General features: G+C 38.0%; 5 protein-coding genes and 1 pseudogene across 8 annotated transcripts; 2 read left to right on the top strand and 4 right to left on the bottom strand.

Annotated features, from left to right (window-relative positions):
- Window positions 1-1551: 1551 nt before the first annotated feature.
- On the bottom strand, window positions 1552-18525 carry alp3 (alkaline phosphatase 3). Its single transcript, XM_088346144.1, has 11 exons — window positions 18428-18525; window positions 16267-16383; window positions 16045-16160; window positions 14331-14505; window positions 12839-13011; window positions 12517-12657; window positions 10340-10409; window positions 8633-8767; window positions 7801-7992; window positions 5403-5519; window positions 1552-1862 (listed from the first exon to the last, which is right to left on the bottom strand). Exons 1-11 carry the CDS (start codon window positions 18495-18497, stop codon window positions 1552-1554), a joined length of 1617 nt encoding a protein of 538 aa, XP_088202270.1. The 5' UTR covers window positions 18498-18525.
- A 4844-nt stretch (window positions 18526-23369) lies between these two features.
- eif4g1b (eukaryotic translation initiation factor 4 gamma, 1b) lies at window positions 23370-74349 on the bottom strand. Of its 3 annotated transcripts, none has more exons than XM_088345083.1 (31): window positions 74242-74349; window positions 69709-69750; window positions 69520-69641; window positions 66844-66930; window positions 65171-65365; window positions 61556-61658; window positions 54825-54958; window positions 49349-49441; window positions 49093-49180; window positions 46913-47875; window positions 46660-46748; window positions 45600-45795; window positions 43093-43226; window positions 40556-40681; window positions 40073-40483; window positions 39855-40001; window positions 39506-39742; window positions 39330-39434; window positions 38976-39260; window positions 38409-38517; window positions 38228-38336; window positions 37882-38135; window positions 36905-37032; window positions 34562-34734; window positions 32288-32413; window positions 32131-32212; window positions 30822-30920; window positions 30617-30751; window positions 29175-29256; window positions 27398-27538; window positions 23370-24636 (listed from the first exon to the last, which is right to left on the bottom strand). In XM_088345083.1, the coding sequence occupies exons 3-31, from the start codon at window positions 69592-69594 to the stop codon at window positions 24458-24460; spliced, it is 5085 nt and encodes a 1694-aa protein (XP_088201209.1). In that variant the 5' UTR covers window positions 69595-69641; window positions 69709-69750; window positions 74242-74349; the 3' UTR covers window positions 23370-24457. The 3 variants fall into 3 exon arrangements, with proteins under 3 accessions (XP_088201209.1, XP_088201210.1, XP_088201211.1); XM_088345084.1 differs by having other exon boundaries at window positions 61565-61658; XM_088345085.1 differs by lacking the exons at window positions 54825-54958; window positions 61556-61658; window positions 65171-65365; ... (2 more) ...; window positions 69709-69750; window positions 74242-74349 and adding an exon at window positions 50050-50384.
- On the bottom strand, window positions 65617-65740 carry LOC148358498 (U2 spliceosomal RNA; annotated as a pseudogene).
- Window positions 74350-78176: 3827 nt separating the features above from the next.
- psmd2 (proteasome 26S subunit ubiquitin receptor, non-ATPase 2) lies at window positions 78177-88608 on the bottom strand. 2 transcript variants are annotated; one of them, XM_088345298.1, is made up of 22 exons: window positions 88427-88608; window positions 87476-87532; window positions 87214-87378; window positions 86919-87040; window positions 86028-86252; window positions 85767-85925; window positions 85525-85669; window positions 85003-85063; window positions 84671-84817; window positions 84480-84586; window positions 84248-84375; window positions 82825-82912; window positions 82586-82748; window positions 81752-81853; window positions 81504-81652; window positions 81359-81442; window positions 80527-80695; window positions 79366-79460; window positions 79160-79286; window positions 78948-79066; window positions 78547-78765; window positions 78177-78446 (listed from the first exon to the last, which is right to left on the bottom strand). In XM_088345298.1, the coding sequence occupies exons 1-21, from the start codon at window positions 88547-88549 to the stop codon at window positions 78583-78585; spliced, it is 2718 nt and encodes a 905-aa protein (XP_088201424.1). In that variant the 5' UTR covers window positions 88550-88608; the 3' UTR covers window positions 78177-78446; window positions 78547-78582. The 2 variants fall into 2 exon arrangements, with proteins under 2 accessions (XP_088201424.1, XP_088201423.1); XM_088345297.1 differs by having other exon boundaries at window positions 78177-78765.
- An 844-nt stretch (window positions 88609-89452) lies between these two features.
- Window positions 89453-104060, top strand: prss59 (serine protease 59, putative). Its single transcript, XM_088345512.1, has 9 exons — window positions 89453-89701; window positions 90266-90447; window positions 92718-92950; window positions 93992-94127; window positions 94444-94558; window positions 97447-97648; window positions 99567-99657; window positions 101295-101500; window positions 103799-104060. Exons 1-9 carry the CDS (start codon window positions 89513-89515, stop codon window positions 103906-103908), a joined length of 1464 nt encoding a protein of 487 aa, XP_088201638.1. The 5' UTR covers window positions 89453-89512; the 3' UTR covers window positions 103909-104060.
- Window positions 104061-106332: 2272 nt separating this feature from the next.
- serpine2 (serpin peptidase inhibitor, clade E (nexin, plasminogen activator inhibitor type 1), member 2) lies at window positions 106333-119150 on the top strand. Its single transcript, XM_088346333.1, has 9 exons — window positions 106333-106573; window positions 110611-110886; window positions 110957-111184; window positions 112246-112443; window positions 116272-116470; window positions 116548-116645; window positions 118117-118203; window positions 118375-118458; window positions 118551-119150. Exons 2-9 carry the CDS (start codon window positions 110628-110630, stop codon window positions 118586-118588), a joined length of 1191 nt encoding a protein of 396 aa, XP_088202459.1. The 5' UTR covers window positions 106333-106573; window positions 110611-110627; the 3' UTR covers window positions 118589-119150.
- The last annotated feature ends 1509 nt before the right edge of the window (window positions 119151-120659 follow it).

The following is a 120659-nucleotide window of genomic DNA, read 5'->3' as shown; positions in this document are numbered from 1 at the left end:
ATGCTAATTAGAAAAGGTCATTCAATTAATTAAATTAAGATCCCTTTTCTTGTTGAAAACGAAACTACTTATTGTTAAGATTGTCAATGCAACACAGATCATAAGTACCGTATTCTCCAAACAATAAGGCTCACTTACAACCTTGTACACCAGAAAATACAGTTGATACAATTTGAAACTGTTCTCCCTTTGAGAAACATATAGGGTGATCTTTGTTGCCCTCTTGTTGTTAACATATTAATTGTTTGTTGCTAAAAAGAAACTCAAGAGAAGGGCAGAACTTCGGCAGCAGCTCAGATGCCCGCTTTCGAGCGCTCACAGCAAATCCTCTTCTGTTGCTTTGGACAAAATTCGTCCGCAAGTATGAAAAGTATTGTGATTACCTGAATAAGTATTTTTGTTTATGGTAATGTTTTGTAGACATTTACGTAGTCTTGTTTGAACTGTTGTTAACGATAATGTATATAGTAACTGTTCTGCCTTTAAGAAACACATAGCATGGTCTTCTATTTCCCTCTTGTGGTTAACATGATAATTGTTTGTTGCTAAATTTAATTTTTGTGAGGAAACCAGATGTCATAATGTTAATTGATGTTCTGTGAAAGAAAATATTCAGTTTAAATGAATATTTATTATGCAGCACTAGCTCTTACTGTAGTTTTAACTCAATGCACCTTATAGTCTGATGTAGGGGTCAGGAATCTGTGGCTCCTTTTTGTGCATACATAAGGCTTGGAGATAAAATTATAATCATGGAAATATTTAAATAGCCAATCTTGATACACACAGAGCTGTGTCTAGTGTCCGCATGGACAGCCCTATTAAAATAATTGTTTCAGTCCAGTATATAATGAGCATACTTCCCCTTACAGTTTACAGTCAAGGTGTCACACCAGTCTACTTTGCTTTAGCTGTAGGTAACTAAGGAATCGTTTATATGGAAGCTCATTAAACAATTTAGGGTCCCTGTACAGACCTTTCAAGATGAAAACCCACACAATAAACTGTAAACGCCAGCCAAGCACAAAGAGCAATCCGATTGGGTGAGCAGTGGGGGTAGGCGGAGCTTTCCTATCCGCACCGAAGTTAAAAAAGGCAGAATCCTCCTATGCAGTATTGTGTGGCACTTTTACAAAAGAACTCTGCTTTCATCTTGTTTTGAAAGCATTATTTATGAAAATAAAATGAAGATCAAAATGAGCCTTACGGATCTTAAGTAAATGCAGTGGGGAGAGGAGTTTAAAGTGGTTTATTTGTTGATATGGTACACAGGCTCTGGCATTATTATTATTTCATATATGGTATGGCTCTCGCAGATAAAAAATATGTAAATATTTTGCTATAATGGCTCTTTGGGTCAAAAATGTTCCCGACCCCTGGTCTTGTGTGTCTTATTGATGACATTCATATTACAAAAGGCTATATTTAGGATTTGCGCTTTAAAATCCGTTGCACAGTATAGTGCGGAAAATACAGTATTCCTCATTGTCGCTGCACATTCCGGCTCTGTCCCATCTGATGTCTGATGTTGTGCTGACAGCGATGTTATTGTCACATCAGGGCCAGTCGCGTTGCGCCGAGGAGGAAGCTTATCAACGCTGTTGAGCCTCTAGCTCCTGATGCAGCGTTACTTCCCTTGCTCAAGGTGGTGGATGCCAAAACTGGAGTCGTTCGCCCTCGACAGTGCCTCAGGTCTTCACCCACGCAGGCGGCATAAGCCATGGCGTGAGCGATGTAATTCTGCTCCTGAACGCCATGGAAGAGATGGGCCATGGGTCCGCGGGCCAGGACCGCCACGTCCTCTCCGCTGTGGGTGGCTGAGTCTGTGGGCACTGCAGACAGCTGCACGTATTCTTTGGATTCTGTTGGAAAAAAGGTGTGCATAAGAGCCTAGTCACAAATATTGTACAAAATAATTTTTTCAGACTTTCAAGGGTAAGTCCCACATTTTGTATTCATTTACTGTTCCTGTGATTTACACTCCGAAGAGGAGGTAAGATCCGATCAGCCTAAAAAATCCAGCCCAAACCGACCCACGCCTTAAGGTATTAAAGCCCGAACCTGCCTGAAACTGCCCGAACCTGACCAATTAACTTGATTTGCAGGACTGAGCCCGAAGCAAACCTAAAATGTATTATTTTATTTGTGAGGACATTGAAGAGGATCTACAGAGCAGAAGTTTGAAGAGGATCTACAGAGCAGAAGTAAATGGAAGGAGACCAAGAAGAAGGGCGCGATTGACGTGGATGGATAGTGTTATGAGTGGTCTGCAGGAAATAGGTCTAAATATAATGGAAGCTAGAGCTATTGTTGGTGATAGGAATGAGTGGAGAAGTGTTGTAAAAGGATAGTGGGATGTTTGGACGCTTTCTAAGGGATGGGCAGGGCACCCGTATGACGCGGCAGGGGTAAACCAGCGAAAGCTGTCGGGCCCTGCTGTTGAACACAAGAGTGTGTTGTGTCACCCTGACCCGAGTGACATGGCCGCTTTCTTGTGTCCCGTTTCATCTGGAGGGACGAAAGCATGACCAACTTGGATGCCGAGGTGCTTAACTTATTTGGGTGTTTTGGGCATTTGGGTTGGCCATGGTCCCAAAAAATTTGTGCGTGTTTTTTTTTTTCCTTTTTACTACTTCATCCCTTTTTATCTTTTTATTTTCTTTTATTTTCTTTATCTTTTTAATTGTTGTCTCGCTGTCGGTCACCCCTCTCGGGGATATGACCAGGGTAGTTAGATAGATTTGTGAGGACGTGGGAGAAGATGTGATTTATGATCACAAATTAAAACCTGTTATTATGAAATCTAAATTAAACATGACTGTGTAAACGTTTACACCTATTATATTTCTTTTACATATGATGGATAACAAACCACCAAAAACACTTATAGAATATGAAGAAAAAGCTTTTGAATAAGAGCACATATATTAAGTAGATTTAATAACCAAATGTAAATAGAAAAGAACCAGGAACGTATTAACTTGGTGGACCTTGGCCCAAATCGAATAATCTTGGGGTTGCATAAGTTCTGTAAACCATGTGATCAATTTCTAATTACAAGGGGAGGCACTGTATCTAATGTATGGTCAGAAAGAGCCAAAGCATATAGAGAAGTTTTTCTATAAAAAAAATATTTTCCTTTTTCAATAAATGCTTAAGTATACTTTTATACTTTTCAAATCAGCATGAGAGAAATCCAGCCTGACGTAATGTTGACATTTTAGGCCCAACCCGCGCCGATATACGGGTCGGGTTCAGACTCAGGCTTAAGCTCTTACCTCTGCTCTGGAGCAATTTATTCACTTATTTTGCCAACTCCTTCCTAAAGTGATTTAGTGCAACTAGTGTGTATTATTAATCATGAGGTTTTTTTAGTTTTTGTTTTTTCATTATAGCCTTTAAAATTTGGAGCATTTTTACTGGACCAGAGTAATCCAAATAGGGACAAAATCGATAAAGCCACTTGTCAATTTGATCCAACTTTCTGAGTTTTTCATACAAACTGACGGTATCATCACTTGATTTTAAATTGAAGTATTTTTTAATCACCACCTGCAAGTGGTAAAAAAAACTTTATTCATTTAAAAAAAAAACAACAACAACATTGATTTCGATAATAAGCAGAAATACATGAACTATCAGATAAATGTGCTTTAAAGAAAATACTTGTAGTACAACAAATTTACATCTATTTTACAAAACATAAGCTTCACCTAAATGGAGATGACATAATTGTCAGCCATTTTACAATTATGGGTACCCAAAAAAACAGAAAACTTACAAAAGGCTGGGCAGGAAAATAATGTTTTTTTTTTGTTTGTTTCTCTATAGTTTGTAGTCTCCCTTGTGGTTTATATCTCTCGTTTTTGGGATGTACTTCACAATACAGCAAAATTTAATGGTCAAACAATACACAATGTCCCTGCATGGTTTAGGGGCTATTGTTAACAACAATATAAAAAAAAAAAAAAAAAAGATTGGATTCTTTGTGTTTTCTCAGAATTACCTTCTACTTTAGGTAGTTTTATGTACCATTTTCAGGGAGTTGTTTTATACAATACGATTGCGGGATTCTATTTAAAGCTGCAATCCAAGTTTTTGTGGAGTGGATTATTGTGAATTGTAAAACAAAATTAGAATTTTGGGGGCATATTGGGTGATATTTCAAAAACCAAAAGAACTAACATTTGAGGTGTTTAGTATAAAACAACCCGATTTGGGTCTTTTTTGTAAATATTTTTTTTCAAATTATATTGAACAGTTTTTCCAGTTATTTAGGCGGTAGAGGTTCAGTATTGGAACCAAGATGTCACATGTTCGTTAAATTTCGAAGTGTCTTTGGGCAAGACACTGAACCCCTTAATTCCCTTGATAAACAGGTAGACCCCTTGCATGGCTGACTCCACTATTTCTGTGTGTGTGTGTGTGTGTGTGCGCGTGTGAAATACATTGTAAAGCGCTTTGGGAGGTCTTCGGAGACTGGTAGAAATGCTATAGAAATACTGTCCATTTTTCATTTATCTTAAACAACGTGGAATGAATGTTTTTTACAAACAACCCAACTTTGGAGTGTTGTTTGTTCAAATCAGACTAGAAATTCACCCAATTAGTGGATTGGTCCATCCTTACAACCAGACTGGATAATACAGACGCTCCCCTACTTGCGAACATTCGATTTATGAAAAACGGTAGATACGAGCATTTTTTTTCGAGATGTCGTAAAATACCCGCATATGGCTGTAAGTTAGATTTTTTTTGTGTGTGTGCAGCTTTTTCCGGTTACAGGACAGTACTGTAGTGCTTCTTTGCGTGTGGCGCTGAGAGAGCTCACCAAGCATCCAACCCGACGAAGAAATCCGGCTTCCTCTTTTTAGTTCGTGTGTAAACATACTACAGTATTCTGTATCTCCACCGCGTTAAGAACTTTGAAATATTTATTGTTTAATACCTCGTGCATCCATTCGATATGGTTGGTGTAAAGTGTAAAGAAGAAGAGAGGAGTTTCATTTTAAATGAAAGTGGAATAGGAAAGCTTCATACAGTTGAGAAAACGGGTGGATTGCTTTTTTTCGGCTACTTTCTACCAAGGAGGAGGAAGTCGCCTAACTCTTGAAGCTCATCTTCCAAAAGTAAGTTAAACTTAACTTTATTTTCTTCATAAAGCCTATTATTTTATGAAATGTTTATGTTTTGGTACAAAACAATACAGGTTACTCCTACAAGCCTTAAACATACTTATACAAAACTTAAACATACAAAATATAGCACTGAAGCAACTTACAAACTAATTCAACTTACGAACGATAGTAGGGCAGTGTCTGGAGGTGACCCAATTGTTTTTAGAGTACTGTATATACTGTAGTTGAGGCAATCCCACAAATGCTGAATTCTACAGAGCTTACTTGTGTTGACATTGCGAATGTCAGGTCGTGTTCCATTAATGATCCTGTGTCCAGGTCCGTTTCCATACATGAGTGTAGTGTATGGCAACATGTCTCTGGCCCAAAGTGGAGACTTCCCTAAAAAAACACAAACACATACACACAAAAATCAGCTCGTCTTATTTTGGTATCACTTCCACACATTAGAGCATCCCGTGCATCCCCAAAAAATTCTGAATCATCCGAAAATGTAATCTCAAATCGAAGGTCAAGCATCTCCCAATATAATAACACTCTGAAACGCAGTCAAAATCTCTGTAGAGACTAGGAGAGTTGACAGAATTGGCCTTTTTTCAAGCAGCATTTTGATAAGCTCAGAGCCAGGTTCCAGTCAACTTTTTTGAGGAAGGAGCTGAAAAGTGACTGTTCAGTGAAGATGTCCTTTAAGTCTGCAACAATCAGATAAGTTTACTCAATGCTGAGTAGGTCAAAAATAAAGTAACTGTTGATTAGTTTTGTCTAATTGGCACTTTCAGAAATTGTACAAGAAAATATCAAGTAATGTATACATCATTGACTTTCTTATCAGAAGACTTTTCACCCCGTCCTCTTTGCAGGTTCAAAATCCATTGAACTCATCTCATCTCATCTCATTAGCTGCACCGCTTATCCTCAGTAGGGTCGCGGGGTTGCCGGAGCCCATCCCAGCAATCATCGGGCAGTGGGCAGGGGACACCGTGAACTGGTTGCCAGCCAATCACAGGGCACACAGGGACAGACAACTCGCTCGCTCATTCACACCTAGGGACAATTTGGACCGGCCAATCCACCTGAAATGCATGTCTTTGGAATGTGAGAGGAAACCGGAGTGCCCGGAGGAAACCCACGCAAGCACGGGGAGAACATACAAACTCTGCACAGGTAGGCTGGTAGCTGGATTTGAACCCACACAGGAGGTTCCCAAGACCTTAGGACTGTGCCGCAGACGCGCTAACCACTGCGCCGCCGTGCTGCCCATACATTGAACTACTAAACTTAAATATATCAAGGTGCAAATTTCTTATGAGTTGATTCCCTGATATGGAATGTAACCCAGGTAGCGACAGTGAGAGTGCCAAGTACTAGCCAGTGGATCACCAGGGTCTGTTAAATTACTATGTGGCAATCCCTAATTTCTTAGCTGAACAAGAAACCATTGGAGCGTGTCGTACTTGACAGCCTTATTGAAGTCAGAGCGACTGGCAAAAGGAACCCAAACAAATCTTTTTTGGGGGGGGGCTTATGTTTTATGTTTTGTCCAGGGAGCATAAAACGACTCTCGGCTGGCTGTGGTATTTGAAGTGTGTTCAAACCAAAGGAAATGTCAAGCAACTAGGGATAGCAAATCTACTGCAAGCAAGTAAATGAGTGCCCTAACACAAACACACCGACACATTACCAAATGTCATTCATCTTTACAAAACTCTCATTTGTTTAATACTCAGTATACAGTGGAACCTCGGTTCTCGACCATAATCCGTTCTAGAACCCTGTTCGAAAACCGATTTGTTCGATCACCGAAATCGTTTTCCCATTAGAAATAATTAAATCGTTTTAATCCGTTCCTACACCCTGAACGTTTACCTTGAATGTTTAACGTAATTATAAAGCTAACACAGGCTAATCGTGCGTCCGCGTTATCATAATCTTCCGTACGAAAGATTACGCTAACATGAACGTGTAAAAATAAAAAAATCAGGTCGTTTACAAGTCATTTAGCACCCGGGTCTCCACAACAAGTGGTGAGCGGTTCATTGGAAAGGGGGCTCCGTTCCAACACCCACATAAAGCTAACCCAGGCTAATCGTACGTTCGCATTATCGTAATCTTCCGTACGAAAGATTACGCTAACGTGAACGTGTTAAAATAAAAAAAAGGATAAAGAAAAAAATTATGGATAGGATTTCTTACCTTTGTGGTGGTCAGCAGAAGGCGCAGGTGCACGGCCGTTGCTTGCGTATAGCACTCACTCCCTTAGCCACATCACTAGATTTCACAGCCTCCTTATTCTTTAGTAACATACTGATCCTACATTTAGCCATTCTGTATTCCCTAGCAAGATCAGACACTCGCACACCTCCTTCAAATTTTGAAATTATTTATTTCTTAAATGCAATAGTTGTACGCACTACTTTTCTTTTTTCACCTGTAGCAACTTTGCTGCTTGCACTGACTTTCTTCGGAGGCATAATAAGGGGCCAAAACACCCGTACGCCGCTCAGCATCGCACCCTAGCGTACGCACTCACGCATTACCGGCGTTCGAACTCCCATTTTTTGACAGCGAAGCAAGAATTTCTCGACATTTTTGGTCAGACCCCGATTTGTTCGAACTGAGAGGCGTTCGAAAACCGAGGTTCCACTGTACTACGTGTATTTACCCAGTATACTTTGCCCTCGGAATGGGTATCCATTGAAGGTAAACGGGTGGGAATGGTCAGCCATGACTATGGTTAGCGTATCCTCCTCGTTGGTGAGTTCCAGCCCCTTTGCTATAGCATTGTCCAACGCAACCGCCTCATGAAGCGCCATGTACGCACGGCCATCGTGATGGGCCTGGTCAATGCGGCCCCCTAAGGACAGAAGGAGATCAAGGTGGTCAACTCCGTGTAAAAAGGGCTCCCTGGATGTCGAGAGAGCGAAACATTGCTGAAAGGCAATGCCAGAAGGCGCAAATATGATATAATACTGTCTTTTCTCATTTAGGTCATGAGTGAGTGAGTTGATTGTGTCCTACATGTGAGAAGCATCTTGGATTAGGGTGTGGCTAGGGAGAACCTAGGGTGCTCTCAAACTGACTGGATGAAACTCTTACGCATTTCTTGATGCTTTGAGGAGGATTCGGACTTACTTACTCACACTGTGAACGTCCTTTGCTGGAGTAAGGGGTTAAAATGAGCCTGATTAAATTTAAACATGAGCTTGTGATTATGCGGATAAAATGACCATGTTTGAGTGGAATGATTAATCCAATTTCCATTTAATCAAATGCAGCAGACACATTTAAGGGGCTTGGCAGTAAAAATCCCCCTTTCAGCTCTCCAATTCTTTCCAATTGTTGCTCCCTCATAAAATGCAAAACTATGTTGACCTGACTATTACATGACTACTGGATCAATTGACCCAAAAGGTGCAAACACACCCCATTTCCTCTTTTCAGATAATCATCTCCCCGGTAGAAACGTCATTCTATCTTTGGTGGTATGTCCTCACCTTCCACTAAGAGGAAGAAGCCTTTTGGGTTTTTCCTGAGGATGCGGATGGCTTTTTCCGTGGTCTCCACGATGGATGGATCCATTTTGGGGTCCCGCTCTGCTTCATATCGCAGATCACCGGGCTCAAAAAGAGCTGAAGGAAAGAGAAGCACATTGGACCTGATGCTGCACTCAATTTTTTTTTAAATAAAGCACTGCTAAAAATCAGAAAGACAACTTTGTTGACACTTAGTACCAAGTCACAAGTTGGACCCTACAGTACATCTTTTTAAGATCAAGATGAACAGTACAATTGATATTGAGGGACTTTGCCATTAAAAATGATACCATAATGCATCTTGTGTGCATGTTTTGTCATGATTACCGATGTGATTCACCCGTGCCTGCTCATTTGGTGCCAACCGCCGCGGGGTTCTGATTGGCTCCCTGTCACTTTTTGAACCCATTCCTGTCAATCCCCTGTTGTCAGTCCGTCTGCGAATCTCCGTGTACACTAGGCAAGCCTTTTTCTACCCTGACTCCCACCTGTCCCGTTTTTGCTCCCATCTGTCTCCGGCTACGACCCGTTTTGATCCTGACCACGTCTGCTCTCCCATCCCGGCTTACAACCACTTTTTGTTCCCGACTACGTCTACTCTCCCATCCTGGCTTACGACTCGTTTCCGACCCCGACCACGTCTTGCTCTTCCAGTCCCGGCTTTCCGCCCCTGACACCGCCATCGGTCGCTACGGAAGATCCACTTCCTTTTTCGGATCACAATCCGAGTACGAGAGCGATTTGCTTCCCGCGCCCAGCGAACCCTGGATCGTGGGCGTAGCTCTTCCTCTCTCTTTCAATAAAACTTGTGGTAAACGTCACACAAGTGGGTCCTGTTTCCATTCTGGTCCTGACATGTTTTTTGTCATCATACGCTTATTCTTCATTACAGTCATATTAATACTCAATGAACATTATTTATTTGTTTTTCTTCTGATTTGAAAAAGAACAGAAAATAATCAAAGACGATGTACAGTAGTTGAATTTTGTTCTGGTAATGGTTTGATGAATTACTATTAAAATAAAAGTATTGCTCTGTTTAAGTGTCATTCTTATTATTTTTAAATATATTTTAAACAGAAATACAGTATTTAAATTAGGGGTTTTTGCTCATGTCAACTATTACCTTGGTAGAAAATCATTTTTATGACTAGAAAAATTAATACATCTGCTTCCTCAAATGCCTTTGCTCATTTTACACATTATTTTAACTTATTTTACATAAACAAGTCCAAACTATTTTGAAATAAGAAAAACGACAGTTGTCTGTCTCTGTGTGCCCTGTGACTGGCTGGCAACCAGTTCAGGGTGTCCTCTGCCCGTTGCCAGAAGATGGCTGGGTTTGGCTCCAGCACCCCCGCAACCCTACTGAGGATAAGCGGTGCAGACAATGGATGGATGGATGGATGGATACTAAAAATTGATCACCACTATGGTTCATTTGGATCATCTCCAAAAGTTACAATGCACAATATATGATAGGCACAAATTATAAGACGTCAATAGTGTTCTTACTTTGAGTAATATAAACGTGTATGGAAATTACATTGCGTCTCATATTTATTGGTCTCAGCTGAAAAGTTTGGAGACTCCTTTGGTAGATGTTTTCATTTTAACTTGCTCGGCATAAAGTTAGCAAAGTAAAATATTGTACGCCAAAACACTTACCCATAAGGGAATCTGTGGTTTCAGGGTCAACAGCATCAAATTCTTTCTTATTCCACACATAATGGGCTGCCTGTTGTGTAATACACAAACACACGGACCAATTTTAGTACTTAAGCATCATTTTGGGACATATATTGACTTCCACATGCAGAGGGGACTCAATTTTCATAACCTTGTTCTCAATTAGTTCTCATGACATTTCGAAAAGTTTACTTGAAGTGTATTTATAAATAAGCCAACAACATTGGGCCATACCTCTAACCATTGTAAAAAACAAACTAGTGAAGGAATTGTTATAATAACGTTTAAATCATAAAAAGGAACTGTTTTTACTTTCGCCGTGTGTTTGTTTACATCCGAATTGTGAGGCAAGTAAAAAGAGTTGGAGTGAAGCAGTTGGTTGAGGTTTTTTTCAGAATATTCTGGGCACAAATGAGGTACAGAACAAAGCTGTTTGATTTAGTCCAGCATAGCAGAAAATCTATTTTATTTTATGAAAGCGGGATATGATAAAAACAAAACTAAAGAGAGGTAATGGAAAAATATCCACAACATTTTGTGTAAACTGAACAACCTCAAGGCCTTCTCCTACATGCAAATTAAAACACCACTTGAAACAATGTAAAGACTGAAAAACAACTAAATTAAAGGATATATCAAGAAGTCAAAGATTCACACTGAAATTAATGAATAATTGTAAGGTGAATTAATTATGACTAAAAAACTGAGTTATAAATGACTGCTATAATAAAAAAGTTATAACTGAAGAAATCATACAATCATGACTTTACAGTATATATGCAGTGACACGTTATATAACAAGAATAAATATCCCCCAAATGTGTGCACTGCAGGTTGGTGGAATATTTTTCTAAAACAACCGCTTTGTTGCTGTTGAACAAAGTTTGAGGCTCATGAGCAGTAGATTTGATATCCCATGTCGCAGGTGGGGACACAATTTCTTAAAACGGCTAGCTAGGTAACTGACTCAACACAATGAAAAAAAAACCCTTTTGGAGACTAAAAATTATTCACTTGCAGTCAGCAAAATATTCTGCCAAACGGATCATCTTTTGTAAAATCATAACGTACCCTAACATAAAGATATTTGGGTTTCTGTAAAAGAAAACACAAAACACAAATTACTATGATCATTGAGTTGACAAGTGGCTCATGTATCCTTTTTTTTGTATGTCACTCCTGAGAAAAGGTTTGAAAGCCTGTTTTCAACAACCATGAGTTTCTAGTTCAGATTTAAACTGTCAGTACTGAAGCGAGGCACCTATGCCCGCTCTTTTGGCGCCAACTGCCTCGGACTCTGATTGGCTCCCTGTCCCTATTTAAACCCACTCCTATCTGTCTCCTTTTGTCAGTCCGTCAATGAACCTCTGCCCCGCAAGACATGGGTTCTGACTCTGTCCCATTTTCCTGTTGGAGTTTCCTGTCCAATATTTTTCCCGTTTATTTTGTCCTGTTTAATTTAGGTTTTCAGTTTTGTTTCCATCTATTTTTGTCCTGTTTATTATTTTCTCATGTTTTCGTTCCCATATAGTTTCTCTTGTTAATTTTCAATTTCTTGATTCGTTATCTATCCTGTCTGTCACTTCATGTCCAGTATCGACCCCATCTGTCCGATATCAACTGGGCAATTGGAATCGGTCTCGTCGGTCTCTGGCTTCCTGTCCTACCACGCCAGACCGGCTGCCTAAGGTGCATGACTCCCCATTTCCCGTAAAATAGAAGGCTTGTCTGAGAACGTCCTGATCCTGTTCTGGTTGTTGACAAGTACACTCTTCCCGTTAGAGGGGACCAATCAGGGTGAAGTGGCAGGAGAGCGACCGCCTGGTCTGTCTAAATACTTGCACCTCATTTTTCCAGCTCTTAATATTAATTGTCTAAGCAATTGTCTTTGTCTCAATCATATCACGTCAGGTTTAATTCTTGTCTACTCACTCGATTAGTAGTTTTGAACCACATGTTTGTTACTTTGTACCTTGTTTTAGGCAGGACTGCATTGTATTCTGCTTCCCCGCATATTGTGTCCACCCCCAAAATGTTACGAAAACACGTTTTCAAATACCTGAAGTATCAAAAGTACCGTACAAACGGTTTGAATCTTACATCAGATTTTTGAGCATAAAGTTGGGGTACCAAAACATAGATTGCAAGTTGAGTACCTTGCCTAATTTCCTGTTTTTCCATTCATTGATGAGATTAAGCGAGTCCCGCCTTTTCCCCCAGGATGTGAAGTCCTTGGGGTATTCTGGATCCTTGGTGCCTCTGGGGGTCATGTACTTTCTTCCACCGCCAATGATCACCTGCAAGTATTCACATTTTGTTAACTCCTTTGTAGTCAAATGTGTCAAACTAATCTTTGACATCAAAACCCATCAATGAGATGGATCTTTGACGTTGAAAGCTTTAGATAACAGGGAAAATGAGTGAAACAAGATATCAAGCTTTCATGACTGCTTCAAATGTTAGGAATGATAGCCTCACATCTATGTCGATATTACTGATCATCTGATAAGCGATGTCAGTGCAGCCATCTCTCTTGGCGCTGGCGGGCATGTCGGCGTCAGAGTACCACTTCCTGCTTGCCGTGTGAGCGTAGCTGGCGGCTGGCGTAGCGTGTTGAACCCGCGTGGTTGTTACAATCCCGACAGACTTCCCTGTATATTGCAATCAGTCAAACAATTAAAAGAGTTGCAGTGAATGACCCACAGCTCTTGACACCAAAACATTTCCTGGACTTTATGGCAAGGTTCGCAAGATCGAGGTCAAAGTTGCCTGAGGCGGACCTGTGCGGACATTCTTCAGGCTAATGACCAAAGACTGAGATGTTAACTGGTTTTGGTTGGTGGCTTGTGTGCTATATTTACGGACACCAGGCAGGGAGTGATCTTGCAAGGAAAAGTTCATTTGAAGTTGACCTAGATTGTTTTCCATATTTATTTGGAAGGAGACTCTCCAACAGGATGCCCTATTAGTTCAGTCTAGTTAGATATTTTCATTGACACATGACATCATCACTAGTACTAGCTATCTGCTTCGTTGTTGTGACCACATTGTCTGTAAGATTTACAAGATATCCATGCATCCATTTTGTAGACCAGTTGTCCTCAATAGGGTCATGGGGGTACTGGAGCCCATCCCAGTTCTCTTCGGGTGGGCAGGCGACACCCTGGACTGATTGCCAGCCAGTCGCAGGGCACACATAGAAATACAACCAGCCACATGCTCACTTATACCTAGGCCAAATGCCCATGCCTGTCATTGGAGTGTGGGAAGAAACACACAGGGACAAAGAGAACATGCAAACTCCTCACAGGGAAGCTTCTGGCTGAAAATTAAACCTGGGACCTCTGAACTGTGGGGCTGACACGCGACCACTCAGCGTCCATGTTGCCTTAAAAATATCCTTTTGTTGATAAATGTATTTTAGGTTGGGATGATTACTTTGAAATTGTAATTTGATGCAGTTACTAGTTACCTGTTTAAAAACTGTTACCAGTAATCTAAATACAAAATACTATAATATTGTCCATCCATCCATCTATCCATCCATCCATTTTCTTCTGCTTGTCCGGTGTTGGGTCTCGGGGGTAGCAGCTTCAGCGGGGAGGCCCAGATCTTCGTATCCACAGCTACTTTGTGCAGCTCATCAAATGGGATCCCGGGGCGTTCCCAGGCCAGCCCAGAGACATGGTCTCTGTAGGGTGTCCAGGGTGGGCCCTGGGGCCTCTTAATTCATATAATATACGAAATTGTTGGGTAATCCCTTGGGTTGACTTGTACTTTATCTTCTGACAAAACTATCGGTAGTTTATGACATAAGTACTGTGTGTTATGATATGCAAAATGCTGATAACATAGTAACACGATAAAAAGGTGTTTTTACATTCTGCACATTATATAATAATATAATCTATAAACTCGATACCATTTGTAATGGTGCCGAAATCGTATTGTATGGTTTTGGTATCCTCACCGGCATTTTTGGCCCACTTGAGGATGGATGCGACTTCATTGCCCTTCTGACTCTTACAAACTCCGTTCCGAGCGGCAGCGCTGACACCAATGGTGTTCAGGTTGGTTTTGACCCCGCACAGATAAGCAGTGGCTGTGGCGGCGCTATCTGCAATCTGGAAGTCTACGCTGTAGGTCTGCACAAATAACACCAGCAATTTAAGTTCAACCGACTGAGAGACAATGTTTTTAACCCTGTGGAAGAGTGAAAGCCAAACTGATCGTGGGATGGATGCTGTAAAATAGAAAGACGCTAAATAATATACAATTTGCCTTTAATGCTATAGTACAAATAGGGTTTACTTAGATCAGGGGTCTAAAGTCTGGCCCAGGTGAAATTACAGCCCATGACCAAGTTTGTAGTGGCCCGCGTGGATGGATGGATGGATGGATGGAGGGTTGGATGGATGGATAAATAGTTAGTTGGATGATAAATGGATGGATAGCTGAATGGAAAAATGGTTGGTTTGATGGATGAATGGATGGATGGTTGGTTTGTTGGTTGTTAGATAAATGGATGGATGAATGAATTGATGGATACATGGATGAATGGACAGATGGATAGTGGATGGCTGAATGGACAAATGGTTGGTTGAATGGATAAATGAAAGATACATGGATGGTAGGTTGATTGGATGGATAAATGGATGGATAAATAGTTAGTTGGATGATAAATGGATGGATGGCTGAATGGAAAAATGGTTGGTTGGATGGATAAATGGATGGATAAATGGATGGATGGTTGGTTTGTTGGTTGTTAGATAAATGGATGGATGAATGAATTGATGGGTAAATGGATGAATGGATGAATGGATAAATGGATAGTGGACGGCTGAATGGACAAGTGGTTGGTTGAATGGATAAATGGAAAGATACATGGATGGTTGGTTGATTGGATGGATAAATGGATGGATGGATGGAAGCATGGATGGATAAATGGATGAATAGAAAGATGGATTGATGGTTGGATGGGAAAATGGATGAATCGATGAATGGATAAGTGGATGGATGGATGGCTGAATGGAAAAATGGTTGGTTGGATGGATATATGGATGGATAGAGGGATGGATGGATGAAAGGATGGATAGAAAAATGGTTGGTTGGATGGATACATGGATGGATGGAGGGATGGCTCAATGGATAAATGGATGGATGGATGGATGGATAAATGGATGGATAGATAAATGGATAAATGGATTGAGGGATGGCTCAATCGATACATGGTTGTTTGGATGCTTAAATGGATGGATGGATGGTTGGTTGGTTGAATGGATAAATGGATGAATGGATGAATGGATGAATGGATGAACGGATGGATGGATGAATGGATAGATAAATGGGTGGTTGGATAAATGGGTGGATGGATGGATGGATAGATGGATGGATGGATGGATGGATAGATGGATGGATGGATGGATGGATGGATGGATGGATGGATGGATGGATGGATGGATGGATGGATGGATGGATAGGTGATGTAATCATTCCATTCTACTTCAGACATCAGATGCGCAGCCTTCAAGTTTCTGTCATTCATAATAAATGGAGGCCTGGAAGCCTAAAGCGAGCGTATGCGAGACAGATTTCACAGCCCTCAAGAGACAAACAAATTCTACTATGCACAAAAATGAAAATAATTAACTTGAGAACTACAAGAGTGCATGTGTGCCTGTTACCTTAGCCAATCCCACATGGGGGAAGGTGTCCATTGTCATGACCGTCTCCTCTCCCGTTTGGTTCTGCAGTTGTCCTTTGAGGATGCGAGCTGCTGTGTAAGTTGTGATTCCCATACCTGATATCAATGGGCACAACCGTTCACTGCTTTTATTCGACAATTTCAGACACATCTCACATGATTTATTTGTCTTCTTTTTCTTTTATTGCGAACTGCAACATACCATCTCCAAGGAAGAAGAGAATGTTTTTAGCCACGTTGGTGTTTTGCCTTCTGTTTAAAGCTGTTTCCAACGTCTTCTTTGCCTGCGATCTCCAGAACTCGGGGTTCTCCTCTTCAACTGTGTATTTGAAATGGGTGAATAGGATTAACTTGATTGTTGTGCTTTTAGGAGGATCTCACAAGGGATTAAGTTAGGGCACATTTGTAATGAGTGTATTCTGTTTTTAATATATGACTCCTTCAAAGGAGATTGCATAGAATGCCAGTTCATTATTTTAACTGTTATACCTCACTATTGCTCGTCATTTTGACTAAATAATTGTCCCCTATCGGCCAATAATGTAACTGTTATTTAATTTTCACACCTTTTAGGGTGGAACTGTTTTTTGTACCCTAGGAGATTTAATAAAAAGAAAAGGAACGGGTAGAGCTCTTAGAACAGATTTGGAATTTAGCATGACGAGACTCATGTTATGAAAAATAAATGCATAATTCTTTACCAATGACTTTTTTACTAAATGCACATTTTTATGGAAGTTCATTTATTCTGCCTGTTATCAAAATCAACGTTAGTTTTGAATGCCACTAGGGGGCGGTAAATAACACACACTGTCCCTTGATTGTGTATGTTCATGCCGTTAAACGCAACTAAAACACGTAGCAGTGGACTGATTATTAAATATCTTCAACATGACCTGGGAATAAAAATTTAATTGTCCACGAATATCTAAAGAAAATATCAGAGAGAATAATAACATTTTTGACACTGAGACAACGAAGCACTTTAAAGTGGCCTTGCTAACCTGATGCTCCAGTCTACCTGTTTGCTATTAGTCAAAATCCTCTTTGAGTCGTGCATGCAAAAGTGATAGACAACGAGGCATTCAAAAATTTGCTTTTGCAGTCTGAAATGAGGGTGGGCAAATCAATCCAAATATCGATAATATTGATCCTGAGCGAGTACTTGGATCGGATTGATATTATTGTCTTGGGATCGATACTGTGTTCCTATGACAACTATCGGTATGATAATGTTGTTCGAGTGTCATAGATTATAACTTTCAAATTGAATTCAATTGTGTTAACACTTTATTTCTAAAATATTGTTAACATTGTTCTACAGTATTTGTATTTTTGTTTCCTGAATGCATTTTTGGGTTTGATTCTCTTGACTTTTGTTCTAAAACGGTTGTTATTGGAAAAAGTATGTTATGTTAAGACAGACGCTGCCCGACTTACGAGTGAGTTAGGTTCGGGACGATCGTTCGTAAATTGAATTTGTTTGTAAGTTCCTTCAGTGCAATTTTTTGTATGTTTAAGGTTCATATAAGTATGTTTAAGGCTTGTACAAGTAACCTGTATTGTTCTGTACTAGAAAATACACATTGCATAAAATAATATACTCTATAAATATAAATAAAGTTAAGTTTAACTCACTTTTGGAAGATGAGCTTCAAGAGTTAGGCAACTTCTTCCTCCGTAGTAGAGAGTGGCCGAAAAAAAGCGATCCGACCATCTTTTCAACCGCATCAAGCTTTCTTATTCCACTTTCATTTAAAAAGAAACGTCTCGCCTCTCCTTTACACCAACCATATTGAATGGATGCACGAGATATTAAACAATAAAAATGTCAAAGTTTGCTGCATTATTTTGGTTTAAATCTCTTCGCTTTTGTTTTGAAACTGTTATAAAAGAAATATTTATATATGTATTTTTTTCCACTAACAGAACCTTTTTAATCGTTTTGCCTTTTCTAGTGTATTTATAAACTTATTCAAAGGGTGAAGGGTTCAGTTATTGAATGATAATGGCATTTCCGAGCAAAGTGTATCCGTATAGGATCGGTATCGATGTATACAACCCTGTTTTTACTTGCATCGAAAGAATAACAAAATCTCGGGATCACCCGCCGCTAGCTCTTTTCCCACCATGACGTTAAGGTTTGGCTTTTGAAAGAACACAAAACACATTTTTTCAATTTTATCGCACTTTCCCCAATGATTTTCAAAATTATTTAAAGATAGATATTTGCATTTACTTGAAATGAAATGTTATGTTAATGCTCTTGTGTGAATCCCCAAAAAAGCACTTGAAAAGTCTAGTTAAACAAAATCAAAGAGTACCAAGTGTGCTTGAAATGTCAGATACTCTGAAAGGTTTACCTTTGGCGGCAGTTGTACCAAAGACGGCCAGCAGTAAAAGAGCCAAGACGGAGACTTTCGAAGGTTCCATAGCTTTGCTGTCGCCGGAGGATTGATCCTCTAGCCTTCTTAGAGATCACCTTTTGGTTCAAACGTTGCTTAGGGCGTCCATTCCCGTGTTATGTCATTTTTTACAACATGTCATAAATGATCCTTGGGCCTCTCATTCATTTATGACACTTGAGTGCAGTAGCTGTATTATCTTGGGAGCAGAATGAGTGTTTGTGCCGTTACAGCTAGCTCACTTTTTTTTTAACCTGGAGGTTTTATTAATAAGTTAGGCAATCAATAAAGGGAATTTTTCAAATGTTTATTTAGGTTTGCCTTTACAGTGCCTGGCGAAAGTGATTCTCTTACCCATAAACGTTTTGTCATAGTGCCCCTTTTGAGGCTTCAAACTTAAAGCTAAACAACTGCAAATATTTTCCTGGTATTAACAAAATGTGAGACACAATTGTGAGGTGGTAATTATTTCAACATTCTAAATTGTTTACGAAAAAACTGAATTGTAGGAGTGCCCCCCTGTTCTTTCAGCTCATCTCACTGCCTCCAGCAGTTCCACGATGACTTCTGAATGATCAAATGTTGCCAAAAATGACTGATTTTGCAACATTTAAAAATCTCCTGGAGCAATGTGCAAGCAATAATATAAAAAAGGAGAGAGCATAAAAGTACTGCTAACCCCACTACATTTTTGGCCCAAACAAGAAAAAAACTAATCAGAGAGGCAACCAAGAGCCCGTGATCAAATTGGATAACCCGCAAGCATACACCGCTGAGGTGGGACACTCTGTGCATAAGACTAAGATAAGATTAATCGTACTTTGCATTGATGGGAGTTGATGGGAAGATGGATGGAGCCAAAAACGGGGCAATTCTGGCAGAAGATCTGTTGGAGTCTGCAGGAAACCTGAGTATGGGGCACAGGTTCACCTTCCAACAGGACCATAACACGAAACGTGAAACAAAATCTACAATGGAATGGTTTAAAACTAATAATATGCCGTAAAGGTGTTAAAACGGCCAGGCCAAAGTCCAGATCTCAATCGAGCATTTGTGGAATATTAGGAATAATGCTGTGGACAACAGCCACCATCAGACCTTAAAGAATTTTAGCTGTTTTGTAAGGAAGAATGGCCAAATATTTGTTTCAAGATGTGTAAAAATTATAGAGACATTCCCAAAAAGACCCGTGGCTGTTATTGCAGCAATGTGAGGCTGTACAGAGTATAACTCATTGTCATGATTGCCCATTGCATTCACCTATGCCCGCTCGTTTGGCGCCAGCTGATGCTCGTTGCCTGATTGGTTCACATTCTATTTAAACTCAACGCTCCCTTTCTCTCCTTGTCAGTCCGTCAGCGAACCTCCGTACATGCAAGGCAAGCACTATTTGACTCTGGATCCCGTCTGTCCCGTCCTTATCTGTTTCCTGCTCGTCTGCCCCTGGCTTCCCGATCGTCTCTCTCTCCCTGACTTTTTCCTTCCTTCGACCACGCTCCGATCTTCCGCCTCGGCTACTTGATCCGTGTTTACCCACCGACCACGCTCTGATCTCCCTTCCCCGCTACTTGACTCGTTTCTGCCCATCGACCATGCTCCGATCTCCCGACCCAGCTACTCGACTCGCTTCTGCCCATCGACTACACTCCGATCGCCCGTCCCGGCTACTCAACTCGTTTCTGCCATTCAACCACGCTCTGATCCAGTGAGCTCCCTGCTCCTCCTGCCCAGCGATTGCCGGATTACTGGCGCTTGCTTTGGCATAGCTGACTTCTCAGCTCCCGCAATAATGTTTCTTGTGAAACGTTACGCGTCTGGGTCTACCATCAGTTCTGGTTCTGACACTCAGAGGGGACCAATGATTTTGCAACGCCTATTTTTCCAATATCAAAATGAAACTTTGAATAAATTTGGTTCCTTTTCACGAGTATGTCTCACATGTTGTTGATTCTTAGAAAATATTTGTAGTTTTGTATTTATACGTTTGAAGCCTAAAAGATGGCAATACAGTATATCAAAAAGTTCTTGCCAGGGCAATACTTTTGCAAGGTACTGCATATGTGTACATGTGTGTGAGTCTTAGATCTCTTATCAGTTAAGTATTGACTGACAACACAAACTATGATAATCTGGCAGAAAGTCCATTGGCTCTTACAAGATAAGGAGATCAAAGAGCTACATAAAAATATATTTTTGGTTTCCTAGCATTATCATTGATCTAATCCCGGACTGCTTTACTGTGGTTGAGGATGTTTGTGTACTCAAATTGAAAAAGTTCCATTATTCTGGTTACCTTTGTTAGACTCTGTGAGGGTTGGGGGCAAAACATTGTGGTTGATAAGTGTGAGAGGCTGTGTTTTGATCACCAAGCACTGACAGAGAGTGATTGTTGACGAAACAACAAAACCCAGTGCAGATTGTACTAATCAGTGAACAAAGATAACATTCCGATGCACGGTTATGAACATAGCAAGGTGGAATTTCTTCTTATTTTTAATAGACAAAGCAAGTTCTTTTATGAGTGCACTTAAATGAGATGGGTAACTATTGAAGGATATTCAACTGCTCATCAGGGTTGGGTAGGGTTACTTTAACTTGATTACTTTCAATTACTTTTGGATTACTCCAATACCAAATATGCTTAAAAAAAAAAAAAGAAACTAAATATGAATAAAATTATGACTCACAACACGTGGTAAGCTTTCTCTCCTGGCTTTGATCTATTTGATCTCCGGCAAAACTAACATAAAATGCGACAGAAAAAAAATAAAAATAAATCCAAACAGCTTGCCAACATCATTTTTGCCGTTCCATGTATTCCGTTACTCCCCAAGCCTGCACAAAATTTAGTAATTTTATTCATATTTAGTTTCTTTTGTCTTTTATTAGCATATTTGGTATTGGAGTAATAGAATAGAATAGAATATGAATCCGAAAGTATTTGAAAGTAATCCAGTTAAAGTAACCCTACCCAACCCTGCTGGTCATGGACATTTATATTTATCTGATAAAGTGGCACAGTTTTGTTTCCGACTACCCGTATTTTACAGTGTTTGCTTGTTTTCATTTGCTATTCAATGCACACATTATTGATAGGAATCGTTCTCAAAATTGAGATGGTTGTTCGAGACCTGCTGACTGTGACAAATGTAATGTCACCCAGAGTGACTCAGTCAAAAATCTAGGTATCACATTCAACCCCAATCTGTCCTTTCAAACACATATTAAGAAAATTACTAGAACAGCTTTTTTCCATCTTTGCAACATTGCAAAATATCGCTCTATGCTGTCCCAGTCTGATGCTGAGATTATAATTAATGCAGTTGTTACTTCCAGTTTCGATTACTGTAATGAATTCTCCGGTCTCCCAAAGTATAGCAGGACTTGACTGACTTCAAAGTGGGGTGAGTCATTTGAAGCCTCACTAAAAAGTTGAAAATTGATTATTTTCTCTATTATGCATTAACAATGCCAAACTGAATGTAAATAGCCCTTGTGCTTTATTTTCCACTGATCTGTTTTTATCTTACTTTTAGTAGATCTTTTCGGGATTCGTGAAATGAGTGCTGGAGAGTGACTCGTCCCCGCAGGTTTTTTTTTTCCATAAAAATAATAAAATACTGAAATTAACTAAAGGACTGTTTCAAGTAGTGGCAAAAAGCCAACCAAAACCCCAAGAAAAACGAAAAGGGAAAAGTTTAATCGAGCTCGTCTAAGAAAGAAACATACTTGCACGCGTATCATGAATGAGTGGAGACTGCAAACATAACTTTAGGGCAGAAGATAGTGACAGAAGGTGATAAAGTTCCAAATTCCGTACTACTCCTTTAAAAAAGAGGAGTGTTATTACACATGAACTACAGTATTTACAACTTTCCCACTATGTATCAAACATTTTTGTGTTGTCACTAAATTAAAAATCAAAGTGCTTAATGTGTTTTTCAATTCATTTTAAATGTTGCATTGGGGGGCAGTGAGGGCCTTCTCTGCTGGCCCATAAACATCTGGTTCATGTGACGTCATTAAATTCTGTCCATCAACACTTGTCTGCCATCTTCCTTTCATTGTTTCTCCCAGGTTGCGCTGCTTCCAGATGTGTGGTTATATATTCAAGCATTTAACCAATCACATTTTAGCCATTAGTTGTTGCTAAGCTCAGAAATCTACTCAGAGGCCTTCACCAAATATCCTGAAGGCCTTGTCCTGCAACAGTCTTTAAGAAGGCTGTTGGTTCAGTCAATCAGATTCAGAGATTGCATTTAATAACCTTGAGAATTGTCACAGGTTACACAAATTATTATGCGAGGTATCCATCAAAGCGATCACACCAACGGCTGTTAAACTTAAAGAGACCGAGCTGTACAAAGGAAATAAATTGTCTTGATTAGATAGCCAAAGGTGGGCCAACTCCAAAGAGAGTAAGCCTTTTACAAGCTTTCAGCCTAGAGGTAAGATATTAAGCCCAAGCTTGACCCGATCCGAATTTTAGGCCGGGTCGATACGTGGGGGTCGGCTGAGCTTCTCTTACGTGGACTCCTTTTTTTTTTTATTATTCACCCATCATTGTTCTTTTTTGTCTCTTCTAGGTCTTTTTTTTTAACTTGGATTTTGTCACAAGACAGGTTTTACTTATTACACAGGGACCTTTTGTGTAACATTTCCCTCCAAAGTCTGGGTAGCAATCTCTCAGAGCGGACTGCGTTCGGCAGCACCCAGCGCCGTTGGACCCAGAGAACCAGGCGCGGGGCGAGGGCTAGGTCGGCTAAAATCCCATTCACAAACGAAATGAAAAATTTCACTTCCAGGAGACGGCTTACAGAGGCGGTTCACGAACGACACATCACTAATTCAGACTGGAGCTGAAGGCCTATGATCTTGCAACGAATAAAATAAGCAGAAAAAACTTTTATATTCATAATCTTTATTAGTTCTTCCAGTTCAGGGATTTGAAAAGAAGCTTCAATTTCTCTAATTAAATAATTTTTTTATGAAGTAAACCAATAAGAAGTATTTACACATTTAATGACTGTACTCTGATTTGATCTTTACAAGCACTTTTGGCCAGTTGAGAGAAAAAAGATACAGACGTACTCTGTTAAAGAAACTTGCATTAGTATTCTCTCTTTAGGAGGGGTAGGGGAACAATTGATCCATTACATATTTACAGAACTCTCCTAAAATCCGTTTCCACTCGTAGAAGCAAAAAAGGCGTTCGGATTTGTCCTGTGGAACATTCTCTTCTTAAATGTTGCTTTCAAAAGCGGATTCACAAAAAAATGCCACTTTTCAAGTATGAATACCACTATATAGTTGCAATGCAAAAGGTTATCTGGCAAGAATAGCCAAGTGTCCTTGCTCTTGCTTGCTGCAGTTACACGATGAAGTATAAACCAGAAAACGGTAACATAAATCCATCGGCGGGTTAGTTAAGTCGGGTGACAACTGATTATCACCCTAGCAGCAAAACAGTCGGTTTGTATAGGTTCTTGTGAAATCCGCAGTTTGTTTCTAATGTCCTTTTATAATATTTATTCCTTAATAATTAAAAAAAAAACACGCGCCACTCAATCAAAAAACAGGAAAAAAGCCAAGCATCTACATGTGTTGTTGAGGGTTGATAAAAGTATCACATCATCAAAAAAATACATCCATATTTTTATGCATTTGTCAGCATAGTGTTGCTAAAATAAAGTTTCAAAAAAGAAGTCAAACTTCAAAGCAAAACATCAGAAAATACTGAAATAAATCTGCTTCTCATTATTTATATTCTCATCGCATATATTCATTCGAATTAGGACATTCAATTGCTCACACAAAAATGGCATGATCGAACCCTCGATCGATAATACAATCGCTTCCAGTTGAAGTTTTTTTCTCTCTTTATTGCTTTTTTTTTTATATTTCTGCGGAAGGATTTATATGATGCCTTCGAAAAGTCCTAAATTCTGAAGGCAATCCCACTTGTTCGAGTGCGGCGATCTAAAGGTCCTAGCTGTTGTCGGAATCGTCTGCCTGGCGCAACCATGTAAAAAATCCGGTGACGGACTTGAGGGCCACGCCCTTTCCCTGCTGCTCGGCGGGGTCCTTGCACGACTCCCACTTGTAGAAGGCGTTGTCTTTGATGACGTCCTCATCGTAAAGCGTGTCAAAGAACATTCGCAGCAGATCTGACGGTGGGAAAAGAGAGGACACTCCATTTCAGCTCAGATATTACATGCAAAAATAGGGAGTATTAGCATTGGCTGAAATAACATCTGACCGGACGCCCGGGTAGTCAGCGACTTTTTCAAGGAGAGAAAAAAAAAAAAAAAAAAAAAAAAATTCCCAAATCAAACGTTTGCTTTATTACGATTTCTAAATCTTTGTTCGGTTTTGAAATTTCAGTATTTCGGTTCGTTAAGCAATTTGCATACTCAGCAGCCGATCAAGAAGCCTGCATCGAATAACTTTGTGCTTCCGGACTTTCCCGAGCGTTATAAAGTCGTGCATTTGCATATCATTTTCCAAAGTAGACGCACAGAGAATGCAAGAAAACGGCTAAGTGGTTAGGAATTTAGCTAAAACCTCAGCCCCAGAAGAAAGATTCAAAAGAAGCTAACAAAATTTATGACGCTATTAAAAGTAAAAGTACATAAAAAGCATCGTGGAAAGAGGAGTTCACGTGGCTTGTAGCAGACGACGCAACGCAAACATTGCATGAATAAAGATGAGTAAATACAGGTACATACCGATGGCAGATGGAAAACAGCGATGTCATTTACATGCAATGAATGTTATTAGTAGATTTATAATAAACTTAAAGTGTTGTTCTGTTCTATATTCTGATTATCAATCCTTAATACTTTGCAACAATGTTTTTTTTTTTTGCAATTGGTCGTCTTATGGCAACTTTATGGTTGGGCAGCCAACTTTCAGAGTTGTATGGCCTGGTGTACGGTAACTTTTTGTCATGAATTTCAGACACTGGTATTAGTACAATAGAGTAGTCTAATGTTACATTGTTATTAGTAAGATATGGGTTAAAGCAACTGAAAAATGAGAAGAGCTGTTAGGGAGTGTAGTGAGCCGAGCTCAAAGAGCCGATTCTCTAAAAAGTTGTGTGATACAATAAAATACCTGTCAATTTACCATGAAATTCAGACTCTAAGCTGCGCCTTTATTCCCAAACATTAAACCCTGCTGATTTTGCAACGATGCGGCCAATAAATGTATTTTTTCTAACGGCCACCAGGGGCAGTAAAGGTAATGGTAAGACAGGTGTCGAGGAAGACGCAGTTTGTGCTTTGTGCATGAATAAAACTAGTACAAACAAACCCTCTTAATGGAAAAGATTATAATCGAAAGGAGCGCCAACTATGATCTTGAAAATAATTTTACTAGTCTGTTTTTTTTTGTAAACGGAAAAACATGTGGCGAAACGAACAGCTTACAAGAAGCAAAGTCCAACGAAGCAGAAATGTTTAAGGTGGATACCCATTTGTCCGTCGGCATTATCGTGTGATTCGGAGTAAAGATTTTACATGGTTGGGTTCTAGGGATTGTCCTTGATAAAACAAAACCATTTTTACGGACATTTAGATAAATTGAAGACCGCTAGGGGGTGTAATGGTGAGTGACGCCAGCTATATAGTTTTTAGGAATCTTGTTTCAGACTGAGATGTTTCTCTGATGAATATATTTTGAAATAGTCCTCATATCTTGAACCCCAAGAGTTAAAGTTTTCCGATGATATGTGCCACGATGAATTTCAGTGACTGGTGACATTGTACAGACACGTATTTGTTTATCACGAGCGGAGGGCCGTCGGTGCTTTAAGGAGTTAATACTAAAACTCTTTCTGTTCACAGTCTTTCGTTGTAAATATCTCATGTTTCTATGTAGGCACATAAGGCTCATAACCAGGTGCGACTTATGTATGTACGAAATGTTTTTCCTTTAAAATTATACTCAGTGCGGCTTATAATCAAGTGGGCCTTATAGTCCGAATTTTATGGTATATGTCTTCCCCAGATTTTATACGTTTTTGGAGTACCTCTAATTGTGTCCGCCTTTAACATAAATCAAGCATTTATTTTTTAAGCGTACAAATTATTTTTTATTATACACAGCCTGTCTTGCTTTGAGCAGATAGTTGCGGCGTCGCGTTTGTAAGGTTTATTAATGCTTAATAACGTGAGTTGCATTAATATAAGAAACAATTGATTAAGGTTGACAGGTAAGCGATAACTGCCTGTAAACCATTGAAGATTTGACATAGCAGCAATCACAAAAGCAGCGCTATTGATAGTTGATACTTTGATTTACTAAACCACAGGTATGAGTATTATATTTAATAAAATGTTAAACTCATATCTGTGATTTGGTCAGTTCACTCGCCGATATGATACCTTAAAATAGTACAGCCTCGAAACAACACAAGTTATTTATAGTCTAATTAGATGACAAGCAGTGTTTCTTACATGAAAATCCTGTTTCGTTCACCATGCTTTGTGGGTGTGACTTGTTTGCCGTGTCATTACCTTTCATAACTTGTCTATTTATGATTCATTATTTTACAATTCAAGTCAAAGCACACATACATCATTGATCTACTTTCTTAAGTTTGCTCTAATAATGCACCACATAGATGTGTTTTGATTTAAAATGTTCACAATTTTATTCCAGGGAAGCATGCCTCCAGACCCATCTAGACTGTCCACCCACCAAGGTCTCGTAAATGCTATGGTAATTTTTAGCATGTAAGTACGGATAGGTCTGATGACAGAGGTAGTTGACAAAAGAAAAATATACTCAGAATTGACTCAGCTAAGACACTTCAACCGTGGACGCCACTTTAGACAAACATTTCCGGGATAATTAATAAATTAAACCAAATAAAATAAAAGCAAATAACACAAGGGTTAGTTCGAATGGTACACAGATACTCACTGGCCGGTTGCTCCATGTGCACCATGAGAGCCTGCAAGGCATAGAGAGCTTGCAACTCTTTGTCCTCATCCTTCAGGTATTTTTCCAGCAACTTAGCCCTCTGTTTGATTATCTCTTCATTCACCTTGTAGGGATTCTCACCTGAGGGGTCATTTTCAAAAAAAGCAAAGTCAGCTGGATATTCATTATAGCTTGCAAATACTGCAACGTTGATAGCTTGCCGCAGGCTTACTGAATGATTTTTGACCCGGACTCTGATCCAACAGTAAGACACGCAACCTAATCAGTTAATTATCCAACCGTCCATTTTGTACAGCTCGTCCTCATTAGTGTGAGCTGGAGCCGATCAATTGCAGCCCAGACACGAACAACCATCAAACAAAAGACGATTTAGTCTCCAATTAACCTAACATGCACGGGTTGTGATATATTCTGAAAAGCTTTATTTTTGTATCGGGTGGTAGGGAGCCCCAACATATTTGTCCAAATCATACAGTACACAGTAATCCCTTGCTGTATTGCAATTTCGCTACTTTATGGATTATCATTGCATTGTGTTCTGCCAAACAGTCACCCGCCACTTTTCTGCCTCTGTGGGCCTGTGGTCAATGACGTTGTAGTCTGAGTTGTACGCGTGAAACAGTTTGACGAACCTACATTACCTGTGCGCAAATCATTTTCAATTTCAAGGTTTCTCTGAAAGCAGAGGAAGAGGCATTCTATCGCCAACAAAAGTTGCATTTCTGACTAAACTTGCTCTGGAGCTGCATGTGGCTCTTTGGCGCTCCCTAGAAGCTCTCTGGCGCTTTTTCAAAAAATGTTTGAGTAGAAAAACATATGGTTTCTGTAGGAACACAAACTGGGCACAGTCTTAACATTTTTGAATGAATATATATAGTATATTTACAGTATGAGTTAACTTCCTTAGAAGGGTTTTCATTTTTTGCAGCTCCAGACCAATTTGGATTTTTTAACATTTTGGTTTGCTGGCCCCTGCCTAAGAAAAATTGCAGTTTGCAATAACGTCCACGTGACGGCGACAAAGTATCATGTGACGTAAAAACAGAGTCCTGAAATCAAAAGATTACTTTTAAAATTTTAATCTGACCGTAAAGGGATGTGTATAAAAACAAAACGATTATATAGCACAGTAATTTCATTTGTTAAAAAAATGCTTGTGCCTGTAAATGGGGTTTGTTCTTTGGTTTTAATAGGGTTAGTATTATTATAGTAGCGTGTGTATATTATTTATTTATTTATTTGTGTGTTTATTTGTGTGTGTGTGTGTGTATAGAGTATTTAATAAATAAATAGCTGATCATTAGAGATGAGCTGCCCCCCTTTTATTTTATATTTTATTTAATTGTTTTTAGTTCATTTTCTGTTATTTTTTCTCCTATTTCTATGATAATTAATACATTAATTGATTATGACTGTTATTATTGAATTTATTTATTTTATTATTATTATACATCTACCTTACGTTTTCTTATTTTTTTTCTGGATTGTGTGAACGTGTGGCTGAATGTATTTAGTGGAAAATGGCACATGTGCACACTGTTTTTCAAATGAGACATCTATCTATATATATTAAGAAAATAAATAAATAAAGGTTACTACTTTGCGGGTTTTCACCATCGCGGGACCATTAAGGAACGCAACCCTGCGGAAAATTCATCCCGCCAAATTATTACAATAGTTGTCTGTATTGTAGCCATGATTGAGTCTGAAATTATTATTTCTCCTTTTGAACAGGGAATGTAAATAAACCACCCACATATGATTGCTGACTGGCAGATGCAGGTCATCAGTACTCTGACAAACATGTTGGATGTGGTCTGCTCCTCGTCCAGGTTGGCCTATCAGACAAAAAGGGTATCCTTAGGTGCGAAAAGCAAAGGAAATGTATGCAACAATATTCACAAATAAACCACAGGATGAAACCAGCATTGCTTTAATACTCTTGGATTTAAAGTCAGGCTTGACTACTACCAAACATTTCTTTATTAGCAAAAGTAGTTGCCCCACTGAACACATATTAAAATCACAGTAGGATGTTTTTGTTTAATTCTGCAATCAACCATACTGAAATATATGATATAAGTAACACAATACTTTACAAAGTCAAGTAAATCGGTTTCAGAAAGACAAAAGTTCAGGTAAAACATTATCGAGTCTGGCCACTAAGGTTTTGTTTTGTTTTGTTTTTTTCCCTAGAAGTTCATACTATAAATTATTAAAATAAATAATAATAATAAATAATTTAGTTGTATCATATTTTACACCCTCTGAAAATAGTCCTGTCAAATATTTTTCATATATAAGATGCACCGAACAATAGGGGAGAATCTTTAGAGACTCCTTAACCCGTCAGAATACACTATGCAAATCGGTGTTGTGACACCGTGATTAAAAACAGTGTGATAATGAGATAATGTCAAATGCCTTGTATGTTGTTTGTACGACTCTTGATCTATTGCTTAACTGCCGGCACTCACACCACCACTACTCAGGTTCGATTCGCATTGAGTACAATGTTTTGCAATTCATATTAGCGATGTTTATTGATTTGTTCAATCATTGCTCAAACAATCTATTTGGTATGCATTTCCAATGAAATCCGCTGTATTCTGCGGTATATCCTCCTGACTCCTGAAATAAGCATCAAGGTGTCGCAAATCTGGCTCCAACAGTAAAATATGTTACTTGATCCAAGTGCAAGATTTTTCTTTGTGTTTCCAAAAAAGGGAATTGGTTTTTGAAGTATCATACCAAATAAGAATAATGTAAAAAAAAAAGTAAAAAAAAATGTTGAACACTTTTTACTATTTTTTTGGATTAACTGTTTCTAAATGGAGTTTTGTTTCCCCTGTATTGGGTTCCGTTGTCCACTGTAGAAGACAGATCATAGCTTAAAAATAAAAATAAAACTTTCTTTTGCAGTATTCCAATTACTTTACATAGATTGGGGAATTTCACAACAAATGTGATTGGACAACTTTTTTTCTTGGTAGTCAGGAGGATAAAAGATTCACCTGGTTATAAGGCGCTATTTTAAATTGGGGAAAATACAGAACTCACAAACAGGGCTGATATCTACCAAATTTTATCACGGGCTAAAGAAACATGGGCTCCAGTAAGAATCTATTTCAAATGCTATCATATGCACAGCCACGGAGAAAATAAATGGAAATCAAACGAATAAAAAACTCAACGGACCTCAACCCAGTCGATGATTCTTTTGTTATCAGCCTTGTCCTGGATCAGTCTTTCAATCTGCCTGCTCAAGTCTGCAGAATTCATCTTCTTGGTTTCACTCTTTTCAGACGTTTCAGTCAGCGTGAACGACACATTCTTTAAAAAATACAACTGTTAACTCGATACAATAATTTTTCCGTTAAACAGGAAGTGACGTTTGTGTTACCTTTTCTGCCACAAACTTGCTGACGTCTACATCCTCAGGAAGGAAGTCTTTCCATTGGAGTTGGGCCTCGCGCCACATCGTCCCTACCTTGTTATGGTTCTGGTTGGTATTAACACAAATGACATTAAAACGTGATTTCACAACGGAATGGCCTAGGGAAGCGTCTTCAAAATGCATTTCATGTAAAGAATGTTTTTCTGAACAAATGTGCTAGAACTATAGGTTATACTTTCTGCTGTTTTCTTTATCTATTAAATAATTGGTCATGTTATATTTGGGACAGGGTTTGTCCATCTTTTTCATGGCCAAATTTAAGCACTTCCAAAGCCAAAGTTTTAATTTAGCCTGTACCATTAAAATAATAAATCCCTGATGAATCATGTACTTTGCAGAGCTACAAATATAGATGTTATTTACATGAACAATTTGAAAGCTTGCATGCTCATTTAACAGGACATATGATGTTTAGATCTTGAGTAAAACACGAATATTTTTGTGGATCTGAAAAATATGTGTTAAAAGTATTTTTGAGAAAAATCTCACCACATATGGTAGAGGTAAGATCGGGCTCAAAAAATCCAGCGTGACCCAACCCAGTGCGCACAAAAGAAAAAAAAGGCAAGAGAGAAGCCCGGCCTGGCCCAACTTAATGATTTACATTTAATGACCGAACTAAAGATCTTACCTCTACCACCTAATTTTTTTGCATAGCTCATGAAAAATGTCCATAATTGATACTTAATCCTTGCACTGATACACATTTTATAGCTCCCTGTTTAGGTGTAGAAAACACCTGTCCCCTTGAGTGTGACCCGTAGGTGGCGATGACGTTTCATAGGGCAGTGCCATAGGAACTAATGCCTGCTGTCGTTAATCACGAGGGAAGAAATGCAATGGCAAAGTGAAGCAGACTTGTTGTGAAACATGACAACAATTTCAAGATTTTACAAGCACTTTGCCCAATATTCAAGCACTTTTCAATATTTGAAAACACAATACAATTCATGCATTATCAAGGATTTCAAGAACTCTTTCTCTTAATCCTGTATAAACATTTTGGCAACGTAATGGCTCTTGAGAAGCGTCTTTATAATTATTTTATATAAAACAATGATGTCTTACTGAATAAATGCACTGGAACTTAAGGTAAGATTCTCTGCTATGTTTTGGGGGGCAAAAATAGATAATACTTGTGAAGAATACATTTTATCCGTGTTCAAATACTAAAGATAAAGTCAAAATGAATGATTGAAAATGAATTATTGAGGGAAAAAAATTGGATGCGTGGAGTTAAAACTGATAAGCTCACCATCTCTTTGCAGAATAAAGTGAGGATACAGGTTAGCAAGTCTCCAGCTCTGCCCAGAGGGATCAATGGTTTTGAAATCTCCCTGCAAAATCAAACAAATAACATTTTGGCATTTTGTCTTCAAACATTTAAACCGGTGCAGCCATACAAAAACAACCTGAAAAGGTCTCCCATAGGGATCCCGCCTTCATGGAGCATCGGAGTGATCAGATCTGCTAGATAGAGCCAGATGTGCGGGATGTCTATCGCCATTTCATCAGCTATCTCGAGGATTTCGTGAAGCCTAAAAAAATAAATAAAAATCTAATTCCTCATTACAAAATAATATTTTGTAACATTTGCTCAAAAAAAGTCAACAAGTAAATTCTGACATCGGCATGTGGTTAAAAACTGTATGTGAGGGTTGGGGGGGAAATCATCTACTTTTGTCCCTCCCTCATCGGTGCCTTTTTTCACGGAGACACAACATTACATGAAAATCGCCAAAGAAAAATTAATGTATTCAACAAAACACTTTTCATTACTCTGAATCAATGCACACATTTATAATTGTCCTGAAAAACATCGACTTTTTAGAATATATTTTGACAGTCCTGTTGACTGTTTTCGTATTTCACATATAAAATGAGGCTACAAAGCAGTCTCAATTTATCACGACCAACCTCGCCCTTTGAAAAGCATAGGAAAAACATAAAGCATAACATTGTGATTTTTAATGCAGGACTAAAGCAAAATTTACCTTAGAATAAGCATAACCAAGAATAAACAAACACACAATAATCAAAACTGATGGGAGAACAGCATGAGCTCAGTATAAAAAGCTTGTAAATGAATATGTATGCTGACAAAACAACATGATTATGTATAGCGTGCACTTTATTTTGGCCAATATGGCCTTAAAGTAAAATGGACTTGTAGAAACTATACTAAAACCATAACCCCACAGACATTACTTTTTAAATAAAGTTACCATATTTTCAGGACGATAAGGCATTCCCAGAAGAACATTGACCAAAAATTTGAACAAGCTTCTTATAATCAGGTGAGCCTTGTATGAAGACAAAATTACTACTTTATTTAATGAGGAGTGACACCTCTAAATATTTAAACATATTTAATTACTAATTACTACAAAAGGCATGACTACATGTGTGCAGTTGTTGTGCAGTCGATACATTTTTAACACTGACCCCAATTGCATAATAATGGTGTCGAACTGAATAGCAATGGTAAGAGCACTGAAAAACAGTCTGCCAGAGGCATGGATGGTTGCATAATATTGAATGCACTGGGAGGAGATCAGTAATTGTGCCAGGGAGAGCAGCAGAACCTACCAACTAGTCCCTTAGGGATTCAAACAATTCATGAATAGGTATTGGGTCTCATCTCGTTGTTACACTATGTTTAGTCACGGTCCCAGATATGTTAAAGGGAGTATTGTTTTATATTTTCTCAGCTCAAAGTTAGCATTGTAAGTGACAAGCATTTTTAATACGCAAAGCTATGTGTATCTTTAGATCTTTCAGGATGACCAGAATACTTCCCACAATGTCTTTCTCATCATTAAGTTCTTTCTCTCTCTCTCCGGTGCACCTTATGAGATTATTTATATATATATATATATATATATATATATATATATATATTATATATTTGAAGAGCACTTAACCCCTTAACAACAATCCTGTGAAATTCGCCTAAAATTACTAATGTGTGTAGTTTTTTCAAAACAGACTGCTATAGGATATCCCTGGCTAAGGCCCATGAAAAAAAGCTTGCAATTGTCCTATAAATATCGTATGAATATTTTCCACGGTTAGATAAACTGGACTAGCAAATGTAACGAGAGCATGTTTGTGGAGAATCGTTTGATTAGTGGAACACTAGGGCACCTTTTAGGAGAGTTATACCGGCTTTATATTTTCTGGGTACCTTGTTTCAGACTGATTGTGATGATTCTGTGATAAGTACATTTTCAAATGGTCATTTCTCGAATCCATTGAGTCTGACGGCCCGCAGGCAGATCGCCGGAACGTTAAGGGGTTAACATAAATTGTTCTGTGCTAGGAAGTGTGTAATTGATTCTCGGTCCTTTTCTTCTTATTGGCATTATTTTGCCAGAACGAAGTCCCGTGACCCACTTTTGGCACCCGGCCCACCAGTTGAAAACCATTACTCTCGTGAACAGGATCTGCCTTCTGGGTTTAATTCTCATTGCAACAGTGAAATATTGCAACCGATTAATCAGTTTACAAATATGACACTTGTTGTGAAGCCCTAGCCCTTACAGTAGCTTTAATTCCATGCGCCTTTTAGTCAGGAGCACCTTATGAAAAAAGTATCACAATAGACTATATTTTCAAGGCGCACCTTACAATCCTGTGCGGAAAATTCAGATTACAAAAAAGGACTTTTGGAGCTACATACTGACCCTTTGTAGTACTGCTCTATCGGCAGGATGTCTGCCTTAACAAGCCGGTGCAGCAGCCGCCCGAGGTTCTCTCTCGTTGCGCTGTTGCGCTCTAGCGTTGACTCCAGACCGAATTGTACAAACACAGACAATAGCTGAGGACAATTGATCTCCTGCAGGCATAGCATGGCCTCCTGTCGGGGGACAAAGAGAAATGCTCTTGGATCTTAAAGCACGCTGGGATGTTCATGTTCGTCTTCATTTTTCAACGACACAACTGTCCAGGATTTAAAACGACAAAAACAAAAAGGGCACCAATTCATTTGGTAAACATGTTGGTCTTTTGAGTTAAGCCTATGCCATTTTGCCATTACCAATTTAAAATATCAACTATGAGATGCAAGATAAAACGATCATCTGGAATATATTGCAGAACTTCACTTTACAATTAAAGCATTACCATAGTATTATGAATCCCTATGCTGATATATCAATATCAGTAAAACAGTTTTGTTTGTTGTGTTTTAAAAACATCTTAAAAATGTCTTCAATATTAAGAAAAGTTTAATTGACGCATTGAGTTTTAACCATAACTTTGTAACATGTACTGACTGACGTGTGTTTTTATACCAAGAAAAAAAGAAAAAAAAAGCCCACGGTTATATACCAATTCACCATGAATGAGAAATAAAACTGAATATTATCCATATATGCAGTAAATCATTGGCAATTAGAAAACAATAGACATCCAATTGTAATAAACAATGTTATAATATATGGCATAAAAATGCAAAATAAAAAGAACATTTCTCTCAGGTATTTAATGCTTAAAGCAACATAATTAGAGTTGCTTATGGTTTCTCAATATTAAAATTGCCCATATAGGATTGTCATATTTCAAAATACAAACAAGCTGACTGCAAAATGCATTGCATCACTTGTTGCTCTCCTAATTTTGTTGAAAACAAACTATATAGCGTTGACGTCATTATTATTTTATTTTGCATTTGTGACGTATTAAAGGTTGTTTGTCCAGTAAAACATTTTACAATTCCTAAGTTTTTGTGTTTATATTTAAATTATGATATTTTTTTTCCATTGTTTAAACCTTTACCCAGGTTAACCCACAGGATCATAATTTTCCAAGAAGAAAAAAGCTCTCCAGTGTTTTATTAATAAGTTGTTGTTTTTTCATCTGTATTTGTTTTTTTGACATATGCGTTAATTAATGAGGTAATCAAATCAAAATCAAATGTACGGTACATAAATTGTTTTTATACAGATGATTTTTTTTTTGTCTGAAAAGTACAAAATACTTAAAAAACAAAACGGAAAACATATTTTTATTCAAACAATAATAATACACTATTATACAATCTATAACATAATATTATAAATCAGATTCAACATTATAAATGATAAATTTCCTATATTCTTAATAACAAAACAGCATGTAGTAAGAATTTAGAGTAAATATAGTTACTGTCATAAGGTAAAATGCACAGCAGTGCTTGAAGATATCCTTCTATAATAAAAATTACATGAAGATATAACCTTTCAGGACAAAACCAGATGTTAGGTTTACCTTTCCAGTACTTGATGAAAAAGTAGGTTACTTTGCTACTGTTTAAATATAAATAATTTATCAAAGTGTTATCTGTTAGAAAGATAATTCCACTTGTGTAGTATGAGCACCAACTGGTGGCGACTTCATTAGTGCAGTTTTTATTTCATGACAGACTCTTAAATGTATAATAATCCTATCTTACTTCTCTATGGTGAAACACAGGATAATGAACTATACAGACCTTAACTGGTAATGCTTAGAGACTAAAAGCACACCATGATGAACTTGTAAATTGTGTTTGTTTTTTATCAAAAACATATGGTTGTTGTTTACAGTAGAGACGCTGCCCTACTTACGAACGAGATACGTTCTGGACGATCATTTGTAGGTTGCATTTGTTAGTTGCTATATTTTGTATGGAATGTATGTCTAGGGCTTGTATAAGCAACCTGAATTGATTTTTGTACTGAAAATCTAACTTACAGCGTTATCCAGATATTTTTAGACATCCCGAAAAAAAATGTTCGTATGTATCGTTGTTCGTAACACGAATGTTTGTAAGTAGGGGAGTGTCTGTATTGTGAACCTCGCTTATATCAATGACCCACTGAAATCTCAAGATAATTACGTCATGGAGTAATATTGTAATATTTATCGTACCGTGATGTTTGGATGTCATACATCAGTATTTGTACCTTCTATACAGTTCATGCAGTTGCTGAGTTACTTGAACAAGCATGAACCATGGCATATTTGAATGACCTCTGCATATTTGGAAAAACATAGTAATGTCTTACATTAACATCAAGAATATGGAGGTATTCTTCAATGATGGCTTTAGACTTTTTAGTTAGTTCTTCCACAGTCAAGGCAGGCTTGGTAGCAGTTTGGGGAGGTGGAGGTGTGGCAGTTGCTTCTCTCCTCACTGTTGGCAACAAAAATAATAGCAAAATGCAATAATTCACATCCAAACGATAATGGTGCTTTCATTACAAAACAGTGGTACCTTAAGAGTTTTGGTAAACGAGTTAATTTTCCAACAAAAATATTGCTCGGTAAACATAGGAAAAAACAGTTCATGAGCAGTCGCAGAAGCTACCACTACAGACCGCTTGTCACTAGTCACTGCCAGCATGAGCTTGTACACTGTAAATGTTTTTTGTGTGTATGTTCATTTAAAGTTACAGTAAGTGGTTGTGTATCATCAATACTCTTTCAATTTCATACCTGTCAATCTTTGCCAATTTCTCCACTTATTAATGATTGCAAATCCTTCTTAAAAAGCGATAATGAACTTAACAAACACAACGTGGCACCTATTTACTTACAGAAAGACAGACTATGTAAAACACTGTGACAATATAAGCAATATACGATTACATTGTCATCTGCTACCGGTGACTGAGACATTCTGGATTAGAGCTAAAATAGGAAACATGAGAATTTCTGATACAAAGGTTTATCAGCGTACGGAATTTGAAATGATCAAAAAGCATCTAAAATACGGGGAGAACATAAGTTGACAGATATGTGATGTCTGTCACTGTCACACTTACTATTTTAAATATGATAAGGACGATGTGTTCAATAGCTATTTTGAGTTCACTTAAGTGCTTTTGGGAGGTCAGAAACAGGCCACTGAGTTTTTAATCATTTCATATTAGGAAAATTTGCTCGTTACATGAGCAATTCGAGGTACGACCATGATCCTGAAATAAATAAAGGTCGAAATGACATACAGGAATATGAATATAGAGAAAGTGTGGTCACATACCATTGTCTCGACTGTGAGCTCTCTCTTTGCTGCTGCGCCCTTTGTCATCTGCCAGTCGTGTGCCTTTACGGACCAGATCTGCGGAACCACGTTGATCTCTCTCTCGACTCTGTCGTTCATTTTCCCGACTATAACTGCGTCGGGCTGCAACATGCTGCCTGTTTCGCTCACGGTCGTCACGTCGGTCAAATCCACGATCGGGGCGGTCTGAGCGGTGGTCAAAGCGTTCGCCTCGTTCTCGACTTGAGCTGTTTCTTTTAAGGAAGCGATTGAGAAAAAATTATTCCTACAGGAAATTGAACATTCAAAATCATATGGTTGTTCAAACAGTCATAATTGTTCTTACCTCTGAGAACCCTGCCTGTCAGATTCTGTTAAGGTGCCAGGGGAAGCCTGTTGCAGAGCCGAGAACCTGTTCAGAGTGTTGGTAGCTGGACGGCTACCCGATTCGAGGCCTAAGGAGAAGCCATGAACAAATGGTTTTGTTTATAATGGAAGAGACAGAGATTATTTAAAGGGAGACCTACCAGAATCAATAACTTTGTTGGCACTACCACCACTGGCGCCTCTTCCCCAGCTCATAGCACCTTTGCCCCCTGGTGCGAGACATGGGGTGTGAATATCCAAAGTAGGTGCCTGGTGGGGGAGAAAACCCAAACAAAGTTTATGACTAAAAACAAACTAAACAGCTTAAATGACCTGCTTCTGTATATGGTTCAATTTCAAGTGGCAAGCCATCAAAGCAGTTTTAATTCTACACTTACATGTAATGTTATATTTGATTATTGATTTTTATAGCTAGTATATATAAATATTTTTCATGATGTTGGAAAAAAAAGGATTCCCAATGCAGTTACAGGTAAATGTCATCTTTTTGCATTACAGTAATCCCTTGCACTGTAACAAAAAAGCAAAGCTAACAAATAAAAAGCAGTAGTAGCTTATGTCTAAGAAAACCGGTGATGTGACAAGAACTGTGCCTGCAATAGGGTGGGCGGATCACTAATTTAACCCCAGGTATGACCATAGACATAAAAGAAAAATGTCAATTGTGATAGCAGTTCTTTTAGCTAAAACATGCATGATATTGGTACCTTAGGGAATTTGAATTTTGCATCGTAAGTTCGATTCTTTGATATAGGCACTGTATTCCAGCCATCATCTTGTGGGGAAGCACCACGACCAGGAGTGTGGGGTCCACCACGAATCCCTGATCCTCCTCCACCCATCCTGTTTGCTGGAGCACCAAATGACTCCTTCTTGGAGATGAGGGCGTGCTGCACTTTCATTTGCTCTCTGTGTTCCTCCATCTCAGCTTCTTTATGGATCTGGTCAATAGTCTTTGGGCCTTGGTCACCTCGTCTGGGCACCCAGTTGTTCTGACATGGCACAAAAGAGTTAAATAGGGGCAGGAGCAAAAACATCGAGTTGGGGTGTTGAGTGTTTACCTGCCGAAGGTCCACCACGTCTTTCAACATAAAGCGGATCCTGGAACTGGTTTTCCTTTCCTTTATGACTTTTTCCATTTGTTTGAAGTACTGGTCCATTAGAGGCTGAATACCATAAAAACACATTGATTTAGTTTTGTCTCTTAAGCGTATTTAACTACAAATGTGTGCGGCACCTTGGCCTTTGTAAAGTCTAGATCCTTTCCAATGGTAGTTAAGAGTCTGCAGAGGCACTCCAAGGACTCCTCATCGTGGTTTTTAAGTAGCTTTACAATGCACTCACGCATGATGACTTCCGTGAGCATCTTTAGTTTGAACAGCTCACCAATGAATCTAATATTACCAAGTGAACGCCTCCTTGCTCTGTTTTTACAATCTTCAAGATCCTCAATCAATCTTTGCTTCTCCTCATCCTATTTTTGAAAAAATGTGATGTCCATTAAGGAAATTAATAATTAATAAAAATGCCATTTTACAGTGTACCATCCAGGAAGTTATTCAAAAACATGTGTTTTAGTACAATACCCCTTCAGCAGCCTCCAGCTCTCTTTGCTTCTTCTCAAAGATCTCATTGTCATCTTTATCCTTTTCAAACTCATTCTGGCATCGATTCAGAAGCACTTTCCGGAAATTCACAGTGTCTCCTGGCTTATCTGTAGCTTGGACTTTAAGCTGAAAAAAGTTTTTAAGTTTGTATTGCTTGTGTACAGAGCAATTATTCGAAAGAGGCTTTAGATACTTACCCCCATAACACAGCGGCACATGTTGGCATAGGCAACTGAAAAGTTTGGCTCAGAGATGGCCTTTTCAAACGTGAGGTCTATGACACCTTTTAACCTCTCTTCTGTGTCAATTTTAAGTTCTGACACTTGTTTCATTAACTGTTGAAACTTTTGCGGGGTCAGTTTATTTAGAATACTGCGGACCTTTTTAAATAATTCCTGTGTCTCGAGTTGATCGGGATCATTCTCAGCGGACTCATCTCCTGGCAATCCGCGGACTGCCTTTTTGATCGAAGGCTTCCATGCCTTCTCAGCTTTGTTTAACTTTATATCCTCATTCAAGGACAAGCTGGTGATTATTTTGCGTGGTTCTTTCCGTTGCATTTGCTGAGATCGTCGTGGGCCGCTGTTGCCTACACCCATTCCCAGAGGCTGAAATAATGTATACAAAAAAGGAAATTCAAGAACACAAGAACATTATTGAATAGCCGATGTGTAGCTTACAGGTCCTCTACTTCCTCCACTCATACCCGGTTTACCCAGGTTGGCATATGATGGTGTGAAATCAGGACCAAGATTCAGTCCAGCCAGCCGACTGGGGTCAAGTTGGCGCAAAGGAGTTTTGTTAGCCTGAAGAGATATATACATTCATCTCAAGAAGCATACGGCAGATATATTTTTTCACAGGGAGTCAGTTTTCAAGTAAAATCATGCAATACAACACAATCTTCTTCTGGTCCAAAGGGCTCTGTTTTTTTGTTCCTTACATGACTTAACTCTGTGGAAAGTACAAAAATATATGTTCTTGCGCCCAACTCATCACCTCAACATATTACAACCAAAAGTCACGAAATGTTTATTTAATGAGGAGTGACACCTCTAAATATTTAAACATAGAAAACAGCATACGAATAAAGCATACTTAGAAGTTTTCCCTGTATTTTCTATGTGTTTTGATCATTTCAAATGGTGTCCGCCAAGCGCGTTAAAAAGCCTTTATGTTTTCAAATGGGCCGGATAAGTAGAAAAATTTTAACACCAAATATTTAGCTTCGTTTTTCAGTACTATATATGAGTCAGCCTACATTTGTAGCCTACCGAACCAATTATAATCACAGATGATAAGGGACCTTTTCTAAGCACACCTTATTAATTGAAAAACAATCGGAAAAATGATTTTCATGCCTGGCATTGAATGTGTTAACAATTTGGTTATTTTAATGGTTGAGTAAATGCAGCTTTACATCTGAAACAAGTCACCACAAACATCACAAACATACACGAACTCAAGTGGGAGCTATGAAAAAATACATTCTTGCCTCAATTGACATACTGCTTTAAAATAAATAAAAAATAAGAGTATTAGCATTAAAAGGCAATGATACCAGTTTAAACTACTAGAGTAAACCTGCTGAAGCTGAAGAAAAACTGGACAATAAGAATGGACGTCAGTTCTTTTGCCTATTTACTGCCCTCTAGTAATGGAAAGGAGTATTTGATTTGTATTTATTTTAAAATATATATATACATAATAATTGTTAGAAATTCACCAGAAACCTGCATTTTTCTTACATACTCAGACATTAGCGCAAGGCTAGATCAAATCATGCAACGAATCCGGCTTGTGGGCCATATGTTTGAAATGGCTGGTGTACACGAATAACAATTTCTGTACGGGATTTTTTAAAAATCTTTTAAAATCTCTTTTTTTTTGTCACTGGTAGCAGATGACAAGGTCATTGTAGATTGCAAATTTTGTCGCGTTACACTACAAAATGTTTACTGCAGGTACCGAAAGAGACAAGAAAGATGCTAAAATATTTGTTTGTGTTGTTTATTTGGCAAATAAAATCAACTCATCATTTTTTTTTATTCTAGATACAGATGCTCCCCTATTTACGATCATTCAAATTACGTAAAACAGTAGATACGAAAAAAACTTCGGGATGTCGAAAATATCCGGGCATTTCTGTAAATTAGATTTTGTATTGTGTGCACCTTTTACTGAAAATAGGACATTGTTATTGTGCTTCTTTCCGCCGCTACCAGCGTGTGGCGCTGTGAGAGGTCACCCAGCATCCACCCAGAAGTGAAAAAATTGTCTTCCTCTTCTTAGTTCATGTGTAAACATCTCTCTTTCAACTGCTCATTATCCAACCGCTGCCACCAATGTAGCATATCGTTTTGTGTGGGTAATGGATTGCTCCTTGTTCATGAAAAAAATACTCAAATACTTACGCTCTCTTTGGAGAGTGACAACCGTCAGCACCAGTTTATTGTAAACACACCAAACTCTCTCCAAAACTAAACTCTCACGCTCCCCTACACTCTCGCGACAACTCTCACGAGATTTGTCGCCCTACTGACATCATTCATGCGCACCTCACATTCTACGCCTACACTCTCTCCAGCACGCTAAGAACTAAGAACTGTTAATGTTTAATATATCATGCATCCATTCAATATGGTTGTTGTTAAGTGTAAAGAAGAGGCGAGCAGGTTTATTTGAAATGAAAGTGGAATAAGGAAGCTTGATGCGGTTGATAAAGTGTTGTGATCGCTTTTTTTCTGCCACTGTTTACTATGGAGGAGAACCTCTTGAGGCGTATCGCCCAAAAGTAAGTTCAACTAAACTTCATCTATCTTTATAGAGCATATTATTTTATGAAGTGTTTATTTTTTCAGTAAAAAACAATACAGGTTACTTATACAAACCTCAAACATACAAAAGATAGCACTGAAGCAACTTACGAAAAAATTCAACTTACGAACGATCGTCTCGTTCATAAGTAGGGCAGCATCTGTAGTCTGTCCAGCTGATAGTAAACAAGTGCGTTGTGATTGTAAGGTTTATTTTAATTTAATAAGGATAATTAAAATCATTAAAAAGAGGAGCAATTGGCCAAGGTTGACAGGTATGACAAAGTATAAAACAGTAACGTGACTGGTGTTCTAACATATTTGGAATAGGCATATGATTCTGGCATAGTTTATCCTGTCTTTTTACATTTACAGTATGGTGTAAGTTGTAGTAGCTATACCTTGTCCAGAACGACATCATTGATGACAGGAAGACCCTCGGGTTTATTCATGCTGGCCGAGATGAATTGGAATCCAAGAAGAAATGATCGGTCATACGTTTTCTTATCCTCTGGATTAATTGGCTTCCATTGATCTGAAAAAGAAACAGACTAATAAAGGAGGGCGTCCTGCGTTTGGTTTGTGAGACTGTGTTCACCCAGCCTTTACTGCACCCCCCAAACAAACCTGCCGCATGGCTGCAGCTAGTATTTAAGCATCTCGTTACAACGAAAAGAAAATTCACCAATCAAATCGGACTCTGATGAAAGTCAGAAGAGTGCAAGAAATGGTGATCACCAGCAGGTACTCTGTGGACTATTATCGGGTTTGAGAATAGAATAGTACTGTCTTAATTCTCATTGATATCAATGTCGGAAAACATTGTTTGCAACAAGATGAGACGTGGCACTCAAGTATAAAACATGTCATGAAGACTTTAAGGGAGAAAAGAGAAAAAACTCAGGATAAATAGGCAAAACTGGCTTAAGTTATAGTAATATCGCAATGAAAAAGAATACTGCATTAAACCAATAGTCCTATTAAACGACTGAGGCGGCGTTAAGGAGAAGCCACTCCCTGCTACGGGTAAGTTACATAGCTACCCTTACAAGCTACGCCACTGAGGAGTCAGCAACGCCAGATCCATTAGCCATGAAACATATAACATAGAGCTACAACTTGTGTGCCAGCGCTCAACTAGCCAGCTGCTCGGTGCCGAAAGCACACAGTCAGAGGGGCTTCAACGTCCATGACAGTGTGACGAGAGTTCAAGCTATTCGATTTCCGTAAGGGGTTTCAGGGGGGGGGGATGATAAATCACGGACCACACAAAGTAAGTGGGGGCTCTTCACTCATACCTGTTACTACGAGTGCTTTTGATGACTGTTCATTTTTGTATGACAATAAAACCATTCATTTTTATTGCAGTTATGTGTTCTGTGTTATTATTTGTAGTTTTATAGTTGTCATTTTGTCACAGTTATATCTCTCAGTCGGTGATGATGTCATCTCTAGGTAAGTTTGCCCCTTGGTGGCTTTTATGAAGGTGTAACGCTAGTTGGCGGAATTTTTACTTTTCGCGGGTGGTTCTGGTCCCCATTCACTGCGAAACCAAAGGATCTCTGTACTTGAAAAATTGGCCTGTTCATATCAAGTCCTTACGGTTCCTGCATATTTTTACTTTGAGTATATTAGTGAAAGCAAAATGAAGACCCATAAACCAATGAATCTCTGTCGGGAAATGCTTTACACACATGTAGGGGTTTCAAGATGAATCATTTTCTCGATTACGCCGTAATGCTGAGGGAATCATTTATAACATGTTTGGTGCATGCAAGTCATGTTTGTATAGCCCTTAATCACAAAGAGTCTCAAAAGGCTGCACAGACCACAGATTATTGCAAACAACACTATGGTGTAAATCATTCACTGAATACAAACACCTCTCTGTTTATATAAAAAAAAAAATATATATATATATATATATATATATATATATATATATATATATATATATATATATATACATAAATCGTAAAATTCAGACTATAAGCCTCGACTTATTTCCTAAGCTTTCAACCCTGCGGCTTATGCAATGTGGCTAATGTCTTTTTATTTTTTTTTAAACGGCCGCCAGGAGCGCTCGAGCAATAAAGGTATGCGTGAGACAGGTGGAATATAGGTGTCAAGGAAAACCCAAGTTTAATGTAACTTCACACTTTGTGCATGAATAAAACTAGCATGAACAGACTCTCATCCTGGAAAAGTATTGAAAATAATCTGAGGAATCTGTATTTATTTTTTAATCTATCAGCTTTATCGTGTTTTTTTGAGTGACTATTTTACACGTTTGGATTCACTGGACTTTCTTGAAGGTAACTACACCATATTTGCACGGAATAGTGTCATGAGTAGAAGTTCCCAGCATGTTGGGGTTAGTTATGCCAGCTTTATAGTTTTCGCCTATCTTTTTTCAGACAGATTGTGGTGTTTCTGTAATGAGTATATTTCAAAATGGTCATCATATCTTGAATCCCAAAAGTTTAAGCTTTCCAATAATATTCTTCTTTCTATAACATGCGACATGATTTACAGTATTTCAGTGACATTGTAAAGACATAACTTTGTTTATTGGGCCGTCGAAACGTTAAGGGGTTAACCTATCTACATAATATTCCAAACTTTGATCTGATAACTGAATAAGCTTTCGGTGAGAAATGAATTGTGGTCTTTCCTGCACATTCATATTTATTGTTTCTTTCTGCATGTATTACGACGGCGCTAACACACCGCTGTTCGGCCTTTGAAAGTTGGAATGCGCTTTAGTACACCGACAGCCTGTTATAGTGAATTATGATATACATGAGATGACTTTCTTTTAGGGAAATAAGACCAAATGTGAAAAAGGAGAAAGTTATTTGTCCGAACTAAATGGCCAGTAAAGGGCGTTAACTTAAATAAGACCTACCTTCTTTATATTGATATTCCTTGTTGGTTGCTGTCTGTTCAGGAGGTGTTGGCTTAATGTTCTCAGCATCCAGTTTATCTTCCTTGTCTTCCCAGGTTAAGTCAGTATCTTCTAATGCTGGAGAAGGAGCAGGAAGTTGGGTTTCATCTGGTGCTGCTGGAACAACTTCAGGCTCTGGTGGCGTTACAATTTTCTCCTGAAGCAAATTGAGAAAGAGCTAAGAGGTTCATCAAGGCTTCAGTTTTGCATAGCACTGATCTGAAATTTATTTGTTTCGATTTCATGCGTGAATATTTTAAATCTTGGAATGACAATCTTTTTTAATGAGAGGATATACAGATGCCAGCAAATTACAAGCATTTTGACTATACTTTCAAAATTTGGTACGTTACCACAGAACTTACCACATAAAATATTGGACCCTTGTTTATGTTTCGTTTAATTTTTATCAGGGTATTTTCCTAATTTGGTCTATTGTTCAGTAAACTGAATTTGAAAATAGGTTTGTTTTTAAAAAAACCCACGTTTTAAAACAATAGTCTGGCAAGACAAGTTTCAACATGATTTGAAGTAGTCCTAATTGTAGTTTGTCAGTAAAAAATTGTTCTGTTATGTACAGATTGTTCTGGAATTAATATCATCAGTGTCCAAGTTCGTTTTACTCAAGGTCAAAAAACCGTAATTCAAATGCTTGAACTTTTGTATCAGCCTTGGACTTACAGCCGTTTGTGCACATTTATGTGAGTACAGTAGTAAAATTTGACTCAGAAAAAGCTGTTTTGAAGCTGTCTGCTTGTAGATGTTTGGGTGTCCAACTCACTTTTTCTTCTTTAGGCTCAACTCAGAAAGCACCGTCAAAAGAAAACCAATGGCTAAAATTAGATAGTAAGAGTAATTGAACGGCCGTATTTTCAAAGCAAGGATGGCCAAGTTATAGGGCCCCCTATTTCAATGATAAGAGAAACTTGACCCCTGGGCGCCTCCTGTCAGCTAAATGCTGTAAAATTCTCTCAAAAAGTTGTTTACACGTTCTGGTTTAAACTGTCCAACATACACCCACCTCTTTATAAGCATCCAGTAGATCTCCTACAGCTTCCTTTTTATTGAAATCTTTCATTTTCTTCTTTTTCTTTTGAGCAGACACAGCCACTAAAGAAAAGTGCAGATTAGCCATCATATAATAAAGAATGTCTAGCTTTGTTTTTGGGCAAAACAAACAGTAAACAACCCATAGATAAAACAAGCAGATTCTAATTCAGAAAATGATAACTTAATATAATACAATATAATATAATATAATATGAGTGGCACACCTTGCACTGTAGTTTCTATGGGGGTATTGAGCACAAGCTGGGAAGGACCTGTCACTGATTCTCGGTCACTATCGTCTTTTGAGTCTACCACCAGTGGAGATGATACTCCAGCAGAAATGCATTGAGAAATCTGCATATTCCCGTTGGTGTCTTGAGAAAAACAAGCACCCTTTTCTTCATCTTGAGGTAAGAAAGATGCTTCCTGAGTAACTGTTTCAGGAGTAATGTCTGGACTTTGGCTAGAAACCATTTCGGCAATAGGCGCTGAGGTGGATTTGACTAGTGATGTAGGCACTGCTTTATTAATGGCTTTGGAGGTATTAGTGAAAGGCTGCACTAAATCTTCAGGCTCAGCAATGGGGCTGTCATCACGCACATCCGTGTTGGGGTAAGGGGCCTCATGGTCTTGAGAAGATAACAGGGGTAAACCGTTTGAAAGGCTGAGCTCCTCAGGTTGAGCAATTGGAGATTCCAATGAACACTTGTGACTTGATGGCACCATGATCGGAGGGCTTTTTGGCGCATTATCAGTCACTCCATTTAAGGATGAAGTGACTGTTAGAGGACTGTCCGTAAAAGTAGCATCCCCTGTTTGCTCCTCATCCTTACAAAACACCCCATCAATTTTTTTAAGATGTATTTCTGTCCTTTCTTGGGTTTCTTGAACTGAAGGGGCAGGCAGAGGATCAGGAAGTGGTGCAGGGTAGGCAGGTACCTCAGGTGCAGTTTCGGGCTCAGGATTTTGTTCTCTGGGAGATTTGGGGGTGGACATTTTGTCTGAAATAGGAACAATGGACGCAGGGGAAGAAATACAAATAGTGCTGGTAGAGTTGTCTTGTGATAATAAAGATGGCATTGTTGGCGTATTGTTCATGTCAATAACGGTAGCGCCTGAGGGGAGGTCATCCTGAGCAATATCAGGAGGCTGTGACATAAGAAGCAGCAAAGGTTTGTCACCGTCACCTGGAAAAGACACAAAGATCGAAACTTATTTGTACAAATTGCACCAATATCAAATGGTTTTCCTTTTCCCCCACTGATGAGCTTGGGGATTTCAAAATACTTCGTTGAAAACAATTATTTTTCATGATTTAGGATCTCATTAAACATTACCTTACTGACCTAGGGGTTGAACGTCAATGCCTTTTTGTATAATGATGTTGAAGATTTGGGTTTATCTTTGACTACATTTTTGGAGGCTGTAGTTAAATGTAAAGGGGGACATTCAAACCAAATGGAAAATGAAATGACAAGATTTTGTTTAATGTTTTTTTTTTTCTCACAAACTTTTCAGTTGACTGTTAGACAGATAGGATGACTGAAACGATAACAAATACATAAGTAATTGTGCATCACTTAATTTTTCATTAAATACAATTATTTTATTTCATTACCCTGTTATATGTATTACATAATGCACAACAAAAACAAAGGTGTTGTCCCAGCAACGTTTTTGCAAAATTGAACAGATCTTAACATTTATACTTAACATTGGTTAAATTGTCTCTACTATCAGATGCTAAATCATGTAATCTTGTCTCATTTTTTCCTAATTCTCGGGAAAAAAAACATTTCTTAGGATGATCAAAATGATCCGGTTACAAATAACTAACTACACTCGAGGTATTTTGAACATGCAATGTCCACGCCTTTGCGGTTTAATGACTTTTGCGACTTTTTATTTTTCCCTTTAACCACACAAAATGTTCAGGGGGACCTCAGCTGCGCGTACATAAATATTTTTTAATGCCTCTCATCGAGTTTTTTTTAATCATTTTTTTTCTTCCAAAGGACGCGCGCCTAAGGTTAAGCAACTGGATATTCTAGTAAACACTGGTGACTTGATGGCCCCATGATAGAAGGGCTTTCAAACATGCTATTACTTATTTAATTTAATAAACCAGAAAAAATATGTTAAAATAGGAAAAAAATACTGAACAATTTATTGGGCAAGGCTTTCTGACAATATAGTAAGAATTTATTTTTTCCAGCGCACAGCACACATTGCTTTGCTATAACTGTTTTTCCATGCGAGTTTTAATTGAATATAATACAAAACAAAAAAAATACAAAAAAAATATGAGCATAGATAGATGCTTGAGCAGTGCAATTGAGGAAGACATTTTGTTGAAATTACCAATGGATTTCAGTAAAGATAAGTGTCTGAGCAACAAACCCACCTGCTCTAACCTGTGCAGGAGCAACAGCAGCTGGAGGGCTCTCACCGCTGGCCTGGACCAATCCGGTGTCACATCCAGATATGAGAGTCTATACAAACAAGAATCCCAATTCGTGGTACTGTAAGTGCATAGTCCAACCTAATCCTAACCATACCCTGATTTATTTTACAAAACTGATAATATAGGTCTATGCAGAATAACAGCAGAAGAAAAAACATGCTAAATAATGATTCCTTTTGTATGTCGATAAAACTACCTGTGGTGGAGTAGGGGTAGAGTCACTGCGGCCTCCTGACATAATTTCCTCTGTGACGTCCCGGCCTCCTTGTTTTGGGTCTCTTATTGTGATCTAGGGAGTACAAAAGAAATTAGGTGCCAATTACTGCAAATAAAGTTATGCAACACCATTAGACTGAAATAAAGACTGATTCACAAACATTGCATACATGTGTTGTGTGCAAGAACATGTATTAGCACTATTCCTGGGGAAGCACAGATGTTATTGAGACAACTATCACTAATCATACATGCACGCACAATCTTTAGCTTTTACTGCTTGTCCTCTGACTATTCGTCATTGAATGCATCATTTCTGAAATGCTAAAATCTACCACGACCCTCCAGTTTTTAACACAACCTCACACAAAAAAAGGGAAAAAAAAACAATAGTTTCGCTTTCACACACTCTGCTACTTGGGGGACGTGGATGTGTAATCACTCTCACATTAAGTGCCACACAAACATTTTTGAAACACTCATTCTCTGTCACTCACTCGCTACATGCTTATTCTCGCAGTCAGCGCTGGTCTGAAACTGGTATGATCCAGAATGCAACTAAATCAAGTGACGTGCACAGTCATGAGACTGAAATGTCAAGCATAACTTTTACAACAAGAACTCAACCTTGCAAATGTTTAACACAGAAAAAGCCCAAAATGGTTGTTTACTGTTACTAACCTTTGCACGACCCAGTCCATTGGTAGCTATTCCTATCAGAGTATTCTCATCCCCGGAATAAAGTGGCTGCTCCAGCCAGTCCCGGGCTTGACATTAAGCAGCATGAAACAGGCTTGTGGTCCAATACTTTAGCTAATCTTAACCGTCCTAAACTGAGAGCACAACATACAAGAGCTGAGCTGTGAGAAGAATAGTTCGGAACTTTACTCCCTCACTTATTTGATGAACAGAACAGGGAAGAGAGAGAAAAAAGGATGGCCACTAGCCTTCCAAAGCTAAGGCATTGGAATGTGCAACTCCCGCCCACAGAGACTAACAGACAGTTAAAGGGGCCCACGAGGGAAGTAGGGTAAGGCAGCAGTATGAAGCAATGAGAGTGTTTCAAAGGAGGTACAGTTGTAATCCATTGGGCTTCTACAACAAAAATCTACCTCTTAGCTCCTTCTTCCTCATTCTGAGCCGAACATACTGCAAATTTAATCAAGAACAGAGGAAACCACCAGAAGAGGAAGAGGGAGTGCCACAGAATTCAGTAGGGGAGGGGGGGATAGTTGGCCACGTGGAGCTGAGCAATGTGCTGACATGACCCACAGCCCCTCCCCCTCTAGTTTTTTCACTTTGACATGAAGTGAGAGCAAGACTGATGGACAATTTAACTAAGAAAATAATTAAAGTCCTAACGATCTCACATGCAATTGGTGGGCATTAAAATAATACAAAGCACATATACTGCAAAACACATTTTAGCTGAAAAAAATGACTATCTGCATTAACTTTAGATTTTTTTCGACATATTTGTAACCACTCTTGGGTAGTAACGTTTTCCCAAAAACTGTATGACTACTTTAGAGATCACCTTAAACTTAAAACAAGACTGTTCATAAAGGAAACAATCAGATATAAATTTCCAAATGCCTGTTTCTCACAGTTGTCACTGGACCCAGTCAAAGTCCAATCAAAGGCAACTCTAGCCACTGATAAGCAACCAAAAGCAACCAAGGCAAAGTCTCAATGCAAAGGAAATAAGCTGAACCTATGTATTCAAGTGCTGTTTTCACCAGTCAACAAAGGATACGTGTTTAAAATGGGGGTTTGGAGAGGTACTTTGAAAATGTACCTGTTGTAACGTATTTTGAATACCATAATAATGTAGTAATGGAAATCGATTACTTTAAATTATTTTTAGATTACTCCAATACCAAATATAATAATAAAATACACGATAAACATAACATATTACTACAATTTGTCTAAGATAAACGAACAATGTAACCTTGAAAAAGAATTGGATGAAACCAAGGTCTGGCAGTTGCTTGTAGTCCTTCAAGAAATGTTCAAATTTTAACCACGTAGTTTAGTTTATTAGGCAAAAATAAACTTTCTCTTTCACATTGAAGACAAGATATACTTCGTTTTAGTTCATAATGGAAGCATATTAAGAACCAAGTATTGTTTTAAACACACTAAGTGTTCAATTTTTAAATTTCCAACAATATCAGGGGTGTCTTATTTCCAGGTTCAAGTTTTATTTGTTTGAGTCGGGATGAAAAACCTCTCAACCATATTCAGATTTACTGGGATGTCCATTCATCTCAGATTAACTGGTGTCATCCTTATTTTAATTCAAGTGTCTCTGCTATAAGTGAAAAAGTCACACTCAAAAGCTCCCTAAGTGGCTCACACAATGAACAGTGTATGTGAAACACCAATCAAAAAAAGTTGTTTCTTTAACTTTGATCACGAAAAGAAATTTTCTATCTTGCTGCTTTGCACATTCTTTGTGCTTATTTGGGATACTAGGATCCACAATCTTTTTTCTGTCAAACCGCTGGTATAATCTGACATGTATTCTGCCATTCTGGCTCAACGATGTGAGCGCAGCTTTGCTACATAGCACTAAATATATATGGGAATATACTTTTAAATAAAAATGTAATTTTGGAAAGTAATTCTTATTTTTACTAAATATACGTCTGATTTGACAAAGTATTTTATCCTGTAACAGAATACAATTACATTGTTTTAAATATCCTAATTAACTAACTATGTATTGCGTTTCTCCCAAAGACTGATTAATATAATGTACACAATAAATAAACCACACCAAATGGAATTTTACAAAACATTTTGACTGAAAGATAACTACATAATAGTCATACATACACTGTGTGTGTGTATATATATATATATATATATATATATATATATATATATATATATATATATACATATATTATTCCAAAAATTTAGGACAGCTTGGTTTTACAGCAACTCATAAAGGAAGGGCAATTCATGATACTACATCTCAGATACTTAGATTACATCTGAGAAATCATTTGAAAAAAAAAAAAAAATCGTACTCGTTTAGTGCCATTGCTCAGATGATGACAATGACCACAAAAAGCAAATTTAGAAATCATTGTAATTAAGGAAACATTTATGTCATTTGACGTTAGAATCTACCAGGTGTATGTTCTTCTTTTCTCATATTTCTTTATAAAAATAAATTAAAGTTAAAAATGTCTTTTTTTCCGAGTTTTAATGGATTGAGCAGCGTTTTTGTTATATATGTCTTTTAGACAGTGACAGCACAATAGTTCTCATTTAGGTTTGCGATCAGGGGAGGCTGTTATTCTTTAAGTGAGGGTTTGTGCAGCACTTACTGTGATTAAGGGCTATACAAATAAATATGACTTAAATCAAATTTACTGATGAAAGATGAAAGAGTTCAATATGTTCAAAGTAAAACATGTACAAACTAGGAATGTCCAAATGGCACTTTTTTAGCATCCCAGTCTGAGTCTTTCATATCAAGTAGATTTTAGGAGTCAAAATCCGCTACATCAACGATGCCTATTACTGTTAAACAAAATGTTTTTTTTAGTTGTTTGTTTTTGTTTTTTTAAGAGTTTTGCATAAAAAGTGCTAGTCCGTTTAGCTTCAGCTGATACCTATATTTTTCTTGATCACGTATAATGCAAACTATTCTAACATAACTAATTCATATTCGTTCTAATTATGTTTGAGCCTTTGACAGGAGAGCTGAAGACAGACAGGATATGGGCAAGTGAAGGAACAATTTGATGAACGCACACCTTGTGAATCAAGGCCTTCTGTTAGAAACAAAAGAAACTTAACTGTGATCCTCCAGAGATCAAGTACAGTATTCTCTAGTAATGCATCTTATTTTACCACTTCCGCTGCCCTGTGACTATTTAAGGACCCAAATGTTGGACCTCTCATTTTACTTTTTGGGGGAAATATTTTTAACAGAATCTCGATACAATGAGTGAAACTGCAGGACAATACTCCTTTCCCTGACAAGCAGGCTACAGCTAAAGCTAGCTTTTAGCAGCTTGTTACAGTGAAAAGAAAAACAATTTTGGAAATTGGAAAAGTCAGAAGAACGCAAAGAAACGGCTGATCACCACCGAGTACTCCATAGATTGTTATCAAGTCTGTAAATCGACTGAGGCGGCGTCGGGACAAATCTGCTAAGCCACCACTGCGGACCAGGTTTCTTGCAACACCATGTCCATTAACCATGTAACAAATGACTTTTTTGTGGGAAACTGCTACATTTGGGACAGTTTTATTGAATCATCACAGAGATCTGGCTCAGTTCAAGGACAACCCGTGCTAGCACGCAGCTAGCCAGCTGGGATCTAAAATGCTGAAAGAAGAAGCCCTCCAATTTTGGTTTTACTGATGAATAATGACAATAAAACCATCCATTCAACTACAAATATGTGTTGTGTGTTATTACTTGTAGATATATAGTTGTTATTGTTACGGTCGCAACTCCAAGTCGGTAATTACGTTATCTCAAGGTAAGTTGAACTCTCTGGGGCTCTTATGATGTTGTGAGGCTACTTTGTGGATTTTCACTTTTTGTGGTTGTTCTGGTCACCATTAACCACGAAAACCGAGGGATTTCTGTATTTAAATACAAATTAGCCCGATCCAGTCCTCCTAAAAGCATACAAGTGGACCCTAAACAGCTTTAAAAAACATCTACCTTATCACTTAAAATATGTATAGTAATTACATATAAAAATACTGTAATAAGAGATATATAAGGGTATTAACAAAATAAAATATTTATAATAAGAACCGTAACAATTGTGTGTGTGTGTGCTGCTGGGGGTTTGCAAAGAGAAGTCAGTGAGATCGCATACCTGTCAACCTATGGGTTTTCCCTCTTTATCATTTCACATTGTGTAGGCTTTATAATACTTTTTAGATGCTCAATAAAAAATTAGAAAAAAATCTCATCTAAACCATTTCTGCTCTAACCTACATCGGCTCTTGCTTAAGAGGATATACAATCATTTTTAATGGGAGTAATTGGCAGAGGTTGACAGGTATGAGATCGAAAGACTTGATGATACACATGCACATACTGTACATCTAGAATTAAAATTATTGTATATTTAGATGACCATGCACACAAAAAAATTGCGAAAGAAAACCACTTCAGGGGAAAAAATTATGTCGTATACTAGTCAAGCTGATGCTGGCGGTAAGCAATCACATGAGTGGTAAGCGGTCATAGTGGTACAGCCCGTGAACTGGATTTTCCTTAACATAGCGATGTCGATTTTTGTTTAAAAAGATCGTCTGCAGAAATTCATGTTTTTAGAGGTGGTTATATAAAGAGGTACCACTGTACTTAGAATACAAATCATGTATTCTAAGTACAGTGGTACAGATGCCGGCCGAGCAAAGTGGTGCCGAACCGTTATTGTTGATAAAAGGCATGATCGAACACTGACCTGCTTGCGTTCCCGTTTGCTGTGAATATGTTGTGGAGCTTGTGGTGAAGGTTGTGTCTGTGGAGTTGCAGGGTTCATAATGACAGCTGGCGTCTGCACTTGTGGGGTAAACTGAGGCTGAGCTGGATAGTAGGCTGTTGATCAGGAAGGACAATATTGATCAAAACATTAAAGCTTAATTACATAAAAATGACATTAAAGTAAGCCCAGTACAGTGAGACAAAGTAATAAACAGCAAAACAATCAATAATGTGAGACATTTTGTTGTGGCAGGGGATTTTATGCTGATAATTTAAAATCCAGATGCTGCAGAGCCTTGCCAGCTGTATATAACATGCAGTAGAGCACTGTTTTATTTAAAGCGGATGACATAAACAACAAAAAACAACCAATGAGAACCACTCTACAAACTAGTATACTGTGTCTTTGGTCAATATTGTGCCAGTTACCATCTTGAGAACACCACAATAACAATTAACTGTAAGATAGTTTTTCTTTAGTGATGAGTTCCTCTGTGTATAAAGGAACGAAATGTTGATGATTGGTGGCTCCTAGCTGACAAAGCTGCAGCTGAGCGATGGGCACCTGAGGAGATGCGACATGCAGCAATGCCAAGCAGGAAATACCAACTACTTGTACTTTAACTGAAGCTAAGGAAACCCCAGCGTCTACTAAGAACAGTGCAGTTGAAGTCCAGGGAGGACAAGAAGACAACGAGGGAAGACCATAAAGGGAGTGGGTGACAAGTTACCCAACCCACTGGCCTCTTCTTTAACTACAGAAAACACAAGAAAAAGAACCCACAGGCCCTACAAAAGGTAGAATGATAAATCGGCCTAAAAGGACGGTAACGACAATGGCAATGGAAATGGACGAAAAAAGCAGAGCTTCAACTAAAGAGGAGAAGATTATACGAAAGTGTGCTTAAAGATGTAAAAAGGAGACCATGCATAGGGGGCGGCAGATCCACCAGAGTACAGCGAAGAGCGATCAGAAAGGCCCACATCAACCTTATACCGCACTAGCGGATAAGACAAAAAAGACCAGAAACCAGGTAGGAAACCACAGTGTGATTCTAGTCTAGTCTAGTCATGTTTATTTGTAGCCCTTAATCACAAACAGTCTCAAAGGCCTGCACAGACCACTATTACACCATCTCCTAATCTGAAATACATGAGGGCAAGGAAAACTCAAAAACCTCAGCATGAGTAAAATAAAGAAACCTCTAGAAGTGGCGCACAAGAGGTTATTCCAGGGTGACCGGGCTGCAATAGATGTCGTAAGGGTATCAACAGACGATACACGGACATCATCAGCATGAAATATAGTTAATAAAAGAATGTTTAGTTGACAAGTTTCCCAAATTTGTGACCGATGCAGCAGGCTGTAGATGATGGTGTACTTTTTGGCTATTACAACATTTTCTACAAAGACATTTCATAAATACGGTACATGTTCTCTTGAGTTTGGAACCTTTTGGGTTTAACAAAAGAAGCCACAGTAACACCAAGACAAAATGCGGCAGTCCAGATAAAAAAAAAAAAAAAAAAAGAGTTATCAGCTCTGCAATGCACTTTGTATTTAAGTCAACGAATAACTTACGGAATCAAAGCAAAGATGGTGACCAAAGAAAGCTGAACAATGGAAGCCGAAAAAGTCCGGGGAGCTGGAAACAACCAGAGAGCAACTGGAACAGCATATGAGAAGGCAGTTCGGCGACTGGCTAAGACATGTTCCACTCGGAGCACCAGGATACATGCCGTACAGTTTACAGACAACCTGGCAAAAATCAACCAAAAACAACTCCCTGGGAAATACAAGGTCTGGTGCTACCAGATGATTCTCTACAGGAGGCTGGTGTGGCCCTTGAAAATGAACAATATTGCATTATCTGCTTTGAGTAAGATGGATGGAAAGGCCAATTTATTCATCCTAGAGTAGCTGGGACTGCACAGTTGCCATCGGGAAACAAGATTCGTTGTAAAAATTACTGTACACTGCAGCTCCCATTGCAGTCCCTCAGGCTGGGCTACATGCAAGAAAAGACTAGGTTTGTCCTTGAGCTAAAAGCATCAGCTGACCAGTCAGTGAGGGATGCCAGCGCCAAGGTCCCCACTAGCAGAAAGTGGTGCGTCAAAGTAGAGGTCGACAAAGCTGTGAGCAGGCTCCAACACAAAGAGATGATAGGCAGAGTCTACGCAGGAAGAGCGGGCCTGGGGTGGGGAGAAGCGCTACGGTTTTGGTCTAAAGCTAGGGAGGAAGGAGATGTTGGTGGCAGAGGTGTCAAGGATAGAAGATGCGCACTACAACTTCAAGGTGGTGTCACAAAGCCAACAAGAAAGTTGGACAACTTGGGAGGGAGTTGTCCAACAAAAATCAGTTGGTCTGACCTGTGTAAGATGCCAGGGGCAATAATAAGGTTCCTCAGTCGTACAACATACGACACTCTTCCTTGTCCCCTCGCAACTTCCACCAGTGGTTCGGAATGAGGTATTCTATGCACTCTGCAATGCTAACATATATTACATTTATTTTGTGAGGCTGCAATCGTTATTGTTAGGAAAACCTTGTAATAGCGCTCCACTTTCAAGTTAGGATTAGCTTCTAATACAGGTTAAGAAGATCAGGAAATCAACTTGGTGCAAATGTGAGAAAAAATTAGGGATTTTGATTTTCATAGGCAGCTACAATCTGGAATTCTAGTCCTTGAATCAGTTTCAATGTAGACACCTTACTCATTCCAAATACGACGCCTAAGTAGGAAATCTGCAAAAAATAATATTTGTAACTGTCAAGTACATCAAAAAACAGTAAATAACTTGTTCAATATCAGGAATGTGTACCGTGATATTTTGTTCCATTTTATTGTTTGGCAACTGATCAACTACAACTATCGTAACACTATGCTTTTTTTTCTGGGAGGGGGTAAATTTAAACAGGGCCTTTTGTCTAGGTCACATTATTGGGAAGGGGACACTAAATTGCTTCAGTTAAAAAAAAAAACAACTCATGTTTGCTTTGCCAGAAAAATATAACGTTTTCTAATCAATAATATCAATAATATAAATAATATATGCTGTTTGTGGGTTAACTACCACAGCAGAACGTTATTATTTTCAAACAATCAGTCTTATCAATATCTGGAGTTTAAAACAATGTTGCAGTTAATACTAATAAGAGAAAATGTGTCACCACACCTTTCAGATTTACTCTTCAATTACATTGCATAGGGAATAATATCACACTAATGTATTTTTTTTTAAATTTGAAACATATATGTGAATGCAATTTGAGAAAAGGCCAATAGTGCAGTCAGGAAGCCAACGGGGACAGGAGGCTTTTAGGTTATGACAGAACAGATGATTTCTCCAAATATTATTTGAACTCCACCAATCCTGCACCCCTTTCACTAAACTTGCATGTATTTTTAGGAGTAAAAGCATAAACATACTAAAATGACTTAGTTACATAACACTACTCCACTGTTGGGTGAAAACACAAAACTATACAAGTTCAAAGTTCCTCTCCAGGCTCACTCAGTCAATGATGTCAACGGGACATTTTGTTTTTCAATGAGACCAACTGTAAAATGGCTTCAATAGTACTTTATTCTCGCTTCGTCCTTGGAAAGAGAAAAAGCGCTACAAATTTTGAATTGACAAGTCCTTTTGCTCAGCAGTAACAACACACTCAAACTCTCAACCACTGTAAGTATTACAGTGCAACTCACATTACGAAGCCTGCATTGTTGACCAAGAGCAACACAGACTAAATATAGTCAAAAACCGCATACGATAGTTTGCAAGAGGGAGGGAAGGATAGACCAAGGGAGACGAGGAGCATGCTTCTAACTTTAAGCCAGCAGAAGGAATGCATTTTTTCTTGGACAGTGGCCCAATACCGTAAATAAGAGGCATGAGATACAAGTCATTAACCACAGGCACGTTAACAGCTAAAAAGTGTGTTGCAAAGAGACTGTTTATCACGGCAGCACCAACCCTGAGAATCATACCCTTTGTAAGCACCGCGACTCCCCATGTTGAATGTCTACCTGAGTGCAAAAATAGTGTATGTGCAGCGGAACTGAACGATTGGGGGGGAGCTTAACAATGCCCCATAGTACTTTTTCGTGCACCCTCTCTACAGGTGTCCACACAAAATTATTTCTTTCAGTGTTTAGTTGGGCCTCTTCCAGTATGTCTCAGCCTTACTCCTCCCCTTTGACAAGAGCAGCATTGTTATTGAGACTTTTATGCTTCTTAGAGAAAGAAGTCCAGGAGCAGGGCATTCCTGGCTCTTGTCTATTGAAATAAATACCTACACTATGTAAAAACATCTTCAAGTGTCACTACCATTTGATATTTTTAGCCCATTAAGGTCCCCCCTCTAAATTTAAAAATATATTGATAATTTAGTTTGCAGTGAACTTCCCTGTTGATTCATTAGAGGCAGCCTCAATTTCTGTTGAGTCTTTCATTTTCGTTCCTCCCTGGTTCTCAAACATCAACGGTAGGGGGCCACCAAGACCACAGTAACCATGTATTAAAGCAAAGAGTTATAAGAGTGTCAGTCAATTGCATAGTAAACATACTCTGATTGGCAGATCAATCTGGGGAGCAGGTACAACCACTTCTTTGAAAAAAAATGAAACGGAAAGGCTCAAGAGCCAGAAAAAAAATGGGCTCAAAAAAAGTTTCTAAAACTGTGTTTTTACTCAATAATACTACCAGGGTAAAATACTTGTGAAATGTCAAAGTTTCTTTTTAATGTGTTTGAAACAATGATAATAATAATAAACATTTGTTAAATTTTTAACAAGATTGTGTGCCAGGTGTACATAAATAAATACCATTTTGGTAAAGTAAATAAAATTAACTTCTATGACTTGGGCAAATGGTTGCAACAATAGAGTGATCACTTTAAAGGAGTCTGAATACTTTTAGTACCCACTGTAAGGAAGTGTTTCTTAGGGGAATAGATCATAATAATATTTCTGTTTATCATGGACAAACTCAATCCCAAGAAAACAAAAAAAATATGTCATTATTGAAATAAAGAGATTTCTGTATCGTGCCAGTATCGGCCTTATTTTAAAGTATTGTACAGATATTTGAACAATGACAGTACAAATTCAAAGTTAAAACTATAATGGCAGTTTTAAAATCAACTACAAATTGAAAAATAAAGGAATATTATATTGTCATTAATTGGATGTATTTCTAATGAAAATAAATTGGGATTTATAGTGATTCAATTTAAATGAATTTGGTGTAAGCGAAATATCTTACCAGTAGCATATGTATCAGAATTTATGAACACTCAAGCGTTCGGTATCTGTAAGTCTTAACTTATATTGAACGTTGCAATAGAAACACAACCAAAAGGTACGATCAGGATGTTAAAATGTACTTGTCATGTCGACGACAGAGGAGAAAGATGCCCTATAGGTTACGGGTCTGACAGTTTTATTACCTCATACTCACTCACACCCCAACAAAGTATGTAAACAGAGTATGTGTCAAAATAAATGATGAAGTGCATTGTGAATGTTATAAAAGATGACGCAGTTTCTTGAGTCAATAGGCAAGTCAGCCTCACTCAGGACCCGCTTTTTCACTATTGGTTGTATGGGAGATATCACAAGATATCATCTCCAAACAGAAGAGCAGCTTCAGCGACAGACTGCTGTCACAGTCTTGTTCCACTGACAGACTGAGGAGATCACTTCTCCCTCATTCCATGAGGCTCTTTAACTCCACCCGGGGGAGTAAAAGCCCACATTAAATGGAATTATTGAAAAAAAATGTGCTACGAACTTCTTCAACATTGGCCTCAGTTGCAGGTCCTACAACACAATAACAACCCAAATGACAATTCAACGTGTCCCGGTATAAGTACATTATATTGAAAAACTTGATCTTAAATACGTATGTATCTTTAACAATATTAAAGTGATTTTACACTGGCATTTTATTTCATTGATATCTTTGTATATATAAATCGGTTGTACCACCAAACAAATAATTACCCACCTGAGGTTGGTTAAGATGATCGGACCTGTAATCAATTAATATTAACCAAACAGGTTATCATTTGTTAAAATCATTAGAATAATCTGCAATTTTTTTGTATGTATTCCCAAATTGTTTTAAATTGAAAATTTTTAGCTTGGATTTTCATGTTTTATGGGTTTTTGTATCTGCATTTGATCAGTTATTTGTTCTTTAATTCTCTCTGACGTATTTTGGGATTTTTTTAAATTGGACTTTCTTAGCTGGTGTTTATATGAGCTTTTGAATTTGGTTTTGTACCTGTATTTTATCTGTATAACATTTTTTAAAATTGTTTTATTCTGTTTGTCTCAGAAACTAAAGTGGAAATACAGCTCGTCACTTAATGTGCCTTTTGAAATACATCAATGAAATGTTGCCTCGCAGGTTGATTAACAGAAAATGTTGTATGTCCTGAGTTTCTAACAACATATAGATGAGTTAAAAAAAAAAAAGCTTTAATTTATAAGCACATTTTCGTCCTTGTCGTTATTTCTATTGCTATAGAATGACACTAAGATTGTTTTATTGGTTATATGCATGTTTGAAAAGGGGGACATTTTACGTTTGTGATGCACTAACACTCAACAAATTTCGTATGTATGCCACTGTACCTGCCAAAGATGATAAAGAAAAACTTTAAGCAATGACGGCGGCTTGGATGAAGCTCCAGTCACATACCATAATTACCGTATTCTGCAGGGCTTGTGCCTGAGTAGAAAGTGGTACTTCCTGCTGTTACGGGGTACTGCGGAGGTGTGGCCACATAGGTTGGAGTACGGTACTTAAAACACACAAAAACACATACATGTTGTGTATGAAAAGGTCATAAAAAATTGAAGTAAAATTAAAGATTGGACACCAACACCATAATATAATTTCAGTACAGATACTGAACTGTAAGACAAGCCAGTTGTGCAGCAATATTTAAAGATAAAAGAGGAAAATAGTTTTAAATCAAACGTCAAAACAGATGATCAGTTGTCCGTTCCTTTTCATGCTTCTAAAGCCAAAAATTTTCTTGTGCGCAGTCACATGTGATTTTGAAATGCAAATAATGGAGGCAATAAGCTCTACTACTGCAAAGTGTTGTATCTGGCGTCTTACGGGAGAAAGCGGTGTTCCATCAACACTGTGTATAGTGGACATAGGGCGCTGCTGACCTAGACCCGGGACGTTGTGAAGCTATGAGTAAAATGCTACAGAGACCTCTTCAATCCCACCAAACTGTCTTATTTTAAAGAAGTAGAGCCAGGGGACTCTGAGGTGGGCTCTCATATCTCTGGGGATAAAGACTTGAGTTGGTCAAAAAGCTCCTCGGTGGCAAGGACCCAGGAGCTAATGACATCCGCACAGAGTTCATAAGGGCAATGGATGTTGTGGGCGTGTCATGGTTGACACAACTTTGCAACATCGCCTGGACGATGGGGACACTACGTCTGGACTGGCAGAATGGGGTGGTGGTTCCCCTTTTGAAGAAGGGGGACCAGAGAGTGTGTTCCAACAACAAGATAATTACACTTCTCAGCCTCACTGGTAAGGTCTACAAGTGCTTTGTGGACTTGGAGAAGGCATTTGATCGTGTTCCTTGGGGACCTGTGGGGAGTGCTTTGGGAGTATGGTGTATCGTACAGTCTCTTTCTGGGCTGTGATATCCCTGTGCCAGATTTTGATCCACATTCCCAGCAGTTGTTTCCAGTGGGAGTTGGACTCCGCCAAGGCTGCCCTTTGTCACCCATTCTGCTCATAACTTCTTGGACGGAATTTCTAGGCAGAGTCTCGGTAAGGAAGGGTCTGGTTTGGAAGCCTCATCATTACATCTCGGCTTTTTGCAAATGATGATGTGCTAATGGCTTCCATAAGCTGTAATCTTCAGCTGTCACAGGAGCAGTTTGGGTGTGAAGTGGCCGGGATGAAGACCAGCACCTCTAAGTCAGAGACCATGGTTCTCAGCCGGAAAAGGGTGGCATGCTCCTTTCGGGTTGGTGATGACATCCTGCCCCATGTGGAGGAGTTCAAGTATCTCTGGGTCTTGTTCACGAGTGATGGTATGATAAAGCGGAAGATTGACAGACGGATCGGTGAAACGCCTGCCATCATGCGGACCATGTACCAGTCCGTCATAGTGAAGACTGAGCTGAGCCAAAAGGGAAAATCTCTTGATTTACCGGTCGATCTACGTTCCTATCCTCACCTATGGTCATAAACAGTGGGTCAAGCGGCTGAAATGAGTTTTCCTAGGCAGGGTGGCCGGGAGATAGGGTGAGAAGCTCGGTTATCAGGGAGGTATTCAGTGTAGAACCGCTGCTCTTCCGCATTGAGAGCAGCCAGTTGAGGTGGCTAGGGCATCTGATAAGGATGCCACCTCCATCGGCAAGAGCCCCCGGGAACGACCCAGGACATCCTGGAGAGACTATGTCTCTAGGCTGACCTGGGAACACCTCGGGATCCCATTGGATGAGCCGGATGAAGTGGCAGGGGACAAGAAGATCTGGCCTTCCTTGCTGCAGTTGCTGCAACTACGACCCCATCACGGATGAGCGGAAAAAATGGATGGATGGACATTGACATTATTATGAAATGAAATGAAATGAAATGAAATGATCTGCATTTATATAGCGCTTTTCAAGTCAATGACTTCCCAAAGCGCTTTACAATGTGCTCTACATTTCCCAATAGCGGCCTTGCAGCCATGTAAGGCGCTAACCTGCTTATTGGGGGTATTAGGGGTTCAATGTCTTACCCAAGGACACTTCGACATGTAACACGGACGAGCCGGGATTCGAACTGGGATCCCTTGATCCCAAAACGAGCGCTCTACCCCCTGAGCTACTGCCGCCCCTATTACAAGATACTAAGGAGCATCTTTCCTTTGTATACTATGATTTACAGGGGTACTTTTTCCAAACACTAAGATGTAGTCGTGTGGGCATTCACAATGACAACATAATTCTGCCACACAAGTGGATTTCCTATTTGCAACTGGTTCAGACAGGCAAGAAGTTTGTGTGATGTTTTGACTGACACACGCACAGCTGACAAAATGCGTGATACAAGTGCAGCTGAGATATCATAACAAACTTAAGGAATTTGGTTGTAAAACAAAGCAGAAACAGAACTCACGTGCTAAGCATATAATTGTCTCTGAAAAGTCAGCAAAAGAGTTTTTATGGCTGATCATGGGAGCCTGCACTTTGCCTTTCCTTTCATCTGGGGGTTTCCATTACAAGCACATTACAGTAATACCTTCTGCAATCATCCAGATATTCGCACCTCGCAATTATATTGCAGGTGCAATATTTGTCCAGCAATAGATATACTCTTAGTCTTCAAAAAATGCAATCAGGGCTAGGCAACAAATCAAATTAATATGATTATCATTTCAAAGAACAACATTATATATATACACCGGTATTTGCTTTATCATTAAATTAAGTTAAGGGTTCGATTTTAATACAAAAAAACTGGAGTTAAATTTAAACTAAAGTCTTTAAGTAGAGAATAATGACATTAGGGCAGTTCTCCACATACTATGACTAGATATTGTTTTGTCAAAACGGAATTTTCTTTTACAAAGAGAAAAAAAAAATAAGACGGGCTGACAGTTAAAAATTTAAGCTGTGTAACCTTTTTTTTAATATCGTATTGATTCATTAGTGCTATAGAGCAGTGGTTGGCAACCAGAGAACCCGGATTGCGGCGGTGAGCGTGCCGAATATTGACGATTAGGCAATCAGTATTGTAAATATCAAAGGAATACGTATTTGATTTTATCTCATCGTCACGCTATCTTCACTCATGATGCCACACTGTGCAACATTGTGATGGAGCATTATGGGAAAGAGTTCAGCTAAAACGACATTGTATAACGTGACGCGAGTAAGAATAGTGTGATGATGAGATCAAATCTAATGCCTTTACCTGTGTCATGTAAATCCCTAGTGGTCTGGTGATTTCACAGTGGATTTGGGTGAATTGTTATTTTCATTATCAATAATGTTGTGATTTGGACGGGACGTGAGAATATAGTCAGATATTAAACTGGTCCGTGATACAGAAATTGTTGCAGACCACTGCTAAATAAGTAAAATAATTTCTTTCGGGGACCATGTTCAAAGACACACATGCCCAAAGAACTGCATATGTTTTTAATTAATGTCACAATTATAAACCCATCTTTAATCAGTAAAATTATTTTATCGACCATCAACGAAGCCTCTTGTGATTAAGGGCTATATGACTTGACTGGACTTTACTTGCCCACCAACCCACCTCCTCCCAGAGTTGTGTTTCTACCTGTCCTTGTATAAAATAGGCTGCTCCCTGTGGTGAGTTTGGGAAGGGAATTTGTTGTCCAGGAATCATCATCACTTGGGAGGCAGGGGCAGGCTGGTAGACATGGCTGGGAGTTACAGACCGAGGGGCATTACTGGTTGGAATACCTCGAGGCCCGCTGCTGGGAGGCAAACTGGTTCTGTTGGTATAGTAGGTCTGGAAGGAAGCAAATTCAAGGAAAGAAAGGGGGCAGAAAGAAAGGATAGAGATAAAGAACAAAATCAGGAGAAAAACAATACAGAGCAATGTTCTATGGTGGGGGGGGGATTTTGTAAGGTTTATTGTTCTATATTCTTTATCAATTATCGGTCAAATTATAATACGCTACAAAGCCAAGGGGCCGAGACACTTGCTCTCAGCCAAGAGACTGAGTCAAGGTCCCAGCCACAGAGCCAAGCAGCGATCAGTGCGAATGCACCGTTACCGGAGGTACTGCAATACCGGGCCGATGCGTGGAGTGGACAGAGCAAGCTCTTATTCCATCTCCCGATTGCAAAAATCAAACTTACAGCATTGCTGTATTTTGGGGATGAGGTGTGGCTTTTAGTACACAAATTCAGAACCAGACTTCTTGATCATGGTATCCCCCTTGCCAGGTAAGTAGGTAGCAAAGTAAAACAAAAATAATTGAGAAATTGTCAACAAAAGAGGAACTCAGTTATTAAAACTATCACAAGGCCAAGTATAGTACAGGGCTTCCTCAGACTTATTACTGCGTAGTTGGTTCATTTATTTGTCAATTGACGGTATGAAGATGGAAAGCAAGCTTCTCATTGATAGTCTACAGCTGACTTTGGAGTGACTGCTATGGTCATCAAAATGAAATCAAGCGAGAAAATTTAAACAGTCACAGCTGTAAATTTACATCCTTTGAGCTTTTGATACTACTGTAGGTTGTACAGCACTTAAGTTATGCAAGGTTGACAGATACATTTTCATGTGAATGCCATTTATGTTTTATATATATATATATATATATATATTATATATAGATATAAAAAATGTATGTTATATTATACGGGGGTTGATAATGATTAAGATATGTTATTAGTCTTCATCTGCCAAAATTATAGATTTATTGTACATTTATTTGCTGACTCAGTTTGGGGTTGATTATTTACTTATTTATCGTACTTAGAGAAGAGGAAAACAAATATTTTTCCCGGCCAATCTAAATACAGACAACAATAGCTCTTTATCTTACTGTATGTATAACGTAACAGTTCCACTCGCCTGTTGCCCGCATACTTTTGTACTTTTATGAACAGATGGCTATATTTTTGGGGGAAGACTATAAACAAAAATTTTATAAATTTGTTTCGCTTTAGACGAGTGAAAAAAGAAACTTTAGATATCACACACATATTTTCAGCCTTGAATGTGAGCACGGCACTTATGCTGGAGTTATTTGATTTTAGTATTTACTTTTAGTATGTGCTTAACCAACTGTACGTGTGATTTTTTTAATCCTAGTTAAAAGTATTTTGGTTATTTTATCTCTGTATTGAGAAAATGTAAGAGAGTCATTTTTGATGAAATGTTAGAGAGATCAAAGTTTCTGTAGGAATGGACCATATATACTGCTTAGGAGTCTGAGCTATCAATCAGGATGAAGAAAACTCGCATAATCCTACCTGTCTAGGTTGGGGCGCTGTGTTCATTTGCAGCGGAGGTGGGGTGGTAAACACAACCGAAGAGGGAGGCCCAGGGGAAAAAGAGGGCTGCAAATGACAGAATGAAATATCACCAAGAGAAAAGAGTAACACATGACAGGAGAAACAAGAGTAAAAAGGGCCAAGTAGAGGCGATCAACCTTCATAAATTGAAGTAAAGTGTGCCAACAATTAAATCCTCAGACTGCACAGAAGTAAAAACTTTTAACATGCTCATGGATGTCTGTCACAGTGCGTTATTACAGGGTTTGCAAACTTTTTCCATGGTGATATTTAAGCACCTTTTAAGGACTTTCAAGGCCAATTTATCAATTTCCCCAGTACCATTATAAAAAGTCAAGTAATCATTTATTTTGCAGAGCGACAATTATATCTGTGATTTACATATGCGATTAGAATCTTGCGTGTGGATTGATTTATCAAGACATATGATTAATAGATAGAGTATACTGTAAAAATATTTGTTTTTATGACAAAGCTCCCCCCATAAAAATGTTGTGTAAAAATGACAGTAATATGTAGCTTACATTTTTTAGTTGCAAAAAGTTCTCCCCATTACGATTTACCAGTGGAAAATGTTACCTTAGTTTTTTGGGACCCTCCATCTAGCCAACGTCAGGTTGTTTGACCATGAAACGGATGACCTGGCATTTAATGGGAAACCGCTACATTCTTGATGGTTTTACATTGAGAGTAAAATGTATTTGATCCCTTGCTGATTTTGTTGGTTTCCCCAACTAATTAAAACATTATCATTTGATTCTTTTAATGATAGATGCATTCTAACATGGAGAGACAAAACATTTAAAATAATACAGAAAATAGCTTCAAATAATATACATCAGTTAATATTAATTTCATTAAGGAAATTAAGTATTTTATTCTGCTAGCCAAAAGGACTTAATACTTGGTGACAAAGCCTCTGTTTGAAAGCACAGAGGTCAGACGTTTGTGATAGTTGACCACAAGGTTAGCACACATGCCATGGGGTACTTTGGCCCACTCTTCTTTACAGATCCTCTCTAATTCATTGCGGTTGGAGGGCTGTCGCTTTCCAACTCAGACCTTCAGCTCCTTCGAAAGATTTTCATTTGGATTGAGGTCAGGAGACTGGCTGAGCCACTCAATGAGCCATATCCATATGTTGTTCTTCTTGAGCCACTCCTTTGTTACCTTTGCTGTATGCTTCGGGTCATTGTCATTTTGCAAGACCAAAGCCCATTTTCAGATTCCTGACAGAGGAGAGGTTGTCCCTCAGAACTTTACAGTACATGGTTCCATCCATCCTCCGACTGAAACGATGCAGTAGCTCTTTGCCTTTGGCAGAGAAACAACCCCAGAACATAATGTTTCCACCTCCATGCCTGACCGTGGGCACATTGTTCTAAGGGTCATAGGCAGCATTTTCCTTTCTCCAAACATGAGAAATCAACTCAAGACCCATACGTTAAAAGTGTTGACTGTGGCCCCATCTTCTTTAAGGTCATTCACCAATTCCTGTTGAGTGTTTGCAGCATGATTTCCCAGTTTTCATGATCATTGCCAACCCATGTGTAAAAACCTTCTTTGGAGCACCAGACCGAGGTCTATTGAGGGTCACGTTATACTTCTTAAATTTTCTCACAGTTGCACCAATGGTTTAATTCCTAGTATCTTGCTTATGTTTTTGTAGCCCATTCCAGATTTGTGCTGGTCACCAATTCTGTCTTTGGGGTGCTGAGAGATCTCTTTGGTCTTATCAATGTGGAAGACTTTGGAATCTGTCAGGTGATTGGTATAATATATGCCTTGAATTTAGTTAAGATGTTGATTGGGAGTGTCTAACTGGTCTGTAACATCCAGAATTCCGAATGCATACTAGAAGGACCAAAAACCTATTTCCCTTAAAGAAATCAGAATGAATTAAATATAGTGAATTAAATAAGTTATTTTCTTGATTTTGTTTTACTATTAGTCTCTCTGTGTTATAAGCACGTCTTTAAGTATAGTATAGAATCATAATGTCTGTTGTGGGCAAACAAGCAAAATCAGCGAGGAATAAATATTTTTTACTCTCACTGTATTTTAATCATCGCAGAGATCTGGCCCAATTCAAGGACACCTGATGCTAGTGCGCAGCTAGCCAGCCGCTCTCTAAATTGCTGTCTAACACTGAACGGAGAAGTCCTACGATTTTGTTTTACTTTTATATAATGACAAAAAAACATTCATTCAAATGCAATGATGTGTTGTGTGTTATTAATTGTAGATATATAGTTCTTGTTTTGTTACAGTCATATACTCTCAGTTGCGAATGACGTTATCTCAAGGTTAGTTTAACCCTTGGGGGCTTTTATAAAGGTGCAACGCTCCTTTGCAGATTTTCACTTTTGGCCAGTTGTTCTGGTCCCCATTGATGGCAAAAACCAAGGGATATCTGTGTTATATGTCTGTGGCTTGTTCAATCAAGATTAGCCTCCTCTGATGCTGTAATTTTTTTCTTGTTTTAACAAAATACCTTTTCGAAAACATGGTGAAAAGGCTTACTGAACAAGCTAAATAAGCCAATATTTAAAAATGCAACTCACATCTTTAAACTGTAGTTGAAAGACCTTTAACAATACATAGTCTGTTTCTACCATACCAATAGTATCTTACCTGTGAAAGGCCAGGGGATATGGTAGGATGGGGAATGGGGGAGGGTCCTGTTACAGGCTGTGGTGCTGTATTCATTTCATGGAGTTCAGCATTGGGAGGGAGGTCTGTATCTCTGTAGAAATCTTAAGAAAAGAACATAAAATTAATTTTAAAAATATGAAATTATGTATCCAAGCTTAGAATACTTACACTTATGAATTGGTAAAAGGCTGCAATTTTAAGATGTTCTTCCTAAAGACACAGAAAATCAGAAGTGGGTAGTTACATTTACTTGAATAGGTTTTGGGTTATTTTGTTCTTTTGGGAGTTTTTTATATCACTGTATTTTACGTGAGTATATTTGTGTAGAAGAAACAGAACTCCTACTCTGCTACATTGGGCTTTATTGGGCCCTTTACTTAAGTAAGTCTACGCGTTTGCAAAGGACTCAACACACATCCTTGGAAGAAGCCAGTGCTCAGTGTTAAAGTGAAAGATAAGTGGTGGCCAAGTTTCACAGACTGTGGGCGGTAAGAAAGAGTCCATCATCCAGTGGCAGATGGCAGGAGAGATTTTCTCAAACAGGATCTCCAGTGTAAACAATGGTTCAGTACACTAGTATTAGAATTATTTGGTTTATTGGCAAGCCCCTTAGTAAAGTCACTTGGAAGATGCATGCATGTCTACGCTTACTCACATGGAAACAAAGAAAGATATTTTTGTGGATGCAAGTTTTTTGTTTACATGGCTAAGTTACATAATTCCATTTTACAGCCATCATTAGCAACAACAGTAACAAATGTTAATGTGTGAACAATTTGTGATAAAATTTAAATGTCAACCCAACAACACTTAGCATGTACATGACCATTCAGAGCACTGGGTTGGCAACAATGCTATATCCAAGCTGCACGTGTACGAAATTGCGCACTGGCCCGACCTCAGCGAATCGGTAACCACAATATTAGATTTTGAACCAAATATAATTCAAAGCATGTTTGATACCCCTTTAAAGTACCGTTAATTCCGGACTTCGAGACTTTGGTTACAAGCTTTCAATAATGCGGCTAATTAAGACATTTTTTCTAATGGCCTCGAGGGGCGCCAGAAAAATGAAGGGAGGAGTGAGACAAGTGGAATACATGAGTCGAGGAAGACGCAAGTTTAATGTAACTTTGCACTTGAATAAAATTAGCATTTTTTAGTTGAATTCCACCACTAAATACAACATGAGTGTGGATGTTTAAATGACGTGCCAGGCGGATATATATATAGCATCTAATAAATTCCCGGTGTATATTTACATGTGCGTGTGCTAGATGACTCACGACATCGCCAAAAAGGCAGAAAGCCAATTCTACAGCTTCTGGATGACAGACGTGTTTAATCACGTGCTTTTTATGCTATTTGATCCATACCTGCAGAACTAGCCGCTTCACAGCCACACTTTGCATTACAATAAAAATACAACTCATCTTTTCTGATATAAAGGCTTGTTATCAATTTATATACTCATATTGTTGTGTACACAACTGATTAGTTGCACTATTTTAGCATGCAGAACTATCAAGACACTCTCTTGCATTCTGGAACACAAGACAGCAACATCACCATCATATCATGCTGGTTGTATATCATTTCATGAAGCACATTTGGCTTAGAGCAGCAGTGGGCAAACGACAGCCCACAGGCACACGCAGGCTTTTTCATCTGGCCCGCCAAACAAAAATGGTCAAAATATAATGATTATATGTGTATATATATATATATATATATATATATATATATATATATATATATTAAAGAGTACTTTGTTCAATATTTACAACTTTCTCATGATGTTTCATTCACAAATCTGGTCCTTAATTTATACATCTCAATTGAACAGCAGTAAAGTGCATCTATCAAATAGTCTGTGGTTGGTAATCTGTGGTCTGTACAGCCCATTGAGACTACTAAATATTACACATTGTCCCTTTGAAAATAGGGACTTAATATATTATTTGCTCTCATTCTAAAAAGAAAAAACATATATATAGTAATACTATGACACAAAAATACCACTACAGAAATTACACAAAAATTTGACTGAGCAATACTACAAAAATTCGTCTACAGAAATTCAACAAAAATCTGACTACGGAGCTACTACAAAGATAGACACATGCAACTAAAGAAGATACTACATAACTACTACAGAAATACTACAAAATACTACAATAATATCACTATGGAAACAACCCAAAAATACTACTACAGTAATACTACAAAAACCTGAAAAACGAAATACTAAAACACAATTACAGTACAACGAAAATACAATATAAATCCAACTACATCACTCCCACAAAAATACAACAAAATACAACTAAAATATTACTAAATACAACTACAATAATTATATTAAAATAAATATAAAAAATCTATTACTTTGCTTAATACTAAAATACAACTACAGTAGTACTACAAAAATATTACAACATAAATACTACAACAGTTTTACTACGGGAACACAACAAAAAATACTATTGAAAAACTACAGTAATACTAATAAAAATATATATAAATTCCTAAAGCAGGGACACAATATATGATTTTGCTTCGCATGTGTTTCAAAACCAGTTTGATGAAACTAATATACTTAAAACCGCAGATGGGTAGTAATGAGTTACATTTACTTGAGTAAATTTTGGGACTTTTAAGAGCATTTTAAATCACTTTATTTTACTTGAGTGGGTTTGTGAAGAAGAAACTGTACGCTTATTCCACAAAATTGGGCTGCGTTGAGCCCGTTACTTAAATCCCTTCCACGTAAGTACTCGTCTGTCTGTCTCTGCTAAGACGCATTTATTTAGTCAGAGACCTTGTTTCTTTTATTTAGATTTGACCAGGGACCCAAATGACCACCAGGTGGCACTTTTGAGGCGAGTTGTGAACGTTGATTTTTTTTTTTTTTACTGTACTGTATGCGCAGTGCATATAGCTGTAGCCTCACATATATTCCCAAACAAACGGTTGGTGTATAAAGATTTACAATAACAGAGACTTATAATGTATTCTTGATTTGATGATTTGGTGTATGGTTGTACTTTAAAAATTGGAAAAAAAAGAAAAATATATAACTTTGCGGGCAGCACGGCGGCGCAGTGGTTAGCGCTTGTGCGGCACAGTTCATGTCATGGGAACCTGTCGTGGGTTCAAATCCAGCTCCAGACTTCCTGTGCGGAGTTTGTATGTTCTCCCCGTGCTTGCGTGGGTTTCCTCCGGGCACTCCGGTTTCCTCCCACGTTCCAAAAAACATGCATTTCAGGAGGATTGGCCGGTCCAAATTGTCCCTAGGTGTGAATGAGCGAATGAGTTGTCTGTCCCTGTGTGCCCTGCGATTGGTTGGCAACCAGTTCAGGGTGTCCCCTGCCCACTGCCCGGAGATGGCTGGGATGGGCTCCAGCCCCCCCGCAACCCTAATGAGGATAAGCGGTACGGCTAATGAGATGAGATATAACTTTGCTACAGTTACTCAGTGCTTGAGTACTTTTTTCCTAAGCACTATTTTATTTATATTACACTAATTATTTGGATTGGGCATCGCAGTGATTAGCGCTTGTGAAGCACAGTTCTGAGGTCATGAGATCAAAGCTTCCTGTGTGGAGTTTGCAAGTTCTCCCCGTGCTTGTGTGGGTTTCCTCCGGGCACTCCAGTTTCCTCCCACATTCCAAAAACATGCATGTCAAGTTAATTGGCCGGTCAAAATTGTCCCTAGGTGTGAATGAGTGAGTGGATGGTTGTCTGTCTCTGTGTGCCCTGCAACTAGATGGCAACCAGTTCAGAGTGTCCACTGCCCGAAGACAGCAGGGATGGGCTCCAGCACCTCTGTGACCCTACTGAGGATCAGCGGTGCAGATAATGGATGGATGGATGATAATCATTTGGATTGCTACTTTTTACTTCTATTTGAGTAATATTATTTTGAAGTAACAGTACTTTGAGTAAAGTACGATTTATGGATACTCTACCCACCCGTTTCAAACTAATATAAAAATAAATATAACATTTAGATGCCAGTACATATATTATTTCATGAAGGGGGGAAATAAATAGATCCCTAGGAGGACAGGCCCAATTGTTTTAAACCAATGCGGCTAACCACTCAAAATAGTTTTCCACTCCTTGTGTGTCGTCATCTGGATATTCAAGTCATGTGACATATAAAGTCCACACTGCTCCTAAGTCGGAAATTGATTTTAATTAATCATGTTCATCTAGTGCGGCTTACTAAAAACATAAACATGGTTTCCAAAAACAACCCAACAACTTCAATCACGTGGGACGCAACAACAGTGATTTGTCAATCGTTCCAAAACGAGCTCCATGTTCTGTGGACAGTAAACAAGATACACATTCGCCAGGGAACACGTCACGAGGTTTTTTCACACACTTATCATTCCACGTCGAATTTTTAAGCGTCGGCTTTGGTGCCTAGAAGTTAATCTAATAGCAAGAAAACAGCACATTGGAGTATTGGCATCGCCAACTTCATGCTAGCTTCCATACAAGCTAATCCCTAAATACACAGGAGCTCTACTGATAACAAGCGATTTTAACACCCACTACAATTAGAACCATTACGGTTGTACACTTAGACGTATCCCCGGAGAACACATCCGTTTTTATTTACCAAAGTCATTGAATAAATGTTAATAAATAAACAAATGAATACAAATAACTCATAACCCGTTTCATTACCTTTCTCTCCTTGAGTCCGCAAAGCCGGACGGACGTGAAAGTCTACCCGGAAGCCGGTACCGAGATAATTCCGGCCAAATCCCGTCACGTGGAACAAGTTCTCGGTCGTAAAACGAAATTGGGTCAACGACCCACTGCAGTCTTGGGTTAAACTTCGGAAAAACGTCCCAACTTTTCCTTAATCGCTGATCTTAAAAACAAACTGGAACTTTTGTTTTAAGGACCATCTTTGTACTTGTACTTGAAATGTGTGTTAAAAGGGTATTTCATTTTTCTACTGCTTGGACCAATTTCAGAGCAGTCATCATAGTTAAAGTAAAATTAATATATTTTAGGGGAGATTTTCTGTTTTTTAACAACACTGCAATGGGTCATTTTGACCCGAGGTCAACAGGAGTGTTGAAGGGATATTGTGTATTAAATCGAGTCTCATCGTGTTGAAAAAAAATACATCAATACAGCCCTGTTGTGTAATATTCGGCCACTAGATGGCACTGTCTTGTCAAGTCTTGTTTATTTGTCTCATCTCATAAGCTGCACCGCTTATCCTCAGTAGGGTCACGGGGGTGCTGGAGCCCATCCCAGCAATCATCGGGCAGTGGGCAGGGGACACCCTGAACTGGTTGCCAGCCAATTGCAGGGCACACAGGGACAGACAACTCGCTCGCTCATTCACACCTAGGGACAATATGGACCGGCCAATCCACCTGAAATGCATGTCTTTGGAATGTGGGAGGAAACCGGAGTGCCCGGAGGAAACCCATGCAAGCACGGGGAGAACATACAAACTCCGCACAGTAAGTCCGGTAGCTGGATTTGAACCCACACAGGAGGTTCCCAAGACCTTAGAACTGTGCCGCACACGCGCTAACCCCTTGTTTATTTGTATTGCCCTTAATCAGAGTCTCCAAGGGCTGCACAGACCACAGATTATTGCAAACCAGACTATTATGACCCCATCCCCTGAACTAAAAACTACATGAGGTCAAATAATACAGAGATATTCTCAACATAAAATGTAGGTTATTCATATGATACAAAATAGGAGTGGGTTTTAAGCTTAGATTTAAACATTTCCACTGAGGTTGCAGATCGAATCTCTGGGGGAAGAGCATTCCACAGCATCAGAATGGAGAACGCTCTCGATCCTGCGGATATCTTCTTGGCTCTTGGGATCAATAGTAGACCAGCATTTTCAGAGTGAAGGCTCCGGACCGGGACATGGGGAAAATTAAATCTGAAAGATATGAAGGAGCAAGTCCATGCATGATTTTGTATACTACCAACCAAACCTTAAAATCACATCCTAAGCTAACAGGAAGCCAATGTATGTTAGCTAAAATCGAGGTAATGTGATCAAACTTTCTTGTCTTAGTTAAAAGCCTCGCTGCAGCAATAAGGCTCTTGATTTTGGACTTCGGGAGACTGGAGAGTAGTGCATTACAGTAATCGAGATGTGAGTTAACAAACGCATGAAATATAATCTCCGCATCCGACTGAGACAGCATAGGGCGAATTTTAGCAATGTGGCGAAGATAGAAAAAAGATTGTCTAATTCAAACGAAAACCGGTGCCGGGAGCATACTTCGCAGCAAGATGCCAGACATACATGGTGGTGACTTTTAGGTAGAGATGACATTATGTAAAAGAAATACACATTTCTCGACCTTTTTTTTTTTTTTAAACAAAAAATACATTGTTATTGTATTTTATTGTGTATTTTAGCCTTTTATTCGAATCAATGTTTTTTTTTTTTTTACAGAAATACTACACTTTCTCTTTAAAATTCTAATGTTTCAAATAATAAATCATGAACTATCTTGAATATTTTTTTTTTCAAATAATCGCAGGTCGAGTAATGGTCATTAAATTTCGCATAAGCCTCACCTGGAGAAAGTCCTCATAATTGTACGCCTTCTTGCTCAGTTATCCAAAATCCCTACCAAAGGCTGGGCAACAAATAAATACCGGTCAACTTACGTTGTCCTCGTACTTTATACACTTTTTCACTGCATATTGTGTACGAGAATCTTCTTAAAAATACATTAAGATTTTTTTTTGTTAGACCAAACTCGTCTTGCCCTTTTTGGCTCTAATCCAGTTTGACTCAGGTCACTGGTAGCATATGACAACATCATCACAAAAAGCTAAAATTGTTGGGGTACACTAGCTATGTTATTCTCAATGAAGCATTTGTTTGGCAAATATAATAAATGCATTTACAACAAGTATCTTTACTTTTTATAGTCCGTCTTGCTGTGAATGAAATGGTGTTGCGTTGTGTTTTTGAGGTTTACTATTGCTTAATAAGGAGTATTGCTATCATTATCAAGAGGAGCAATTGGTTGAATTTGACAGGTATTGGAATACAAATATGCCTCATCCACAGTCTGACAGTTGTCTGCTATGGTAAAAGGAAAAGTATCTCTCGTAAAAGACATATATGCCATGAAATCAGCATATCTTACTTGATTTATGTATACCTGTGCGTGCAACCGTGACGTCTGTAAGGTTATTTGAAGCCAACAGTTAACCCAGAGTATACTAAGGGTCGCAACAATTGTGCTCTATAGTTTATGTTGCTTCTAAATTTAATGCCGCAAAGTGCATTGGTATGTTTTGAATGGTTTCAATATTGCTATAAAGTAAAAATAAATACTGTACTTGGACCAGCATCCATCTTCTCTTTTACAGATGTACACGTTTTTCTTGAGATCCGCTATCCTGCCTGATTAGGATGGTTCCATTCTTCAATTGACCTGATATTTATGAGCAGTATCATGATTCGGCATGTGCAAACCTTGGCGAGGTTAATTATTCATACCTGTCAAGCTGTACAATTTTAAATTGTAAATTCATTTTGGCCAGAATATTTCATAACGGTTCTACTTACAAAAGTATAGGATTTTCATTTTAGACAATTTTGTTGGCTTAATTGAAAAGTATTTTATCGAATTAAGCAGTTTTAGACCATTGTTTACAAAATCTTGCAATCGCGCTAAAATTTGCATGTACATTGATTAGTTCCAATGTTTACTTTTAGCACTTAAATAGATAGATACTTTATTCATCCCCATAGGGAAATTCACACTTCCAGCAGTCTACCCTGTTGTTTATTAACAGATGAACATGATGCCCGAGGGGTGCTTGTAGCGAAGTGGATGACGTCGCGCCAGTCCAAAAATTCGACATAAATTGGTTCTTGTATAAATTTACGATTGGAAACATGGCAGATGAACGACAACGAGTACATCTACATCTTGCAAAACTTCAGTATCTTGAGAAATGGGGTAATTAGTACAAAGAGGTAATGACGCCGTTGAAGTGTGAGGGGCGCCTGGAAATCCTATTCAGAATATTTGACAAAAATAATTGAATAAAAATAGCTTTCCTCAACATGCATGTGTCCAACAATTCGATAAGTTAGGGGAGTTTAACACCCTCCGTGATGTTCTATAGTTAAATATTAATACATTTGATAAAACACCCCCAACAATAAGATTTGGGAGAAAATAACAAGTTTTTATTTTAGCTTGACTTCCACATATTATATTCTCGTAGGGATGACAGGTCTGTACGTCTTTCACAATTCAGGTTTGCTGAAGGAGGAGGAAATCAATGCGGAATGGACACTTGGGACTGGATTTGGATAGCTCCGATGGCCACAATGACCAAGGGCAATGTTGGTTGTTATTGCAGCACTGATAGTTATAACAAGCACATAAACAACAATGTTATTCCAAATCATAATAAACAGAATTCACTGGTGACTCAGGGATTTTTGGCAGCTATGGCAATTTGACATTCGTCTACCATGGATTGTTACATTAGTGACAGTTGCAGTCACTTGGAGAGGGAGTATAGTGAAGCATCCTTCAACTTTGTTCGCTGATGAAAACTGAACCTCCTCACCGATAAAATACAGTGTTGCGATGTTAGGTTTCACAATGTTAATCCACATTTTATTCTGAACAAACCTTATACAGCACTGTAATAAAATAAAAGACAACCAAAAACAACAGAAAAAAACAGCTGTTGAACAGAGGGAACGGAAAGGCTGTGTGAAGTTTCTGATAAGCATTTACAAGAGGAGTAGGGGTAGATTTTGCAGATGTTTAAATTGACCCTGGCTGGGGGCTAACCTGTGTTGAGTAAATTTGTCCATTTCCTGTCACAGCACTCCAATTAGCTAGACCACCAGACATCTGTATTTAAAGACAGTTGTGGTTGGCCACTGGCATCATACCATTGCTTTTCCCAGCAATGTCAAAAAACAATTCATAACAAAGATCTGTGAAGAATCACCCTTGAAAATGAAGAGGAAGTTAGAGAAAAGTCCATCTAGGTTTCGTAGTTGGGGTTTTTGCGAAGAATAACAAAGCCCTCTAGGATGGGGGTTACAGGCAAGTACTCCTCTGTGGCTAACTCTGCTCTCTCTCCATGTGCTAGCAAAACTGGCGTGGTGTGGGTCTGGAAACCTGTAATGGCTTTGGGTTTACCCGCTTGGCCCACGACATCCACCGCCTGTAGATACAAAATGAAGATGTTTCATGCTTTCCTGTCAACATGCAATTATTCCTAAATGTATCCAGACTATAAGGCACACGCCTTGTAATCCGGTGAGCCTTATAGTGCGGAAAATACAGGAAGTAACAAAACATGTTGTTTGGAAAAAAAATAAATAAAACCTGTAATCAATACTTTACCTGGCCAACTCTGACAGAAACAGGCAGGGGTCGAAGTTCCTCGTCAAACGTGACCAGCATACGCGGTTGCATGGCCGCTACCAGGCCATAAAGAATGTAATGAGATTTCCCCAAGATTACTGCAATGCAAACATTCACAGAGATGATGTTTAATGCAACCACATGACAAAAGAATAATGTTGAATGTTGAAACCACATCGAAAGGAACTCACTGTTCTTGACGTCAAGGAAGGAGACAAGCACTGTTAGCAGTCCAGCCACAGCAACCTGACTCATTAGCTGCCTGTCGCTATGGTAGGGACAGAGTGTGAGTGTGCCTTTACCCAGATGAGTCAGACCCTGTGGACGCGCAAACAGAACAAAGTCAATACTCGGTGGTAGACAAGCACACGGGCTTCTTTGTGACGCCAACACACACCTGGGCTAGTCGAACCATGAAGAGATTGTTGGGGTCTTTGGCATGATACTGGGCCAGCTGCCGCAGCATTGCAGCCAACCGTGCGTTATTTGTTCCTGGAAAAGTGGGATGAAAAGATCAAGTATGGCATACAGTACTTTCTCCAAAAAAGAACCCTAGTTATATGGAATCTGTAAAGTAACAACAAATATTATACAATGAAATACACTACAAAACATTGAAACCAAGTAGAAACATTTCTTACAGGCCCAAAGTACAGTACACTGTACCTGTAAATGTTGGTTTCTACATATAACTCTCTGTTTAACCAATTAGAATGCAGAACACAATGCACAGTCAAAATTTGTGAAGCAGCATAAATGAAAGGTTGAGAGCGTTATGTTGAAGGATTACTCAAAATACAACTGATAGTGATTTAAGTTGGGAGTCACTAACATGATTAAAATCATTGATCTAACGGGCTGGTTTAAACTTGGACTTTGGACCCAAAAACAAAAAACAAAACAAAAAAAAAAACGTATTCAATACCATATTGTAATATTGTAACTGTCGTGAAGAAAACATTTCTCCATCTTTCTAATTTTTTGTTTTACTATTTTGCTTTCATGAAATGTTGACTATGTTAAACCTTAAATTTACAATTATTGTAGTATGTTGAAAGTTCAAACCCAGGTGTCCAACTCAAGGCATGGGGACTAAATAAAATCCATAATATTGTCTTTATAATCATTCAAAAAGTAAAACAACCAAAAAATATTGAGATTTTTTTCCCCACCTGACAGCGACAATATTATGGAATTGATGTGTACTGTAATAATATACTCGGTTTATAGGAACTATACACCCCCCGCAATATGCGAGATCTGCCAAGTAGTGCCGCCGGCCCGATTCCCCAACAAAACAGAAAAAGAAAAATACTATTTATTTTTTTAAGCCAAGCTCTGAAAACTTGTAGCTTCAAAGTTGTCCAATGGAAAAAAAAAACAAGAAAGAGCGTACAGAGCACGAGAGACCAGGCGAGTGAAAATCTGTAATTCACTAAGTCTGAGAAGTAAGAAGCGCTAACTAGCAAGGGATTACACAAGTAGTCGATGGGCAGAACAAACAGGTAGTAAATCAGTCCCCTATAGGATTTCAAATATTTAGTAAATCCAGACTCACCACTGCCCACCATGCCCATAGCGAAGATAGAGTTGTGAGAGACCTCAGGGTCAGCATCGTGGGAAAACTTGCTGAGGGTGTCCAAGATGTTCAAACGTGGGTTGGATACAGAGATGAGCGCCAGAGCAAGAGGCACCGCTCGTCTCAGAGTGGGCTCCCCGTAACGCAGCTATGAGAGAGAAAAAAAAAAGGAAAAAAAAGCGGGAATTAGTTATACAACAATCAATAAAAAATAAGCATACTAACAAAGAATGTACCAGGAGTTTTTTTTGGTTGAAAATGACACACAAATGTACTTTCAGTGTCAGCTGAAATATAATTGAAAATGCTCGGAAAAACAATGTTGTGGTTACAGAAAAAAAAAATCTTCCTCTTTTGCATCAAAAGCGTGCTAGGTATCAGTGTGCCTTAACTGGTGTTTGTTCAGTTTTTTAGAACTTTTAACTCTCCTGCCCAACAAAAGATAAAAAGCCCTAAAAATATATTTTTTAAAAAAGGGACAGACTGTTTAATGCATTTGTTACAAGGCATGTACGTTTCATTATAACCTGCGATTCAACTTCAAGCAGAAAAAACGTTCTTGTGCTATATGCATTTTAAATCATTCAGCTTTATACCTAATCTGTTGTACTTAGTGGTGTGACAGGAATTTTTAAATGCCTTTTATTTCTTTCAAGAGTACTGAATACACAAATTACACAAAATGGTATACATAAAAACAGCTTGATTACGTCTAGGGACCATGATGTATTGAGATATTGTGCCACAATACTGCCTAATCTCCAACGTTGTACAAGTAAAAAAATAAATAAATTAACTAAGTGTTCCTTACCAAATGTCCAAAGGTCCGCAGTGCCATTTCAGAGCCAATCTCTTCCCCCATGGCAATGAGTGCAATACCAAGAACAGCTACCCCCTGGGATAAATTACATCATCATTAATAATTTCCGCAATTTCCACCGAAAATGTTAATTTACCTGGTGTGAACCCATGTCAGCTGTTTCCTTCTTATCTTTATCTTTTTTATCTTTCTTCTCCTTGTCATCATCTTTTTCCTTCTCTTTGGCCTCATAGTGCTCACTGCAGATGTGAAGAAGCTGCTGCACCTTCAAGACATTGCCAGAACCTACAACAGTTGATGACAAGAAGATCCCGTCAACAAAAAGGGAGTATTCACTGATGCAGATAATACACATGGAACTGGCATTAGCAGGTAAAAACTAACCTGCATAAGCACAGATGTCAACTAATGTATTGGCAAAGCTGCGGAAAGGTTCAGGGACAACTTGGAGAGCAGCCAGAGTCGTCTCGATGGCCTCACCTTTACCTATAAGGCAAAATTAAAAAAATAAAATAGCACAATTATATGAAGTGATCAACCCTAAATTTTCACTTTAGTTGTCAAAAGGGATGTAAATTTATCTTTTTATTTACTCCGAGTTAATTTCAAATTATTTTTAGTCCAGATATACAGTGAAACCAGTATCACTTGCACCAACACATATGCTAAAGGGGCCTAAATCCAGAAAGAAAATGTCATCACCATTAGTAAGCACAAATAATGGACACATGCCATTCATCAACATAACACACAAAATCGATAATAATATGGCTTAATTAGGCTCAAACACACAGATTTATTCAACGATAAGTCAATCCTGTAATACAGGCCTTAAAGTATGTTATGAATAAGTAATACAATTCTTTCCTTTCATGAAGTCATCTGCTGCCATCCCCATCAGTGTGGATGAGACACCTCCAGGTAATTCTTCTCACATGGTTAGTTTGTGCCTTACCATAATTATATATTATTTCTATTATTATTTGCCTTTTTTGATTATTTCATTTTAACTATTGTGTGTATTGTATGTATTAGGATTTCCCGGATTTTTGGTAGGGTAAAAGAAGATAATTCTATTGTCTTATTGTACACTGAATATTTTTATACACAACTTAAGTGGCAGTTCATTGGCTGAAAAGCGCTTTACAAATAAATTTGATTAGAATTTTCCAGTAAATACCGATCCAAAACAAGATCCACATGGCGAATTATTGTTACCCAAGTGGTTGAGTCCTAGGCCAAGCGGTAGCCAGCGAGCGTATGTGTCTTTCAGCTCCTGTTCATTCTTCTCCATGATGGTCTGAACAATGGTGGAGGTCACGTCACCGTTACACGACCCCACAGCTATCATGCCACAAGCCAATGCTGTCACTCCAACCACCTTGAAGACATTAAAGGAAATTGAAATACAAATTGTGCATATAAATGTGCATTAAAAATATGCAAAGAGAACACACCTCCATGCTGGATTTTGAGTCTCCCATGACAGGCAAAAGCAGAGACAGGACATCTTCTCTATTGGAGCCAGCATAAGCAAGACCCAATCTGCAATTTAAGATGGAAGTTAACATTTAGCTCATGTTGTCTCCCATGCACTGGCTGCGAGCACAGAAAAGCACCCGGGGACCACACATGTACAGGTTTGTCATAAAAAATAATAGGTTTCATGTTTCCTGAGTTAACATTATTAGCTTTGTGTTACAAAAGTAAAATTGTAAAATTAATTTCAAAGTTTATTAAAGCGCAACATCATCTAAACCAGGGGTCTCAAACTCTTTTCAAGCAGAGAGATACTTTTTGTGACTAACGAGCAAAAAGAGCACTTAGTTTGATATGCATTTATAAAATAAGAAATTATGTTATTACCGTCTTCCCAGACTATAAATCACACTTTTTTCTCCTAGTTTGACATGGGCTGCAAATAATACATCAGTGAGACTTATCTGTAAAATTGTTGACAAATTGTTACAGAGTATATTATTTCACATTGTTTTCACACTAAACAGAAAGAAAGCTCTCCAGGCCCGTGTTGATAATTTCAAACTTGCCCTGTTTTGCTGAAAAATTCTTTTAATATTGGTGATTATGGCTTACAACCTTCTAGTATGCTTTTTCATGATATTACAATATTTTGAAATGGGTTATTTCAGTTTTTGTCATAATCAGCAATATAAAAACAATACAAGACTAATATATTCAAATTAATTTGTAATGAAACCATATATTTAATGCAGTTTTCTTTATTGCATTCAAATTCTATTTTTCTGAGAAAGTCTTGTACATACATAGTATACTGAAGCCAGGGTTCCTACAGCATAAGGCAAGTTAAATTCAAGACTTTCTAAATCAAATTCAAGACTAAGTCAACAAAAAAAACCACAACTGAAACAAACAAAACAAATAAACACACATAATTCTTGCACACATTCATCATGCCTCATACACATTACCTGGCACAGCTTTTAACCGTGACGAAAAACGTTTGTCGGACAGCTACTTCTCATTAAATGTACACTTTTCCATTGTCCAAAGTAAATGTCTCTGTCAGAAGTTGCTATGAATATTGTTCTGAAAGGCCCGACTTTAACCACATCACCATTTTGCTAGTTCTGTTATTGCGCTGTGGCCACAACATTAAAACAATGAATTATTATGAAAGACAATTGATAAATCTTACTAACATTTTTAGTTCAAACAAATATAAATCTTATAAATGTGTTCACATTTTTAAGACTTTTGAAAATTGTATTTAAGACATTTTAATGCCAATTAAGGATTGATTTTTAGAATAATGAAGTCAATGCCTTATAAGACTTTTCAATGACCCGCAGGAACCCTGTGAAGCTTTCAGTGTGTGTTTGTGTTTTAACATGCTCTTACCCAAAAATGGCACCTATCCTCATCGTATTACTATTGTGGAGGACATAATCGGAGAGCAGGGCTAGGGCTGGGTCACATTCATTTCTCACACCTGAATTTACAATGCCACAGGCAAGGAGGGCACCCGACTGAAAAGAGATTTAAAAATATATATATAAACCATGATTAAAACTGTGTAGGTGGCATGCGATTAACTGTAAAATTAGCAATAAAATAGCAATATCTAACTTGCCTTAATGTAGTCCTCAGACGAGTAAAGATATTTATCAATCTGGGTAAGGCCACCATCCACATCCCACAACAAAATCATCCCTAGAGAGGCTGCAGCACTCAGCATGCCTTGAAAATGCCAAATGAAGACACATTTAAAAATGCAAGGGTGTGAAAACCTTATTGTGATTATTATGTACGGTTTATTTGTACCATGATCCTTGTTCTTGTACAACCATTTGTTCCCATCATCTGTTAATAGTTTATCCTGTCCGAATGCAGCATTAACAAAGCCATTGACAAAGGAAGAGGCCAAGTTCATACGGGCTGAGTCCACCTGGGAGCCGCTACCTCCAAACCCTTTACATAGGGAAAAAAATATATATATTCAGTTGTCCGTCATACTGCAGTACAATTCAGGTATAAAAAATACTAAATATTATCACTCGGTATTAAATGAAAAGTAACACTTTATATGTAAAACTAAATGTGATATAAACCAGGTGTCTTTGCTATATACATGCAGATGTAATTTCAAGACTTACTGTTATTTTCCAAGTGTGTTTTGTAGATGTCATCTGGGACTTTGGGTTCCATGATGTCCAACTGTGGAGGTTAGAAATATTGTGTCTTCACAGATATCAAATATTAGTAGAGTAAATCAAAACTTTCGGAATTACATTTAAGAACACAGAAATGTATACTCAAATGTGGGGTGCATCGTTTGAGGTGTCTATATAAACTTGAAAGTGGAATATTTTTTTCTATTCAGTACAATTCCCAACCAATTCAAAAAGCCTTTCTACAAAACGCCCAAAAAATGAAACAAGGAAGAGGAATGAAATAACTGAGGTTGCAATCATGAGCAAGCCAGAAGACGGCGAGAGGCTGCTGTGCAACATGCATAGGTTTAAAAAGATTAGTTTATCATAAAATGCTATTTAGAATTATGCATATGATTTAGAGGAAATAAACTACTGAAATGTAATGATTGAGTTGATATTACTCTAACCTTCCCTCTTGTACTGAAATGTATATGCTTTTTCCTTCACCCTTGTTTTTCTTACCTCTCTAGCCAAAGCCAAGAAATTGCTGTTAAGCTGCACATTGGACATGATCTCTGTCAGGTCTTCATAATCTTCGACATCCTCATTAAGCTCCAAGAACATACCATGGCGACCAAGCATGAAGGACATCTGCTTCTGAATGACTCTTCAGTTTAGACACAGAGTAAGATCAAGTAATGCAAAAAAGACTGTAGCAACCATTACTGTAATACAAGAGAGCAGTTAAGATATCACATTCTCACATGTCTTTGCAGGCTGTGAAGTTGTTTTCGACCAGTTCCACATCATTTAGCATGAGCGCCAAGCGAAGCGCCTCAGGATGACGATTGAATTTCCTGAAAATCTTCAGGGCACACCGCAGAAGTGCAGAGTTTTCTGGCTCTGGAACATAGCTCACGCAACTGGGACCATGGCAAAGAATGGTTGGAACACTTTATTAAGACCTTATTGTAATTACAAAAGTTGTTAATATAGCTCTATACATGGTTATAACGTGAACATACCTTGTGAGGTAGAGGCAAACCTTGCCGTAGGCATTCTCATCGATGTAGTCCTCGAGCATTTCCAGCCTCTCAATTTCCATCAACAAATCACAAGCCTCATGCTCAGCATTGTGTGCCATGTTGTAAGGTACGATTTCCTTCACAAGTTTCATCAGCATTTCCTGTTGGGATTTATCATTCTCTTCCACTTCCTGCCACTCTTTAGCCACCTCACCAGCCAGATGCCTGTCAAATAGTGGGAGAGGGTCAACCATAATTGTACTTTTCTCGTTATCTTCGACTGTAAACAAACTTCAACTAATGAGTTCACATTTTATTGAAATATACCAAGGTATTGCTTCGGACAACATGCGCTACTGGGTAACACTAAAGTACTTATTCATGTTCAAGATCTGAGATAATAATCATTGTATCAAATTAAAAACATAAAGGCATATGAAGTTGTGCCACTGTGAAGTAAGGAAAAGGTACACAATAAAAAAAAAATAAACTAATATATGGAGACCCCCAAAACGACCTAGGCTCACATGTCAAAAAAATCTTAGTCAAGTTACAATGTTGCAAAACTGTAGCAGTTATTTTGTGTAAAACCATGCAACATTAAAGAGTGAAAAACAACACACACTTTAAGTTCATAATATTTCTCAACGTTAGGACTGTCAGAAAAATTTAATCAAATTCAGAGAACTTCATAAAATACTTTTGTATTCATATATATATATATATATATATATATATATATATATTGTGTAATTGATTATCTTTCACAGAACTAATTGCAACATTGTTATGGTATTATTATAAACATGTATGGAAAAAGTGAAAGCTAGTCCATACCGCACGACGTTACTAGGCAGTTTATTTGATGATTGTCTCATCGATATGAATTACCTAACATATTCGTGTCCCCAGGAAGCCAGTTCTTCTTGGGAGCCCAACAGGCGATATTTGAGACACTCCCTCTCTCCACTCATAGTCATGGCCAACACTGACACCACATCCGCACAAAAATGCTGCAAAGACAGTCGTAAGACAATTTTTAAGAACTAAATAACAAGAATGCAATAGTTTTCTCAGAACTGGGGCTTAGAATTAGAATTCTGAGTTAGCAGGAACGGGGTAACTGAAAAAAACGAAAAGGTCTGTGTTTGGTATGCCTGCATTGGCAATTATATATATGCCATACCTTGTTTTCCCCTGGAGGCATGGCTTCATAGATGTCTTTAAGCTTGCCATAATGTGGGCGCAAAAATTTTAGAGGCTTTGGTACTGATGTCATAGAGGTGGTTGAAGAGCGAATCTGGCGGCGTAGCTCTTCCAATGCAGGACGATACAATGCTGTGTTCTTCTCCTGCAAATGTATTTATGGAGATTTGATTAGATTCTGGTCACTTGAGTTGAGTCAATCTCAGAAGTGCAGTATGAAATTTGATTGTTCAAATACTTACACCCAATCTCTCCACCATCATCTCCAGATCTTCTTGTAACTGTTTGTCTTCCTCAGACTGGTGAAAAATAGTCAATGGTCAATTCTTAATGACCAACCAGTGGTGAACTATACTTGGCTATTACGGTTAGGATTGGTTAAGGAAAAAGTGACATATTCCAGGCCTGATCTGCCATACTCAACTGTAATGTAGGTTATTTAAGCATGAAGTCTATGACAAGTTCGTAATCAAACTGCTTAACCCCTTCTTTGTCAATTGACTTTCTTCTGGGGTCTCCCATATGCCATAGCCTTGATTTTTTTTTTCTCACATGAGAAATTGCCTATTTGTTTCATTGTATTGCTCATATACACCTGTTGTCTTTTTTACCTATTCATGCAATCGGTTCATTTTAGGATTTAATTAGTGTTGCAACAACAGTGAAAAGGGACTTCCTGGAAAGTTTACAGTTGATCTGTTCAGTTGTTTATCTGTTTGGATAAACAATAAATAATATCTGTTTAGTTGGTCAATTCGGGGCAAAATAATTGTCATTGACGAGTTGACCGTCGCTGCAAAATAACCACCTCATTATGCAACAAAATATTCCATTTATATAAATGTTGAATGTGTTGAGAATCAATGTATGTGGCCCTGTTTAGGTAATATTTATTGGGCATGTTAAGCTACTATGAAAGATGACCGCTAACATGATATGCTAATTTTAGCTTTCGGGTTAGCCGATTTCCAACATAAACTTGGCGAAGGAATTAGTCTACACAGACTATATAATTTGCCCACAATACACACAAAAACACAGATTTAAAAGTCTGGTGAATAGTAATAACCCGTGTGTATTTAAAATGACTAACTGTGGCCTGATCAAGCCATGTTGTCAAAGTGGCAGTGACATGGCAGAATAAGCAGACAGGCTACGGCGACTTCGTTCATTAAGTACAGATCGCTACTCACCAATTCTTGCTCCTCCTTTTTTTCCTTATCCTTCCCCGACAATTGAGAGTCTTTTTCCTTGTTCTTTTCATTTTCATTGACTTTATCGCCCAGCTTCTTGTCTTTGTTTTTCGAGTCCTCCATGGTTGCAATCTTTCAATACCTAACGATAGCAAAATGAACTGCGGGCTAACCGGAAGTGTTTCTTCTTTGCCTTGTAGACATTTTAGAATGCGTTGTTACCCCATACCGGTGGGAGTATATTACTACTAGTTTTACTTTGTGTACACCAAGGACTGTAGTTAAAAACGTTTAAAAGACTATGGAAGACCGATAATATCATGACCTTTACGTTTCGCCGTATTGTATTTTTTTTTTTTCAATTTTGAGTTTTGTGCCCCGTACATTTTTTGGTACCGGAAGAAACAATAAAATAAAATGTACTGTATACTAAGCAACACTGGATTTACTACAAGTGAGGAAATAACTATGCAATATAGGAAAATAATGGTTCGTGATAGTTACTTGGTTTGTGTTGTTTATTTCGTAAATGAATAAACATGATTACACTAAGTGTCTCAGTTTTATTCTACATACTATATCTTGCTGTGAGTAAATAGCTGCTGCGTTGTGTTTGCATGGTTTATTAGCGCCCAGAAAGGGGAGATCCAATCAGTAAAAAGGAGAAAAATTGGCTTAGGTTGACAAGTATGAATACACACATTCAAATAATAGCTGTCACATCAAACTATTGAAAATGATAAGGTGCAAAATATAATCCTCTGAAATGTGATACACTTTGTTTAAAAGTAGCTTACTTAATCGTTACGAACGCATTTAAGTTGGTTGTTTGGTAACCTGCAGTTGTATTTAAAATGTCGTAAAATCTTTTGTATAAAATTATCAAGTTTTTACTTTCACTGGGTGACTAAAAATCAATCAACAATGCATATAATAACGATCGTTATTATCCTCAAGTGTGACATTTAAAATGAAATTAATAGAAAAGGTGATTCTCCTATATTTGTCAAGGTTCCTGAAGTAGCCAAACTAGTCATATGACAATGCCGCTGTAAGTCACGTGCTCGGTCTCTGCCTTGTGTCAGCATGGTTTTACCCACTTTTTTAACGGTTTTGTGTAAATTTACTTTTCTTTTTGCAATCTTTGTGGTCGGCGAGGGACGGCTCAAGGGTTTCGGTAGCTTGTTTGATTTGCCAAAAACTCTGTCCGACGAGCAATGGTTTGTACAGAAACTAGATCACTTCAATGGAGCGGACGACAGAATCTGGAAACAGGTACAGCGCAGTACATTTGCATCGTCTTTCCCTGGAATATATTTGTAAAACAAAAAAAAAATGATCCTATCATATTCAGAATTGAAGAGTTTGATACACGAGTGCTTAAGATGCAAACGATAACTTCACCACATGGGCAGGGTTGGGTAGGGTTACTTTAACTGGATTACTTTCAATTACTTTTGGATTACTCCAATACCAAACATGCTAATAAAAGACAAAAGAAACGAAATATGAATAAAATTATGACTCACAACACGTGGTAAGCTTTCTCTCCTGGCTTTGATCTCCGGCAAAACTAACATAAAATGCGACAGAAACAAAATGAAAATAAACCCCAACAGCTTGCCAACATCATTTTTGCCGTTCCATGTATTCCGTTACTCCCCAAGCCTGCACAAAATTTTGTAATTTTATTCTTATTCTGTTTCTTTTGTCTTTTATTAGCATATTTGGTATTTGAGTAATCCAAAAGTACTGGGTAATTGAAAGTAATCCAGTTAAAGTAACCCTACCCAACCCTGCACATGGGAAAGCTGACTGCATCTCCTTTTGCTTTCTCAGAGATACTTTGTAAACGACAGTTTTTACAAGCCGGGTGGGCCAGTGTTCCTCATGATTGGTGGTGAGGGTCCTGCCAATCCTGCATGGATGCAACAGGGTACCTGGCTCACTTATGCGAAGAAACTGGGAGCTATTTGCTTCATGTTAGAGCATCGTTTCTATGGAAAGAGCCACCCAACAGAGTATGTGCATTGTTGTAATATTCCTAGGCTTCAAAATCAGTTTTTAAAGGGACCCTGTGTATTATTACAGTGCTGGGCGTGTTACTAAAAAACAATAGCTAGGTATGGTTACTTACTACTTAATTAAAAAAGGAATTCCGTTTGCCAGCACCCACCCGCCCCTCGATTACTGACAGCCAAAAGTAACGCGTTACTCCGAAAGTAACCTGTCGTTACAAATGACCGTATACCTGCATAAAAGCCAACCCCCTACAATTGCTTTGAAATAGCCACATATTAATAGAAATGGAAGATAACGTGTACACGACCTGTGGAACCAGTGATGCCTTCATGTTTCTTGGCTTTTGCAATTTCGAGAGAATGCAATCAAACACTTAGCCGAGACACTCCATATCCATTTTGTCTATGGGCTTCGAACACCTTCAAAATCTCTTTCTCCATTTGTAGGTAATGTCCGAGACATTTGATTTTTTCCCAAGGCTTGGTGTATTGCATAAATAATTTTACAAATAAAATGACTACAACTAAACATACTTTTACCGTTAATTCTATGCAAAAGTTTGCCCAATGCGCGTAAGCAGCCCGTTTTTGGGGGTGCTAGAGCTCCCCAAATTCAACCCAAGCACTCCCAAAAATTATAGCCTTTTTATAACTCTCTTTTCTTTAATAAGGGACAAGATAAGCTTAAATATGATGATAAACTCTAGATAAAAATGGAAAAAGTAAAACAAAACAAACATGCGAACAAGCAGCGTCGGAATACTCCACTGCCTTGATGTGGCACAGTCCATTTGATTTGTAGCACCGTTCTCACCCCCATCTCTGCTCCTCGTTTGCTGGCGTCACTTGCGTCATCGCGCCGAAGTCTGTGGAGGCTCCGGTCACTCAACATATTATACAGTGGTTGTGTTAAATAACTCTTTTGGCACACAATAACATGACTTATCATCAACAGATATTAGTCCTCATTTTAGGTGCAACAAATTAAATGCAACAATGCTCCGCCAACCTTAATTGCCAGGAGTTATACCAGAGGGAGTGCAGAACACGCTCTGCCACCCTCTACCGACCCAAAGAAAACTGGATGTAGTGGCAAGGGGACATCTGAAAAAAATGAAAAAAGACAAGGAAGAATAAAAAAATAAAATTATAAAAAGAGAGAACAGAAAGAAGTACAAAATGATGAAGCAAGAAAAAATCTGTGAAAAATAAACAAAAGCAAAATAAGAGAAAATCAGAAAAAAATAAGAAAGAGGAAAAAGCAGTAGAAAGGAAAAGCTAGGGAATTAAAGTACAAAGAAATAAAAGGAGAGAAAAGAAGAAAAATAATAAGGCAAAGAAAATAAGTAGAAAGCTAGGAAAAAGGAACAAAATAATTGGAGGAATTAAAATTGAAAATTGGGCAGCACGGCGGCGCAGTGGTTAGCGCGTGTGCGGCATAATTCTGAGGTCGTGGGAACCTCCTGCGTGGGTTCAAATCCAGCTCCCGGCCTTACTGTGCGGAGTTTGTATGTACTCCCCAAGCTTGCATGGGTTTCCTCCGGGCACTCCGGTTTCCTCCCACATTCCAAAGACATGCATTTCAGTTGAATCGGCCGGTCCAAATTGTCCCTAGGTGTGACTGAGCGAGTGAGTTGTCTGTCTCTGTGTGCCCTGCGATTGGCTGGCAACCGGTTCAGGGTGTCCCCTGCCCACTGCCCGATGATTGCTGGGATGGGCTCCAGCACCCCCGCGACTCTACTGAGGATAAGCGGTGCAGCTAATGAGAGATGAGATGAGAGAGAAAATTCACATCAAAGAAGAAGAAGGCAAGCAGGGTAAATAATAAAAAGAGGAAAATGCAAGAAAAAAATAAGACAAAAGCGCAAAAAGGAAATAAAAAGCTAGGGGGGAAAAAACAAAAGAAGAAAAAATAAATTAATAAAATACTTTAAAAAATTAAGAAGAAAAACGTATTGGTATAGGTAAACAAGAATCCCAGCATGACATGAATGTCTGCCATCTTGGCCAAAAAAATTGAAATATGCGGCTTTTTGGTCACTTTCGGTCTCCATAGTTTATACACTGTCCCTTTAAGTAACCCCCTGATTAAGTATATTCTATGTGTGTTCGCTTGATACGTTTACAGACTAGGTCAAATGTTGTGTTCATAACAAATCAGACAATTTATTCCTCTTTCAGGAGTCATATGTAAACTTGAGATAAGACAGTTAATGCCTGATTTATTATCCTTGTTTTTTTCCTAAAATTATTGTTTTCTTTCTACTTAGTGACCTCAGCACTGAGAATTTGAGGTTTCTTAGTAGCCGCCAGGCTTTGGCTGACCTGGCCCACTTCTGTTCCGTGACTGCTGAGACTCGAGGACTGGTCCACAGAAAGTGGGTGGTCTTTGGGGGTTCATACCCAGGTTCTTTAGCAGCTTGGTTCAGGTTGAAGTATCCTCATCTGGTGCATGCCTCCGTGGCCACCAGTGCACCAATTCATGCCACAGTCAACTTTCCAGGTATGAACAGTACAAACCAACATGGTAGTTTATTATAACCTTCACAAAACTGAAAATCTAAATTGGAATAAAAATTGTCTTTATTGTCAGTGATAACAAATCCAGACTTACTGTTCTCGGGCATTTTCATGCATTTTCATTCAGCCTACTTTAGTAGCCTATTATAATTGTGGATGACAAGGGATCTTTTCCAAGCATAACATTTATTTACAAACTATGGGGGGGGGAAAAGATTTTGAATTGAATGCATTAACTGGCGAATGCAGTTTTACACCTGAACCGACCCACCCGCAATAAAAACTTAAGTCAGAGCTATGAAAAAAAGAAAATTTTGCCCTAATTATCATACTGTTTGAAATGAATAAAAATAGATACAAAATGAATGTTTTAGCAGTGTGTTGGCAATAACATTACGACTGCATCGTATATATCAAACAACTAGGCTGGGCCTACTAAAGCTGAGAGTATATTCATTACTGCCCTTTAGCAGCCAGGGGGAGCAATTGGTTAGCATCTATTTTAAAAATCATAACTTTTGATAAGAAATGACCTAGAGACTTGCTCCTTTTTTTGACATACTCAGAAATTGATGGCGGGCCAAGTTAAATCATCCAACATGCCCGAGTACCTTATGTTTGACATCCCTGGTTTTTCAAGATTCCATCAACAATGGTGCTCATAGAAGGGGAGCCACGCCTGTATTAATTATATTTTTTGTACTTTTTATGTACTACAGTACAATAGAATAACTGATTGTCCATTTAGCAATAACATTGATCCCCCCACGTGTTTATTTACCAACTAGGAACCTGAAAGGAAAACAATGGTGTATTTCACAAATGCAGCCTAAAGGGAATACTGTTATACTATTTTGGGACCTTAGAGGATTTCTTTAAAAATACAATTTTCAGAGGCAAATTGATTGTACAAATTAAATAATTACTGCGTTTGTTGTTTTTCTCGAAAAATATACAATTACAGTCTTTTCATTGATATTTATTGTTTTCTACCTTCTTTTTGTGTTCCCCCCTTTTCTAACAGAGTACTTGGAGGTGGTTGAGCGTTCACTGGCTTCTGAGAACACCAACTGTCCTCTACTTGTAAAAAAGGCATCTGATGATCTTAAACAGCGACTCAGTGACCCTTCAACCTATGACAACATCACCAAAGACCTAAAGTAAAATAGTCATTTCAATACATTAAACACTTTCTGGTCATGTTTGGCTATATTGAAAATGGGACTCCATCTTACATCTCTTGCTAAGGAAAAAATACATTTTGAATAAGGGAATCTCAGCAGCTTCTGAATTCTGATATACGATACAAGAATATAGATTGTCGAATATGATAAATTGACTTTATGGGGGAGAGTTGGGGGGCTAATGTATATGAATGATGTCAACTTGGCTATTTTCCTGTGAAACTTGAAACAATTGCTGTTGTTCTGAACTAATCCTTGTGTTTAATTCCCTTCTCCTTTATTCCCTGCTCAGCTTGTGTTCCAAACTAAAGATTCAGACAGAGGCAGACTCTGCTTACTTCCTGGAAATGCTCGCTGGCAACTTCATGGATGTGGTCCAGTATAATGAAGACAACAGGGGATTTGAGGTAGGCAAGAATAGACACATTGTATTGATGCCAGTAATCTGTCTTTGGAAAGTATCGTTCTCATAAACTCAGGGTAACTTCCAAGAAGCAAATGTAGTTAAATAAAAAGTATTCAACATCACTCTTAAGTATTTGCTTTTGAATGAAAAAAAAACCCCACACAGGAGTAACTTTCTTTTAGGGAATGTCACTCATTTGTCAAGAAAACCCAAATTCGAAGTTTGTTTTGTCTCTGGAATCCAAACTTAGAAAAATATGTTGTGTTGTCATAAAGTTAACATATGTTTATTGTGCACAACAACAGTTGTTATTAAAAAAGACCACTAGTTCCAGATTTTGAAGATAGTGCTACAGTTGGTTATTTATCTTATCTCGTATAACACAATGCTCCTTTATATTGTCTTAATGATTAACAGGCCACAGAAAGGCCTTCCGTGAAACGGTAATACATTATGCATTAACTTGAGGTTGGATTTAATACATTTTCAGTGTGGATATGTCAGTTTTATCTTAGTCGCTATAAAACAGAAACATAATCAAACAGTTTCTAAACTCCCCAATATTGTGGACATCTATGAAAAATGTGCACCTTGTTATTTTTTAAGTATCATAATACTGTTTAATAAAGTAGTTGTTAATCACTATTCTGTTAAACTGAAGCAATGTTAAAATGTGCCTAAGTAATATACTAAAGCCCTAGTTAGTCCTGATCTATGATAGACATGTGGTCTGATGAGTTCAGAGTTGACTACAACATTAGGATGAGACTGTTTAATTATATAAATGCATCATACTCACAAGAACCCATCCATCCATCCATCCATTATCTGCACTGCTCATCCTCAGTAGGGTCGAATGGGTGCTGGAGCCAATCCCAGCTATCTTCGGGCAGTGGGCATGAGACACCCTGAATCGCTTGTTAGCCAGTTGCAGACCACACAGAGACAGACAACTCACTCACCTATTCACATCTAAGGACAATTTGGACCGGCCAATTAAACCCACGCAATCACGGGGAGAACATGCAAACTCCTCACAGGAAGGTCCGATCTCATGACCTCAGAACTGTGCCGCACACCTGCTAACCACTTCGCTGCCATGTTACCCCTCACAAGAACCATGAAAGCGAAACACAACTTTTATGTTCTTAGTTTTGCAATGAAAATTCTATTGCAATGCATTTATTCTTCTGAATTTGAAATCGACTATAGAAAAGTATCCAACTGGCCCAAAAAGCAAGCATCTGCAAGGTCCTGTGAGTTCACAAAATGAATTGGTAGTTCTAGTAAATCCACCTTTAACTTCTTAAAGCAACAAACATTTTAAAGGTGTTTTTTGTATCATTGGGTGACTTGTACCACATTGAATTGCATATTCCAAGGTTATTTGTCAAAAAAGCTCTTAAACACTGAAATGCTTTTTTTTAAAGGGGCAGTGTGTATTATTTAGCAGCTCTTTGTGAATAAAAACAAAATTACCGGTAATTAAAATAACCAAATATTGATTTGAATAATGATAAAAATAAAATGAATAGCATGCCTCTCCTAGACATTGTAACCAGTCATGTTCTGTTCATTCAAGGTCCAGACGGCTAGTTGGAACTTTGAAATAGTCAATAATAAAAGCTGTGGCGTTTGTTTTACACTTATATTCCAGATTTTTGACATCTTTAAAATTGAATTACTTCAAAAAAGCTTCACTTGACAAACCCTAATTGTATCATGTGCAGTGCTGAGAAAAAGTAAGTGAAGTGGTCCCATGGTTTTATTTACCCTGCTGTTTTCACTAGTACTTAAGGGGCACTGGTCGGTGTGCAAAATTGTACAAGAACAGGCACTCAGTAATACACCATGACTGTGTTTTTATTAAAGAACTGGCGTTTTAAAATGTCAGAAAACGGAAATGTTAATTCAGCTTAATATGTCCCATTCTAAGGTGAGATGCGACGAATAAAAAGTTAAAGTAGAATATTTACTCTCTAATGTATGAGCTTACAATGACTGTTTGAACTGAGTTCAAGAGCCTTTAGAATTGTTTATCTGCTTTTAATCTTACTTTTAGCGACCCTGTCCCTAACATTGTAACACATTAGGTAGCGAGTTCCTGCTAGTTTGTGGAGCCTGAAAATGGTAAAAGAAAAGGCCCGTTTCAAATACAGTCCAGACGACACCCCAAACCCCCCAAAAGTTGATGAAAGTTTATTCGAGTGCGCATAATAAATGCACGAGCATATATGTGCCGCATAAGCAGCTTGGCAGAGGCTGCATTGATTACTTAAGCCACAAGATGGTGTTAAAAATGGAGAAGGTTTGAGTTCTGGACAGCACATTTCAAGATAGGGTGGGTTGTCGGAGAAGTCCTTAAAAAGTTGAAAGTAGAATATTTTCTCTCTTAAGTATCTGTTAATGATGCCAAACTAAAATAAAGGGCCCAATTTTTTCCCACCGCGCCTATTTGCTTTTATCTTGCCTTTGGCCAAGCTGTTTGGGCCGCAGCAAGCCTTATGGAAAGGTTGAAGAGTGACTTTATGGTGGTAGCCACAGTTCTTTGTTAGTGTATCATGAAAATGGTGAAAGTAAAAAAGCCCGTTTCAAGTACAGTCTAAACGCCAACCCAATCCCCCAAAAATATGAAAAAAGAAGCGTATTTGAGCACGTCTAAGAAATGTACGCGCAACAATAGGAGCCTGACAGAGGCTGAAACAATGATGCAAGCCATAAGATGGCATCAGTGAATAGAAAAGTTCCAATTTCCGTAGAGCACTTTTGGGGCAGTTCACTTCTACACATAAAAGTGGCTCTCACAAAGTTTGCCAACGGAACAGTTCAACATGTCTTTTTTTCTGGTGTATTCTGATTTTAGGTGTAATTACTGTATTATCTCCCTAGGGTGTAGTGGGGACCAACATCACAATTAAGGTGCTGTGTGGGGTGATGTCGGACTCTTCTCTTGGGGACCCATATGCCCGATACGTCGCTGTGGCCCGGCTTATGATGGACACCTTTTCAATGAAATGTCTGGATGTCAGCTTCAACAACAACCTCAGAGACATGACTAATACATCCTGGGATGGGCCGGCCGCAGGAGGAGGTGAGAATGAGTCTGCTTGTCTTGCAGAAAAAAAGGTTTTTCTTGTCTGTAAATATATATATTTTTGGTTTGGTGTATTTATAATTGAACATGTAATTTTTGAACCAACATTTTCTGTCGGCTTTTTTTATCTTTTGTGGACTTTGGCTTACTCTGTGAGCTGGCATGTTTTTGTGGACAGGAGAAGGCTTGTGACACAGCCTTAATGATGTCATACTGAAACATTCCAAAAGGCCAGAATGCCAAATGCCAACCCATACGCAGCAAAAGGCTCAGTTGCAAAGATGAGGATAAACATAGGAAAACGTGTCATGTTTTCATATTGTCGCACTTATGTGTTAAAAAAAAGTTTTCATCAGTAGGATGAAAATGAAACACGGTCATTCCCTAAAAATAAAGAACGGAGACTTTCCCCTTTTACATAAAAGTAGTGATACATTTAATATTGAGTAATTTACAAATTGATACGGTAACTCTTGTAACACTATAATATTTGACCACCAGATGTCTCTGTACTGTGTCATACAACTGAAAGTGAACGCTACAAAGCACAAGTAAGATTACAAACTATGGAGACTCAAAGTGACCAAACCACACCTTTTTTTGCCCAGCCTTTTGCAAGGTTTTGCATTTTTGGGGCACCCTTAGCAACAAGATGGAAGACAGCTATGTCAGCTCCCCCTAGGTTAGCCTCATGTTATTTAAAGTAAATACAAATTTATAAGTACAAGTATTTATTATAACAAAAAGTTTCAATGATAGTGTGTGTATTTTGCATATTATTCAAATTTATCTATTTAACTAATATATATATATATATATATTATATATATATATATATATGTATGTGTAATATATATAATATTTTTTTGTAATGACTGGGAGTCGCTAAATATTGCTTAATGTCCCTTTAATATTACTGGGGATCAACAAACATGTTATTCTTAGGAAATCTCTAGCTTTGATGCCTGAAGCATCAAGAACTGCACAAAAGACAAATATACTATTTTTGAACCCTTTTTGTGTCTAGTAAACTGCGGTCTGCAACCGCCGGACCGCGGACCAGTACTGGGCTATTGGTGATTTGATACCAGGTCGCACATTAAAAAAAAGTTGCACTTTTTGCTCTTGCCGTATTTATTTGTTCAAACATGTAATTTATTTGACCCCGAAAGACCTAAAACTCTGAGGTATTACGACCTTTTTGGTAACGATTGATCAGTTGACAAATATTGCTGATCACATTTGCTTATCATTGGATGCAACAGTGAAAGTGCCTAGATGACATAGGAAAAGGCATTGGATTTTCTCATCATCACTCTCTTGTCTCGTCTTTTTGATCTTGAAGCCGCATGTGATTGGTCATTCGTTGTACAATTTTTTGGGGGGCTGAACTCCTTCCCATGATGATACATTACAAAGTTCAAATGGTCTGTAATACAGAAAAGATTGTCAACCTATTGTAGTAAAATATACTCAAAATTAGCAAAATTCTGTTTATCTTTTAGGGATAGCTGCTTGTCTCTTTAACAGAAAAAAATGAAATTTCCAAAAGGAATGGGAACTTAGTTTATTATTATACTTACCACAGAAATCAAAGCTTTTCTGAACCATATTACTGTAAGAAGGCAGTTGTTCTGGTTCCCAGCCTCGCTTTTATGAGTGGGAAGGCAAAGATATTAACAACAGGAAGTGGTCTCCTAAAAACATTTACATGCATAAAGTCCTCTCCCCAGCCTCATTGACTTGAAACTTGTTTCCTCTTGAGGTCTAAAAACCTCAATGTCACGGCTTGTGTGGAAATGACAATTTATGTTGACTCGTTGTATTTAGTTTGAGCTACTTCTCTATGCTTTTGCAGCCATCAATCAAGGGAACTTTGTAACAGTGACTAAACTGCATGTGTGTCTGTCACCAGGGCGACAGTGGGTCTACCAGACCTGCACTGAATTTGGATTTTATCAAAGCACCGATTCTCCCAACCAGCCTTTTTCTGGCTTCCCTTTAGAGTGAGTCAAATCATTTCAAATTGATTGATTGTGGCTTCTTCGAAAAAAGAACTTCAACCACTAATTAACAATAGAAAACCATAAAATATTTGCACACAAAATAGTTGTACAATACAATGATATAGTACAGGGGTGGCGAACACGCGGCTCTAGAGCTGCATGTGCCTCTTGGCCAATAAGAATCCGGCTCTTTGCCTCATCATATTTTCTATATAGATGCTCTTTGCCTTGTTTGATGTTTAGTTTTTGAGGGTGGACACTTTCCTTGAAATCAACACAAGATCAATGCTTGTTGTATTGTAAGGAGAGGAGTGTGTTATGAGAAATAATATGTTTTTAATTGTGTGTGTTTGTGTGTGTGTCTGTTATGGCAGGTCAGTGCGTGGTGTGGCTCTTTGACTCTTACAGTTAAAAATTTTGGCTCTTTGTGTCAAACTTGTTCGCCACCCCAGATATAGTACATAAACATGTTACCAAAAGGGGTAAGCTGAAGCAAAAGCATTTAACTGCTTACCCCAATATTTTTCTTGTCTGAATGACACATTTATAATCAAAGCTAGAAAACAGAACCGTATCCAACAAAAGGAAATTAGAAAAAAAAATCAGACCTACGATATTATCGCTAGCGAAGGCACTTCAATAATACGGCTCACTGGCCGGATCATGCCCGTTGGATGATTTAATCCAGCGAGCCTTCAATTTCTGAGTATGTCATAAAAGAAGCGTAGCTTCTATCAAAAGTTCAGATTTTTTTTTTTTAAATCATTGCAAACTAAAGGCACTCTTATGTCGCTAGAAGGCAGTATTGAGTTTGTATAGTGTAGTGAGTGTGTTCAGGTGTAAAACTGCTTTCACTTAACTGTTAAAATAAACCAGTTGACACATGCAATGCCGAACATGAAAATATTTTTTGACCAACTTTATTTAAATAAATGCATGCATGACCAACCTTTTGACGTTTAAAAGCCGTAGATTTAATCGTGTGCTGTATTTTTACGTGCCAAACACTATCCGTTCCAGTATACTGGAAAAAAATTAAAATAAATATATGCTTGTTTAAAACTGGAAGTGGCAAATTTCAAAACGAAAATCTGATGCGATCGATGGAGCTTTTTACTCTCACTTCAAAATAAAGCAGCCGTCTTGAGTCAAGATTTAAAATTTTAAAAAAAAAGGGGGGGGACTAACTGTTTTTAAGGGGAGAAAAGCAATTCGCTAATGCGTACAGCGATAGTGATGGCAGGTATGTAAATATGTTGAGTTTAAAAATATCCCATGTCATCCGGGATTATAGTATGTAGGGAAGCCAACTAATTAGGCGGAATGATAAAGTATAATACTTAAAAACAAAGCTAAACATTTGGAGTTTACAGTATTTAACTGAACCCGCCCCATCTCAGAACGGAAAGCTAAACTGAGTTTGACATATCTGCGCTACGGCTATTATACCTTTGAGGACATCTTTAGGTCATCATTGAATCATCCCATTAAAGAATACCTTATCAGGTGGCACAATGGCTTTTTCTATGTTGTATGAGAACATTGGACCTTGAAGTTAAGGATTCCCCTTAACTTTAATCCATATCATAGCTATATTTTGATATTCTTTACGATATGAATTTAATCTTCCTGTCTAGGTACCACGTGAAACAGTGTGCAGACTATTACAATATCACTGCTGAGCAGATTGCAGAGGCTGTGGTCGAGACCAACGAGTATTACGGAAGCTACGATATACACGGCGCCACCAGAATAATATTCCCTAACGGATCTATTGACCCATGGCATGCGTTGGGCATCACACAAGACATCAGGGATGACCTTCCGGCTGTTTTCATTAAAGGTGAGTAAGAGCATGGGATTATCGTAGGGGTGGGCAAACTCCTTTCTCCAGGTCACATATCAATCAATCAAAATGTATTTGTATAGCACCTTTTAGGCAACCAATTTCTACTTAATTTCATGGAGGTCTGTAGGGGGGAACAAGTTTTAATTTATTGTATTTTATTATTTTATATAATTACACATAGCCCAAAAGGACAGTTCTTTTTTTATGTACATTCTGATATGCAGTGAAATTGAAGCATGACATCAATGTCTTTTGTCATTACATTTTTGGTTTTATTTTTATCAAGGTGCTCAAGTGTTTTATGATGCATGATTCTATTCTCAAAGCATCACAACCCTTTTTATGGTAAACATTACATTGATAAAATAATCATTGTTTTCGGCCCACAAAGTGAACATGGTAAAAATAAAATGATAATATATGATAAAAATGTATTTTTATTCAGAAAATGTCCCAATGTCATAACAGATACTTTTTTGTAAATCATTTTTCTGTACTTTTTGTTTTTCATGTATTTATCCAGATACTAAATGAATGTCACGTAAAAAACTCTACCCCTAATGCTTTTTTAGTGCTTAATTTTATATTATATATAATATATTACCAAAAATTCAAGACTACAAGCCGCTTCTTTTTTGCTACATTTTAAACACTGCGGCCTAAACTATGGCGCGGCTTATTCTTTTTTCTTTTCTTTTTTTTTGTGGTGAGGAAATCATTTGGCCCAGCAACAACACACCAAACAAAGAATCATTAGTTCACAGAGGTCCAATGATCTTATGATTAATCACAATTTTTGTTATTGTAAATCAGACACTTGCAGTAACCTCCATCAGCATAGACAATACTTTAACAAAAGCGAATTATGTGGTGTTTAAAAGCGATTACTCTAAGAAAACAAGCTCCCACACTTAAACTTGGCATAAATGAATCAATGGTGAAAAGGTGGGGGCACAAGCAGGAAGATATTTCAACTTTTTCACCCATGAATATAGTCCTCAATGTATACATCTGAATTGAGCAGCAGTGGAAGTTATCAATCGAAAACACTTCTGTTCTCTTTACGTTTCATTGGAGTCATTGTCAGGTCGCTAGAGTTTCTTTTAATCCTCAAGGAACGATGACAGGTGAATGCAATGTGGTCCGTTACAGCAGAAATCACTTATTACATTAGCAAGAAAACCATATCCATGTTGCAATCTGGCACTATTCTCCACCATTAGGTTGCCCTGGCGCTGTTGTCTAGAAAAATAGGCCTCACATTTTACGCGACACTGCCCTCATTTGCATTTCCTTTCACCATTGTAATAAATATGCGCTAATTTTCTTAATCGCGTTGGTAGTCTCTATCTAGAATTGTCACAATATACTAAAACACGTGAAAAATAAATGCAATAGAGCTGAAAACAGCTTCCGGTATCCGGGAGCACCGCACCGTTGCCGTTTTTAATCCAAAGACATGGACACTTAATTTCCCATGCGTTTCAGATTCAGATTCAGATTCAGATCTACTTTATTGTCATTCTAGTACACGTGTATACAGAACGAAATGTCGATGCATCTGACCCCCACAGTTTCCTTGAATGTACAGATATAAATAATGTTGTATTGTATTTTGGCTACGTATAGTATGGTGTTGGGTTTAAGCCTGTGGCTTTAAGTTCAGTGCAGCTTGTACAGGGAAGAAAAAATAAGTTTCCTTCCTGAATTTGAGCATGCAGCTTTTAATCAGGATTGCTCTATAGTCCGGAATTGATGGTGTATTATACATAATTTATTTGCTTTAATTCCGAGTGCTTCAAAACCAATTTGAGAAAAGTTGCATTTCCAAACATTTGTCAAATGAAATGTAAAATGTATGTGTAGATGTTTGTTCGTATATTTATTCATAAATGCATATGACTCTAAATGTTTGCCCGCCCTTGAGTTATAGGGAATCTCACCAATGTAAAATATGGTTAAGGGGACAGTGTGTAATATTTCGAGCTTCCTAGTGGTACAAAAACAATTTCATTAAGTAAAGAAAAAAGAATGTATTTAAATAATAGTCAAAAATACATGAACTATCATACCAGTGTTAATTTTTGTATGAATATTCATAGGTCAAGAAATTTGTATTTCTTTGATACGGCGGAATCCATACCTAGTAGTAGCCAACATGTTTGTCTGGCATATTGCTGCTATGCTGTGCTCATCAAATATTACACAATGTACCCTTAAGAAAATTAATTGATTGATTACTCAAACTGATATTTACTTTTTTTGTTTCTCATTTTTAAAAATGATATTCAGGAACAGCTCACTGTGCCAACATGTACCCTGCCCGCAATGAAGATCTTCTCCAGCTCACACTTGCCAGAGATCGAATCTTCTTGCATCTGCAACAATGGTTGACCCAATGAATGAATTACAAAGTATCCAATTTGCACATGTCCTCATACCACTTTGACAAAAATTAACCGCTGCTTGACACAAGTTTTGCAATCAATGTTCATTATTGTTTCTAAGTTGTGTTTTGAAATTTACTGATGATTAAAGATATTTTCATCCACTATTCCTGGACATTTGTTCAGTGAGTACGTCTTAAATGAACATCTATTTTATTGAATTTTTGTAACTTCTTTAAAAATCTTTTGTATTATTCCTTTGAACACATTAATAATTTGAATATAGTTACAAAAATATATGAATTGCATGGTTCATTACCAGACAAAGAGGCTTCTATTCTTTAATATATCAAAACAAAGTACGAAAGTTCTTGCCACAAAGTTTGTTTTTCAACAAAAAAAGTTAAAGCCACAAGTGATGCAATGCGCATCGTATCATGTGATACTCAAAACATCGGAACAAAATACGTTTTTCCACAGTGAATTACAATCTAATATTAGTATTGTCGAACACTGTCCTGCCCGCAAATGGTGAGGTCTGGCTCCTATCTGAGGAGTGGGATGCCGCTTAACTCTAAAAAAAACAATAGCGACGAGATGCTGAAGTTGCTGTATCTGAGTCAGATCACGAGTCGTCTTGTGCTACTGGTAACTATGAAAACCAGGAGTATCTTTTTTCATGTCTGGGAGCAAACCCTACCCCAAAAAAAGGCCTGGAGAGAAGAGCACTGCCTGGCTGTACTTGCCCAAGACGCACCACAGGAAGTGGTGCCCCTACAACCAAAATGGTCAAGGGATCCGTGAACCATGATACTAATTGTATTGTTTTTTTTGTCATGTTGATTGTTGATTTTGTTGGACTTGTCATTATCATTATCTAAGGGACAACAAATTCAAAACTAATACATTTGGGGCCATGGAGGTTGTTTGAAGTGAGACAATTCAAAAGACAAAGTAAAAGCACAAGCAGTACCTTATAATATACTGTTTCTATTTTAAACTCCTGAGAGTTTCACTTCCTGTCACATTTACATGTCTGATTTTATAGAGCACACATTAAATCTTGATCAATTATAAACGGTCTTAAGGCGGGTTGGAGTGCAATCAAATCTACAATGGAATTCATGATTTCAAGTGCACAGTGACACATTTTTCTCCGTAGCGTGCATTTTAAAAAGCATGCTGCAGTTATTCACAGCTGCTTTCAGTCATATGGTTTCTTGGGCACGCTGTCAAAATAGCCTAACCTCTTCCTCTATAAGTGTTTATTATCACAAGTCACATATTTGCATCTCAGCTGTGCGTGCGAACCTGTTGCATAACCAAACATCCTTAAGACCACCCAAACCCACAACACTGAAAATAACACATTATGGTATAATAGTTTAGTGTGATTGCTGACTCAACTCTGTTGACGGTGACTAATAAAAATATCAAAATATGGCGATGATAGCATGTTTGTGCTGACCAAAGGGGTACCATTTTCAGCTGTTTTACAAGATGTTTTTAGATTCGGCCCAATTTTATTTCAGAAATACTGTTTTAATTTAAGCAATCCATGTTCTTTATGTCTTGCACTTTAAATTTAGAAAACACTACACACCTTTAACCTTTTAATTCCTTTGTGAATAAGTAGCTCAGGAGGTAGAGTGCTAACCTTGGGATCAAGAGGTCGCAGGTTTGATTCCCGGCTCCTCTGATATTTTGAAGTGTCCTTGGGCAAGACACTGAATCCGTAATGCCCCCAATAAGCAGGTAGGCGCCTTGCATGACTGACTCCCTATTAGTGTGTGTGTGTGAATGGGTAAGTGTGAAGCACATTGTAAAACGCTTTGGGAAGTCTTCATTAACTTGAAAAGCGCTTTATAAATGCAGACCATTTCCCTTTGAAACTCCTTGTTATTAAGGGCTATAAAAAATAAAAATAACTTGCTACTTATCGCCAAATATGGTTTATACCTGTTTATAGATGATAAATGATCTGCATTTATATAGTGCTTTTCAAGTCAATGAAGACCTCCCAAAGCGCTTTACAATGTGTTTCACACTTACCAATTCACACACACTCACACACCAATAGCGACCATGCAGCCATGCAAGGCACCTACCTGCTTATTGGGGGCATTAGGGATTCAGTGTCTTGCCCAAGGACACTTCGACATACAACACGGAGGAGCCGGGAATCGAACCTGCGATCTCTTGATCCCAAGACGAGCGCCCTACCTGTATTATTTTAATACATTTTTGTTCAATGGCTGGCTATTTGCCGTGTTTTATTAAGTTGAGTTATATAAAAAAAAGCAGTTTGGACTTTGGAGGATAATTTGCAATATCCTTATTTTAGAAATAAATCAAAATACACAGAACTCTATTTATTTCCTGTTTTCTTCCCGAGTCAAGTTGTTTTATTTCGAAGGGCTACCGGAAGTTATCTGTGCCACCTACCCGTTCACGCAATGTCTAGTTAGAGGAGGAGTTGAGAGCGTTCAAGTCGTATTAAAACCGCACTGTACCTCATTTTCGACTCGCGAAGTGTTGCAGTTGACGACCGTTATTCACGTGTTCAGTGCGCGTTTGGGATGCTTTCTTGACGAAAGTGAAACGTAAATATACTTGTGGAGAAAGTTCAAGTTTCACCTGCAGTGGAAAGAGGAGCACGCGTTTAGATCTGCGCGTCGCAGTAAGTTGATGCTGTTTGGGGAAAACGCTAATACTGTCTAAAATGTGGCCAAATGTGATTACTTTTAACTATTTTAATCATTTGTTTGTATTGCACATTAACTGTATTGGAATAAAATGAAACCCCATACTACTTTGTAGAATTTAAGGTGCAGTGGTTATATTCGTTGGACAAATGCAACCCTTTCTGAAGCTAGGATGAAAGAGTTTAGTAATCAGATTTATTTGATCCTAAAACCAACATTTCTGGGTGTTAACATAAGCCCAAATATTTTAGTAAAGAATAATAACTTTTTAAAAAGCAGCTAACAAATTTAGAAAATATGCGAGACAGTTATAGAATGGAAAAATATGTATTTTATTGCCAAATCGCCCCCATCTCAAATACAAACTTATTAAAATCATTTCGACCACGGGGGAAATAATAACTTGCTGTAACTTAATGTAAAATCCTTGTGCAAAAATACTCAAAACCCAAGTAAGTTCTGGATATATTTTACTTTTTATTGTGACTAAAAAAGTAACCTTATTGAAGCAAGTATGTTTTACAAAAGTGAGCAATTACTTTATACAAAAGTTAAAGTTGGGATGCGTCATTTGTGATGTCCTTAAAAAAAAACAAAAGTTAAATATTTTCTCTGTTAGGTGTGTATTAACACTGCTCAACTGAGTTCAAAGAGCCCGTATGTATTTTCAAACTTCACCTATCTGCCTGATATTACTTTTAGCTAAGCTGTTCGAGGCGGAACACATTAGGTAGGAGGAATGGTGGAATGGAGGGAGTGCTGTAGAGTGACGTCACGCTCTTCTCAGCAGGTTTACTTTTCTTTCTAATTGCTCGTATGATATGAAAAAGGTGAAAGTAAAAAAAGGCTTGCCTCAAGTGGAGTCTGAATCCCAAGCAAAAAGAAGATGCTTGTTTAAGTTTGTTTAAGAAATGCACGTACTTGCATGTGCATCTTGAACAAGCTACCTGAGGCTGCAAGGATGACACAAGCCAGGAGATGGCGGCAGCAAGTATAAAGGTTCCAAATTCTATACCGCTCCTTTTAAAGTTGCAATGAACAAGGTGAATTCTAAGGTCAATACTCAGAAAATATTCTAAGCAAAATTGTGCATCATTTGGCATGCTTTCATCCATAGTTTAGATTATATTTTAAAAATGTGTTTGAACTTTAGCAACATCTGGGAAAATGTTTTTAAAAACTGTCCTTTTTTAACTTGTAACTGTTAAAATTATACATTACTTCTAATTTATTGTACTTCATTGTAATGTCTGTTAATTAACAAAGAGAAAATTAATATTAGTATATTTTTTTTATTGTTTAAGAATAATGCCAAATGCAATATTTTATTTTTGTTTAATTTTGTGATAAATTTTTAATCGTAAAGTCTTCTGAAAAATACACACATACCCTCAAAAAGTGTTTAAATAACTGCATACTGTTCTGCTATAAATCTTTAGAAAAAATGGAGTGTAATGCAATTTCCTGGTTTTGAGTGGATATTTTTCATTCAAGTACTAAAATATTGTTGTCTATATCAAAATGAAAATGGTTTGTAGGGCCAACACATTTTTATTAATGTGGAGGCTTTTACTTATAAATGAACACTAAAGCTTGCTTTATTTTTAAATAAAAACACTTGTTAAGTCACATTCAAAAGATGCCAAAAAATAAATGATATTGCAGGAAGTGATGCCAAAGAAACAAAAAAAACCAGATTTTTCAAAATTATTCAATTTACGTGAGAGATGAAAACTAAGAAAAATACTTGATTTTAGTTGTAGAGCTAAATTCGGAGTGGCCCAATCAGTTAGAAGCATTAAGGATTAAATACTATTACACAGGTTCATTTCTTTTAACTATGTAACTCTTAATTTTAAAATGGCATACATGCTTTTAGTTAGGTTGTCTTTGCCCGGTATTTACAAATGTTGAACCTTTTTAAACATTAAACCAAGGAAACAATGCAAAAATATGTAAATATTTGACAAGTGGGCAAATACTTTTTTGCAGTACTACCGGCATTTTGTTTACTGAGTGTAGGTGGTAAAACACTGCTTTTGGTGTGGATGATCACTTTTGTGTACCGTGTGGCCTGTTGGATTTTTTTTCTTATACACCTGTTTAAGACGCCGTAGCCGTTAAATTAGGGCTGCAACAAACACAAAATTTAAAATTTGGTTAATCTTTTGATTTTTTTTTTTTGTTGAGCGGTTGATGAATCAGCTATGTTTTTTTATAATCCTAAAACAAATCACCAATTATAAAACTAGAAAACTATATTCTAATTTAGGTGGAAGTTAGGCCCATAATGTGTTTGAAAATAGTCAAAAATCATGTTTTTATTCCTTAGTAAAAGCAAATTGCTTGTGTCAAAACCTTCAACCCCCAAAATGTTAATTTTTCTTTAACATTGACTTTGGCCTTTCACACCTTGGACTAGTCCCTTAATTGTTTTGTTTTCAATTATGATGATGGTATTCACATTTGTGGACTGACTTACATTGTGTTCTTTTAAACATGAAATTGACCAACTTTTGACCTTTTGAATCCTTGTTTCCCTGTCAATTTTTTTTAATTCTTCACAAAGATAATTTGTGTTCTTTCATGGAGGATTATAAAAATTGCCAAATGTTTACTTTTAGAGAGTTGAGGCATTTAGGATTTTGATCATTTTGAATCCAAAATATCTCAACTATTCATAAATTATTTTTAAAAATGGCGATACATTTTATGACATGTTATTTGTTGAATACAATTATGGTCGCAACTCTAAATGTCATATTCTGTTTTGCGCTTTCGTTTTATATTTGAAGCCAAGTTAGTCATGTCAAGTCATGTTTATTTGTATAGCCCTTAATCACAAATCTCAAACGGCTGCACAGACCACAGGTTATTGCAAACCACAGACTTTTATTACACCATACCCTGATCTAAAACCTACATAAGGGCAAGGAAAAACTCAAAAGCCTCAACATGAGGAAAATGAAGAAACCTTGAGAAGGGACTGCACATGAGGTAATCCTCCTTCCAGGATGACCAGGCTGCAATGGATGTTGCATCAACAAATTATACACAGATATTGTCAACATGAAATATAGCTTATTTATATGCTATAGAATAGAAGTGTGTTTTAAGCTTAGATTTAAACATTTCCACTGAGGTTGCAGATCGAATCTCAGGGGCAAGAGAATTCCACAGCACCAGGGCCTGAAAGGAGAACGCTCTCAATCCTGAGGATCTCTTCTTGGCTATTGGGATCACTAGATAGATAGATACTTTATTCATCCCCGTAGGGAAATTCACACTTCCAGCAGTATCCTAGTGTTGAAAATAAAATGATAATAAAACAAAAGAAATAGAATACATAAATACCCAATATAACGTGTTGATATAGAGTATTTAAATAGTGCTACATAAAATACACACTGTAATAAAAATAGGGTAATATGTAAATGTGGGGGTGGGGTTTAATGTAGGCTTTTACTCCCCCGGGTCTTTAGTAGGAAGATTTAGAGTAAGCCTTTGTGGCGAAGACGTTACGTCCTTCGCTTATGTGACATATTAAAGGTTCTAGGGCTCTTTGATCGTTTTGTATATTTTGTATAATTTGTGGCCTAATGTTGTTCAGGAGCCAATACATTCATTTTGGTTCATCGTTTTGCTGTAATCTGGGCTATCACTTTATAAAACCTTTTTTTTTATCTTTTTTGTAGAAAAATACCACTTATAATGACCAAAACTTATCTGCAGTTCTAACCTTTCATTTTGTTGAAATAAGAAAATAAATTAAATCATCAAAACCATGTGTTTTTTTTTTAACTTTTTTTCTGCAGTGCTAACCTAAACAATTTTACTTGAAATGTTTCCCAGTAATACTTTATGACCAGATAATTAATACGTAAAAAGGCAAAGTAGTAATTGTCTGACACATACTGTCACGACACACGAATGGGGCCTGGTGACAACTGTATGTATTTGGTTTTCGAAAAAATAAAAATAACATGCAACTAATTGAATTTGTTTTTGTCAGGGTCCTGTAAAGTCAAAATGGGATACCTGACATTGCTGTTTGTGTATGCACTGGTGACGCTGTGCTGCCACACAACTGCACTGCCTCAAGCTTCTTATGGCGAACGAGGATCAGATCTTGGCATTCGGGTGTTTCAGCAAGTGGTTCGCTCCAAACCGCTGGATAATGTGGTCCTCTCACCCCATGGTGTGGCTTCTGTCCTTGGCATGCTGCTTCCAGGAGGTTATGGAGAAACTCGCAAGCAAATTCTCAATGGTCTCCGATACAAGAAAAATGGTGGGAATTTTTTTAAGTCTGAAGATTTCTGAGATAGCTGACATAATGTGTTGTTTTTTAAATTGCTCAGGACCTTACAGAGTTTTGAGGAAACTACACAGGACCTTGACTGCAAAGTCCAAACAGGATCTTCTTCTCATTGCCAATGGGATTTTTAGTCAACAAGGCTTCCCCATGCAAAAAAGATTTGTTGACATCAACAAAGTAAACTTTCAGGCTGAAAGCAGGAGCTTGGACTTCAGTGACCCCCAATGGGCAGCAGATAAGATCAATGCCTGGGTCAGTAATAAAACCAGAGGTAAGGCACATGATGAGTTGCAGCTCTGACACTCAAGATATGATTCAGCCATACATGAGGAAATTGGACAACATAAGCCAATCTATTTTTTCTTGTTTGCATTTACCTGCACAAGTTGTGTTTCATTGTCCATTTGATCCAATTGGTATTATAACAAACAAAATCTACAAATACCTATATTCATATACAAATAAAAACCTTTGAAAATGATCGCTAAGTAAAATCTCCCTTAATCACTAATCATGACCATTTGCATAGAAAAACTCAATGCAATAGGGTTATTTCTGAAGCGTTTTATTGCATGCTTTGGCCACATCCAGCAGACATATTAAAAGTTGCAGGTGATTGTTTGACTAGAGGCGTCCTTTTTTTTTCTTTTCATACGCTCCTCTCAGCATTGTCTCGCACGCCTGATACAATTTGTTTAAGGGCCTGCTACGGCCCCTTAGGCCGTAGTCTGGTGACCCTTTCTATAGACCATTTCATCAAATTGGTTTGGAAATACTCAGAATTAAAGCAATGAAATAACTTTTGTCCTTTTTTAAGCACTAAATTTTATAATGTGCATTGAAAACCTGATGTACTGTCGCTAGCTCAGAAGGGTTTTTATTTTCACTAAATTTGATTAAAAACTCGATAAAGAAATTAAGTCTTCCGCGGCCTGATTTAAAAAAAAGCAAATAAAGAAAAATATAGCCAGCTATATGAATGTTGGGAACACTCAAGACCGAGTGGGACCTAATCAAATCATTTTTATTGGAAGTACTTTTTTAAAACAATTTTTTAAACCATATTATCATATATTTAACAGTTAGCGAACCGGATGAAAAAGCTAGATTTAGTGTCGTCTTTATTCAGAAATGTAAAAAAATAAGTACGAAAATATTAGAAAAAAATATTCTTGGCCTAATCAAAATCATGATTTCTATTATTTTAAATTCTCATGTGATATTTTTGCCATGATGCCCAAATCTCAGAAGGTTATTAATGAAATCATATTTCTGTGACATCCTTTTGTCAAGACACAACTCTCATAATGTGTCTTTTTCATTTCTGTCCAGGTCACATCAAACGTTTGGTCAAAGCAGACATGCTGGATTCTGTCCTGACCCGTTTGGTCATTATTAACTCCATCTACTTTAAAGGTTTATGGAAGTACCGCTTCCTGGCTGAAAATACTAAAATGAGGCCCTTCTCTGGGGGTGACGGCAATGTCTTTAAAGTTCCTATGATGTCCCAGTTATCGCTTTTTAATATTGGTAAGTCATGGTGGTCTGACTTTTTGTTAAAGGGGCATTGTGGATTATTTAGCACTCCTAGTGGTAAAAAACTCCTCATAATTCATAAAAAAATATCAATATTTATTAGAATAATTAACAAAAATACATGAATATGATAAAAACAAATTTAGCAATCTGATCAGCAACAATGTATTTCAACTGCCCTCAAAATAAGCTCACTACCATTAATTCCTATTGCTTTTAACAGTTGTTTTTGAAATGTTCTCAGTAAACTCTCCAAACCAAAACGCAGATGTCATTGCAGTCTCAAGGGATTTTAGAAGAGTGTTGCACTTTTGTATTTTTTTTGTTTTGGTTTGCGTGTAGCCACAGTCAAAACTTTTTGAAGGTCTCTAGGTACCGGCCTTGGAATAAAACAGGACAATAACAAGGGTTTGAAGGCCCTTGAGATTAAATTCCATCCACACCTCACCTGCTACATCAGTGTAAAAGACTCCTAGTTACTGGTTACAGACGCTGCCCTACTTACGAACAGGCGATCGTTTGTAAGTTGAATTTGTTTAGACTTCACTCCAATTATATTGAATAGATGCACGAGATATTAAACAATAAAAATGTCAAAGTTCTTAGCACGCTGGAGATACAGTATAGAATGTTTACACACAAACTAGAAAGAAAAAGCGGATTTCTTCTTCTGGCTGGATGCTGAGTGACCTCTAACAGCGCCACCACATGCCTGTAGCACTACAGTAATGTCCTGTATTCGGAAAAAAGTGCACACAATACAAAATCTAACTTACAGCAATGCCCGGATATTTTTCGACGTCCCGAAAAAATTGTTAGTACCCACCGTTTTACGTTAGTCAAATGGTCGTATGTAGCGGAGTGTCTGTATACCTGTTTTATGCTTGACAACAGGCAAATCATTTGGTGTTCTCAATCAGGATTATTTCAGTCTATTTAAAAAGGGACTGTGTCTAATGGCTCTTAAGTATATAAAACTTTCATTCAGTATAAAAAAAACATTACTTTAAATTCTAACCAAAAATATATGAACTATCATCCATCCATCCATCCGTTATATGCACTGCTTATCCTCAGTAGGGTCACGGGGGTGCTGGAACCCATCCCAGCTATCTTGGGCAGGGGACACCCTGAACTGGTTGCCAGCTAGTTGCAGGGCACACAGAGACGGACAACTCACTCGCTCATTCACAACTAGGGACAATTTGGACCGGCCAATTAACCTGACATGCATGTTTTTGGGAATGTGGGAGGTAACTGAAGTGCCCGGAGGAAACCCACTAGAGCATGAACTATCATACCAAAGTTAATTAAAAGAAAAATCATAGGCTGAGAAATATATATTTCTTTGACATATTGGAATCCATACCTATGGTCGCCGTCATGTTTGTCAGCTGTCTTGCTACTTGTGTTTTTTGTTCGCATTAAACAAAAGTGACAACTTGGGGTCAAATATTACACTATTGGGCTTTAATGTGTTTTAAAAAGTGGCTGTGGGGTAGTGGATGATGTGAAATTCCTTGGCGAAATCCCTATTAGCAAAAAGCGCTTTCCACTTTTTTTCCCTTAGAAGCTTTATACTCTAGATAGAAATGACTTTTTGATTGTGACAGATATTTTTTGGGTGTTTTTTTTTACATCTGGAATTCAATTTCACCTTGAATTAAGGATTTAATAAAATGTCTGGTTTAGTAATGTGTGAAACACTAACATGATTTTATGAGCTAGTGTTTCCAAAGTCGTAGCTGAACATGCGGTCAAGTGTTATGTTCATATGTGGTCGCTGGTGCATATTTTTCAATTTGCAAATAGATTCCTGAGTGGACAAAAACAATCAGAAGTTCACAGTTTTGATCATGTTTTTCGGCACTGGCTGCTAGATCCTGCCCTTTGGGCCATGGAAATATTGATAAGAAAATTCTTAACAATGAGCAGAAAATAAATCACAATCTTAATCTGACCTAAAAAGTCATGGCTCTCAATTTGTTGACTGAGCATGTCTTTAATTGCGTTAGACATTCCAATACGGCATCTGGACAACAGTTGCTCCTCTATCTTCTCTCGATCCAGACTGATTGCATCATGTTAATTAGGGTTTTGTTTTGTTCATATATCACCTTTTTTATCATTTAAGATTGACTTTACATTTTGGGGTCTGGAATATATCCTGCATGATAATCATAAAAAAACTGGATACGTTGTTTTTGGTGTTCAGGTTTAAGACTACCACTAACTTCCTAACTATTTCCACTTGAATTTCCCTTCATATAGGCACCTATCAAAACATGTCTATAGCAATCTTATCTTTAAATTTTAACTGTCCAGAGTTATCTTCTAGTTAGCCAAACATCTTTTTAAAAACATGAGATTTAACAGTTAATTAGTATCTCTGCACACCATAATCTCCTCACATGTCTGACACAATGTTTTTCTTGATATAATTTAAGTTGTATGTTCAAATAATCAATGGAATAGAATTTACTTTTATTGTCATTCTTGTACCCATGCACACAGAACGAAATGTCGATACATCTGACCCGAACAGTTAAACTGTAGCGAGCCGATGTAGCTGCAGCCAAACAGGGCGCCGCCATTTTAGACCCAACTGCTGTGTTGGGAGTCATTAGGTGACCAAACCCCCCAATTCCAACCCTTAATGCCAAGCAGGGAGGCAATGAGTACCAATGTAAGTCTGACTCGGCCGAAGCTTGAACCAGCGACCTCCTAGTCTCGGAGCAGGCGCCCTACCCACAAGCCCACCGAGCTGGTAAAAGGGAATCTAGTATGTTTCCACCTGGTTTCTTTTCGATGTGTTCTTTTCATGCAATTTTATTTTTGTATATGGGTGGGAAAAGTCTTATTCTTATACCGTACAAAAACCTTTTTTTTCGAGTACCGAAGTATCACCGTATATTGGTCCTTCAACTCAGAAATTAAAGTACTACGGGTGGTTATGGAACGGATTAACAGCGAAGATCGAGGAAGTACTGTATACCATAATTCTAGTCGCTCCAATGTTAACCTACTACATATACTCTAACCGGCTTTGGAGAAAAGCTCATGCATATACGCAAAGTGCACTAAATTAAAGAAGTATTTATTTGTGTATAAAGCACATTTTTTCTTACCTAAAAAATAACTCTTGGCTGCACGTTATACACAAGGTTCTATGGGAGGATACTCTTGTATTTGTTTGAAAAATATCACTGACCACAATTGCAAAACATTGGATACAACGGGAATTGTTTCCGGGTCGTGGTGGTTAGAGCACCGAATCCTAACCAATATACCACCAGTGTTATAAATGACATACAAAAAGGTAGTAGATATTATCTCATTATCACACTATTCTAAGTCACTGTACCATAGACCAGTGTTTTTGCATTTATTTATATCTTACAGGATGACATTGTTTTCTTCATTTTCTAACATTCGTCTATAGCAGTGTTTTTTAACCACTGTGCCCCGACACACTAGTGTACCGTAAGTGATCGTCAGGTGTGCCGTGAGAAATTATCCAATGTCACTTTTTAAAATTTAAAATTTTATAAGATATTTATGAATCATTTTCTGCAAATATGTCATTTTCAAGTGTCTGTGCTGTAAAAACTTGGGGTAATATAAATAATATTGTAATTAAACATACTGTTCAGTGTCAATTTATAAAATTTTTGGTTAGTGGTTGCTGCAAAATTTTTCCAATGTAAAAAACATGCACTGGCTCAAAAAAGGTTGAAAAACACTGACTTTTCGCATCTATTATTTATTCTCATGCCCCGTGCACTGTCCATATTATAAAATCTTTCAATTTTGTAACTTCAGGCGTGGCTACAACTCCACAGGGTGTGACATATAGGGTGATCGAGCTCCCATATCATGGCAACACAACCAGCATGATGATTGTTGTACCTATGGAGGAGGATACCCCTCTATCCGACATCATCCCGCACATTAACACTGCCACTATGCAGCTTTGGAGAAAGCTCATGCATATACGCAAAGTGCACCTCCTCATCCCCAAGTAAAACACACGATTACGCCTTAATTCATCGTTCCATTCCGTGCAATTCAATCATGGCTAACAGTGTATGGCTCTAGGTTTACTGCTGACGTCGAGGTGGACTTAAAGCAACCCTTGTCAGTGTTGGGTGTTGGAGACATGTTCCGTCAGGACAAAGCAGACTTCAGGCACCTGAGTGAGTAATGCTTGCATTCCGAATATCACACAATATTTTTATTTTTAATGGCAGAAGATTGAGTTGCATGTGTGCAGGGCTTGAAAATATGAAATTAATCTTCTATCTATCTACCCTGGTCATATCCCTCAAGAGGGGTGACAGACAGCAAGACAAACACTTTCAAAATCAAAGAAAATAGAAAGGAAAAAAGGAGCTAAAAACACACAAAAGGTTTTGGACCATGACCAACTCAAATGCCCAACAAGTTAAGCACCTCGGCACCTATGTCGGTCATCCTTTCGTCCCTCCAGATAAAACAGGACACGAGAAAGCGGCCATGTCACTCGGGCCAGGGTGACACAACACACTCTTTAAGAGCAGGGTCCGACAGCTTTGACTGGTTTAACCCTGCCACATTATACAGGTGCCCTGCCCATCCCTTAGAACGCGTCTAAACATCCCACTATCCTTTTACAACACCTCTCCACTCATTCTTATCACCAAAAGGAATCTTGGTTGAGACAAATGTGTATGTCTAGATGTCCATGGAGAAACAGAGGTAAACTCTTGAACCCGAGTCTGTCCCCGAGTTGAATTTTGGCTCGGGTCGTGCCTAAAATACCAATCATTACGGTTGGGTCAGAACGGGCTTCTTTCTCGCTGACTTTTTGAAATATATGTTTATAAAACTGATATGTATACTAAATTAAAGAAACAAACCTTAAAAAATGCATTTATTGAAAAAAGCAGAGTCATCCTTGTAACCTAAAATTGACTTCTGAGTTCTTTTATTTACATTTCATTATTATATCTTCTCAATATTTGTGTTTTAATTTCATAAGCTTCATAATCACATTTCCTTCTCCCAGGTCCTTACAAATATGACATTTCAGGTTTGCTCAAGTTGTTTGGTTGGGCTCCGACTGGGTCAGCTTTAATCCCTGCGGGCCAGGCTCGGGTCAGATTATTTCTAGGCCTCATTTTTACCTCCAGGGGAAAATAAATGACTTTCATTCTCCACTAATTTAAAATAACGTTTGTGCACTAGTGCCATCCTGTGGTATGAAATATGAAAACAAGATCCCGTCCACTTCATAACAGCCATTTGTCTTCTTCACCTAAAGGGTGATATTTAGTGCCCCCTAGTGGTACAAAAAACGTTGTTTGGAATAAAAAGGAAAAAATAAATGAACTATCTTGCCAATGATTATTTTTAGAAAAATATCATAAGCCGAAAATGTTCTTTTTTTTTTTTTTTTTTTTTTTTATACACCGTGGAATAATCCCCACTTGGGTCCCCGTCATGTTAATCCGTCAGAATGCCGGTGTGCAGTGTATCACTGGCCTTTGTTCTTGGTCAGACATAACACATTGGGGTTTTAAAATGTACTCAGTAGATTTTGTCATTTATTAAGATTTTGGAGGTCTTTTATTATTTTTGTAAACGTTTTATTTCAATGTGTAAATAATACATACATGTACTTCTTAGGTTCAGAGCCCTTGCACGTCTCTACAGCCCTCCAGAAAGCAAAAATTGTGGTGAATGAAGATGGAACAAAAGCAGCAGCTGCCACTGGTTAGTGTTTTGGGCTAACTGCTGTGCAAATTTTAATCAATAATGGTAAATGAATGAGGTCTAGCACGTACAGAAACCAAGTAGCGGTGTCAACAAGGCCTTATTTCACTTTCCGGATATGATTTACAATGAGGAATTCAAATGAATATCTGACTGATATATTTTGTTCAGCTGCAGTGTTGATGGCTCGGTCCTCTCCTCCCTGGGTCGTCGTGGACAGACCTTTCCTCTTCCTCATTCGGCATAACACAACTGGTACTGCATGTCTCTCTTCATATTCCAAACACTTTGATTGTTTCTTGGTCGTATCACATCATGTTGATACCCCCCAATTCTTCTGTCCTCAGGTACAGTCCTTTTTATGGGCCAAATCAACCAGCCCTGAAGCTAGTGTCTAATGTGCAATCCCCTCCAGTGATATTTTGAAATAACAGCAAGGTTTTTGCTGTTTTTGTTGAGAAGAGTGGTCTTTTTATTAGGTTTTACGTTAGTCGTTTTTGGAAATGCAAGATCCCTGAAAAGTTTGTTTTTCAGCCTTTTTTAGTTGACATACTTGTTTTTATCGGAACTTGAATGTTATTTGTGTATTTTATTCACTCTGGAATAGCAGAAAAAGTTTACTTAACTTTTTTTTCTTCTGATTGCAACAAATATCACTCCAGCCTTCCTTAAGTTATGTCAATTCATGTCTAATTTTAAGGCCTTGCATGCAGCTCCTTTTTTTAAAAAAAAAATCTTTACTGACGAAACTTTGTTTTGTTTTTTTTTACTTCATTTGAGACGCATGTCGTTCTTATGGACTTGCATCAGCTGTTTTATATAAATATATATTTTTTCTTTTACTGAGGAAAATTTCTGTTGTAACTCCTAATTCGAGTGCAATAAATTCTTGTTTATAAGCTCAGATAAGTTTGGTTGTAAGTTGATATAAAACATTTTTGGGCAAACATTTCTCCACCTTACTATTTGAAAATGTGCGATCCATTCTGAATATTAGAATTATATTTGCTCTTATTGTCATTAATAACAACATGGGGAACATCGTTTTTAACAAGATTCAGACATGGTACACATAATAAAAAACAAAAACTTATAAGAGAAAAATTAGATATAAGAATGTTGGGGTAAACAGTAAGGCCTGTATTGCAAGGGAAAAACATCTTTCTAGTAAATATTAGCTAATTAGCGATTATTACGACAAACTCTGCGGTATCAATACTAATTATTGGTGGTTTTAAAAAATCAGAAGTGCAACTATTCTTTTCAAAATGCAACAGTTTTGACACTTTCAAAATCCAGTTATTGTCAGTAAAGCTGCCTTCTCATGAGGTAACTCTAAAAAAGTCAAGTCAAGTCATTTTTATTTGTATAGCCCTTAATCACAATAAGTCTCTAAGGGCTTCACAGATTAGTACACTATGTTACACAGACTATTTTTCAGTCGACAAGAAGAGTAGGTTATTATTCATATGCAATGGAGTAGAAATGAGTTTTAAGTTTAGATTTAAACATTTCCACTGAGGTTGCAGATCGGATCTCAGGGGGAAGAGCATTCCACAGCACCGGTGCCCGGATGGAGAACGCTCTCGAACCAGCAGAACACTTCTTTGCTCTCGGGATCACCAGAAGACCGGCACTCTCAGATCGTAGGCTTCGGACCGGGACATAGGGGCAGATCAGATCTGAAAGATAAGAGGGAGCAAATCCATGTATGATTTTGTACAATACTAAGAGAACCTTGAAGTCACATCTTTGGCTAACTGGGAGCCAGTGCAAGTTAGCCAAAATCGGTGTTATGTGATCGTACTTTTTTGTCCTAGTTAAAAGCCTCGCTGCGGCATTTTGTACTAGCTGAAGAGACTTGATTCTGGACTTCGGGAGACCGGAGAGTAGTGCATTACAGTAATCGAGACGGGAGGTAACAAATGCATGAATTATAGTTTCCGCATCAGACTGAGACAGTATTGAACGGATTTTGGCAATGTTACGAAGATGGAAGAAAGCGGTTCTAGTAATTTTATTTACATGCATCTCAAAGGTTAGATCAGGGTCAAATATGACACCTAAATTTTTAACTGAGTCACTCTGTGTGATGTGACATTTGTCAATGTTCACAGCAGTTTTTGAGAATAAGTCACGGCATTTAGATGGACCAATGACTAACATTTCGGTCTTTTCAGAGTTAAGACGCAAGAAATTGAGTGACATCCACTCTTTTATCTCAGTGAGGCAGGCCTCCAAATTTCCACAGTTTAGTGTGGAAGATTCCTCCAACGGAAGATAGAGTTGAGTGTCGTCTGCGTAGCAGTGGAAGCTGATATTGTACTTGCGAATAATGTCACCTAATGGAAGCATGTAAATGTTGAAAAGAAGGGGGCCAAGCACTGAACCCTGCGGAACACCGCAGGTAACATTAAAGGGCTCAGATGTCGTTTCACCATATTTAACACAGTGCG

The sequence above is a fragment of the Urocampus carinirostris genome, chromosome 10 (genome assembly GCF_059441175.1).
Source record: "Urocampus carinirostris isolate Australia breed hairy pipefish chromosome 10, RoL_Ucar_1.0, whole genome shotgun sequence".
NCBI classification, from domain to species: domain Eukaryota; kingdom Metazoa; phylum Chordata; class Actinopteri; order Syngnathiformes; family Syngnathidae; genus Urocampus; species Urocampus carinirostris.
Note: the sequence above shows the minus strand (reverse complement) of the source record. Positions and strands in the feature narration are given on the sequence as shown.

Bases quoted from the DNA above. Each gene is read 5' to 3' on its own strand.
- alp3 (XM_088346144.1), bottom strand. From the start codon at position 18,497: ATGGAACCTTCGAAAGTCTCCGTCTTGGCTCTTTTACTGCTGGCCGTC. The intron at 16,384-18,427 runs GTAAACCTTTCA...TCAAATACACAG, and splicing joins TGGTACAACTGCCGCCAAAG to TTGAAGAGGAGAACCCCGAG. The intron at 5,520-7,800 runs GTAAATACACGT...GTGTTTTTTTAG, and splicing joins CCGAGGGCAAAGTATACTGG to GGAAGTCTCCACTTTGGGCC.
- eif4g1b (XM_088345083.1), bottom strand. From the start codon at position 69,594: ATGAATACAGCACCACAGCCTGTAACAGGACCCTCCCCCATTCCCCAT. The intron at 66,931-69,519 runs GTAAGATACTAT...TGTCATTTGCAG, and splicing joins TATCCCCTGGCCTTTCACAG to CCCTCTTTTTCCCCTGGGCC. The intron at 45,796-46,659 runs GTGGGTGTATGT...AATTTGCTTCAG, and splicing joins TACTGGATGCTTATAAAGAG to GAGAAAATTGTAACGCCACC.
- psmd2 (XM_088345297.1), bottom strand. From the start codon at position 88,549: ATGGAGGACTCGAAAAACAAAGACAAGAAGCTGGGCGATAAAGTCAAT. The intron at 87,379-87,475 runs GTAAGTATTTGA...ATACATTTGCAG, and splicing joins TGATGGTGGAGAGATTGGGT to GAGAAGAACACAGCATTGTA. The intron at 78,766-78,947 runs GTAAAGTATTGA...TTGTATCTACAG, and splicing joins TTTCTGTCAGAGTTGGCCAG to GCGGTGGATGTCGTGGGCCA.
- prss59 (XM_088345512.1), top strand. From the start codon at position 89,513: ATGGTTTTACCCACTTTTTTAACGGTTTTGTGTAAATTTACTTTTCTT. The intron at 90,448-92,717 runs GTATGTGCATTG...CTTTCTACTTAG, and splicing joins GGAAAGAGCCACCCAACAGA to TGACCTCAGCACTGAGAATT. The intron at 101,501-103,798 runs GTGAGTAAGAGC...AATGATATTCAG, and splicing joins TCCGGCTGTTTTCATTAAAG to GAACAGCTCACTGTGCCAAC.
- serpine2 (XM_088346333.1), top strand. From the start codon at position 110,628: ATGGGATACCTGACATTGCTGTTTGTGTATGCACTGGTGACGCTGTGC. The intron at 111,185-112,245 runs GTAAGGCACATG...ATTTCTGTCCAG, and splicing joins GGTCAGTAATAAAACCAGAG to GTCACATCAAACGTTTGGTC. The intron at 116,471-116,547 runs GTAAAACACACG...GTATGGCTCTAG, and splicing joins GTGCACCTCCTCATCCCCAA to GTTTACTGCTGACGTCGAGG.